The sequence below is a fragment of the Polyodon spathula genome, chromosome 1, assembly GCF_017654505.1.
Source record: "Polyodon spathula isolate WHYD16114869_AA chromosome 1, ASM1765450v1, whole genome shotgun sequence".
NCBI lineage: Eukaryota > Metazoa > Chordata > Actinopteri > Acipenseriformes > Polyodontidae > Polyodon > Polyodon spathula.
The window spans coordinates 8,307,899-8,441,889 of NC_054534.1; the positions used below are offsets into that span (position 1 = coordinate 8,307,899).

Here is a 133,991-nt window from a genome sequence, read left to right on the forward strand (position 1 = left end):
CATTGGATCCCCGTCCCACTGAGGAGTGCCTGTCTATACTTAGAAACCCAGAGGTGAGGGAGTCCATTTTTCTATTTTGTAAACTAGTCTCCTTGTGTATTAACAATGTCACTCACAGATTGTAAGGGTCAGTTTGTATCAAGTGTTTTTATAATGACCCCCACCCTGTGGAAAGACATCCATGGTTATAGGAATATAGTGGAGGCGGCGCATCAGAATTTTATATATTTAGTGAACTGTTTATCAGATTGAGTTGAAAGAATGTGGGAATGTATGAGTGCATCTCTGTTCCCATTCCAGAAATAAACTAATATATATATTTTTACAAACAGTAATATACTTTTTTTTATTTATTTATTTTTTTCTCCAATGCAGAAAGGTGCTCAATGGTTGAGTGATGCTGAGGTTATCTCCCTGGTCAATGCAAAGCACATTCCAGCGTACAAGCTGGAGAACACCATGGAGTCTCCTGAACGGGGTGTGGCGATTCGCAGGCTGATGCTGGCATCCAAACTCCCAAACCCATCTTCATTGAAGACCTTGCCTTACAAAGACTACGATTATTCCATGGTAAGTCAGCATGCAGTTTAAGTAGCCTAGCAGTAACCAAGAGAGTCTGTGAGGTTGAGGGGTGTTGGGTAGCGACCCCACTTTAGTACAGCAGGTTAACATTAGCACTGAATTATCTGCCTTTACAAATCTTTTTCGATGTTCCAATAAAAGTAACTTGGTAGCTGGAGCTGGTCACCAGGTGTTGTGCAGCAGCTTTCCTGCTGGAGAGAAGTTGGCAAGTATTCTTTCTCTTTCAGGTCATTGGAACGTGCTGTGAGAATGTGATCGGATACGTGCCGGTGCCAGTTGGAGTTGCAGGCCCTCTGATCTTGGATGGGAAACAGTTTCAGGTTCCCATGGCAACAACAGAGGGCTGTCTTGTGGCGAGCACAAACCGAGGGTGTAGAGCAATAGCAGTGAGTACAAGCTATTTCTTGCAGGTCTTGTGTGGTTACCACCCCCCCAACATGTAATCCTCAATTATTGAAAAACTTGATTGACCTAGTTAACCATTTCAGTGCATGTAGGTGGTTGTCTGATTTTTATGCTGTCTATCATTTTTATACTCTCCTGTAGTCTAGTGTGTAGATCTTTTAATCCCGTTCATTTCAATGCCTCTCTTGTGTTTAGCTTGGAGGAGGAGCAAGCAGCCGAATCCTGGCTGATGCAATGACTCGAGGCCCCGTGGTGAGACTGCCCACAGCGTGCCAGGCAGCAGAAGTCAAAGCATGGCTGGAGAGTCCTGAAGGGTTCAAGTGCATTAAAGAGGCCTTCGACAACACCAGCAGGTATGCGAGACCAGACATTGCAATGCTCATCTCTAACGAAACACATTTCAAAAGAACAAGAAGAAAATTATAATCATTTTTTCCATTTCAGGTTTGCACGCCTTCAGAAGCTTCTTATTGGTCTTGCTGGACGAAATCTGTACATCCGGTTTCAGTCCAAAACTGGAGATGCTATGGGGATGAACATGATTTCTAAGGTAGGTTCAGCTTATGCACAGATCTAACATCTGAAGGAAGATATTATATTAATATGAGCTTTCTAGGGATTTATGCAGTTGGGCACATGGGGAAATGTATGGTTGAAGAACTGCAATTTTTGTATTATTTTTTTTTTGTTTCAGTGCTAGCAAGCAGCATATGTCTAGATAACTGCTTCTCAATTGAATCCTAATGAAACTCAATAAGGATCTTCTTTGGCACGTGTTATTTAGTGTTAGTATGGTTTGTCATGTTTTTACATGTGCCTACAACGGACAGTGATTTACGGTTTCTGATTTTGTATAAACATCTGTGGCAGGCCATGAGATGCATGTCATGTTCTACAGACACCTATAGTGACTTATTTTAATACCTTATTTTGACATCAGATCTTTTGAAAATGGTATTTAGTTGTTTCAGAAGCTCTACTCTTTGGCTGCAGTTTGTAAAGATGCTGTTTTTTTTGACAGGGCACGGAGCAGGCTCTCTCCACACTGCGGAAGAAGTTCCCTGAGCTGCACGTCCTGGCAGTCAGCGGGAACTACTGCACTGACAAGAAACCTGCAGCCATCAACTGGATTGAGGGGCGAGGGAAATCCGCTGTGAGTGAAGCCGTCATTCCAGCTCAAATAGTGCGAGAGGTGAGTGTTTTTACCACCGAGTATCCTTTTTGTCATCAGTGTGTCTGCTGTCCTATGATGAGCACATTTCCAAACAACACGACACATGGTAGAACGTAGCTCACAGCCAAAGTCCAGAAGCTTAGTCAAAGCGCTTGGAATGTTAGGTTTTGAAGTCAAATTTACTGTTGTACAAACTTCCTGTTCATCTTTTGGTGGCAGCTGTAAATGTAATGAAAAACTTCTTCATCGTGATATGGTGGGCTTGTTCTGAAGCCCTAACTGATTATTAACCACTGACAAGTTGCTGCAGAGATTACATTTTTCACAAATGTTTTTTTGGTTTTTGCTTTTTTAATCAGGTGTTGAAGACCTCCACAGAAGCCTTGGTTGATGTTAATATTAACAAGAACTTGGTTGGCTCTGCTATGGCCGGCAGTATAGGTGGCTTCAATGCACATGCAGCTAATATTGTAGCTGCCATCTACATCGCCTGTGGACAGGTAAAAATATATTCTCTCTTTGTGAATAACATCATGCATCAATCTCCTTATTCTTTTTTTTTTTTTTTTTTTTTTTTGTAATAAGAACTTTTTACAGGACTGTTCCAATATTTTTTACGCCATGCTGCCACATGCTGAAATTAACAAACTATGTTTGTGTTAGGATCCTGCCCAGAGTGTTGGCAGCTCAAACTGCATCACCCTCATGGAGGCAACGGGTCCCACAAATGAGGATCTGTACATCAGCTGTACAATGCCATCTATAGAGGTGGGGACTGTTGGGGGAGGAACCAACTTGGCACCACAACAGGCCTGTTTGAAGGTATGGAACTGCAAAGAGAAATCTCATTACTACTAGCCTTAAAGATTTTCAAATGAGCCTAATGTCAACTAAGCTCTACTGATTTAAAGCATGATGAACTTCACTATACCTACTGTATTCACTATAACACTACACTATAATGTCTAATACAACAACAATTGTCCTCTTGCAGATGTTGGGGATTCAAGGAGCCAGCAAAGAGAATCCAGGTGAAAATGCCAGGCAGCTGGCGAGGGTTGTGTGTGGGACTGTGCTGGCAGGAGAGCTGTCTCTTATGGCAGCATTGGCAGCAGGACACCTTGTCAAAAGTCATATGACTCACAACAGGTAAGGAAAAGTCTGCACACAGTCATTTCATAGCATTTGTGACTGAATTCATCATTTAAACTCCCAACAGTTTATATATAATTACTATTGAGATTAATCATTGTCTGATTAAAGGCACACTAAACACCCAAAATGTATGGTGTGTCTTTTTTTTTTTTTTTTTAAATGGTCTTCCATTTTTTTATTTGTAGATCAAAGATGAACCTGCAAGAACTCCCAGGTACCTGCACCAAGAAAGCAGCCTGAAATACCAACAGAGACCCTATTCAGAGTCTTAAAATTATTTGTCCATGAAATTGAACCAGGGGTGCTGAAAAAACACTTTTAAAATAAAAACTCGTAATTGTCAGGAGTATGAACAAAATGGCCATTGGTCAACTTGATTTCACATTTGTTTATTATGTGAAGGTTTCCTACATGCGGTTTAAGGATTAAAGCTGCAGTGGCAATACTATTAAAAAAAAATATATTGTAAGGTTATTTTCTGCAGTCTAATCAGTGGGAAGGTTCTGATTTTTACAATTTTGTTTTGCTTACCTGAGTAACATAGGAGCTTGTTTATAACTTCTGCTTCAGCAGAATTACAAAGGAAGCGTGTCTAATGCACACAGACTGGAGAGAAAGCTGCAAAGTGCACGCAGCTTGGGTGCCTGCATCACTTTTAGGGAATGTACAGACCAGACCGTCTGGATTGTGATGTAGTGTACACAAGAAGCATAAACTGAAAGAATGAAGTAAACCGTCACAAAGGAATAATACTTCAGTATAAAATGGACCATGGTCACTGCAGCTTTAAAACATAGTCTGAAGCCACAGATTAATGTAATTGGATGTGATGGTCTGTCTGGTATTTTTGTTTTATCTATTTTTGCTCAGGCAGTATCAATTCATTTAACACTTACTCTATATGTTGTGCATATTCTACATGTAAATGCCAACATTCATTTAAAAGTTATTACCAAACGATGTGCTTATGATCACCTGCAAATGTGTTCAGGCAGCCAATTGCGCTGGACGAACCTGTTGCTGCTATATTTCTATGCTTTTGGGCTGGCTGTAATGTAAGATATGCAGTTATCTTTAAAAGCAAGCCCTTGTTTTGTTCCAGTTCATTTACAATTGAACAGTTGTAAATCTGGGGACTTTGAAAATGGTCTAGTTTGAGTGTTTGCATGGGGGAATGTGCAGTAGTACAATTCATTTTAAAGCTCACCTAGTATAAATATAATTTGTTCTGTTTCTTAGTTTTGCCAGATATTTAATTAAATGCATTGACAGAATCAATGTTTGGTTGGAAAAACATTTGTATTCTGTAAATTGGATAGTAGGATTTGTATTTGTACATTAATGTTTATTTGTTGGATTTTATTTTCTAACTGTTATTTGAAGGATGTAGCTGGTTAAGGATGTAAAACAGGAATACGCACAGCTGTGTGTGTGTGATTTTTTTTATTTTCCTCCTGACACTTTGCAAGGGTCTCAAAAGACTGCTGCATAAGACAGATTGGAAGCCAGTGATACCAATTGACAGAATTCATTTCATGCTGTGAAGGACATCGGAGTTCCCATGAAAGTGTCCAATTCCATAGCTGCTGAATAAAATACCACATATGATTGCAATGAAATGGCATTTGGCTTATATTATTCTCTGGCTCTTAATAATTTTTCTACAGCACTCTTACTAATAAATATACAGTATTCTGAAATGAATATACAAAAAACAAACTATAGGTTATTTTTACTCCTTCAGCCAGTTTAAGGGATAACATACTTATTTTACAGTACTTTTATGAGGATCTATACATTTTTTAAGCACAAATATTTACCTTTTTGGGAAAAGTTACAGTATCATCATTGGGTACTGAAATGAAAGCTAATCTTTTCCTAATGCCTGTGTCTTTCTCAAGCATCTTTTCTGTAAGACTTGTCATGGAGTTGTATAGAACACTATGGTGCGATTTGTCATTTGTTTTGCAAAAATGCATCTGATTGATTGTGATGAGTTAATGTTTGTTTTTTCTATATTGTTTGTGTGTGTAAGCTTTTAGGGGTCTTATGCTGCCAGTCACTGGGGAGAGAAAAAGCAATGTTGTGTTTAGTGGTGTTGCAAGTGCTCTGTTGTAAGTGCAACTGAATGAAGTTTATTCTGCTCTGTGGGTGAGAGGGGTGGTAGACCGGAAGCTACCAGAAATTTATTTTTGCTGCACTAAACAAATGTGATTTTTATTTATGGCTGGCACTGATATGATGGCTGTTGCTGGATCTGTTCTGATGGTGTGAAACATTGTCTTCTGCCAGTCTGTAAAGTACAGGATTTATGTTAAATTTCAATGTATATTTTGTAAAATAAATGAATAAAAGTTTGATTTTCAATAAACAGTAACAAAAATACTTGACTGCAATTATTTTAAGAACATAAGGCCCATCTTGCTCGTTTGGTTGTTAGAAGCTTATTGATCCCAGAATCTCATCCTCTTGAAGGATACCAGTGTGTCAGCTTCAACAATATTACTGTGGTGTTGGTTCCAGACTCCCACAATTCTGTGTGTAAAACATGCTTCCTATAATCTGCATTTGTGATTCCTGTTCCTTGTTTCATTTTTCAGGTCCAAAAAGAAAGTCAGAAAATGAAGTTGTCATTCAGTATAAACATTTTTAAGTTGATTTGTTATGCCATAGTCTTCTGAAACACTGAATAATGTCATGTTAACATTGAATTACATGTTGCTTTGTAGTTTTCCATATACTTAATGAAAAGTAAAAAAAAAAAAAGATGACATTTTGAAATCTAACATGAAACACTAACTATTATGGCTTCCAATAGACTTCTACAATATCATTTTGTAGTTTTTTTGATTACATGGTGTTAAATAAGTTATAAATTATGTTCATATAGTTTATAAAAAAATTAAAAATGGTCTCAACCCTAAAATTGTAGGTAGCCATAGCTGTAGTTATTCTAATAAATCCCATATATATATATATATATATATATATATATATATATATATATATATATATATATATATATATATATATATTAAAATAACCTGTATATAAATACCACTTTCCTATAAGAACACTATCAGATGCTCTATTGAGCAATGCACTTTTACAAGAGGTCACTAAACATTATAATCACTCCGGTAAGTTTTAATTGTGACGTGCCAAAGCAATTTCAAGTATTTGTTCATGATAAAAGCATTGACACCTTTACAATAAATGTCTGTAAACATTTTGTAGAACTAATTAAGTATATTCATTGATTGAAAACCATTACACAGTAATTAAGCTGCAAAAAATAACTACAAAGGCACCTGAACACAGAAGAGTTGTATGCATGTAGACCTCACTGCAAACCACTTAAAAAATAAATAAATAAAAAATAATAATGAATCATAAAACAAACCACCTAATATTTGCCAAGAAATATGAACAGGAATCTGAAGCATTCGACAAAATTCTCTTGTCCAATGAGACTTAAATAGAACTTTTCCCCCAAAACAGACCACAGTATGAAGAGAAAAGTGGAAAAGCCTTCAATGAAGAAAACCTTTCAGCAATTGAGTGACTGCAGACATTCATCTGATTGAAGATCGAATGAACGCAGCCATGTATCAAAACATTCTACACAGTACGACACCATCTGTTTATTGGCCGACTGGCAGACAGTTTATCTTCCAACACAATCACCCAAAGCATACGGCTAAGTAAACTCTGGAATTCTTAAAGAAAACAAAAAGTTCTGGAATGGCCTTTGCAATCCAATAGAAATGCTTTGTACTGATCTGAAAAAAGCTGCAGCCAAGCACAGTGTATCCAATCTGCCTGAGCTGGAGGAACAAGATGCAACATACCGGTTAAGAATGATCAGAAATGTCTGAAAGCTGCAATTAAAGCAAAAGGAGAGCACCGAAAATACTGAAGCGCCAATGCTTCTGCCATGAACAAATACTTTACATTAAATAAGTGGGGTTTTTTTATCATGATTATTTGTTAAATTACTAGAAATTGTGAATTTTGTTTATTTACAAAGTGGTTAAACTTTACTAGATGTTTGTCCTTAATCTGGTGCCTTGAATTATGGTACAATAAGCACAGGGTGCCAATACTTTTATCTGTGACTATTAAATACCAGGTGTATGTATTACAAATAGGTCATGGATCTATTTGCATTAGAAATATGACATGCATTTGAGGAGGAAGCCACTAATACAGTAATGTAAAGTTATATAAAGTTTAGAATAGAAAACATAGATAAGAAACCATTCTGGAAGCGTATTTGTTTTTGTAATAGATGATCTGTTTATTTATTTCAGGATTTTGTGACAATGAAGTTTTTAATCCCAAAGAAACGGTAAAAAAACAAACATATTCGGCCTGCACCTTTTCAACCCTGTCATTTCAATATGAAAAAGCTTTTCTATGGTATCAATTGTGTTGGGTGTTTGTACTGTCTGTGATCCAATTGAAATACAGGTTCAGATGTTTGAGAAACCCTCCTTACATGACATCATAATGGGCTCCTCTCACAAGAGTGAGAGCAGCCAATCTCCTTTCACTTCATCACATCTCACCAGCAAAGAACCAAACCCAGTTAAGATTCAAAGCAGACAGCAGCTCACTTCTACACAACACCCTGTCACTGCACATTTTCTTTACCAAGCAATCACAGAATGGGTTTTATAAAGCTGCAAACAGACAGAGTGGCGGGTGAAAAGAATCTCTTTCTGATCTGATCCATTATTGATACAAAACACACGCTGGAAAGCTTTTAGGTCATGCTGTTCAGTTAATCTGCATAGCCCCTAATCACAGTACCCCAACCCCTATGGTGTTAAGAAATGCATTTTTTTTTTATTGTAAAACACAAGTTAGGTCTGTTTTATCCATCTTATCAGTTAATTGATATTAGCAGTAGCACTACTGTACTAGTGCTCCGTTAGTAATCAGCACAAACAAAACACAAAGTATTATTTTATAGCCTTCCCCTTTAAATACTGGATTTTAATTTGAGACAATAATGTGGAAGAGGCAAACTCTTTGTAAACAGATTTTCTTTTTTGTTCTCAATCATATTTCTTTTATACATAAGTTGTACAGATCCATACCATTGTCACAAGAGCCAACAGCATTTCTATGTAGAGTTTAACTAGGCTTATAGTCTGTAACACAACAGTACACTATACACTGCCAAAAGTACTTCAAGCAACATTTCATCTCAAATGTGTGGGAAGAGAAAGGCAAATCACTGTACACATTTGGTGAATAAACTTTACTGGTCAGCTGTACCAGATTACAGGATATCAGCAACCCACTGTCAAATAAATCAGCTCAGACTGATGAGTTTACGATTGGTGAAAGTATTCTTGAGAACTGGCCAGTGCATGTGTAATATTGGAGAATCAAATCCAGAATGGAGACAGTATCAATAATCAGAGGAATACCCCATTTATATGTATTCTCCATGTGGACTGACAGTCTTGCTCTGGTGCTGTTTTCTAGTCTATCAATGCCTTACCAAGTAGAGGGGGGGGGGGGGGGGGGGGGGGAATATATATCGGTTTACTGGTTGCACTGCACTGGCCAAGGCTGACCTCACTGGAGCCACTGGACTGTCATACATTTAAACAGTATGGTTTATTTATTACAAACGGCTTCTTTAGTGTAATCATTTTATTTACAGAACATTTCAAAATGACATCACATTTAGTGCAATTGCAACTAATTATAACACTATCAGATATACACATTCCCTGTACACTTCCCAAACATTTTTACATCTTTATTTAAGAGCAAAACAACCTAAATGATTGGTTTTGGAACAATCCTCTTGCCTGACCCGACAGGTATTACTAGGTTTAACATTCCACTTTTTTTTTGTTGGAGTTTAGGATCCAATCGTTACTAGCTATGCAGAAGAAACAGTATGTCCATTGGGCTGTTCTTGTTTATTGCACCCCCCCCCCCCCCCAAAAAAAAAACCCTCTATTATAAAATAACCAGTCAGATATAAAATAGCTAGTGAAATGTTTGTCTGAGATGCAAAGTATAAATGTACATTTGTACAATATGTTAATCCTATCTTACAAAGTTTGTTTTTCCTGTTTTGGCAGCAGTCCCGTTGATAAAAACACATGCCCTGCTAATATTAAGATGGAGACACTTCTCTGAATTAGTGGTGCACGAAAAAAAAAGTAGAATTTCTTCAAATTTTTAACAAAGTTATATGCCACTAGACAAAGCACGAAAATAAAAAGTAGAATTTCTTCAAATTTTTAACAAAGTTATATGCCACTAGACAAAGCTGGATGTGGATCTTGCAACACAGCAAACTAAGGGAACTTTTAAAAATCTTCATCAATTCTGTACAATGCAGCTGACTAATTAATCATAGATGTACTGGCATAAGGAAGGGGTGGGGGGTGGGGGTTATGCGTTTAGAATAAAAGGTGCTAATTCCCCATTATTTCCCAATGAATAAAATGTAATCTACTAGGACTAAATAATGTAATTACATCAATTAGTTTTAGACTTGGGAGGTTTTTTATCAAAGCCAAACTAATTACTGCTCAACTTAAAAGATGGAGCTCCCTTATAATACAGGTCTGCGGCTGCACTGCATGACTTGCACCATCATCGTTCACCAATTAGATTCAAGCCATCCCTCCTGCCAGCTGATATTTTTAACTTACATTTTTTTTGTTTTAAATCCCAACACATTTGTATAACACAGATACAACTAAAAATACAGTAGAAATATAGAGATCTGAAAAAGGAGAACAAATAGAAATCAAGCTTTTCAAACTCTTAGTCCATCAGAACTAGCGTTCTTCATAGGAGAGCCACAGAGTGAAAAGGCAAGGTCCGAGGTCACTCACAGCCCTCAACAGGTATTACAAACAAGACAACTGTTTAAGAAACACGGAGACCCATTTTAGAAACAATTAGCAGCATGAAGATCAGTGATTATACATAGCAAGTAAAAACAAACAAACATATTTGGACGTTTACAAAAAGCAAGACCAAAAGAGGAACAACAACCACCACTTACTTCAGACCTCCAACATGACAATATAAACTTACTATAATCATTTTTTGTAAAACAATATTTTTGGCTATTATTGCAGGTCTATAGCAACATCTGTGCAAGTCATTTATTAATTAAAGCCATTAAACCACAGTTTGTAAAATCAAATGTTTGTGTATCTTCCCCACAAGAGCAACATAAATGCCAGCCATACAGATGTATTTAGTATAACACACTGATGCAAAAGAGAAGTTAGCAGAGTACTAGTGTTGTATATAGTTGGTCACAAGGCTGCTGTGTTCCTGACATTACTAGCTTGAAGGCGCGATCGCTGCTGAATGGTCTTCATTACAACTGCAGACCTGAGGTTCCTGCAGGCGCTTCAGCTGCAGCGGATTCCTCCAGGTATGGAATGTGAACAGAGCCTGTTTCAATCACTGGAGCAAAGCACACAAGAGACTTGGCAAAACACTGAAGAAAAACAGAGAAGTTAATTCTTGAATGTTTGAACAATCTTGATTTGCATGCAACTGTAATATAAACTAAGTGCTGGGACAAATACTTGAACAACAGAATTTATGAAAACAATGCATAAATGACAACACAGGTATTGTAGGACAAGAAATCCACAACACACATTTTATGATTTTATTGTTGATTCTTCTGCATTTTACACAAGCAGATTTACCTCCAAACATTAGAAAAGAATAGGCTTTCCAGCAGTTTTCTCCTGGACGTATGATGTAAAACGCTTTAGGAATTTGGGATACTCTCTCTTTGCCACAGCTCTGAGGACTGATGCAGGTGCCCAGCCACCAGGATTCACTAAAAAAGCAGAAAAAAAAACAATTTTCACCCTCCTCCAACTTCCTTACATAAAAAAAAAATACTAAAACTATAACCTGTCACCTACCATTTGCAACATAGGTAATCTTGCACAAGATGTTGTCTCTACTGATTTCTTTGTCGCCCTCTGGTGGACTCACCAGTGTTTGACAAATCAGTGCAATGTTGATTTTGGCACGCACACATCTGTTGGTGAGCTGATTTGAAGTAAAAATAAATAAAAGGCTTAGTTAATTTATTATTCTTATGCACTATGCATTATTAATTGCTCTAATAAAACCTGTATCTCTCTAATTCAATTTTTCAAAGCAATACTTACGGGGGCATTTTCATGATCTACAGAGAAATTGCAGACAGTCCACGTGTCAGGGTCGTTTTCATTGTTAGAAATAATTTTCCGGATTGCTGATAAATAGAGCACATCTCTTTGAGAGGCAGGCCAAACCCTCTACAAAAGAAATTGATAACAAAACAACAAAGTCACAAAACACTCAACACTTAGATGTTGAGTGGACTAGTCCATTTGTATATTTAGCACACACATGATGAGTAAACAGGACGTTGTTCATATAACTGGTACACCACAAGAGCTTCAGTTACTCATTACAAACTTACATGCACCTGTATCCAAGGAGCCCTCCCAACCTAGATTCAGAGACATTCAGATTGAAATAGCGGCACTCCACATACAAATAAGAAATACTGTATGTACTGGCAACCACTAAAGTCCTGTCACACGACAGACAAAAAGACTAAACAGTATAACTAAGTAACGCACAGAGTCCTCTCTTAAACTGAACTTTGAAATACAGAGATGCGAGTTGGTTGGGTTTTCTTTAAATCAAGTTGTTTCATACCTTGTGTGTCTGATAGATGATGACTGCGTTGTCTGACAATCTTTCTACCAATTTAAAGTTTTCAACAGTTGCTGCAGAATAAACAACACAAATGTTAAAATCTATACATTTGTATTATTAAAATAACATCACACATTAAAATACAAATATAATTTTTATTGGTTTTAGAAAAAAATAAATACAGAAAGCATGTTATTTCAATACTTACTGTACTAGGAAAAAAAAGACTTACTTTCCCAATCATTACGGAAATCAACATTCCAAAAATAATGGCAGACTTCATGCCCGGTGACCCCTTTGACGACATGGGTTGCTTTTAGAGGGTCCAACACAATCCCATTTTCTTCCACCTCTCTCCTGTACACCTGCACACACAGAAAAGCACATACATTGGAATTGCTCATCCATTCTTATTCCAATAAAAAAACACAAGTACATTTAACAAAGTGCCTTGACAGCTTCCTTCATAGTGTGACATACAGTGTGTATGTATTTGGTAAGCGGCTTTCTAGAAATGTGAAATTCTTAAGTGTGACGTGCAAATCGTCGATGGAGATCTTGAGCAGAGAAACAAAAAATAAACCTTCAGATTCAAACTGGAAAAGACGGTACTGAGAATTGATCATCATTTGCATCTTCATTGGGGGATAAAAAACAAATAGATAAATAAAGGAAACAAATTTAATTGGTTCTTCTGATAATTACTCATATTTGTCCTAGCTCTTTAAGCAAGTCACTTCCAGGTTCAAAAGAATACCCAGCAGCAGCAGCAGCATCTTTTACCAGCTCCTATACCTAAGCATGAGCGCCCTCTCCTGGCACATGATGGTAATCTGCTGATCCAGCTCCAGCTCCAACTCAAAGCAGGTTTTAATGTAGTTAATGGAAGCTGCTAAGAGGCAATTAACTAATTTAGGACCTGGTTGGAATACAGACCAGGACTGGAATGGATCTCAAGGGCCAGAGTTGAGTCTGTTGTTTTAAACTGTGTGCTAGAAATGAATGACAGGCAATTTTTCTATCTAAGCCATACTGTCAACCTGTGTGACTTGCAGGGTTCAGACAATTCACCAGACTGTTAGTGGCAGTTGCAATTTAATATGGTGTTTATCCTATCACAACATGCTGTACATTAAATATTACTGGTCAAATTGGCTTCACTTGAGTCACTGAAAGCTGTATTCAATCTTAGCTATGCCATCCTTGCCTTCATTTCACCAGCAAAACAGGTCCTATGAAAGCTGTATTCAATCTTGGCTATGCCATCCTTACCTTCATTTCTCCCTCTTCTACCACCAGCTGCCAGTTGGCATCCCCACCATCATCCTGTAAAGAGTAGGTCATGTGATTCTTAACCATTTCCTCTACCTGTAAATAAAAAAAAAAACAGCTTCCATTAACAAACCTGTTAAAAATGTTGCTAAGGGGTATTTTAATGCAACAGTTTATTGATATTACATTATAAAAAATGTTTTTGTACCAATACATCTGGTAAGTGTGCTATAGAATGAAACACAGTTTAAAGCTAACAAACGTGTTGCTTGTTTCTGAACGACCACAAGTGGATCTGTTTTGAGCTTCTTCATTGCAAACAACTTTAAACCATATTCTCCATTGCATCACAACTCTTAGAAATCAAAAACAACCATACGTCTTTGTTTTCAAAGAAGTTACTCAGCCATACCCTTGGCAATAAAAAACAATTTAAGGCTCTTATGACACACATGCATGATTTTCTGTTTGGTATAGCGAGAACAGCCTCCAAAAACTGCACTGTAAATAGATCCCAACTTCATATCTGGTTCTGTTCATACCTTGCTGCCCTGTGATCAACTTCCTAAATATTATAAACAGTAATGCATTGCATTCGACCTTTCAATGGGCTATTTCATAGGAGCAAGCCAATTCTCTGTCTACAGCAGTACAACTAACAGATTAGATCATTTTCATATTGTCAGACAGCAGGACATTGACTGTGGCTCACCACTCCGGGTGTGCTGATGTCTCCCAGCTGTAGAAACCAGCTTGTGCATCCCTATGTAATTGTAACATCACCATGAAAGTATTTACATAACTACAAAATCCATTTTTTAAATACCCTCTGGCTGCTTTAAAATGAAAATTCTGTACCAAATTATTTTGGCCCTGAATGAATCTGATGAGACAGGACAGTTTTAAAGGTTCTACAACACAATATGAAGTATTTTACTATAAAAAGTAAAAATAATAAATACAATGAAATTCGCTATCCATGTAAACCTGTTAGTATCTCTACATTACAAATGATACCAAGACATGTAAATCACTTTGCTCAGTGTCCAGGATTAGTCCATTTAAATAGTAAATGGCTTTTATACACCTTATGATCTTTGAATATTAATAACTACACAAAAAACAAAACCTGGCAAAACAGTGAAAAAATAACTTGCAGACATTACTACTGAAAACATTTCAGGCAATACAAATAAATCTTTTCTGAATAAAAGGCATACAAAACGACTGTTCTGTCCAGGTTTTTATTTTTATATAACTGCTTTCCACTCTTGCACCAGTTCCATTTTCCTATAATGCAACTTTTCACAAATACATTCCAGATTCTAAAGGAACATGCTACTTGGACAACATGTGTGGAAATCTCTTACAAGAGGCACAGATGCTGGAGTGTTGAGTTACTCTACCAAATACCTGATAACCCACAAGCTCTCTGAATATGGTTTGATATTACAGGTACATTTGGTGTATGAATCCAGTTGCTCTATTTTGGGTCCTGTGGAACGATTGTAATATTCTAGTGCTACATGTAGGTAGTACAGGATGGACACCTCCACTCTATGCCTTCTCACAGGAGCGTAACCAGTGTGGGACAGTAGTAATGAAAATGTCCAGTGACTATTTAAAAGATCTTAGATGGATATCATGTACAGTGCATGACAATAGGGAGTCTGCAATAACCCCCAAAAGTTCATTGAACACAAAATACAAAACACTCCTTGTAAAGAAATAGCAGACAATATTATGAGGTACAGCAGTGTGCAAATGCATTAGAGCACCCTAAGATTTGTCATTTATATCCTTTATATCACCTGCATGAAAACCTTGGTGTGAGAATTTCAATTTCTGCTCAGTAATCGGTGATACAGAAACAAAATGCACTTGTGCGACAATGTTAGACCACTTTGTGCTTTAATTAGGCATCTTAAACAACTTCTAAGACGTTTAATGCATTTTACCATTTGTGGCTGTGTGTTCCTTTTCTCTTACTATTTTAAATGAATTGCATATAAGCCTATTAACGTCAACAATCACTTATTTGCCTATTTTGACAATTTTCCAACATTTTCAGTTACAGTGATTTGATTTAATATGCAAAACAAAATCATAACAGAAGCAATGGGGTGTTTAATACATGTGCACATTAATGTATGAGGGAAGGTAAATATATTAGGTTTAGCAAAATAAATACAAGCTTTCATTCAAGAAGTGATTTAACACTGTCATGCTACAGTGGCACTAAAACATTTTTACAGTAAAAAATTAAGCAAAAACAGTAGAGTTCCCAGTAAAAATGTTGCCAATATTGAAATAGATACAAGAAAGAACTGCTACAAAATGGGTTGGAGAAACTAAAAATATTTATGTTTCAGGGGTGTGTTCATAATAGCCAAAAATATATTATTCTGTAGCAAGGCAGGAAGAGAGTAATGCAGAATATTTTATTTTTTTAACACAATTGATCCTTGATAGTATATAGAACTATAAAAAATAAAACTTAGGATGACTGAGTATTTTTGGTGCCACTGTATACTGCATCTCACTTTAAGCAACCATACTTATTAGGGCTTTGCATATTATCAGTGGCCATCAATAACAAGGTCATGTTATATGTCTTCTTTGTAATTCCCAAAAACAACACGGGACATTTTGTTCAATATAAAAATAAATAAATAGAAATACACAGTAGACACTTGTTTTTATTTATCTGGCCAGTGGTATGTTTTGCCTAACTAACAGATACAGTCTGAACGAATGTCACGTTAGTAAAGAGGCTTCTAAAGAATGTCCACAAAACAAACAAACAAACAAACAAACACTTAAACAAGCAGGACGGAGGATAACACTGTGTAACAAAAAAACATTTTTTTTTTGTTCCTGGCTAGTAAGTGTTATTTCCTAATTGCTTATGCCTCAAAAGTATAGAACATAGCTATTATTCCCCACAAACTTTGCTTTTGTGACCAGGACAGCGATATTTCAAAATATCACTATTTCCAATGGGAAAATGAGCAAATGTGTGTCTTTTCGTTCACATAAAGTCAGAAAAAAACAACATATGAATCCAAATTAACATGTATTTATACTAAAGTAATACAAAGATGACTACAAAAGATTTAGAAGTGAGTAGTTTTTCGAGATTTACGATTATACTGTATTTATATCGGTAAAGGGAACAGTGATTCAATTACTACCACCACTGCTCTTCCATATGCTGCTCAAGGAAAAACTAAAATTGAAATAAATGCTGTTACAGCAGGAGCTGATGATGTTTGAATATTTGATGGATTATATTATGGATGGATAACATTTTCCCATTGGAAATAGTGATATTTTGAAATATCACTGTCCTGGTCACAAAAGCAAAGCTTGTGGGGAATAATAGCCATTTTCTATACTTTTGAGGCATAAGCAATTAGGAAATAACACTTACTACCCAGGAACAAAAATTGTGTTACATAGTGTAATTTATGGACAAATGGTGTGTTTAGAACAGCAGAAAGTAAAACAACAGCAATCAAATTCAGTGCTCTTTTCATAAAAAACTGCATTCTGGATGAATTTCATCTGGTGTATTAACTTCTGCCTAAAGAAATGTAAGGTTAAAAGTTATTTAAAAAAAAAAAAAAAAAAAAAAAAGAGGAGAAACCACCACATGCTTTTAGGGTCTTGAGCCAGAACCCCCGTGCTTACAAAGGAGGGTAAAGCTTAACACAGAGAGGTACAAGAGAGTGCTCTGCGTAATGAATACGGTACCTGGGTGCTGAATCTGTGAACATCAGAGGCACTGACTAGATCAATGGAAGACATGGAGGGAGAGCGACTATAGGGCTACCGCAGAGACAGACAAAGAAAAAACCCAGGAATCAGAACACAAGCACAACAGAGCATTCAATCAACAGCTAATGAAAATAAAAAACAAACTCCAGTAGCAATGCAGATGAGCCGTGAATAGCAGGTTATAAATGAACGCAGTGTTTTCAGCCGCGATGGCAAACCCCACATCCACTCTTTCACTGCAGTGCTGCAGAAAGTCACAGAAAGCACAGAAAAAATACACTTAGTCTACTTGACTTATTTTCGTATAAATTTAATGACAATTTATATCTGTTCAAAGTTGTAGGAGCTCCCTCGATGATTACCTAGGGAATTGGAGTTCAAGATTTTTTATTCGTTTTTTTTATACATTTATTTATTTTATTTTTTTTTACAACAGACAACTTTTTTTATCCGCACTGGTGGCATTTGTAATTGGTACAAAAAAAGAAATACATGAAAATACTTATTAATAGAAACAGAAAGGACAGACAAGTAGAATCATGAGAGAAAACAATGGCTTTGTTTACAATCAGTTAGCATTATTTTCCTATATATATAATGTACCAAGCATTTAAACAAAATAAAACTAATACCTGCTGGGCAAATCTGTATGTGCCAGCTGTCGTATAGGCATCCCCAGAAGGCACTACGCTGGGCCGGTGTATCCTGGCCTTCTCAGACTGAGACTGAAAACAGGAGATGCAGCATTAAAAACAACCATCCACTCTGCAGAAGATCCCACACAAAGAGAAGGGGCAATGTCTGTTTCTCTGCTTCAAGAGACTACTCACGTCACAAACAATTAACTAATCATTTAGCAATGAAACTAAACTTTTTATATATTTTTGTTTAAAAGATACAGTGTCCAATATTTCCTATCACAGTCAGAGTACAACATTAAAACCCTCCAACTATGCCCGTTTGCATCACCGGTTTCCAAGCAGTTAAATTCCCTTTTACAGAATACATACAGCTATGGCCAAAAGTTTAGCATTACCCAACAGAATTAACTCATTCTGCTTCATAAAGTCCACTGAAACATGCTGAATAATGTTATTTTAACATATTGAATTACACACTGTTTTTAAATTCTCATATTCATAATGAAAAACTGACCAATAGAAAAATGTATTTTAACATATTGAATTACACACTGTTTTTAAATTCTCATATTCATAATGAAAAACAGACCAATTGAAACATATGACATTTCAAAATACTGTACTACTATTATGGCTCTCAGGGGACTTTTGCAATGTCATTTTGTAGTTTAATTTATTTATGATGTTAAATAAAATATATAAATTATGTGTATATATATATATATATATATATATATATATATATATATATATATATATATATATATATAATATATATATATATTTTTATTTTTTTTTTTTTTAATTTTTAATTACATCAATCCTAAAATTCTAGGTGGTGTAAAACCTTTGACCAGAGCTGTAAAAGCTTGGAAGTCATGCCAATGATATATTTCCTCTAAAGTTAACTATCTATTTTGATGACAGAAATATGACATGAGATTACACAGCTGCAGGAACATAGCACTGGCATGTTCTGCTACATAGGATAAGCAGAACAATTAAATGCATTGTAATGCTTCAGGTTGGAAGGAATTACCTGCTCCTCAATTTTGTCTTGTCTGTCAAGAGCAGCTTCCACTGCGTCAAAGAACTCATCTTCATTAATAAGGCTGTTTGGACCTTCCTGCAAAGCAAGACAAAGAACACATTTCAAAATTGGGTCAAGAGAAGAAAAAAGAAATGTGAAAAATAAATAGCATGCAACAAGCCTAAATAACCCCCTGCAGATTGATTACAATTCTAACATGATTAGTTAAGAAACACAGTGAATACCTCATAATCAGGGCCGCCAAAGTGAGATTTCTTCTTAAATTCATTCAGTGCAATCTTGTACCCATCCTCTATTCGCCTTCTCTTTTCCATTTCCTTCAAAACAGAATGCACACTATGTCAATATCATCTTAGATGTACAGGAACAGACAGATTTTAATTAAATACAGTACAATACTTTGGGGAACATTTCCAATTTTTGCATAAAAGGTGTTGGTTCTGCCTGGAAGACATCAAGTGTTCAATTGCAGAGCGGCACCTCTGAATACATCATGAAGGTGTTGTGAATGCATGGCAACTATTCCTGCAACCATGTTTAGAGGGTGTAGAATGTTTCTATAAAGTCAGAAACAGAAACTATGTCCCACTTTGTCAACATGACAATGTTACTGTGCAACCGCAGCAGAGCTGGTTTAAAGAGAACAGAAAAAAAGGGGCAAATTATAAAGCACAGCCTAGTTATACCACCAAACCAGGTTACATTTCCCAATACATTTATTATAAAATCTCTATTTTTAAATGAAAATTATTTTATAACCTTAAATATATTTCCTGGCCAACATATGAACTGCACCAAAAAAGACAAAACTTTTGAAGAAATAAACCTTCTACTTTTTAACGAAGAAGTTAAAAAGAATGTAAATCTTAACATTTCCAATCGCATTCTTATTCCAGAAAGCAAAGTGAATCCTGCTGCAATTCTCCGATGAACTTTGTGAACGTGCAGGAAGTAGCCTGCTCTTTGTCCTGAAAGGAATGTACATTTTGCTTCTCTCGTGCCACAGTCTCAGTTTCCCCACAAGGTTTTTGCTTCCCTAGCAACATCAGGGTTTGTTAAGTCCTCTCTGTTTGCAGTGAGTTGGCACCAGAATCGAGCTTTTGGATTATGTCCGACTTTTCATAGCACTTCTTTAGTGACACCTCAGTATCTGCTAAGAGACTGGACTTTTTTTTAATCATATGTACAGTATTGGGCATGTGATTTAAGCCTTAATTATTGACAGAGAGCCATTGGCAAACTGGTTTTACCAGATTAAATACCTAATATTTGTACAGTCAGCAGCACTTACATAAAAAATTAGCACATTAAACAAAAGCAGTACTAATCAACTTACGTTCATTTATTTATTTAAAACTTGAAATACGGCAACAATATCTCCATATATATAGAGAATTCCTGTAGACGTGTATCCTAAATGTACAAGTGAAATGTTGTTATTGTGTAAGAAAGAAAACAAAAGGTGCAACACACTATTCTACCTAATATGACCTGGTTTCCCTTGAACTGCATTTTTAGACCGACAGCTCATGCTAGCTATTTCTTAAGGGTATGCAGAGCAATACTCTACAGGAAAGTGAAAAATGTCTTTTTTTTCTTGCACAGGTTTAAAGATGCTGGAAACACAATCAAATTAATAGGGGGTTCAACATGCATTGTAAAGATCAGACTCAGACTTGCTGACGGTGCAATTCGTGAATGGCAGCGGTAAAGGGAACAGTGATTCAATTACTACCACCACTGCTCCTCCATATGCTGCTCAAGGAAAAACTAAAATTGAAATAAATGCTGTTACAGCAGGAGCTGATGATGATTGAATATTTGATGGATTATATTATGGATGGATAACATTATTTGGGGTACCACATGTGAGGGAAAACTATCAGCATTTAGGGATAACATTAAAACAAGTGATCAAAGGGGTTGATTGGGTGTAAAGTTTCTGCTTTGATCAATATTTGCCATTCTTTTGAGAAGCAGGTTTTTTCCCCCACTAAAAATGGATCCTCACCAGACAGAGAATGTCGGCAGCAGTTGCTAGGGGATGTTGCATGCTTGCCTTTAACAAATGACAGCACTCTGTTTTAGTAAGGAAGCAAGTACCACTATTTTTAGGCTTTTATAGTGCTCTGAAATACTGTCTACTAATGTCCGCAAAAGCCTAATTTTATTCCATGGCATAACTGTTAAAAATACGTAAATTTACTGTGATTTAAGTAGACCCGTATTTATAGTATGACAATATACCTTGGCCCCCACCCATTGCAATGCTGGTGCATGGGCCTCTATACAGTATGAAACAAAGGGTGACAGCAAATACAGCTCTGAGGAGCATTGTTAACATTGTATGTGCCTGTGGAAACTCAATATACTTCCCACCTTGCTATCTCAAAACTAGCCTTGGAGTCCTTTGAGAAGCACTTTTTGTTGAAATAGGAGGAGTGGCAAATATTGACCTAAACAGAAACAGCACACATAATAGGACACTAAAACAGGAAAGACATGAATTATTGTTAAAATTTAGGGGATTTCAATATCCCTTTAAAATTATTTTACATTGTTTTAATTTTAGGATTTTGTGATGATTAAAATAAGTAGTTTGTAAACAGGCCAATGTTTGTAAGATGGGCTCTACTGAGGAGGTACCCTTACCTTATCATGTCTTTTTTGCCAGCTGTCTTCACGTTTCACCATGAGGTCGATGCAGTATGACAGTGTTGATAGTATACCAGCAGTGGTAGCCTTAAAAGTTATAGCTTCCCCTTTAAAGTCAATGCCATTGATTTCTTTGGGTGTTACACATGGGAATACTGCAACAAAAACACCAATTACTCCAATATTCTTCAAAGGAATTATCTATTCAAACATGATATGATAAGCCCAATTAAATAAAATAATTCAAGCAATTAAAATTCTTTAAAATACCTGTAAAATTCCTCATTTGATTAGATTGCTACTTCAGCATAAATTGACTGCACAAACACTAATGTCTATTCTGCCACAAGAAAAGGCAGCACAGGCAAAATAAAATATCTATTAACTGTATTAAACTGACTGATAAAAGCTAAGGCTCATTTAAAATGATGTATGAGGCATTTTCTTTAGAAAGCTCATGGTGTCCTTTAAAAAGTTACTGCATAATTATATGCTATTTACGAGATTTATAAGTTCTTACATACATTATAAAAAGTAACACTGACATTGTTTTTTTTTGTCTTTTTAACCTGCTGACAATGCACTCACATTTCTCTTTGCTGCCGTTATTATTGTGCAGAAATTCCCCATCAGATCGGGTTGTAGGAAAGTCTTCTTCATCATCTTCCACCACTTATAGGAATGCAAGAACACATCACGTCAATGCAGAACCTCAGTTAACCAAGCAGTGCTTTTACACTACCCACCCAACACAGTCACAAAGAAATAAAGTTTACTGAACATAAATTCTTCTCAACAGCTGTTGACAGTTGTTTGACTGTACAGGAGATCAGCTTGCTATTGGTGCCGAGTAAAAGCACTGCAGGAACAAATACACCAAATCATTTGCATGCAAAAAGGTTGGAACATAACTTTGCAGCAGTTTGCATGTTCAAATTTTTAAATTGTACAAAATACATCCAGATAACCGAGTGTTAATGCAATACAATCTCTCCTGAAAGTAATTAGGAGCCAGACAGCTTTCTAATCTCCAAGCAGCACTTAGAAGAGGCAGTCTGCCCACAATTCAGTCCCAGCTAGGGTTTGTTGAATGTTTGCTATAAAAAAATGGTTTAAAGGGGTTAAAAAATAAATACCAAAAAAAAAAAAAAAAAAAAAATCAGGCTTTATTACAGGATTTCCACAACTGTAGTTTTTAGAGCCCTAACGAGCTCCATTGCTCAGACATGTAATGTAACAAAAAGGTCTCCCACAACTTTGCACCTGTAAAGTCTATTAGTCTTGAGGGCTCATGGCTTGGCTGTTCCACAGGTGTAGTCAAAAGTTTACATACCTCAATGGAAATTTATCATTTCTAGAAATTTCTTGAAAACAAATAATTTTAGGAAAAATCTTTTGTAGCAAAAGTTTCGGTTTTGTTGATGAGGAAAAAAAAGTTACAAGAAATAGATTTCTACAATTATTTATTTCAGCAATTTTTCTAAAACTCAAAAAAATGCAAACTCAAAAGTTTGATAGTATTGTCCTGAAGGTGCTAGAAATTTCAATATGATAATTTCAATATGATAATGCAGAACCTAATTCTAGAAAAGTCTAGGAAATGCTGGATTGTAGGTGAATATTCTTATGTGGTTAGGCATAGGATAATTGATGTCATTACCAAAAAGTCAGTATGAAAAAAATTAGAACTATCTGAAGACCTTAGGCAAAAAATAATTTATTGTCATAAAGCTGGAGGAGGATACAAGATTTCCAAGCATTTCAGTATCCCAATTTCACCTATTATTTCTACTATCAAGAAGTACAAGACTTATGGTACTGTCACAACGCTCCCTCGGTCTGGAAGAAAGAAGGTTCTTTCACCAAGAACAAGTAGAAGAATTATGAGGATGGTTAATAACAATCCAATATTGGCTGCCAAAGATATTCAAAGTGAACTGGCTGCAAGTGAGACTGGGGTTTCCATCTCAACCAAAGGTCGAGTATTGCATGGTGAAGGTCTTAATGGCTCTTAGGAAAATGTCACAAGGGCAGTCACTTAAAGTTTGCAAAAAGGCATTTGAATGATGGATATTAGTTCTGGTCAAAGGTTTTGTGGAGCGATGAAACAAAAATCAAAGCTATTTGGTCACGTTGATAGTTGTTCTATTTGGAGAAAGTCTGGTGAGGAGTACAAAGGACACCATACCTACTGTCAAGCATGGAGGTGGTAATATCCTTCTATGGGGCTGTTTTATCTCTAATGGCACAGGAAATTTAGTTCCAATACATGACAAAATGGATTCCACAGCATACCAAAATTTATTGGCCAATCATCTGAAACCCTCAGCTTCAAAACTTGGTTTAAAGCACAACTGAACATTCCAACACAACAGCGATCCAAAGCACACATCAAAATCTACTTCAGAATGGTTAAAGAAGAATAAAATCAAGGTTCTGGAATGTTCTAGTCAAAGTCCCAATCTAAATCCGATTGAGAATCTTTGGTATGAGTTGAAGGAAGCTGTGCACAAGAGGTCCCCGGAATTTGAATGAACTGGAACAATATAGCTTTAAAGAATGGTTAAAAATCCCTAAAGAAGCATGCCAAAAGCTCACTGACAAATATCCTAATCGTTTAAAAGAGGTTATTATTGCTAAAGTTGCCTCAACTAGATATTAATTTAATTTTCCTTGTCAGGGTATGAATACTTTTGAATAAGCATTTTTTGAGTTTTGTAACAAAAGATTTTTCCTAGAAATATTTGTTTGAGAAATTATGCAATTTCCATTGGGGTATGTAAACTTTTAACTACAATTGTATATTGTCTAAATTGTATGATTAAGGTTTTCTACAGAAACCCCCTACAAATGCTTCACGTCCACAGTCAATCCTCATATTACCCAAGCAGTTCAACTTAAATTAATTCTATCTATTCATTTAGTAACAAAGAGAATGTTTTAGTATACGGTTTAAGGTACTGGTAGATCCTTTTGTCTTTCTGAGATCAACGCTTTCTCTGCAACACAGAACATGCAAACGTGAGCCACGTTCTTCTGTAAAGTACACACCAGCCTGAACACATTGCATTTTATAAACTAGACGAAATGTAATGAGATTAGCTGCATTTTTCATAACAAAGGACCAAGTAGAATACTATGGTACCTTCAATCAATAAAGCGAAAACCCTCTCAGAGAATGAGCTTTTTTTGTTTTAGTTTAAAGCACTACCTTTGTCTCTCTGGAGCTCATCTTTGGAAACGGCATCAGAACAGGCATCAAAGTACTTCTGTAGAGTGTCAACCTGTCTGCAAAGAATATCTCGGAACGTCTCCATTTCAGCAAGCTTTTCACGCAAACTGTGCCCCTTCTGAAAATAAACAGCAACTCTATTACCACGGAGTGCTTCTATAAGATGTCAATGGGTTTTTTTTTTTGTCAGGAAGTACGGTTTGGTTTCCAAAAGAAAGGGTTTAAAAACTATCAATTTAAATTCATGGTTTGTTAAGTGCTCTGCTTGCAAAATAATAATTCATACATAAAATATAAGCATTGTGATAATGCATTTAAAAGTAAAATACTGTTTGAAAATCAAATACATTTTATTTCAGTTATGTTTGCCCTGTTTCTTTTAGAGTAAACTCATATTTATAGAGAACTCTAATAGAAGGAAAAGCATGCAGTAAAATGTTATGCATTGAAGGGTTTTATTTCACACTCACTTTAAAGGATGATGTGGACGTGGCAGAGTAATTACTTGCTGCAGACGTGAGAGACAACATGGATCCCTGGCGTCGTAAGCTTGACTCCGAGCCATAGCCAGACTCTGCCTAAAATCAAAACAACATGCCATTCAATAGAATACAAACAGCTTGCTTACACATAGATTATTAGATTTGTGTATTCAGAATATGTAGCCTGCTCCTGAAAGAACGCCTATCAGATGGGAAGATGTTTAGGGGACCTTGTAACCGGACAGGGAATCAAGGAAAGCTTTAAATTAGCTGTTTCGTTACAGTAGTTAGAAAGAAAAAACAAAGAGCCACTTTATAAAAGGTAGCTTTAACATTACTAAAATTTGAAACAGATTTTTTTAGCTCAAGGATTTCAGGTGTCCCAATTGTAAACACACCTGTCAATGGGACATCCGATTGAAAGGTTTGTAAACATGAAGTACAATCATGTGAAAAACACTGACATCATCATAAAATTCAGCTTGGTTCCGAGTATGATGCCAACATCTAAAAGAGAGTTCGGTCTTTATTTGCCAAAAGATCCATAAAACTGAAAATATGAAGTCTGCATCTGAAATATTTTATAAGCTATCTGCAGAAGAGGGTTTACAAAGACATTTAGGCTCCCCTTGTGGTGATGCTTAAAAACACAACACAGGATAATGAATTTCTTACAGAAGGTTGCAAATCCCCAGTCTCTCTTTACTTTAAATGTGGTTGACCTTCCAGCTGTTAATCTCTTTATCATCATACATTAACAAGCCCGTAGAGATGCACTCTTACTGCCCCTGTACAGTACAATAAGCATTCACAAAGTTTAATGGTTGTCCTACAAGTAACTCAAAGTGAATTTAACATCATATTTCAGGGGAGAGAAGCCCTGCTTTGAACCTGCTGTTGCAGAAACCTTCACAACATGCCTGCCCATGTGGTACCACAGCCAGACAACCAATTATAAAGGATTAGGTACAACTGTACTGCAGTCCCACCTATAAAAATAATTAAAACCTCCAAACAGAAACCGCCCTCTGTAGAAGCCTTCAGATTCACTACTGTAGTAAAAAAAGTTAAACATGCTCAGTGCAGGCTGAACCCTTGATTTCTGTTAAATACTGAGGGTGAGGTAATGAAACTCTCTCATGGGATTTGAAGCAGACAGCCCCAGACAACATGGTAGCCTAACAGTCACATGACCTCAGTTGGGTCTAGGACAGAAAGCACATCATATGATGCACAGATGCAACAATGCACCAAATATAAACAGGGGGTTTTCTGTGTGGTAATGCAACAACTAAGGCACTGGTCCAAGTTGCAAGAAAGCTGCCTTTTCAATTGTGTGTGTTTTTTTTTTATTTATTTTTTTAATAAATATTTCATTTAATCATTAATTTAGTTAAATCTTTGACTGCCGGAGCAAGATGGAGGCAAAAGAAAACCAAAAATGCCCCCTTTGAACAGAACACTCCTCTTTACACCTCACTCCTCTTTGAAGTGCACACCCCTCCTTCTTGAGTTCCGGGTGACTCCTCGTCCCTTCTCGCGTTATTCCAAAATATCGGTATACCACCTTTTGACAGGAAAGCATACCTTACGTCACCCTTGGTGTTCAATGGGTTAAACTACAGAGAGATACTGCAGGGAGTTGGAGCTGAGCAAGAGCCATTAAACAACAAGCATGAAACTATAATCCCCTCTGACTAACTGGGGGTTTGTTAGGACAATTTTATTTTTAAATGGCTAGAATATTTGAAAACGCAATCCTGTGGCAACTAAACATTGAAACACAATAACACTCATTCATAGTGTATACTGTAAAACTACTTAAATATGAAAATGTAAGCGACATCTATTTCCTCCTTTAATATTTTGCCATTCACTGCCTAGTTTACCAAACTAGTCTTTCTGGTTTTACTATCAACAATAAAATATCAGCCTCTGAAATATGAACCCTTCCCTAGATGTGCCAAAAGTAAGTTTTCCTCCAGGGATCATGAGAAAGAACACAATGCGCTGCAATTTCACAACTACTGCAACTGGACAAAATGTAGCTATAAGCTTTTAAGAATGTTTTTAAAACCAAATGAATGAATCCTTTAGAATCACACCCTTATGTGATTTTCTTCAGTAAAAGTGTCTTCTGTACCTACAGTATTGTAATACATTTAGCACCTGCACTGTAGCAGAAGGTTTTAAGTATGGTTATTCAGTTGGGCAATGGGTAAAATCTTAAAACTAGCAGTTCCAGATTTCCCAGAATACAAACTACTGTTTCAGGAAGTCGGTGCAGGATTTGTTACATTAGATGGCAAAATACTTTATGACAGCACACAGAGGACCAGCAGTAATCTCTTACCTTGCAATGTTTAATATACAAGCATACTGTCAACTTCAAACCTACCTCTGAGCTCATACTGCAACACATCACACTTATTTCCATTTGTATTCTATTTCAAATGTTGTTGTTTTTTTTGTTTGTTTTTTTTACTTTACAGCAACGAAAAACCTTTTCCTTTGAATGATCAGGATACTGTAAGATCTCTGCGTTGCTTGACTAGCCATTTCAGGACTTTCCAGCACTCAACTCATTGTAATGCACTCCTATCAATATACTTTGCTATTTCAGTGGATCATAACGGAAAAACAATAAATCACATTTTGTTTAAACAATATGCAAAGAAGTAGTATTAAGCAAGCATAAATAACACCACAGAAATCATTTTGGAATGGAAAAGCATCAATAAGCAGCTGAAGTTACTGAGCACTAGATTAATGAAACAGTCTCAAAGTACTGCTATGCTCTTCAAGACAAGTCTGCACGCTGAACAAAAGCAAGCTGAATGTCAGCAGCTAAGCCATCTGAAAGCAGCTGAAAACAGTCAGACACACAGTTCAGTTTACATTTACTAAACAAAACTGCATGTACCTCCAATACTGTTCATGCAATAGGCCTTAACGTTGACAACATACCTATATTGAAAGCATGCAGCATGCAAAGCCCACCAATTTACTATTGCAGCATTTAAAGCACAGATGATCAATTCTGCACGCATGGCTTGCGGTGTGGAACATCATTAATCATTCACTGCAGAAATCACTTTCTCATAAGAAAGCCAGGGAGAGAAAATGTCGGATGAAAGCTTCTTCGCATCACAAAATTAAAATCAGGTAGCCAAATGAGCAAATCCAGATGCACTGACAACAGCCTGAGCTCCATACACAAACTGTGGCCTTACACCACTCATGAACTGACATTATTACTGCACTGCAACACCTTCTCCACTTCTTTACATCTCAGTGTGGGATCCATTACAGCATTGACCGGTTTGTTAATTAAACACAGCAAGCAGCTCAGTACTCAGTGCTTCAGGAATTCATTCGAGTCTCAGACAGTGCATGCGCTGCTGTTGGGAGTGGTACAGAGCATCAGGAGTCCAGTGACACAGTGGCTCTGTACATTGATACTGCTCTCTCTCAATACCTTTGTCTCCAATCAGCCTCATCTGTGGGTTCTGGGTCTCTTAAATTGGGTCACTGTCACACTAGCAGAGCAGAACTGGATCAGTGGAAACAGTTTAAAAATATACTGCATGCTGTATAACGTAAAACATAACAGCGTACTGGAAACGCAGATACTGCGCTTCTGATTCAAGCTGCTACAGTAGATGGAAGGTAAACATGAATGCTGCCCTGGACAGTAAAGCACAAGAATTATACATAAATAATAATAATAATAATAATGAATAATCCATGAGTTGTTCACCGGCAAAACGCTGCATCCACTGATTTCCACTCCCAGAGTTTTAACAGGTTTTTTTTAATTTTTTTTTTTAGCTTCACGTACAGTAAGATTAAGAAAGGAAACCATATTATCTTTTTTGTTTGATGCATAGTCAATGTATAGGTTATTTGTAAAGAGGGATTATACAAGACAGAACTATGGTGACCCAGCATGTGTGTTAGAGGGACAGCTGTACAGTCTGGATTATGGCAAATGCATTAAAAAAAGTAAACTAATGTAATTTCTTTAAACGTCTCCTAGGATACAGACTCCATAGTATGCACGGGTGGAAATAAGACTCCTACTGCATAACAGTTTCACCCATTCCGGGTTTTAATACAAGCTTGATCAGCCCCAGTGTATAGCTAACAAGCTCAGGTGTGTATTATCAAACTCATAGTGAAACCAGGAATGGATCAAACTGCTATGCAATGGGAGTCTTATTTCCATCACTGGTACGTGGAATAATTTAGAAATGTCAATGCAAAGTTTTGTTTGGTAAAGAAGATCAAGATACAGATGAACCCGCTTTATATCACGATTGCCGTGGAGGCATAATTTGGGAGAATAGGTCAATTTCGAAAATAAAAATCCATGCCCAGGATTTTATTTATTTATTTTTTTTTTTTAAATACATATTTGTTTGGCGATTAATACAGACACATTGCTCAGTTCAAAGAATTAGGCAGTTCAAATTGGGTTTCATACAGATTTTTTAAAAGATGGCACAGGCTGCGCAAACCTAGTCTGCAATCTTTATGAGTCAGCAGGAGTGTTCATCAGGACTGTGTAATGACCCAAGTATTCACTGGGCAAGCAACCTTGACTTTTGAGAATGCTACAGTACAGTATCATAAATTCTGAGCAGCTACAGTAAAGAATTCAATATTCCACCAGGAAATGCAGTCCATATCCTGGTTAAGATTATCCTGAATGCTCTCCTGTGCACAAAAAATACAAAGCAAATCTCATCCCACAGGTTCCTGCTTCATTATTAGAACTACATAACAGGTACTCGGATTAAAAAATAAATCGCATGTACAGTCGTGTATTGTACAGGTCTAAAGACTAAATTGTACTCCTCTGTGTACATAATGTAACCCGACAATGTGTTACTGATTTCATCATTTAACAACCATTCTGATGTTGGATCACAAATGAAATGTATATGGTCATAAGCAGGGGTCTACTTAAATCACTGTAAATTTAAGTATTTTTCACAGGTAGGTTGCGGAATAAAATTAGGATTTTGCAGACATTTCGCAGACCTGTTTAAACATTAAATAAACCTAAGTAGACAGTACTTCCGAACAATCTAAAGCCTAAAAATAGTGGTGCTTGCTTCCTTAGATGTCGAACTCTATTAGAAACAGCCCCAAAACTTGGTTACCCAAGAGCATCTGGCATACTTTAATAAAGGCAGTATATGCAGCACGTTCGTTGTCGTGTTATTTGTCCCATCCAATAATTTATTTTATTAGTACCGATTCTAAACAAAGAAAACGTGCCTATTCGGGTCTAAAATTCCAACTGCGAAAAAGTAAACAGCAGGTTGAGGCGAGGTGGCTGTGCTAGAGCGTTGTGTTTACTGATTTAACTTGCAGACTGGAATACCTTTCGTCTGGGCTGACTTTCCAGTTTGGTTTCTGAAAGCTGTTTATTTTACTTTCTGTTCAACAGCATCTGTAGTAGCCTTTTGTTTAATGTGTGATTCTGAAGCAAAACAGCGATCGATCGTATTTTCTCCAAAGACACATTCAGATATGCAATACAATTACCTCCATCTGCATGTACAGTTTCTTTAGGAAATATCTTGAAACGATCATTAGCACAAATATAGTTCGCTTTTTTTGTCGTCCATTTCTACTATTTTACCTCCACTGCTGAAAACTAGATTTTAGCAACTTAAATGAAAACAACGCAGCACTAACTTTGTCCCACCCCCTGCTGCACAGTACAGGTCACAGAAAAGCAGTACAAACGCACTGATAGGCTGATTAAAACTTCGCTGTCATTTGAATAGTAAACAACAACGTTAACCGCTTTGGAGAATTTTTTGTAAATGTTATTTGTGGACGTTTTTTTGTTTGTTTCTTTTTTGCTTACGTGCAATGCACATAGGACGGCATAGGAATAAAAATTTGGAATTAAAACATTCAGAATTATTGTGGACGGAGATACTTATGGCAATAAAAAGCAAATGTACATGACAACATTTGCTATAGATGTGGCCGAACAGGGCGTGATCACGTTATCCCCTATGAGGACAGTGCGTGTGAATCGTGAATGCAGCAGTTTTGAAATCGATGCAAGATTATCCCAATACTGTGCAGACCTAGAAATCAGTAACAGAGAGGCTGGGAAACCTAAATAAAAATCGTGCTGCAGCTGTTCATACAAAACTTTCAAAAGGGAGAAAAAGTTGCAATTACCACAGACTCGTGGACCCCATTCCCAAATCTTCCCACAGGTGGAAGGCTTTTTAGACTTGAAATTGTTCTGTAAGCTTTTGGACCAAACGGTCATTTGTTTAGTACAATTGTTATTTGTATGTTGGAACTACTGCACCAAAGTAAAGGAACCACTTCAAAACAGGTAGGCCTGGCATTTTTTTTTTTTTGGAAGTTAATGTAAAATTGTGTGGATACGTGAATTTGAATACTTTGCTTTATTTAGTAATACCTGACCATGTACAATTAACTGCACAAGAAGGCAAACAATATATTAATTACTTAATACATTACTTGATTTTGTGTTAATTTGGCATTTAAAATAGGACTTGTGGCAATGTTTGGGACAAACACACCAGGTCCTTTGGGAAGCCCCCTCTCATTCAAAGTAATCACAGGATCAACTCCAATAATTTCATGCAATGAGAGGTCAGGCAGGAGATACACAAGCAGTTAAGCATTTATTTCTTAGCAGCTCAAACTGACACTAAAACTTGACCATTTGTCACTAACTGACAACTTGAGTTGTCAACTAATTTTTTGATTGGTAATCCAGTTGCAGAATAGACTACTGCTCTATTTTCAGCAATTCAGTTCAGCCATTGCTGCTGCATTTTTTAATCACCTGATTTCACTCTAAATTATAAGTATGGCTACAGACAAGTAAACGCATGAGGAAACTTTGCAATTGATCGTTTTTTTTTCATGATAGAAAATGTTTCTGGGATGCTAGATGTGCAGAACATAAAAGACTGCAAAAACAAAAGGAGGTGAATATAAGGAAAGAGCAAACATTTTCAGAAAATCACCAGTGGAGGTATAAGACAAACTGAAGAACCCCTGAAATCAGTATTTTGCCATCTTAAAATAACTGTCTGTTTTCCAGTGTGGAACAGCAATTCAGTTGTCCATGTTTTGTGATCAATCTATGTGTAGTGCATCTACAGCCTACTGTAAATCCAAAACACAAAGGAATGGATAATACACAGTACATCTGACACCAGATATAAAATTACAAGCTAAATCATCTAAACTTTACTTCATTTCAGTTCATTTGAGATAAATTTCACCTGCGAAAGCACTGCATTTTTAGGAAATCACTTTGAGATGTTAATTACCATCTCCCCAATGACTGAATATTCATTAATCTGCTTAATACTGTAATCTTTCAGTTAGACATTCATTCATTCATTCATTTATGTTAAGCCTAGAGAAAACACTTAATTGCACAATTTCACAAAGATCTGAATTTGCTTACTTTACACCTACACTGACTTTTCTATAATGTCTATATATTACGAAAACCATACACTGTATTAACAGGACCTTTGTGGTTTAAGAACAAGGGTTCGACAAGTTAAACCAATACAGTCATTTTCTGAATGAGGTTAGCTTCAGTAGTCTATCACAGTACAATAATTGTATGCAATGTTATTTATTTTTAAATCTATAAGACCTGTTCGCATGTGTGAACCCTAAGTCTGGGTGTGTATTAACAGTTTTTTTGTCCTTTGCTATAAAATTCACTTTCAGACACAAACAAGGCAGTATTACTGTCGTTACACCCTACATAATAAAGCAAAGAGCGCAGATACTGTTAGGGCCTCTAGAGGTAGCATGCTACTATTTTATTTTAATCATCTGCAATATAATTACTGGAACTCACAGGTACATAATATCACTTTGCATTAGAAAAAACATATGTCTTTTAGTAATAGCTTTTAAAAATGCTACGTGTGACTCAACACAAAAGCATTTTGAATACAAACTAAATTTGATTGCAATCTATGTTTTCCCTCACAAGAGGGCGATAGAGAAAAGAAAGTCTGCCTAAGAGAGACACTAAAGCAAAGGTTACTATTGGTCAAAACTGAGATTATCTAGATCTTTCCTCCTGGCTTTCAGCTACATAAAAGCACATACTACTTTCACTGTGTTACAGACCAGACCATTCTCCCTGAAGTTAAGCTTATTTTAAGATACATTTTTTCAGAAATATAAAATCATGACACAAACCCTTTACTTAAAAATAAATAAATGAATCCCAACTTTCAGATTATTTACGTTGTTTTCATTTCTTACATTTACTGTAAAAAATAAGAATAATGTAAGAATAATGATCTGAATAAACAAGTGTACAGTAGGACATTGTCACAGACGGTTCTGGCACGTCCCTTTTGTGTGATAAGTCATTAGATCCTTTTGCATGGTGCGTGAAGGCCTCGGTTACAAGGTTGTGCGGTTCTTTGATGGACCCAGATTCAGTTAAAATGTGTTTGCCCACTGATGATGGGAATGAGAATGCAGAGATGGGAGCCCAGCTAACAAGATTGGAGTTTTTGCAGGTATTATTCTTTTAAAGACTGTCACAGCTAATGGAAGCAGGATGATATTGGTATAGAAATTGAACATTTGTGAAACTACAACAAATATTCTAATGACTGCAATGTGTTTTAAAGAATATAAAACCAGTGGAAAATATTACTAGCAGATCTGTGCAAGGCCTGTTGTGGTGTTCGCAGACACACTTCGATCTGAGCCAGGAGGAGAATTTGAATCTTACTAGGAACAAGCTGACTTATTAGATATGGATTGGATGCTGCAGAATGAAATGCATTGCTAATAGTAATGTTGTAGGATTCTGTATTTTGTATCATTTTTGATTAAGTCTGTGTAAGGTCTGAAAAAGAGCGCTCCTGGTATCAAAAGGTCAGGACAACCTGCTGAAAGTTCCAAACCTTCCTCATCAGGCAAAAACATTTTTTTTTTTAAATTAGACTCAAAGCCTCAAAACATTCTGATCCAGAGAGAGTAGAATGGCAACAGAGTTAATATGCACTGGCTTAAGGTCACGCTGACCAGAAAACACCTCTTATTTAAGAGCTGCTGGTGCAGAAGCCTGTAACCTTGGCAGAAGCAGACATCTCATTGAATTAGCTTGAAAATGAAGCCATCATTTTTAAAGAAACAAAACATAGAGGCTAGGTATTGCAAATTAGCAAAAAGAAAAAAGTAACCCTTTCTAGACAGAATAAATGTTTAAAACTAAAAAAAAAATGTTATACCTACTTGATTTTATTTGATTGTGTTGCTACTAAGCAGAGGTTTTAAATTTAAAAAAGTATTCTGCTCTAATAGTGACAAAACTCTCTGAAAAGAAATAATGTGTTTTAAGTTAATGGATCAGAACATTAAAACAAGTGCTTTTGCTTGTTTAAGGCTCTACTGTAATACAAATAGACTGTAAAAGCAGGAGCGAGCATTTAATTTAACCAATTTAAGGATTTGTTCAGTTTCTGTCTTCAACTAAACAAAAATTATTTTAGACATTACAATATCAAACTAAATATAAGTGTTTAGTTTATATACAGGTTTTAATGCAATAAAAACAAACAAAGGAACTGTTAAGTATGAAATAAGAGAATATAGTGCAGACTATATTTAATAACTTCAGTATATAGTGAACCGATTGAAGGAAAATAATTTTCTGACCTTGTCCTTACCTGCCTGTAGTAAAAGCAGTGGACTTATCCAATTATGATTTTTCAGTTTTGTATTTTTAATATTAACTTTTGTCCCCTCTAAAGTGTGGAGTATGGTGTGTATATACGTGGAAAAAAATTCTCATTTAAAAGCATGAAACTCTAAGGTACTGACACAACAAAATGTGAAAAAAAAGTTCAAAGGGGGTGTAGACTTTCTATAAGCACTGTGTGTGTGTGTATATATATATATATATATATATATATATATATATATATATATATATATATATATATATACACACACACACACACACACACACTGTTATATAAATAAAAAGAATGTGCAATTCTCACGATATGAATTTTAAAAAGTGAAAAGTTATCTATTCTTAAAGTGATCAAAGCAAGATGCATTTGTTCTCTCATTTATTTTTCAGGTTTTTTTTTTTTAATCCTGATTTACCATATCCTTACCCTCGAAGAGGTCAAAAAATACTTTGATTTCCAAAATCCTTACTTAAGAAGGTGAATGTCAGTTGCTTCCGTAGCCTTGGTTACACAGCAGTGATGCCAATGTCATGCTTGGCCATGGCAGATTAAGATCTACATTATCACTGCATGCCCTTGAGTAGTTCAGTTGGCACACTTCCTTGTCTGTAATGGTTGGGCTTGATTCAATCAGTATTGTTTTGCTTTTTTTGTAAGACCAACAGGAAGTCCTATAGAGATATACAGTGCCGACTGTACCTGGATAACATGCAGATGGCAGTGCTAAAAACCTCTGGCAAGCAGCACCAGTACTATAGTACATATACATTTGACTATTGGGAGTTGCATTAAGGCACTGTTTAATGTGAAGTCTTGCACTTTAACCTCTTGCCTCCAATATATACAGAACATGTGTCCCATTTTAATTGTCAGCACCAAATAACTTTAGAGAGTGGTAACTCCATGATAATGAAATAATTTTGTTGTCTTCTACATGCTGTACATATACTGTACTGTATATATACATTTACATATAAATGTAATGCAGGGTGCTCGCTTCTGGACTGCACTTTTGAAAAGGGGGTGGGTGGTACATAGACATAGTTAAAATCACCATTTTCTAACCTAAGAGGAAGTACAGAGGATGGTTTCTTAAAATGAGAAACACCCAGCAAGAAATCACCTCACGTGACTCGCAGCAGAACAATGTTGTAGCTCTCATACAGCATTGGATCGAGAAAAAGGGTGTGTGCAAATTGGCAGTGGACTTGTATTTACAACTATGTGTTGGCATGGATGGGAATAGGAGGGGTATATCAGGAATGTACCAGCTCCCAGTTACCGTAGAATCTGACTTGTATGAAAGTTTCAGAAGTGCTTACAGTGCAGAGGAGCTGCACTGAGCTTGTACTGTCAGTCAGCAAGCACTCAGAGTCCTTGCCTGCCATGTGACTCACTCTTTCCAAGCACATATACAGGCAGTGTAATGAGTGATGAGCATTCCACATTTCACCCGTAATCTCACTGGAAAGGAGTTTCCTAATGATAGGTTAGAAATAAACAGGATTTGTATCATTTGTACGCTGTTTAATACTGTCTTGTAAAAAAAGCTGGCAAAGGTAAAAAGAAACTGTTTGCTCTGAACAGAATAAAGAGAATCAGAAATTGTCAGACCGTGGTTGGCACAGCAAACTGAGAAGATTACAAAGCAAGAGTTGGTTAGCACCAACGAAGACTTGCGGTTTTAACCAGCAAGCTCCTCATCGTATGACCTACACTGCACTCAACTCATTTGTGCATTTAACACAAGAACCAATTGGGACTCACATGTATTCTCTATTGAAAAATCTTTTTTTTTTTTTTTTCAACAAAACTGCATTTTAAAAAAAAATCAGCTAACCCTTTGGACTGATGCATTTACAAAGCTAATGTCCATTACCACATCATTTCTGATTGCCTGACAGCGCCATGTTAAGAAATAATTATGAATGTTAAGCAAATGTGGCAACAGGGAATTACAAATGGTCTTGTCCCTTAAGTGTAATAAGATTACGTTGTCTTCTTCTAAGGGTATCCTTTTCTACTTTAATACACAATAAAATGATGACATGAAAACAATGCACTGCGAAACTTTTTTTTACGTTAAGGGGAAATAAACTGGTTTCTTTTTATACCATACCAAGATTTAATATTGAATGGTTCTTTATACTTGAACAATTTGACATCGAACTTGTTTGTGTTAGAATTTTGACTGGACCATAATAGAGTGACTTTTACAACTCGCTAAGAGGTTGAGCGATTCTCAACACTTTCTCACACCATTGTAGAATAGAGTGTGGTCAGTCTAGTCGGTTAACATATTCTGGGGTCAATCGTAGTCGTATAAGATTTCGATGTCGTCCAAGATTTGGACGCAAGACATTTTACAATGACATATTCTATGTGACTAAACTCTTTCCTAAATCTTACAGTCACAACCAGATAAAGTTTATGTTAATTATCCTTATACCGGACACCACACCAATAAATAATCGAGAGTAACGTGATTTTTTCGTTAAGATGATTTCGACATCACGTCATCTTTTTTACGTTGGTGCAGTAGTAAGTAGACAACATTGTATTCCACGTCATGTTCCAGAGAAACAGACATATCTGCACTGCAGTTCACAATGGAACTAGCCTTGTACCCACAGATACAGTAGTACATTCTCAAGACATATGGATATCCAATAACCAAGGTGGTCCAAGTGTGTTCTGAATCTTTTATATACTGTATTCCAGAGGTCAAAGCAATGCAGCAGTGAAATTATGCATTTTTATTGGAAAACGCTGATCACTGAACTTGATTGCAAAATTCACAGATAACAGCTGCGTCAATCTCAAAGTGTGTGATCTGTATCGTTGGAATTACTAGAGCATAATGTGAATGTGAAACGGTTATTAACTGGCAAGTCTGTAACACATTAATAGACAAACAGAGGAAACTAGTTGAAGCAACGCTGGTAGAAACTTGCTTGTTTTATTTTGAAGATATTATGGTGCTCTGTTTAAACCAAGCTATTATTCCTTGGTTACAGTTATCAACTTGCATTACAAAAAAAATTAATGTGACAAGGGAAATTAAATCCCTTAAGCAAATTGAGAGAGTATTTGCTCAATAAGCTCTTAACAACATGTTCGCAGCAGATGACAGCTAATACTGTATGCCTCCATCATATTTATCAATGTGTTAATGTCATTTTCTACATAAAAGAAGTGATTACACAATTAAGTGACATTTTATGGTGCACAACTGCAGACCCTAAAACAAAGCGCATCAATTAAAAAATAAAAAATATGTTCAGATACCCTTACACCTTTTGATGTTTGTCTTATCCAAATATAAATTAATATTCTTATTTCTATGTATCTTGTATTCTCATGTGCTGACTGCTTTTCTGTAGTGTAAGGAGCACAGGCTTCTGATTTATGAAATAAACCTTTGTTTAGCCATCTGACCAGTCATTACATTGAGAATAGGAAGGAAGGGTGGGCAACAATCTTCTCTTCTCCTCAGTTATTAAATATTTTAGAAAGAGGTTGAGCATGTTTAATTAAGTATCTTTGGAACAAATGGCTACCCTGGTATGGTCACCAGAAGCTAAACTAATTATTTTGGATTATTACACAGTATATGTGTTTAGTTCAACTGATCTGTTTAATTTATTTTTATCAGATGGTTGGACAGTTCCTTTGTAAGTTTGATAAGACTGGGAAAGCTCCAGCGACTAGTTCATTAATGTGTAGATCATATGATGAATCACAAGTCAAACAAACACCCCTGATGACTTTTGATTCATCTGAAAATATTACAAAAGGGGAAAGGAGTATTTCACAAGAGAGATTGGTAAAGTAAATAACGCCACGAGATCTTGAACAAAGGCAATCAATCACTGACTAATATATTTCAGATTACCTATTCTGTTTACCCAATTGTAATTAGGCTGTCACTGTACAGAAATACATAAAAACATACCTTGTGTTGTTCAATAGAGTCTATCCATTGGTGCCTGTGCTCTGGATCTTGAGCACGTAGGTACCAAACACTGTCATTGACACTGATATCAATCCGACACTCATCAAACTCATGGGGCTGTAAGAAAACAAAAAAACAGTATGATTAATAATAATAAAGTACATATTTGTTATTGTAAATGCATGACAGCATTCATGGCAGTATGCATCATATCCTCTAGTTTACATAAATAAACTTACATCAAGTGTGTTCTAAATCAATGTGCGTTTATCCAAGTTAATAACTTACAGATCAAGCTCCCACCCACTACTCATGATAGCTTTACCCTCTTTCAAGCAATCATTATTACTATAGATCTTTACTAATAATTAGCCTTGGCACGATATTTAATTAAACTTTTCCTTTATAAGTAAAATACATAGGCTATATTAAGGTCCACATCATCCCCACAACATAAAAACATTGAACTCAACACATTCCATTTTGATTTCAAGAACAAACTACAATTGTAACTCCTCCATGCAGATTCAAAATCACTAGCGGACTCTTGGGATCCCTACTCCCTACAAAACTCCAGAAATTCTTTGTGGAAAGGTTTTTTTTTCATTTTAACAAGTAGTAGATATATGTTCCTTAGTAGGGTGTGGCCCCTGTCATGAATGCATTACACTTCTATAACACTAAGGGATTGACCAACACCCAGGGATTGCAAATGGGCTAAGTGGCCAGGGAGGATCAATTCTTTTTTAAAACAGTTCTTTAAAACAGTATTAACCTTCTCTAAGCTTTAAATTCTACTTCAACCACAGACTTTAGAAACAGAATATTTCACCTATTTCTTATTACTACACAACCTGTACAGTATATTACAGTAGTTGCATAATAACAATCTTTATTTTGTCTCGCCATCACAGATTTCAATGCTGGACTATGTTTTACATTCCATGAGCTTTACTGCTGTCCTGAACACAATCTTTTTGCTTTATTAGCGATTCACATTTTATATTTAATCTTTTAATATGAAACAATCAAAAAAGTAAAAAAAAAATAGCAGACTTTAGTTGGGGGAAAAAAAATACAATACTTTACAAGTATCCAGGTACTGTAGATGCAGGCCATCAAAACAGATTGAAGAAAATAACCCTACTGTGTAGAACTCTGGAAACCCTGAAAGGAAAACTAACTGTCTTTACAAGCAGACACATGTTTTCAGATCACAGACAACGAAAGATTTTTAGGCCCGAAGCAAATTGCAGACGGTCCACCTATTAGAGGTCAAGCTGTCTGAACCCTTTGAACAGAGAGAACCCTCCAAGGAGGATTAATGTTGTTTTACTCCATGTGCTTTTGTGAGCAATAATACATCAACACAGACAAATTGCACCACTGGGTAAAAGCATCCTCAGATCAACATTTGATTGAATACTAATTCAATTAAATACACTTACTGGATTAATCCAAACTAACAACATGTAAAATGGGTCTTTGAAGATAGCACAGGTGGTCCTTGCAGATGATTTAATAGTGGAAAAATTTGGTGAGGTGGGAGTGATCACTAGAGCAGGGTTCCAAAGAAACTTTTTGCCTTAGGAGCCACACACTATTCTTTTACGAGCTAAAATTATTTCACTCGAAGACCAAATTACAAAGTCAATATTTAACAATATACCTGCAGGCTGTTTTTTTTATTAAACTACCTTATTCCTTTAAATGCAAGTTGATGTTATCATTCACAGCATTTACAATGACTCCAACTGTGTTCTGAAAATGAAGTAAACAAAAAGTTGAGGTGCCTGCATGCGTCCTCTCATGTGAGGTCATATTACTTCCTGAGAAACAGCTTTTGATTTGATGGACAATATAACAAACATGGTTTCCCAAAATATAATACAACTGTTTCCCTGAGCCATAATGATAAACAGGAAATGTTTTATTTCTTTTATCAGCAACGCACACCCACAGGAAACTGGAAAATAACAAACTTTCTCTGCGATTTGTTTTGACATTTGCCCACCAAGGCTAGAATTGGTTAAAACTAAGTTGAACAGTACTGTTTAACCTTGACTGAATAACAATGCGACGTTTCACTGACCAATGATAAAAATACAAGCAGTACAGTGCATGTGTTAACAGCAGGGCATAGTGATAGTCCCTAACTTATGTGCAACATAAAAAAAAAAAAAAAGTATGTTCAAAAACAGTCAATGACAACAACAGATCCTGTGCTGAAGCTTTTCAAGACTGCTGGACAGCAGTACATAGTACAGCTCATGTTATCTGGGTAAAAATTGAGTAAGGCATTCCAACTGTTTTTAATCATTAATCCCAAGACAAAAATGAAATGAGATAAGAAAATGTATTTATAAAAACATGCACAGTATTACTTCAGTTCAATAAGGCAGCCCAGTGGCATGGATATTTTTTAATGCTTCAATGCACATTTAACTAACTGTTGATTCAATGTAGATACAGGCATTCAAAATAAAACATAACGTAATCCTTCAAATTTAAAGGACGCACTTTTTGAACCATTTTTTTCTTCTCAAAAATAGCCTCTGTCTTAAATTCGAGTGCAGTGTAGTGCTGCGTTTATTAATATCATCAACAAAAGACATGACTGCCCGAGTACACAAGCAGCAACATGACTGACTGCAGAGAAAAGACAAAGACGTCACTGCCCGAACACACAAGCAGCAACGTGACTTACTGCAGAGAAAAGACGAACCAAAACGTTACTGCCTGATCTCGAATCATCCATGACATCCAGGCAGCCATTTTCAAACAAGCGTCATTAGTATCATGAGGAATTCAGAGAGAAGCTTTTACAATTTCCGTGTTTCTAACAAACAATACCAACTTGGACACATCATAAACGCTGATCAGACTCCCTTATTTTTCGACATGCCAAGCAGCACCACAGTTGACAAATTGGGAGAAGAACAGGTATGTGTAATCTCCATATGAGTATGTTATGTTATGACAGTGCAGTCAATGCTGTGTTGGTTGTTGGTTTACTGGTTGCTTGATGTAGTGGAGTGTTGTGTCGTGCTTGCTATTGCCGGGATGTGTGATGCCACAAGTGAGTGAGTAGTATGTATGACAGAGGCGCCATCTTAAGTATTATACAGTACGCAGTACAATAAACAAGCGCCGTGATTAATCTACAATAACACTGTTGTGTCAGTTTTGTACGATACAACAGCATAATTGAGGCTGCATCTTTGTAAACGCATATTTATTTGAGGTTTTATTTTTTCCTCAAATTGAGGGTGATAAATTTGAAAGTGTATTACAGTAAATCGAAGGAATACAATATTTACTTGATCTCATTATCACTATACTACAGGAAGTTCCCTGGATAATTTCTTCTTTTTATTTTAGTTGTATTTATTTATTTTAATAGTACCTGTCCCTAATACAGCAAAGTATAGAACACAAAACTGAGATTATTTTTGGTACTGTAACCATAAAACACTGTCTCTTGTATACAGGGCATCATACTGAACAATGCTGTACACTACAAAAAAAAACACCCGCTTCCACGTTTGGCTTTCTTTTAAGTTTACTGTTAAAATAACAATTTATACCATAAGGAAAGCCCTCAGATATTGTACAACTGCAATAAGTAAAAATGGTCTGGGGACTTCAGAACTTATCAAAACTTTCAATTACAGGATGAGCGCAATCATATGCATAACTTAGTTTGCAAAAAGCTTTAAAAAAAAAAAAAAAAAATGAAATAAAAAATATTGATGAAAAAGACAGCTGACTTCCCCCACCCTATTTTGTTGGATGATGCCGAGAAGGGCAAACAAGCTCTCAGAGCACCTTTAAATCCACAGCTCTGTGGGCAGAAAGGATTTTTTTCCCCTTTTGCTTGTCACTTCGTCATGCAAGCATTCAAAAGGACATTAAAACATAAAAAATTAAACAGTGTGTTAAGTGGCTCAAGGTAACAGCATACAGCACACACAAGAGGATTTGCCTTTGTTAGCTGGGAAATGGGAATTATGTGAGCTGTATTCATACTCTGCCAGCAAATCTGAATACAACAAACATGACTTTCGTCAAAGAGAGAACTGAAAGGACATGCACATAGTTTAGCAAAAACAACAAAGGATAACGCTCCTCCTGGAGAGAAGGAAACAGCTTTTTCAAGGGGTCCTGGGAGCTAATATTTCCTGCCACACTTTCTCATCCATTCCAAGAAATGACATCCTGCCTCCTAACATCTTGACCTGCAGATAAGGAAGAAGCAAGCACAGAGGCGCAAACCTCCTCACAAGTACAGGAGATGCTTCCTGGATATCAAGGTCCAAAAGAAGAATCAAGCAAACAAAACAGAATTATTCTCTCACCTGTGTGCTAATTGTGTTATTTGATTTCCAGTTCTTCCAGTTTTTGTTTATGTTTTTCATTACATCCTATCCTTTAAAAGTTTGAGCTCAGCATGGTTCATAGCAATAGGCCTATGTTCTCTACTAAAAGACAATTACAAGATGCCTCAGCAGTTAGTTCACAACAGTGACTTTTTGTATCAACAACGTGAGGTAGGTGAGTGAGGCTAATCTGATTATTAGTCTCACTTTCAACACCTGTGTGAGCTTCCCTATAATGAAAAAAAAAAAAAAAAACACAGACTCATTGCATCCTGTTAGCATCAGCAATGAACTCAGCTTGCCCATCACAACACAATCTGAAAAGCAAGCACAGGGAGTGAAGGAGCCTGCCCAGGGCTTGAATTTCATTTTTGTTTGTTGGGGGGGGGGGGGGGGGGGGGGATTTCCCCCCTATGCTGCAGCCAATGGGGGGGGGGTAGCAAAAAAAGGTACTTTTGCATATAAAAACTACATACATCATTCACATTGGTGTTTACTGAATCATCGTTCACACTAAGAGACAGCACTCTCCATTGCCTCATGTGAAGTTTTTGGTGCTTTTCTTCTTAACCAGCACTCCATTTCATTTCTTTTTTTTTTTTTTTTTTTTTTTTTAACTCTTTACACGCAGCCCTGTTTCCACCTGTTTTTCACGGATTTAATTTATGTATTTTAACTACTGGATAGTACTGCATGCATGCAACATATCAAATGAAAGGTCACAAAATGTCCTTTCATACTATGTAAGCTGCACATACTATGTAAGTTGCAAGGCATACTATATGTGGTAGAGATGAGAATATATGTTTTTTTAAAAAAAAAAAAAAAAAAAAGTAAGTTTTTCCAAAATAATCATGTTTGGTCAATGCTATAGATATTGTAATCATAGATGGCAATAAAAAAAACAAAAAACTGCACCACTGAACCTCAATATGAAATGAATATGGGGGGGAAGCTGAGCAACGATACCCCCCTTTCAGTCTAGCTGCTACAATGACGGAGCCATAGACTCAGAACAAAACTTAAGTTTGAACTCTGTCACATGACGAGAAGCTTAACTTCAGGAGATCGTATTTCCGGCTAGGAGTACCGCATAGACACACTGAATAGCTGTCCTTACAAAGGTAACACGCAATTCTCCTGTCAGGACACTGGGGATGTACTCGAATGATTAGCGAATAAACAGAAAGCAACTTTCCACCACAAGAACAAATGCAGCTTTGTTAACTAAGCCCTGTCTCACTCACTCAAGTTCTGAAACAGGAAACCATGTGCATTATCTTATGAATACAATTACTGGGTTCACTTTTACATTTGTAGTTCCTGTTCCTTTCTGCCAGTTCATGCTTTATAGTTTGACAGTCATGGCGCATTAGCACTGCAGTCGGGTCAGGAGACCTGCCCACTCCATCTGCAATCCTACAAGCATTCTCTGGGCTTTCCAGAAAGTTGAATTACACCCAACACAGCTTATTGGGTGGGAACAGGTATCCAGTAAATAAGCAAAATAACCATAATAAAAGCACCCGTTTTATTAAACACATCATCATTAACACTTTAAGCAAAGAGATGAAGAATTGTTGGGATACACACATTTTTGTTTTAATAGGCAGTGAATGAAACAGGCTGCCATGGTTTTTATTAAGGACTTACAATTCCATTAACTGCCTTACAGAAGTGTTATTTTAAGACAGTGTATTGTGTGACTTTTGGAAAAGACTATCCATTGTCATCTTGTGCAACTGTACTCTGTTTATTTTGCATTTCCAAATTTAACCACAGAGTTTGAAAGCATCAAAAGCTTTTCAATATACAACCGTTTCCTGTTCCTAGGGAAAAAGGCTAACACTTGGCAAGATTACGAGTCACACCTAAAGCTATTGTGTTTCTATTGTACACACCAATCAATCCTTCAAGGCAGTCACTCCAAGGTTCAGTTTCAACACTTATTTTTCACATGGTCCATTCCAGTGGTATCAAAACATACTAGTTACCTTCACCTTTAAAAAAATACAACCTGTTGCAGCAGGTACCATGACAGAAAGACATCTAGGGCATGACATTCACAGCAGGGGGCCCAGGTAGACAGAATGTGCTACAGTAATAGTTTCCACTTGAGATGCTGGTTAATACTTTACTCAAGGTTTCACTTAACTCTACAGGAATATAATTAGGGCTTCTAGTTTTCGGGTTTTATTTTTGATCACGTGATGTCCCTTTAAACATATTTTGAGCCGATTCGCTTTCTTAAACACTAGTTACAAAAATAAGTTGTTCCTTTTTACCCTCATATCTTGATTGAGTTAACAAACGACGTGCATTGATCTCAGCTGATTCTATTTGAACCTGCATTCCGTTCTGTCTCTAATCACCTAATTCAGCTTATTAATTTCCACTCTGTTAGTTTCTGGTAGCGCATCGCATATTTAAACAATCTGTTATTCAGTTAAGCCTTAACAACTATTAATTAAGATTTAAAGGGAGGGAGAGAGATGGAAAATACAAACCAAAAACTAGAAGCCCTGAATAAAATACATTACAACATGTTGATGGAAAATAGTTTTTTTGTTGTTTTTTTTTTTTTGGGGGGGGGGGGGGGGGGGGGGGGGGGGGGGGGGGGGTTTTTTTTTTCTCATGGGTTAGGCCTATGTGTCTTTATTTGCATGGACACAGTTGCCCTGTCACCATTCTCTCAATAATATGCGATTTATCTATCATCAACCACGAATGGAGGGAACAGCTCCTCAGTATTTGGTCAACCTGAGTTAAAATGATATGCAAATGTCCTGTAAGAGCTGTACAGTCTGTTCCTCAGTAGGCAGCACGAATGAGACCAGCTTTGTGCACCATATACAGTTAAACTGGTGCATAATAATATATTGTGCAGGAAGGTTACCCAATATTCCAGTTCTCTTCTCAATGTGTTACCACCAGTGTTGGGGAAGATGTTTTTTATTTAGTTTTTAAATCGTCCTTTGTGATCCGGGAGTAGTGACAGGAGGTATCCATGCCAAATTTGCAGTACCGTTTCATAGTGGCAAGAAAGATGTTGGTTGCATTTTAAATAACTGGACAGCGGCATAAAAAGGACACTCGATCCCCAGGCAGTGAATTCCTGTTAATTTTCATTTTTTTTCCTTTTCTTTTTCTATGTCCAGAAGCTGTGCTTCAGTAAGTTTGATGCCAGCTGCATTACTTTTTTTTCACTACTTGAATAAGTGTTGGTATCTGATTCAGACATCCAAAATCTCATCTACAGTTTGGTTTCCCACAAGATCAAAATTGATTTTTATTGCAAATTTAAATATGGATACCGTTTTTTCAATATGATATATTAAATGTGGTTAGTCATGTTTATTAATTTAAATTTAAAAATGGCTAGTTTTTTTTTTTTTTTTTTTTGCAAAATTCTATTGGCGTATGGATATCTACAAGTGATTCGCCCCTTTTTGAAAAAAAGTTTCAACCCATGGGAATATGCTGTAATATTCACATCCCCATGTGACCTGTTTTGACTAATCAGGATAGAATATTTATAAGTTCATATAAGTTTTTGTTACTCCACTTAAGTGGAATAACATGCTTCCTGGGACCAGTGGTGTGCTGCTGAAATTGAGGACAGAACTGCGTTTTTGTAGCTCAAACAATATTGCCAATACTGAAGTCATTTCACATTTCTATTGTTGTTTTGATTTGGACCCAGATTTCCTTAAGAACAAATTTAGTCAAGAAATACCAATTACCACCTGTGTCTGACTTATCCAAACAGCCTGTAGCCCCTTCATTAAACACCTGTAACAGGGGGAAACAACAGACAGGCTGCAAATTGACAGACTGAGCTCAAGGTTCGATCTAAAAAGACAGCTGTGAAGAGTCTATAAACAGGGTCCGGCGTTTATCTGCGTCAAAGCAGTCTGTTGAAAATGAAAGTAAAACATCAACCAGGTAAAAACTCCTGAATTCAATGATTTAATATTAAAAAAAAGTTTTACAAATGTTATTGCCGTTGATTTTTTAAAATATACTTGTGGCATCAGGGGTGTGCAATTCATATCGCCCGACGCCTGGGACAACAAGTTTTGCCATTATACTTTGCTATTTATTACTGTACTACAAGATTATTTTTTAAATATAACATAGCACGTCCAATATTTTATGTAATAATAATAATAATAATAATAATAATAATAATAATAATAATAATAATAATAATAATATTTTGCATGCTACAAACTCTGAAAAAGTGATTCAAATGATTGCTAGTAACTATGATGCAACCACGTAAATAAAGTCAAGTCTTATTTGGTATTTCAGATTCATTTTGGTGAATTTACTATTTACTGTATCTTGAACTGACTTGTTTTAAAGCTTGAAAAAATATAGTAAGTTAATGCTTAGCAGATCGTCAGTCAGAAAGTGTGACAATAGAAAATAGCATTCTTTTTTTTTTTTCAATTATTTCTAATGTAGGGTTGATGAACAGACCGAGCTAAATCTAGGAATGACAAACAAGCAAGAGTATGTATGCACTACACTGCGGTGGTAGAAAGAAGGCAGCTGCAAGAGAAAATAAAAGGTGCCAAGTTCCTGGCAGCGATGGCAGATGATTCAACCAATAGCGCTGTCATGGAAGAGGAGCTAGTATATGTGTGATTCTGCCAGAAAGGGCTGGTGACTGTGCAGTTTGTACGCATGCAGTCTGTGGAGAGGGCAGATGCCCTACATATCTCAGAAGCTATATCTGCACTCATGAAGCAGATTGTTTCAGACCCTGTTGAGACTGCTCATAAATGTTGCTTTTTTTTGCATTTTATTTTTCTGTTGTCGCCCTGTGGACTTTTCCATCCACTAGCCATGGTGACTAGTGCATGGAAAAGTTAATTTCAAGCCGCTTACTTTGGTTTCAAAGAAACCCAAAAATGGCTGGCAAGCGAGCCTGTGGCAAGGCACAGTAATCTTTTAAATGTAATGTATTATATACATGTTTTGTAATTTAGCAAATAACTGATACTGCTTTATCTGAAGTTTACTGTTTAGAAGCATTTCGAGACAAACTGGCAAAACAGGTAATGATTTTTTTTTTTTTTTCAATTTTAGTTTTGCTAACCTAGTTTGCCATTTACCACATTAATATTTTTTTTAGATTTAAATGCTATATACTAGATTTGAACAGAAGCGATATTAGTTATTTATTGGACATGCATAATCCATTGATTTGTGAAAGCATTAAAAACATGAAGATTGACAAACGTTTATAATGACAGAAATTAAATGCTTATATATGAGATTATCTGTACAATATTTTACTATTATTTAAAAACAAAATAGACTGTAAATCTCAGCAATGTGTTTATGTATTAATTCATTTATGTATTTATTTTCTTCAGTGAGAGTAATGCAGGCAAAGAATGTTGCCCTCCCAAAAATAAATAAATAAAAGCCATCAGGGTATGAAACCAGGATGACCCTGCTGCAGCAGTGTTCCAGTCAGCCATCATGGGACAAGATGTCAGAGGAGGAAAAATAGCTGTAAAATGTTGTATACTGTTTAAAAAATAGAAAAGAACAAAAGAAAATACACATCGTCTTTGCAAAATTGGAGCCTACTGTAAATAGTGCGTGCATTTTGGTACAAAAACACAGACACCTGACAGGTTATACACAAGTCCTTTAAAAATCTGGGTTCAGAGGTTACAAAACTGAAAGAACGTTAGAAAAATCAGAATTCCACAAAGCAGAAGCAATTAGTTGGCAATGATTTCATATCTGTGATGCAACAAACTAAAACACCTGTACATCAGGAGTTGGATTCAGCTTATAGAGTAGGAAAAAACAGCAATTTTTTTACTTAAATAACTCCAACTATTGTTTTTTATAGTTGTACTCTTGCTATGTTACTTAAAATTGACTACAAATGTGTTCTAAACTGCACTGAAAGGAACATTTCCTTAAAGTACATTATAAATTTGTTGAGGTAAGGTGGGGTCACAGGGAACCTTTTGTGTATCTGGAAGAATTTAGTGAACCAGTCAGACTACAAGGCTAGATCCACCCCTGTTAATCACCAATTGATTGATTGTATTCACTGTTAAATAAAACAACTAAAATGCTCAAGTTATATTCTACTTTTTTGTGTGTTTTTTGTGACAGGGAGGCAAATAGATTTTTCAAGGTTTTTTTTTTTTTTTTTTTTCAAGGTTTTTATTCGCCTTAGGAGAATTACCTTACATACACCACTCACCCTCGTCAGGGGAGGTGCTCTACTGGGACATCCTCCTGTGGCAAATAAACTGTACCACAAACGATCATTCAGTATCCTCTATATATGGATAACCAAAGTAGGTTACCCAGTGTCACGCAAATACATTTCTTCTCAGTAGTAGATATTAAGTAGCTTAAAATGGTGATGTGGTACCTTGTGTAAACAAAGATGCAACTTTGACTGCAAGGACTGCCATGTTGTGCCTGTCTATACAGATTTCACACACACTCTGCTAAGCACTCTCTCTGTTTATAAAGAACATACATTTTCTCCCCTGATGTTTTCAATTTTACTAGTAGGACAGAATAAAAGTGCTGCAGTGCACCCTAGCACCAGGAGGCACAAAAGCTAAAGAAGGAAGGCCAACAACTACTTTTCATACAATAACAACCATACCCCTTTTATATTAAATTCTGTTTTTTGACAGTCTTAAAATGTAGCCATTCTTTTTTCGGGAGACATGTGCTAAAAACTCATCTAGAGTTGGAAAGTTTGTAGTTAATCTTTACAGAATGCAAGAAACAAATCAGAGTCACAGGGCTCCTTTCTCCCTCACTTCATATTTAAAGATTTTAAGTTTGCAATGTTTCTATGTTTAAGGAAAAGGTTGTTATAATTATTATTATTATTATTATTATTATTATTATTATTATTATTATTATGCTTGTCAGGTCCCTGCTTAAACAGTGTATAGTGATGCTGTTTACAGAACATTACAGGACTCACAGTCACATATAACGGCTCTATGAACATACTCTGCTGAAAGCCAGCCCAGTGAGTTCAATGTTAATTTAAAAGTGATCTCCAATTCTCTTCAATTTGTCTGCTGTCAAATTTGAAACTGTTTGGTTAATATGCATGCATGTTTTCATATGAGTAAGTGTTAACTACAAGTACAAACGTGTCCCAAGACAGAGACAACATTTACTGAAGACAAAGGTTTATTTCACAATATTTTACTTCTCTGTGCACTGCTGTAAGGCACTGTTAGGCTGAAATAATTATGACTCAGACAAGCCTCCCACACGACTGAGGACAAACTGTTCATCATAGTAACATTTTATACTTGACTCTTGAAAATAATGGAGACTTAATCAACTATTTAAGTACTTAACTTTCCCGTTACTCCCAGTGCCTACACAATTATCAGAGTGAAAAAAGGTTACTTTTATACCACGTTATCTTATTAAAGGAACGTACCTGGATAAATGTGGGTTTGTTAAATGCAAACAGATAGTACACAACTTCAAAAAGTGTCTGTCACCAGCATCTGGCCTTTCATTTAAAAAGATAAATAAATCAATACAAATCTGCCTTTCACTATGACAGGTTGAACTCCCTCACCCTCCACCACAAACAAACCTGACAGCCGAAACACAACCCCACAGATGCAAAGAGCGGAGAATGAAAAACGAGGAACCTCTATACAAATCTACATTGCCACTAATCCAGTTCAATGAAAGAATTATTTTACTATAAAACCTTTAAGAACAAAAACTCTTACGAGTTTTAAAAGGCAAAGCAAACGTGTCACATTAAACTCTAGCGTTAATGTGTAAACGGTGTCAAGCTCCTCACACTCTGCAGTCAACACAGCACATGTACCAATCTACCAGGAGGGGTATCTTGTAAAACTTAAAAAATAAAATAAAAAATAAAAGGATTTGATTTCAGAAACCATCAACATAATGCTGCTTTTAATTTAAATCCAGCCATAATTATAACAATGCTTGTAAACAGTGAAATAACATACGATAAAACACAAAGACAATTTTACACAGCTGAATTGATTATGCAAAAAGTGACATTAAAAGCCTAGTCAATTTAAATGGATTTATTTAAAATGAACAATAATTGATCGCTTTAAATCTCTTTAGATAAGTAGTACAAAATAATTTTGGTTAAAAGCTTGAAGTGTGTGAGAAGATGGGACATTCAAAAGATTAACCCTATTCGCTATGTGATCTGAAGCCTGCCCTGGATGATGGGAAAGCAAATCAAACTGCAGTTTCTGCTATAACAATAAGGGCATTGAGATTTAAAGTAGTCGCCCAAAACAAATAACTCTCCACTTTTCTTATTGGTTCTGACTGTGCCAGGCAGTGATGCACAATGGCATAACACCGACTCGATTAAATCAACCAAACCACTGTGTCCTCTAGCAGTTCTACCTAGTCGTCTGCAATGACAGCTATAGACAGCTCACAGTTTAAAGAAACAGTTAATTAAACACCATACCCAGAGTTGGAAAAAATACGCTCATTCCATAGCGGTTTGATAAATTCCTGGTTTTACTAGGCGTTTAATAAGACACACATGAGCTTATTACACTGTGGCTAGTCAAGCTTGCATTAAAACCTGGAATGGATGAAACTGCTAGGCAACTGCAGTCTTTTCCATCCCTGCTATTTGTCAATCAGACTGCAATGTAATCACCTGTCCATCATGAACAAGCATTTTTAATTCATCATCATACACTATGCAAGCCTTACCGTGATGAGGGCTTTGCTGAGACAAAGCGACCCCCTGCAGCCAAACTCCCTCTCATCCTCAGACTTGTAGTAACTCAAGGTGTTATTTTTTAAAACCACCCAACGGTCCTGCCATCCATGGATATAGTTGGTCCACTAAAAGAAGGAAAAAGTATCAACATTTAGCTGTGTTTGGAAAGATAAAATAAAACCATTCAAATCAAGGTCAATTTTAATGATCTAAACCACGGGTGCCCAACCCTGGTCCCGGAGGGCCGATGTCCTCCTGGTTTTTGTTTCAACTGTCCTCAAAATTAGTTAATTGGACCAATCAAGCACTTTAGAAGCTTAATTGGTCCAATTAAGCAATTTAGTGTACAGCTGGAACAAAAACCAGGAGGGACACCGGCCCTCCAGGACCTGGATTGGGCACCCCTGTTCTAAACAATGGCAGATCTCATTACAGCACTCTACTATGTATCAATCCTGCTAGTGATATCCCACAATGATCTTTTAGTAGCCCACTTATTAACTACAACATACAATAAAAACACAGTGAAATTAGGTCTGAAATTAAAAAAAAAACAAAAAAAACAGGTGTATACATTTCAGGTTGGATGTATCATGAGCTATCAGTGTTTATATCATTAAAACAGACCCCACAATGATCTACTGCATTTAAAAAACAAAACAAATTGTACTCATATTACTAACCGATTAGAAAACTTAAAAAAGAAAACACACACACACACACACACATTAAGAGGGGCTGTTTCTACTACATGTTCATTTCTTTCATCCAGTGCCTTTGGGGTTATCTAAATAACATTCTGAATGTATTTTTTTCTACAAAATGTTTTGCAAATCAGTATAAAGCATTGGGGATGTTACAACTATTCTGGTATTATTTTCAGCATTAATATGGTATGCCAATATTTTTTGCAATCCTATTTCAGGTATTTAAATTATGGATGAATTGCTAAATTATGACATATAGTTACACTAAAGTGACAAATCCTTCAATGGCATTCACACATTAATATATTGGACCTCCACAGTAACCAGTATACAAGACTGTAAGACTGACAAAAAAAGGCGTGCACTTACAGCATGTCCAGCAGGTTTCTATAGAGTTTTGGACATAGATGCACAATCAGCACCAATCTTGCTTGTGGCTAAACTCAGAGATAGCTGGCAGTTTGCCAGTTGAGTGATCCTGCAATACAGTATTCAAGTCTTGCTGGCTGGGCTGTTGATAGCCTGACTGCACTATAAATTAGACTTCGTACAACACAGCAGCAAAGGAGCTGGTATTGTAGAGTATCATATGTATGTGTGTATATGCCTGTGTGTACTTATGCTAACCTATACTTAAAAAAATACTAAAATAAATCAAAGTTTTATTTTATTATATATATATATATATATATATATATATATATATGTGTGTGTGTGTGTGTGTGTGTGTGTGTGTGTGTGTGTGTGTGTGTGTGTGTGTGCAACAAAATAGTTATTGCATTTCTTTTAGACCTGTTCAAACCAAACCATTTGTCTCAGGTGTTTGCTATTGCAGTTTGCTTGGTAATCGTTTTTTTGGAACAGCAAGACACCTTGTCAAAGTCAACTACTATTCAAAAGCAAGTTTACTGTTTTGACAAGATTTTAACATGAGATATCAGTACACTATCAATACAGGTGGACCTTTGTTTTCTCTTTCAGCCTTTTCAATACTGTGTTATCAGTTTACTTGTTGTAATCCATTACTGCTTGATGATAAATGAATTATTGCTTTTCTTCTCTGCTTATTGTTGTCTCGTAATACTCATTTATTCACCTACATTAGTCATTATTTATCTACTTTTTTCCCTCGATACAGTAATTACCTTGATACGTACAGATGAACAAATTCTAAGTATACTGTGTCATTGATATCTACAAACAGTTCCCACGTACTAATGTGTCGCTTGGGGAAGTTATTTATGATTGCAACAGGCTGGTTATGTGTTTACTATTATTCACAGAACTTACTCTAACCTCCCCCAGCTGTGCTCTGTCAGAGGATGTATTTTTTGACAGTATTACTTCTGATAAATAATAAATAAATAATTCATATTTTTGAAAACGGGTAAATGATTACTAATCAAAGGGTCTAGGTTTCGCCGTCTGATCGAACCGAGGAAGCGCAGCAGTGCACAGTGCATATGGTGCAGTGAGGAGTTTGAAAAATGTGGAAACCTCTTAAAACCGCAAAATATTACTATTGCACAAACGTGTTACTTACTCTCCACTAGCAGTGACACGCACACAATACTTCACCAAAAAACTACCGGTAGACTATTTGGAAATTCATCAGCGTCAATCTTACAATACACTAATCATATGTTGTTTTGTTTTACACGTTAATGTATTATTAATGTGACCAAGTTAACTGATACATTCGGCTGTGGTATTCGAGGGGAGTAAGTTCAGTTGCGAAAAAAATATATAATAAATTTTAAAAAATACACAAATCAACACACATAAAATAAAAACTGTCTCGACGTTTCTCTGTAAGAAATATTTTAGGTGAACAGCTATTCACGATGACAAGATTATAGCTTTATAAAACCAGTCCCTACACAGACAATAGTTGCTGATGACAGGTCCCTTCCACCACCACTTGCCCTTCCCATATATATAAATCAGCATACCTTACTGAGGACCCCGCAAAGCTCAACAGGCGCCCCGGACTCCGTTTCGACATCTTCCTCGGAACCCGAAGAATTCCAACTCTGATTGTCCGACATTGAGACTCGTCAAAAACCAGTACCAACAAAAACACAGCGTCAGTGTGTGGTAATAGACAATACTTATAATAATAATATCAGCCAGAAAGTAACAACTCTGTATATGTGACAACCCTGGACAGATGGCAACTGGGAACAGCTACAAACACCTGGCCAAAGTAATAACAATAATATATAACCAAACCCGCCCCCTGTTTGGTTTTGTTAAAGCTAAAATAATTATTATGACAGGAGCTGCCTTCTTCAATAAAAAAAAAAAAAAAATCCAGTTCATTCACTCTTTTAGGCGAAGCCTTGATCCGTGTGAGTTTTTCTGCCGCTCGTCGCCAGACCCTGGATTAAACGCACTGAATCGGGGAGGTGATCGGACTGGCCTAAACAAACGCCATCTTTCCTGACGTCTCTCTCTTGTGTTGCGTCGTTGCGCTTCACACAGACAGTCAGTTGCGGGGCGCTGGCTCTGTGGTGACGTCACAAACAGCTTCCCCGAGAGGGAAGGGAGGCTCCGCCCCCGAGGAAGTGTCTGGATCCCAGTGGAAATGGTTGCTAGGATGTTACTCAGGTACCGGGCTTGTCGTTGTGTTTCATTTTGCTTCGCTCACCGAAGGCACTCGTAGCAGCGGTATTTTTGTCGTTTGTATGATAGGGTGTTTTCGGAAGTGCCGCTGCTTATTCCCCGAAAGAGTAAATAGCGGAGTGAGGTGTTTACAGTATTTCCTGTTTCTTTTCAATGTTCTCGGTTGATTTATCCTGCAAAAATATTTTAGTATATATCAGGGAGGTTGTGACTAAGTGTAAACAGTGGTATATCATGAAGACGGAATTTTACAAAAGTCATGTGAACGTGGAATATAAAAATGCATTTAAATTGTAAAGTGATGAACTATTGGTTCATTTACCTTTGTATTATTAATTAATTATATTATAGAAAAATAAACTATAATATAATAGAGCAAATATAAGAAATACAAAAGTAAATGAACCAATAGTTAAACACTTTACAAGGAACAGACACATCATGGATGACCAAAAATACAGTATAGAAGAATAAAATAAAACAAACTCGCTAACTTGATGGCTGAGGGTTTAAATAGAAAGGAGCAGTAGATCGTTACATCATTAGCTACATAGCGAATAACATCACAAAGATAGATAAGTGTGGTTACCATCAGAAGCCTATATAAATACCTCCACACTTTCCCTTGACAAAGGTGTATGTGTGTGTGTGTGTATATATATATATATATATATATATATATATATATATATATATATAGATATAGATATAGATAGATAGATATAGACTTAAAAAATGAGTGATCAAATTATGTTCAAATAGGAGGTTAAATCGAACATTAAACTTACACACAACGGGCAATAGGCTGAAGAAAAATGTGGAAATTTGCTATCAATTTAAATGGTCTGTTTTTAATTTTTGCCCTTAACAAAAATGTCTGTTCTTAAGTTGGTGTAGGCGTAATACCAGGAAGTGTTTCTCGCCTATCAGGAAGTTGACAGACCAGAGATACTGAACGATTATTGCATTATTAACAGAGGTAACAGCGTAATTACTTGCATACATTACTGGTTATATACATAAGTTAGATAGTACAGTGTATTTAATTTTAAACTTAATTTTAAGCCGGCTGTGTTGTGTGAGGTTACTTTGTGTGTTTTTTCCCTAGAAAGTACCGAGTCATAATGTCATGCTATTTTGAAAGCTGCGACTACTTTCCTTTCAATTTTATAGAAAGATATGTTTCGTAAGGATTCCAATGTAGAAAATATTTTCTGCTGATATTTAGTTTTAATAATATTCAGAGTGCACTGCAGTAACTTTTCATCCAAGGCAGTTTACTTTTCATCCATATTTCATGAATAAATTTGCTTCTTTATGTTACAGCTTGGAAAGTAATCAATATAACGTTGAGCTTGAATTACATTTAGAAAGCTATTTAGTGGATATTGTCTTTTTGCAGGGCTCTGCTGAGTGTAACTGTTCACACTGTTTTTTCATAATTTAAAAAGTGAACAAATAGGGCAAGAACACCTAGAAATCATGCATATGAATACATTTTGCTCGATGAATCGACATTATAATATAATTTAGTAGTCCCACCTTTGGAGGCTGTCATGTTAATGTTCTCACCTTGGCTGTACTTTTGCATAGGTAAGCAATCAAAACAATACTGCTGCTCAAATGTTAACCAGTTTTAAGTTCCACATACCACGGTGATTTCTCTACTGCTGTCTGTAGTTTTGAAAGTAACCAGGGATAACCAAAAACGCAATGAAAACTTTAGTATTTTTTTGAGGCAGAGTTATGAGGTACAGTTTACAGAAATTAGCAGGCAAATCAATATATAATAAGGCTGTAAATATTTTATATTTTATGTTTTATATTTCATATTTTAACAGCTGTGCAATTATTTTTTTTTTTTTTTTTTTTGTAAGATGGCATTGTAAAATACTGTGAAAATATGAATAATGTAGTCTAAAGGGCATGTTTTTTCAGATTTTTTTTTTCTTTCAGTCAGAACAGATGTCTGCGTAATTGGTGTCTGCAAAGGGTGCATATTTCTGGGGGAGGGATTTAGTGGATGCATACGTATTTAGGTCAAAACAACATTTTTAGTTATATGACAGAACTAGGAGTTTAGGCCATTATGACATTCTTATACTGACACCAGTCAGATGATACATGTACTTCAGCATGGGAACCGAACCGCTCCCCTGAATGTGATTGCACTTTGCACTGGCATGTTGTTAGTGTAGGTCACAGGGACTAATGTTTTGAAGGCTAGGTCTTTATATTGCTTGTGAACCACCTGTCATATTTTGTTTAAACAAGTTTTTTTTTACTTGTTACAAGAGGCAATTGTACAGACATGCTATGGAGGTTGGTCACAGAAGCTACGGTTTTAAAAGATACTTTGAGAAACCTGGTTTGATCATTTTGATCAATGCTATTTAACCAAAATAAAAAATGAATAGAGATCCGTGATTACATTTTTATTGATCCAAATAATATCTCTAATACTGAAGTAATAAAATAAGGTTTAAAGAGGCTTACCAAATAGCCTAATATGTAGATTTAATTCTGTAAAAAGATATATTTGCCATGTTAATCAAGGTAATCATGATAATTGATTTGAAGAGTTGATATTATTTGTGTAGTAATACTTATTAAAACTATCTAATTATGTGTTGCTGCCTGTTCTTCAGGAAGTGTGCATCATACTGATTGAAAATGTTGCAATATATTTCTAATGGGAGTTTGACCGTTGCTGAGTCATCTTTGTCACAAAAAACTGCACCCATATCTCTCATTAATAAAGCTGTTACCTCAGGCCTGACAGCTTTGCATGGTTTAGGGTCCAGAACGTTTTAAATAGAGTTACGTTTAATGTGTGTGGGATTCTTAGAGGGGTTTGTCTAGCTTGTCACATTAAATCAGGTGATTGGACAGGTTTGTAAAGCCCATGGTGCACAATGTCTTTCAGGAATGGATAGATAGGGGTGTGCTTATCTTGACAGAACACTTCCCACACCTGACTACAAAATATAAATTGCAGACCACACTGCATCTGCCATAATAATGTGCTACTGACATGAGCCTGGACTCGCTTAGTAGACAGCCTAAAGATAGTCTAGGTGAGGCCCTTTATAAACGACCAATCTTTAATTAGTAAAATATTGAAACACTTGGACATTAGTGCACCTTCTCTGTGCAAATATTTAAAGACATTTTCCCTGTGTTGGATGTGGTCTTTCTTTTTGAAAACTCGATGCTTTCACAAACCCAGTAAAGTGGGTGGTTTTGGTCTAAAGTAAAAGCTGCCTGGAAGGACATAATACAAATGTAATGGTAAGATAACTAGAAGGGCTAGTCTGAGTGCTCACTGACGGCACGCCAGAGACTGCTGTACATCCAGAATGCTCTGACTCATTTCTTTATTCCTGGAGAAATGTCCTTGCTACACCTTAAACAGGAATTCCCATTGTGAGTGAGGGTGGGGCTGGGGGAGAATGCTGACAGCATGCTGCAATTGTAGTGTTTTGTTTCCACCAAATTGTCAAATACATCCTAAGAATTGCATGCTTTCACAGGAAAAAATATCCATCCAAGAAACACATGAAACAGTATGTACACTGCAGGCTTATACACATAATGATTATGACTCCTGTGAATGTTTTTATGCTAATAAGAGATAAGAGTACATGTCTTTTTTATATCTTGGTTATTATCCCTTTAAAGTCATTGCAAACTCAAACCAACTTACAGAGATATTTTCCATTTTGAATTGTGAATCGTTTCAAAGGGCAGTAATCATGAGACCTTCTTCATATAAGTCATCTGATTCATCCAACTCTTTTTCCAGAAAAAGAAGTATAGTTTGAAGTAAACTGCTGATTTAAGAAAAAAAACATGAGCACCTCTTTACCACAGGGCACTTCCACTGTACTTAATTAAACTTTCTTGTGTTACAAAAGTGCCACTGAGTTTCAGTTACGATATCATTTAGTGTTTTAAGGTAGACAGTTCCTCTGCTCAGCGGGACAACTGGTAGATTATTAGACAGATGGAACAATCGGGATATGTATACATTCAAGATGGCCCATACGCTGTTCCACATAAAAGCAGCCCCTGCATTTAGATTTGGAATCATAAATATGTATAATACAGTGTGAATTTATTTAAACGGCATGCATGAGTGTCATATTTCTGATTTATGGAGCCTGCTCACAGGAGTTTGCTTGTCATGTATTTTAGGCAGGAAGTTTGAACAAATAGGATACAAGAGGGTGTTTTTATCTTCTGTTGTCTTAATGCAGCCCAGCGGAGTGGGATTTTAATGCACTGTGTGTTGCAGGAACTGAAATGGGAATAAAGTCACCAAAGAAGTAAAACAAAAGAAGATCATGGACGACACAAAGCAAAGTGCGGAGAGAGCCACTTCCAGTGATGGGAGGTTTCTCTCCAGGATGGCTCTCAACGATAACAAAGCTGGAATGGAGGGGTTAGATAAAGAGAAAATCAACAAGATCATATTGGAAGCCTCAAAGGTAAGCACAGACACTGTGCAGGATATTATATTGTTATAACAACATATGCAATCCCCCCTTTAGACTAATATAACAACATATTCAAATGATAACAGACACTGACAATCACAAGGTGGTTTATTTTCTCAGAGAATGACTTGAATGAAACTGAAAAAAAAAAATATCCTAACTGTGTAGCAGCTAACTTTGTCTCTGGGACTGAACTTTTCTTTGCTTCATGCGGGATGGTTTTTAGTACACCAGGTATCCATGGAAACAAGCGGTTGTAGCTGTTGTAATATCGCTGTTGCTTTCAACCACTCCGAGCTTTTCAAAGTACTCTCAGAATAAATCAGGAGCCTGGGTTACTGATTTAGTGTCCGACCCCAGGGCCCGTCCCCCCAAAAAGTAAAATTGCTTGTAGTTAATGACATTTATGACATTTTAAGCAGATATTTGCCTTCTAACCACATTTGATCCCAGTCTGCCCTACCCTGTAATTCTCCTGCTAAAACACTGGGTGCATACACTGTGCATTCAGATCTGCCAGTAGAGATGCTGGGAATCTCTTAGCACTTTCAGTTTTTTTTTTTGAAAATCCTGGTCTAAGCAATGCTAATTCAGGCTGTGCTCTAGTGTAGACCTGAATATAGCTGTTCATTCTAGGCATATTGAGCACATTTAAAATGCTAGTACATGCAGGTAATTAATAAAACCCATGCAAGCTCAGTAAATATCTTGTCAATTATGATATGCATCTGATTACTAAAACTAATTTTAAAACGTTTTGATTGTGAATCACATTTCACGAAATGTGTTATTGCATTGCTCAGGCTAAATAGCAATGAGCCAAAAAAAAAAAACTTTGAACTCACTGTTCTTTTTTGGAAGTTGATGTGAAGTCAGTTGTAAAAAAAAAAAGAAAAACGTTTTGTTGTATTTTTCTAGGGTTCTCGGTTTTATGAGAATGAATTAAAGAAGGAGCAGCAAGTCAACCAACGAATCGAGAAGATGCTGCAGCAAAAAGAGCAAATCACTGAGCAACAGCTCAGAAAAGCACAAGCACAGGTATACTGTATGCTTGTGTTTTGATCCACAGTGAGCATCTTCACCTGGAATCATTGCACAATTGATATAGGATTAGTTTTACCTTTAAATAGCAAAAGTAAATTAATTAAGCTTAGTTCATGGATTGTTATTTATATCCTACTAACAAAAGGTGCTATTCAAGTATAACTTGAATAGTCTGTCCCCAGTTTATCCCAAGTGCTCCTTAAAATGTCCCTAAAAGGGTTATGAGTTTTAGTCAAACTGTGAAATTCATATTGCAATCTGCATCTGTTTCCGTTTAATGTCAGCTCATATATTTATTTCGACTGACTGTGTATAAATGTGGTTTCCGGAGACTTCTTTGATTATCAGATATGCAATCACTGGTTTTCTCTGATGCTGTCATCCCCTCAACTGCTCTGATATTTACAGCAAACTGCATTCTCAATGATCATAAGACTGCAAGAAACCACAAGACCTATATGAACTCAACAGAATACTCCTCTTCCCGATAATCAACAAGATTATTGTTGTTCAGGAATTCCTACCATATTTCAGGATTCATTTATTTGCGATATTTCTTTTTAAATGCATTTCGTTATGTTTGAGGTGTGTTAGCTGCCTGGCTGGTTATCAAACTCTTGAGTGAATTCTGTTTTTTACAAGGCCTTTCTTACCCTTGTTGCAGATAAGAGTCGAGCAGAGACGTTTCTACAGACATTATGTATAGATCCTTGTAACTTAGAGTGGTTTCATGGTTGTTCCAGCAGTGTTAATAAATGGTGCGTCCTACAGAATTGTGAAAGCTGTGGATTGGACACACACACACACACACACACACACACACACACACACACACACACACACACACACACACACACAGATCCTTTCTTACTGTTTCTTACACATTTTTTCAAAATCTCTTCTGTAACTAAATTACCAGAAAGTCAACAAACCTTTATTTTTGTAAGAGAGAGATAAAAATGTGTTTTAATCTAAGCTGTACCTCTAGAAGAAAGTTATCATAGATTATTAAGGCAGGTTGTTTACCTTCTTAATAAATAAATATAAAGGGGACATATTGGTTCTGAACCAGTGTTTTTATCCCAGCTGGGAATGCTTATCACACGTATATGTTACTCTTTATACTTTTGAGTTTTAACATGCTATCTAGATACTCAGGCTTATCCAGTTGTATTTGCCTGCGTGATAATATAAAACACTACAGTTGTTTTTCGTGAAATATCGATTACCTACATTCACGAGAATCTCACTGTAATGAAAGTCATTGCTCTGGAACAGGTTACACATTGGTCGTGAAATTCAGAAACCCAAGACATGGCAATGTTGCTTTGCTGTGTCCAGGTGGAGAAGCATGCAGTGGAGTTGGAGAGAGGTCGTGAGCTTGGACGTACCATAGTGCATGTTGATATGGATGCTTTCTATGCAGCTGTGGAGATGAGGGACCGCCCAGAGCTGAGAGATAAACCAATGGCTGTGGGGTCCATGAGCATGCTGGTAAGAAAGCCCTTGCAATGTGCTACGTTTCTACTTTTCTTAGAAAGCTACTACCATACTGTATACTTGTGTTTTATTAGAGACAATAAAATACTGTGTAATATACTTTTAAAGGAACACAGTGACATGCAACATGTAGAGAATACAGGCAAAACACGAAACATAACTTAATTATGCAGGCTTCTAAAAAAAATTTTAAACAGTTTTTTTTTTTTTTTTTTTTGGTTATGTTAGCGTTCTGATATCTTTAAAATGTATTTTTTTTATTCTTGAGGGAATGAAATAGCTGCAACATAAATATTATGAGATAATTAATTAAACAAGTGATGCAAATATAGACTCCCTGCTCCTAAACTAACTACTCCCCTGTAGGTCAGGCTTAGTGCAAAAGGAACTCCCTTGATACAATGAGCAACTGTTCTGGTTTTGTTACTGTCCAGCACACTTTAACATTTGCATATTAGCGAGTGTTTTGAGGCATTGCATTTTTGGCTTAATAAACTGAAAGACTGCATCTGTGGAGCTGCACTTATTTGTTGCTGGGTTGGGCTCGCTGGAGACATTTTGGCATCTGGAACTTTAATATATTTGGTGCCAAAGATTACAAATGTGAAAAGGCTGTTGAATAGGAACCCTCTACTGTAGCTTAACTGAGCCCCTGGACTCTTTTCATCAATGTTATTTTCACCATTTTTATCACACGAAAGCACACCTTACCAGTAATATTACAGAATTAAAAAACAGAATCTTGAGTGCACCATTGTAAATGGTTCCCCGTAGAAAGAAAGGCTTCAGTGGCTTCAGAGAGAGCTTTTGACAACTTCACCCAAGTCTGGCTTTGAGCGCCCTTCTTGGAAGCTAATACATAGTTTCAAAAGCAGTGCCTGTGAGGCTGCTTTTTCCAATCTACCCTTGAACCTTGAGTGTTGCAATAGCGAGACCATAAAACCTTCGAACGAGACTGCAAGTTAAAATCTTTAGTTACTCAGCGGAGAAAGAGAGGAAGGATCTAGGAGTCTGTTATGGGATTTATTGCCACAGGGATGTCTTGTAGACAAATCTTTGCTCTGATGAGAATTTTAAAGTGTACAGCTTTTTTCTGTCAGTGCCTGCTCCTGACAAACAGAAGCTCTGCAGGCGTTGAGTAAGAACCGATGAAAGGGTGCATTGTGTGTTCCAGCTTCGTTGAGGGCAAATGTTCATCACATGATCTGACGTGGATGTGGGTGTGGGTGTGTGTGTGTGTGTTAGGGGAGGGGGGAGGGGGGTGGTGATATACTCAGGTATGTCATTTATCATTTAACATTTTTGGTGCCTGCAAGTTTAAAATGGTAATCATGTCATTTAATTTCTTTCTCGTTTCAGTCAACTTCTAATTATCATGCTAGGAAGTTTGGCGTGCGTGCTGCCATGCCTGGGTTTATTGCAAAGAAACTGTGTCCCAACCTGATCATAGTGCAGCTCCACTTTGACAAGTATAAAGCAGTGAGTGCAGAGGTAAGCCACCTATCACCAGTTCAAGGCTACTGGTTTAACAAATATGATTTTGTTCCCCTTGGGAGCGTAATTGCATGTACAGTGGCTTGCGAAAGTATTGACCCCCCTTGGCATTTTTCCTATTTTGTTGCCTTACAACCTGGAATTAAAATGGATTTTTTGGGGGTTTGTATCATTTGATTTACACAACATGCCTACCACTTTGAAGATGCAAAATATTTTTTATTGTGAAACAAACAAGAAATAAGACAAAAAAACAGAAAACTTGAACGTGCATAAGTATTCACCCCCCCAAAGTCAATACTTTGTAGAGCCACCTTTTGCAGCAATGACAGCTGCAAGTCTCTTGGGGTATGTATCTATAAGCTTGGCACATCTAGCCACTGGGATTTTTGCCCATTCTTCAAGGCAAAACTGCTCCAGCTCCTTCAAGTTGGATGGGTTCCGCTGGTGTACAGCAATCTTTAAGTCATACCACAGATTCTCAATTGGATTGAGGTCTGGGCTTTGACTAGGCCATTCCAAGACATTTAAATGTTTCCCCTTAAACCACTCGAGTGTTGCTTTAGCAGTATGCTTAGGGTCATTGTCCTGCTGGAAGGTGAACCTCCGTCCCAGTCTCAAATCTCTGGAAGACTGAAACAGGTTTCCCTCAAGAATTTCCCTGTATTTAGCGCCATCCATCATTCCTTCAATCCTGACCAGTTTCCCAGTCCCTACCGATGAAAAACATCCCCACAGCATGGTGCTGCCACCACCATGCTTCACTGTGGGGATGGTGTTCTCGGGGTGATGAGAGGTGTTGGGTTTGTGCCAGACATAGCGCTTTCCTTGATGGCCAAAAAGCTCAATTTTAGTCTCATCTGACCAGAGTACCTTCTTCCATATGTTTGGGGAGTCTCCCACATGCCTTTTGGCGAACACCAAACGTGTTTGCTTATTTTTTTTCTTTAAGCAATGTTTTTTTTCTGGCTACTCTTCCGTAAAGCCCAGCTCTGTGGAGTGTACAGCTTAAAGTGGTCCTATGGACAGATACTCCAATCTCCGCTGTGGAGCTTTGCAGCTCCTTCAGGTTATCTTTGGTCTCTTTGTTGCCTCTCTGATTAATGCCCTCCTTGCCTGGTCCATGAGTTTTGGTGGGCGGACCTCTCTTGCCAGGTTTGTTGTGGTGCCATATTCTTTCCATTTTTTAATAATGGCATTAATGGTGCTCCGTGGGATGTTCAAAGTTTCGGATATTTTTTTATAACCCAATCCTGATCTGTACTTCTCCACAACTTTGCCCCTGACCTGTTTGGAGAGCTCCTTGGTCTTCATGGTGCCGCTTGCTTGGTAGTGCCCCTTGCTTAGTGGTGTTGCAGACTCTGGGGCTTTTCAGAACAGGTGTATATATACTGAGATCATGTGACAGATCATGTGACACTTAGATTGCACACAGGTGGACTTTATTTAACTAATTATGTGACTTCTGAAGGTAATTGGTTGCACCAGATTTTATTTAGAGGCTTAATAGCAAAGGGGGTGAATACATATGCACGCACCACTTTTCCGTTATTTCTTTTTTAGAATTTTTTGAAACAAGTTATTTTTTTCATTTCACTTCACCAATTAGGACTATTTTGTGTATGTCCATTACATCAAATCCAAATAAAAATCCATTTTAATTCCAGGTTGTAAGGCAACAAAATAGGAAAAATGCCAAAGGGGGTCAGTACTTTCGCAAGCCACTGTATTTGTGGTTGGGTTTGTAGTAGTGCAAAAACGTTCTACTTCATTTTTCATACTGTGGTGATGCTCTAACATACAAGGGTATCGTTAGCTTCATTTAAACCTTTTGTTAACCACCAGCTTTTTTAGTACTGATATTCATCAGTAAAGCTATTATCATTTTCCTTCAAAGATTTTCCAATTTGCACCATAACATAGAAGGTATAAGAATACATCCAGTGAAATGCTGTTAAATGTTACTGTTTCTCAGAACGTGTTATCACATGACTAACATTGTCAGCAGGTAAATTAACTAATACATAAACAACATGGAGAAACTGTCGAGCCCATGCACACCCCTGCATCTGTAACAAACAGGCAGAGCAGCATTCATTTACTTTCTGTTATAACATAGTGTATATACGCCCTGTGTCAGAGCATTGAAGAACATACCTTGAAACTGTATTTCAAGTTGTAATGTGTAGATGAGGGAGTGGGTGGTTACTCACTTACATTCAGTATATATATATATATATATATATATATATATATATATATATATATATATATATATATATATTAGTGTATATATATAGTAACAAAATATCACAGGAAATAACATTGAAACATTTAGAAAGAAAGGAGGTAAGGTCCATTTGTACTACTAAGCATCCGCATATCATTTTCTTTAAGTCCACTACTGCCACCAATTATTCAATAACTCATATATCCAAACCGTTTGACAAATCGCATTATTTTCTGCAGTTTTTTTTTTTTTTTTTTTTGCATAAAAAATTACTGTTTTTTCAATGCTTGTCAATAGTTTTCTATTCTGTTGAAACGTTCTGTTTCTGTCTGCATCAGTTCATGCATGAAGAAACATGAAGTCACTTCAGGCTTCAAAGTTAAATACTTGAATAGACTGCGTCCGAGATATGTAAAGGCTGAGTCCTCTTCCTGTTTACCCTTGCTCTTACATATTATAAATACACTATTTGTTTCTTTCATTTTTATTACTTTTTTTTTTTTTTTCAAGGTGCGAGAAATATTTGCAGACTACGACCCAAATTTCCTGCCGATGAGTCTGGATGAAGCCTACCTGGACATCACGGAGCACCTCGAGCAGAGGCGATGCTGGCCGGAGTCCAGGAGGACCTTCTACATTAGCACAGACAGCCCTTCTGAAGGTGTGGAGAGGACTCGCTGCATTAAACACAGCGTTACACCTACAGAAGCACAGTGCATGTTCGGGTCTGGAGCCATGGCAGTAGTTCATTATTATAATATAAATGCAGGGCACTGTGTCTATATTATTGAAAGTGCTCTGCAGTTAACCCCTTCTTATATTCACACATCACTATTTTATTATACATTATTCTCTTTTAATTCAGTTTGTTAATGTTGGACACATTTACAGAGCTGTCCTGTCAGTGCATAACAATTACTGAGGGAAAAAGGAATTTTGCAGGGCCAGAATTGTCATTGTATTGGTACATAACAAATACATATAGGTTAAAGTTTATAGTTTAGGAAACAGTCCTATCAACCTTACCTGTCATGCACTCATTCACTATTAGAATCTGTTATAGTTTTTTGTTTTTTTTAACTATACTGCAGTCCTGTTTCCAGGTGGTGTTACTATATCATACTGTCACGTAGGTCAGATCACCTCAGCTATGTGTTGAGGGTGAAGTGGCTCACCGGTTGCCAAGCATGTCACTCAGTTTCATTGTAAGTTATAACCTGGTCCCTCCTACACCTTGCTCTGGCACTGGTCTAGCTCTAGCATCCTAATAACCCAATCTAGCTATCGGGCCCAACCCTGGCTTCTGAGAGCTGAAATCAGACTCTCAAGGTAGTACGGAAGCAGTATCTCCACGCTTTACACTGTTCATGTGGACGCTGCCCATTACATTTATAAATGATTACAAAGTGAGCACAGATGGGAGATATCTGAGTTCATCAGCACATACCATACCTGTTCAGCTATAAGGACATCTCAGCTATAGGGGCACCAGATACCCCAATTACCAAGCTAACAATAGCAAAATAAGCAAATCTTCTCTTGTGTTTTTTGTTTAAGGAGGGAGTGTCAATGAAGATGATGGGGACACTTCTCCAGTGCTTTTTGAGGACAGTCCCCCTCTGCCTCCACAGAAGGCTGTAGTGTTTGGAATTTCAGCTGAGGAGGTGGTGAAGGAAATGCGCTTCAGAATCGAGCAGAGGACTACATTAACAGCCAGTGCAGGTGACACAATCTCAGCGTTCAGTGTTTATTTTACACCAGCCCTGGAAATAAGACTCCCATTCCGTAGCAGTTTGATCCATTCCTGGTTTTACTTTTATAATAACACACATCTGGACTTGTTACCTATACACCGTGGCTAATCAAGTATTATAACCTGAAATGGGTGAAACTCCCGCTGAGCTCTTTTAGCTTTTTCAATATTTATTTAAAGTCTTTGCCATGCCTGTGATTTAAATGAGCTGCTGTAGTTTGTTCTCGAATTCTAAAGAAACAATTTCTGAAGAGTCTTAATGAATCAAAAGAAATTTAAATTGCGTTACTGTTTGTTTTCCGGGAAATGACCAGTTCAATTCAGGTGCATTATTATTTTTTGAACCCTTTTTTTGGACAAGCAGTTATTTAATGAAGAGTAGTGATAATGTCATTTTGGAGTGTGCCTGGTTTCTAGCTACAGAAATAGACTGTTTCTAAAGAGTTGGATTAAATATGATTATGTCTAATGTTCTATTATTTCAGGCATAGCTGCAAATATGATGTTGGCAAAAGTTTGTAGTGATAAGAATAAACCAAATGGTCAGTATATGATCCCCCCCGATCGACAAGCTGTGATGGACTTCATCCAGGAATTACCGATTCGGAAGGTATGGCTTTAGTGAATATTTGGGAACAGGAAACAGTTCCAGTGCTGTTTGTTGTGCCGTTTCCCTGACAATTATAAATGGGTTTCTCTGGGGAATTGCACTGCCCAGATCAGCCTCATGTGTGTCAACAAAGCCTGAAAAACAAGCTTCTAATGATAGGCACCCGATAAAAAGCAGAACATGATTTACATAAGCATTGTGTGCACAGCAAATCTGATTACTTTGCAGTCTTGCCTGTCCCTTAGCACAGGAGATACACAAGCGCATTTTGTATTAGGATCTACAAATAAAATATACTTGCATGTCTAATAATTGACATTTTAATGACGTTAAAAATATGCAATATATATGGAGAAAACACTATATCAAGTTGCTATTTAAAATTAAACAAATTATTCTTCAGTCATGATTTGCCTCTGCTTCTGTTTCCTGTCAACCTGGAGGCGTGCTTGCAGAGCTCACTCAATGCTGAGGTCTTAGAGGCAATTAGAGAGCTGGACCGGTAACACAGGACAGGCAGTGAGGCACAAATAGGCTCTTCTTGTTCAAAAGGTTAAATACATCTATGGGTCTTGTTTTATTTCAAGTTGTATATTTTCATAGTAGCTGTATGGCATTCAATTTGCACAATGTCTGTATTGTAAATAACTACCCTTATTACGAATGAGCTGTGGTACTCATTCACTGCATTGGTGTTGAAATTGACTGCAGCTCCACACGACATAATACAATGAAGTGTATCGTTATCCATTGAACTGAATAAGATTTTCATTTATTAAAAAAGAACAATATTTGAAATGACTCGTATGATACACCATGAAGAGGTGTACATTACCATTCTATATTCCTGTAGCTGCTATGCAAACTCCCCCCTTACTCCAAAGACAGAATTGCCTTGTTGCCTCAAACTGACGGTTTGTCTGCACGAGCCTTCTATGTTTCTGAACACAACACATCGAAGGAGAGGCTGTCAGACTGTCACTGTCTCTTTCAGGCAGAAATTACCACAGAAATAAGAGAAATGGACATCAATGAGAATTTAATTATTAAAGTCTTAAAATATAATGTTCTTTATTATGCCAGTGTCGGTGGTTATAAAGACAATAAAAAGAAAGACGAAATTTGGTAAGAAATAACAGAACAATTGGAAATTGGTATTAAGTCTATCTCTATTTATTTCACCTTAATTTCAGTCAAAGTGATGGGGTGCGCCACACACTGGTTTCGTATTTCTGTAAAATTACGCTTCTTTGTTTTAATAATGTTGACCAACAATGATGATCACATTCACAAACTAACTGAAGATTTTATTAAAACTGAATATATATATATATATATATATATATATATATATATATATATATATATATATATATATATATATATATATATATATAATTTACATGTTAAACCAGATCACATATAAACATTCACTGTTAAATGTCATTTTTTTAGTGTGTGGTGCACCCAGACTATTTCTTTGTTTTATTTATCTCCACAAAAGGACCAAAAGCAGACAGTATTTTCTTTTCCTGGCTAGCTACAGTTGTGTGTATGTGTGTGTGTGTGTGTGTGTGTGTGTGTTTGTTTTTTTTTTTTTTTAATGTACTCGTGCTGTATTTGTGTTGTTTGCTTCGCTCCAGTGTGCATAGCTCTTAAGTCTAGGTCAGTAGTGTAACTGTCAGCCACGTGCAAAAATCACCAGAACTCCCCCCCCCCCCCCCAAAAAAAAAAAAAACAAAACAAAAAAAAAAACAGAATCTAGTGGTCTAGGTTGAGGTTTTTCATCAGTCCCATGGTTTTTCAGCAGGGAATGTTTTTTTCTCACTGGTAAGAACACTTAGGAGTTGACATGTCTGCTAAAGACAAGTTTTGTTTTTGATTAATTAAATTATTTTAATTAGTTATTTTATTCAATTAATCAGTTGGGTATTTTTTGGGAGTTTCGGGAATAAGGCACATTGTGTGAAACACATTTAATTTGTTCCCAAGCCTATCTAATTATTGGCATGCTGTTTGTAGCAGGATCGTTCTGGGACTGTCAGGTCAGCACTGTGGCAGTGATATCCTTGGTGAATACAATGGAAAAGGGTGTGTGTTTGCTGAGCTGAATGATGCATGGATTTGTTTTCCCTTCCAGGTGCCAGGCATAGGGAAAGTGACAGAGAAAATGCTGAGAGCCCTTGGGATTACTACCTGTACCGAGCTGCACCAGCAGGGGGCACTGCTCGCCCTCCTTTTCTCTGAAACATCATGGCATCATTTCATGGAGATATCACTAGGTTTGGGCTCAACACATATTGAGAGGTCAGCCTGCTGCTTTTAACATTTTAAAATAACATTTTCATTTTTTTTATACTGTGTTTTTATAGTGTTTAAACCCATTGTTAGTGGCAACACTTTGTGCAATCATTCACAGGCTGTGTGTAATTGGCATCTATCTGTGCTATGACTGTGTTATGGGCTGCTGTAAATAAAGTTTCCTTTTGTGTTGGAGTGGTCAAGGTTAAAGTAAACATGCGTTTACTGCAGCTGGTCTTCAACAATGACTGTGAATGATGTAAATATAGAAAAGCTGGATTAAAAAGCTGACTATTTCTCTGATGTTGTTTTTCATTGTGCAGGGATGGCGATAGGAAGAGTATGAGCACAGAAAGGTAACGCGCTTCAGTTTTACTCCTGAAGATACTGAGATAAGGACACTGATGTTCATGTCTGTGCATTTAAACACATGCTGCAGTGTCAGTAAACACCCCATTCACTTTATAGCATTTTGTCACAAATGTCTTTGTAACACAACTGCAGTTGTTTTTTTCATCAACGTTCCCTGAGTCGTCAATCAGAATGGGGAATGCTGTCGGCGCCATGTTGGCTGAGAATGACTCCTTTCTATCTTTATTTATTTTATTTATTCATTCGTTTAACCAGGAATAGAATGACATGAAGCCTCATTTTCATGGCAGCAGTAATTTACATGGGTCTCCTAGCAGCAGTAATTTCACATCACTAAAAACACCATCACTCTAAAAAACATTAAAATACATTCAGTCTGGGGTCATGAAACATTTACAGTTTGATAATTCTTGCCTCCGACTCAGTGTAGTACACTTAACCTTAGTGATTTAAAAGTGTTTAAAATCAAACATTCTGTTCAAGTGCTATTCTGTGTAAATAAGTCACTCGGAGATTTACACTGATGGGAGACAGCAGTTTGTTGCTTTCATTGTAAGTTCACATTTCATTTCTTACCCATTGCAGGACTTTCAGCGAGCTGAGTAACGCAGAGGATCAGTACAGCTTCTGCCGTGAACTCTGCCACGATCTCGCTCGGGATCTGCTCAAGGAAGAGTTGAAGGTAAAGAGCAGCACTAGAGCCCATACAGCCATTTCACAAGGGGTAGCCATATATATTTGCCATAACAATAAACAGATTAGTTACCCTCTCACTGTTGCTGAACCCCAATTATTGGGAGTAAAATGAAGAACAAACATCCCAACCAGTCATTCTGAAGTGGTATAGATTCCATAACATGTGGCGTGTCGCTGCACATGTGGGACTTTTTTCGTGTCAGTTTTGGAAGAGGGGACGTTCATTCAGGTCTATTCAGGAATACAAAGATATTTAGGAAGCAGTCTGAGTCGAGTAAAAAAAAAAAATAAATAAATCAGCAAATTACCCATCAAGCACCACAAACCTGCAGGTGCAGTCTCTTTTCACTGCACTGTCCCTGTACAAAAATACATATTCAAAATATGGCCTATAGAGCTAGAATGAATCAATCACGGTGTGGTCTGCAGTATTTCTATGTGGGCGTCTTTTCAGTTACTGTACTCTTTCAGTTTGCTTTCATAGGTGATTGTCCGTAAACTCTTTTTATAACTGCCAGAGCTGCAGTAACAGTAGAAGGCATAGTAAAGAGATCTCTTTAGCCATGCTCCTTTACTAAGCTAGAAAGCCGCTATGAAACCTTGTGTCTCCAGATTAGTGTGCTGGAATAGGAAGCCTGTCTTGTAATTACTTCCTGGCATTGGAAAAACTGTGAGCATCCATCACACTCCAGCTACGCCTGTTAACTTTCTGATCACGTAGAGGGGAATACGATTGCAAGGAGCGTGCCAGCTGCTCCCTGTGTTATCTGGAATCCATGCCAGGAAAGAAGAGAGGACAGATAGGACAGGCTGAAAGTGATGCTGCACTTGTGTGTATCTCAGGGGATTACAGAATGTGCATAAAACCCAAGGAAAGCGATCTGTATAAGCTTTCAAAGTGTGGTGGGAGTACCTAGCATACTCCTTCCAGCACATGCATTGTAAGAGAAAAAACATCTGCACTCACCAGTTCAGTTTGTGCAAGGAATACTGCAATGATTTCCCATATAGACTGAATTGCTTCAGGATTGCTTCGGAACTGCTTTTTCACATTCTTTTGCAGTCAGCAGCTCCAGAATGAACTACAATATGCAAATGAAGAAAGATTTTTAAAAAGGAATTTGTTTATGAGGGTTATTTTGTTTTTTACAAATTGTCTGTTTTATTTATTTATTTTTGTATGAATTTGTACCTAAATGTATATCTTTATTGTACCAAAGCGAGCGAGCATAGGTGGGCTGAATGTGCTTTTATCAATTTTGTTTTCTGTTTTTTTTTTTCCATTGCTTTATATGACTATATGATGCTGAAGCTTACTAATATCTTCAATTCTTGGTTAGGCTGGTTTAGTGCTGCTAGAAATAAAGATCAGCTCCTGAACTCATAGTCAAAGTATTTCAACACAGAATTATCACCAAAAAAACACACTGTTTGATTAAATATAAAATAGCCATGTGTGATATTAGCCACATGGTCTGGACTTTACAGAAATATAACAACTCCCAGTCTCTCTGTACCAAGCCCAGAAAGTAAACATACAGTACTGGCTTTTCTTTGTGTTTATTATTCTTTAGTCTGTATTCTTTTCAGTCAGCCAAACACAGATAAGGTTCAGCTTCATAGCAAAAGGAAATGCATGTTATTGGTTCAGTGTAAAACTGAGACTCTCCCTCAAACGAGCATCTAATCAAAAGCTTGTTTCGGTGGGATCTCTGTCATTCGCTTTCACTGGGATTCCAAAAACAATCTGACATAAAACCACCCTGTACAGTTCAGGGCTGGGCTCAATTCCTGTTTTTCAATTCCAATAACCACCTGCTTTTGATCTTTCATTTATTTTGTAGGGAAAAACAGTAACCTTGAAACTGAAGCATGTGAATTTTGACGTTAAAACCAGGGCTTCCACTGTGTCTTCTGCCGTCTCCACTGAAGAAGAAATATATGCTATAGCAAGGGACCTTCTGAAGACAGAGATTGATAATGCCAGTCCAGAGCCCCTGCGAATAAGGCTTATGGGTAACACTAATTCTATCTGAAGAACATAACTCCACAGTAACCACCTAAGTGGGTTTGACTTGGTGCTTGAGTGTGCTGATTGCATAATCATATACTATGGCCAAAGGTTTTGCATCACCTAAAATTCTAGGATTGAGAAATAATATATGCATGGTTTAGATCATGCAATCAAAGAAACTACAAAATGATATTGCAAAAGTGTGCCGGAAGCATAATAATAGTACGGTATTTCATGTTACTTAAAATTTTGTCAGTTTTTTCATTAAGTAAATGGAAAACTACAAAGCGGTGTGTAATTCACTATATTAACGTAACATTATTCAACAGGCAAAATGTGTCAGTTCTATAGGGTGATGCAAAACCATAGCTGTACAGTACAGTCAAGTTGTCTGTAATTCAGTCTAAGGCATGGTATATTTGTTATTCATTTTAACTTCATAGTTATCAAAGTCAAATCACTTTATTTTTTCCTGCAAGGAATTGAGCTTAGTGGTCTGTGAACAGGATGGCTTTGCAGGGGTGACGTCAGACCAGAAATGCAGACTCCAAACAATGATGAATGGCGGTGAATCTGAAACGCTACGGCATCCAGAGTTTTATTAAATAATAAACAAAAAGGTTTAAACAAAACACACAAAACAGGACATGGCACTTGAGGCCAAAATAAAAAGGTAAACAAAACGGACAACACTAAACAAGACAGTGGACAAACAGACAAACAAGTACCATGCTGGCACTTCCAGCACGCTGTAGCAATTGTTCTCAAAACCCCAAAATTCCTTCTCTCTCCTGTTCTCCACTCATGAACACACAACCCAGAGTGAGTGAAAACATGCAGCTTTTATGCAGCTGTACAGAGACTCGATTGCTAATCAATCATTCAATTGGAGTATCAGTACAACTGCACGTGAATTAATAAAGGTGCAATTCCCTGTGCTCACATATTATTTTACTTGCACGTGAAGTGCTGTGCAATCCTCGTGCCTATATACAAATATACATTTTAAACACTTGTGCTCATAATTCATATTTATATCCCATGTATTTTATACATAAACACCAACATTAAAACACACTACATACAACAGAAAACATAAAGGAGTGGGACACTCCGTCACATGGTCATTCAGCATTTGTGATAGCAAAATGGTTGCATCAGTGGAATCGATGAATTATTTCATTAATCAATTTATTAACCCGTTCTTTCTCATCAGAAACTTTGCCTTTTGAATCCAGGCTAGGATACTGGCCTCATTTCACAGCTGGTGATCTCTTAGCTGCCATGTGATTCTGTTTGTTCTTGGTACAACAGAACAAATACCACAGTAGACAGTGAAGCTAAGGGAAGATGCTCAATAAGATACCAGTCGTTCATGGTCAAGTACAGGCTGTTGTGAGGGAATGATGAGCAAGAGTGTGCAGTTAGTGAAATGTCTTACAAAAAATTATACCAACCGCTAATATAAAATAACCCTAGAGTATGTGGATCCAATTACAGCAGTGTCAGCAGGGATTTCTTACGAGATGTTTTCCTCATTGCAGATAGTTCTGCGTGTTTCACCAAACCACTTCCCTGACAGTACAGTACAGTGGTCACTCACAGTCCCTCTGTTCTCTGTCTGATTTAGGGGTACGAGTCTCTGGGTTTCTGGCGCAAGAAGATAAGAAACCTCTCCAGAAGAGCATCATTGGTTTCCTCCAAGCAGGAAAACAGGTGGCTTCTTCGACGGTGGACAATGCCAGCCAAGACACCAGAGCCAACATGGGTGAACAAGACACCAGAGCCAAAACGGGCGAAGAAGCCAGCAGAACCAATATAGGCGAACATAACAGTGGAGCCAACACGGGCGAAGAAGACAGCAGAGCCAACACGGGCGAAGAAGACAGCAGAGCCAACACGGGCGAAGAAGACAGCAGAGCCAACACGGGCGAAGAAGACAGCAGAGCCAACACGGGCGAAGAAGACAGCAGAGCCAACACGGGCGAAGAAGACAGCAGAGCCAACACGGGCGAAGAAGACAGAAGAGCCAACACGGGCGAACAAAAAGGAGTTTTGAGTTTCTTTAATAAGAGGAGAGCCGAGCGGGAGCAGGCCGACGAGCAGCAGCGGCAGTCCTTCTTTGAGAAGGTCCAGGCCCAGAGGCAGCGACTCCTGGAGACCCAGCAGGCCCATGACCATGGGGAAGCTCCGATCAGCCACACAGTCAGAGAGGAAGAGGGAGGACCGTCATCAAGCAGAAACAACAGACCATCGGGTCAATGCTTTACTTGTCCTGTCTGTTTCCAAAAGCAGAACACAACCAATCTGGAGACCTTCAACAGGCACATTGATGAATGCTTGAGTGGATCTCCAGTGGATGAGCCCAGTTTAGTCCCTGGCATGCAAGAGGGTGCAGACCTGATAGTCGATGAACCTACAAAAAAGAGCCTGGATAATAGCACCTTCACTTTGCCAAGGAGGAAAGATTGGAAATGCGACAGAACAGTGGGCATAGTGCAATTGGAAGACATTTCACTGGGCCATTGTAGTACTTCCCTAATCCTCCCTGTCAAGCACGGTGCTGATATAGTAACATCAACAAAGACAGTCCCAGGAGGTACAGAGAGTTTAACGAACATCACACATCCTGTTAGGGAGTCGTATTCTAATAATGTAGCTTCGGTTAAGGAGACAACCATCTCACAGGGTTGCCAAATAACAAGTTTTCCCAGTGACAGTTCTTCAAAAAACCACAACAGAACTGTAGAAACAGGAGGGATTCCTGAGCAGAATGGAGTTAATCCCAATTCAGGGCTAAGTGCAGCAGTTCCGGAAAGCAAGGGGGATGTTGGGATGACACTTGGAGAAGGTGCTCAGAAAAGCTGTTCATTAACATGGCAAGAAGACACCGCCCTGGTGTGTCCTGTCTGTAACCTTAAACAAGATACGACTGACCTGTCCCTGTTCAATAGGCATGTAGATGTTTGTTTAAATCAGGATGTTATACAGGAACTCAGAGACGAAAGAGCTTGCTCACATAATTCAAACCTTATGACACACGGGAAATGTAAAGGTCAGTGTTTGCATTTTCAACATAATGTTTGTATCGGTTTGTGTCTTTTTTTCCCCCCAATTTATTTATTTATTTATTTATTTTAACTTAAAACCCACACAGATTTTCGATTGGAAATCTGAACAAATCAGAACAAATCCCATTTCTCTAAATTTTAGGAATAATTGGTCTCATTTCTTGAAGGTTTACTATTTCCAAAATTGATTAAACAAAGCACTACAAAAAGCAGGTGATACTCAGTGTTGAATTTCTATTAGTTGCTGGTGCACGCAGATATTTAGCCACTCTTTTGCTATGTGTATTTAGATAGAACAGGCACATGTGAAGGATGTAGGTATATACAGGGTATAGTGTATGCCCATGTTGATTCTTCTAACCTGTAAAGATGGTAAACCAAAAAGTTGGAGGATTGTTGGCCTGCTTGTGTCTTTTTATTCAATTTAGAAATGTTTGAAAGGTACTGTATCCCAGACAAAATTCAGTAGGAGTGAAATATGAATAATGGCGTTTGATGTCCCTAACTATACTATAATGACACCCTTTGAAGCTTGCAATTACTTCTGATTATGGAGTTTCAACAAGCAGCTGTTTAAAAAGAGGAGAGAAAAGTCTTTAATCACAGTCTGAGAAACGTACTATAACAACATAATTTTAGTGCTGCGTACAGCATGTTATTACTCTTCCTTTTCTTTGTAACTGAAAATTTTGCATAAGAACAACCCTCAAAAAAGGTTTGACTCGTCCTAATTGGATTTCGTTATAATGCACTGAGACAGAACCATCTTAAACAGCAAGGGCAGCACGATGAAATTGGAAGAAATATTGAACCATGTTCTTGATACTGATATAACACTGCTGTGGATTATTGATGTGTGCGGGTCATTGTGATACCATTGTTTCGGTGGTATGATTATGCTAGTGGCTAATGCCTTTGCCCTCTAATTAAGCTTTATGTTTGTACAGCTCAATGAAGACATAGCTGAAGAATTGTGTTTGAAATGTCACAGAGAAGGAACACATTTCCTTTTATTTTGTCAAGGCTTCAACCATCATGAGTAATGAGTTTGTACAGGAAATCAGTGAGATCTGTGCATTATTAAAAAAAAAAAAAAAACACCACACAGAACAGCTGACTTGCATGTGCCATCATATCACTTATGAGGAACTGTTGAAAGGAGTAATGCTAGTGAAGAAGGCAATGCCTTTTCTCTATCCGCCATTTTTGAGTCTTTATTGCTAAGCTGGCTATTGAATTTCAAAGATTTTTAACCATTGAAGACAGACATTACTCCAGGTTTTTATGCTACCAATTATGGCTGCACTTTATAAAAAGACGAGGGGTATTTTAAAATCCCTCCGCTTTCAATTCAAGACACCCTGCCCTGTTTCCTTTCAAAAGCTTGTTGGATCCATTTTGTTCCCCAATTTAACTCTGATGAGGACAGAACCATTTGCAGAAGCCATTTACTTCAATTTCTACTTTGATAAGGGTTCATGTTGGTGTTGTTTTTTTTTTTAATGAAGAATATTTTTTTAAGGTTATTCAGGTAATCAGAACATAATACAGTACACACCTTTTTTACAGGTATGGTAATCATAAAATCAAAGTAAAACAATCCTGTTCATCTAAAAATAATAACTTAAAATAATCACAAGGAGTATGATGCCTTTTAAATAAATGTTATTAAGTTTTTCAACCAAACATTACTTAACCATTGCATTTATAAAGCCTGTGCATTGACATTTTAATGTATTTTTATTTATTTATTTTTCTGCAGGGAAGCCAGAGGATGGACAGAAGTTTCTGAATTCAAGAAGTAAAATAAAAAGGTAATATTGGCATTCTTTAAATTAAGCTATTTCAATCTACAGTGTTTTGTAACCCAGTAGCTCTATGATGGTTATTTTTTATTGGTTCATCCATAAACACACATAATCCTAAACATGCTGTAGTTTCCTTAAGCACAAGTTCATCCAACAGTGCTCATCCAGAGTAATCATGGACCCCAGGTATAACAGGAGCACTAGCCCCACGCCAGGGTGATACCAGATGCAATCCGCACAGCAAGGTGTTTAGTAAAAAGGGCGCAGGCACATTTTCTGAAAGGAATAAGTTAAACCAATTTTAACAATATAAAACTAGCAAGGAATTACTCAGAACACTAACTTACCTGCTGCTGGCTGCAACTAAGTTGTTTCTTGCAAGCTTGTGCCATTTATTTATGCTTAATAGGACTTCAAATGTATTCCTGAATGTAACGTACTTTAAGACTACAGGTGTTAATGTTGGCATCCGGTCCAAACTGAAAACCTGTCCTGCAGAAACTCCACCTCCATAAGAAGCTGAAATTGTGCACCACTGTTTTTCAACCTGTTTATATTTTGTATTGTTTTCTCCTTGTTGCAGATCAGGATCTCCACCTCTTCACCCAGCAGCGAAGAAGTCAAAAGCCCCTGCCACCAAGAACACCATCGACAGGTTCTTCAGATAGACAGCTGTACAAATAGCAGCCAACCAGGAATAAGGAGTAGCATCAGAGCCTTGCAAAAGAGTGTCTTTCCACTGAGTGCTCATCCTAGTGAAGAATTACTGCCCAGGTTTTGTATACCCATGACTGGTTCATTTCTGTTGCCAGCACAAATAATCATTTAGCTTTAAAATAGGGTTATAACAGCAAAACTAGGCACCAGGCAGGTGCTCTGCCAGTGTGTCTAATGGCCGGTATTGCCTCAGGCATTATAGCTGCTCTTGCCAGTCATTAACCCCTTAAGGTACACAAGTAATTAAGTGGTTGTTCAAATGGTTTCTTCTGAAAAGACATTTGAGAGTGACTCAAGTATCATGTGAAGGAAACTGACCATTTGGATGACCAGATCCAACCTGTTAGTAATTTAAAACCCTGTTTTGTGCACCTAATTGCAACAACAAGACAACAGGACAGATATATCCCTTGTACCTTAAAGGGTTAACTGGCCAGTAATGGATACACGTGTTGTTCTTTATTGGAGTCATAGCTATCAGAACCCTGATGGAATATTGCCTATGTTTAGCTTTTGTTGATGCACTTACTTAAATCCTATGTTATGCACTGATTATAATAAACTAATTTTTTATTCTGTGAATGGTATAAAGAAGAACTGAAATGTTTGCACCTGTTTTAGTATTGGCTAATTATTTAAATGGTTTTATTATTGTCATAATTCAGGACAGCAGTTTACAGTATTTCAAGAAAGAAATGAAGATGAATACGTAGCTGTATTTTCACATCCATATTAAATTATGATCAAATATCCTCCATATGTCCTGGTGTGTTTTTCTTTCTCTGTAAAAATGATATCATCAAAATATTTATTGTGAATTGTAAACAAAAGGTGGTTTAATAGTATGTTGTACTCTATATAGATTCACTCTGTAGTTTTATATACTCATTGAGAGGCATGGAGGTCCTCAAGCTTGTGTTGATATTGCTGCTCACAGATCAACGCCAATAGCTTCAGATAATTATTAGCAGAGCATTTAGTGGAGTTGTTCAGAATACAAAATGTAATGCATATTCCCTTCAGTGACAGATAATGAATGAGAATTCAGCATAATCCCACTAATATACTTGCCTTATTCATACAAGGATTTTTAGGAAGTGGAGATTTTGGCCTGTAGATGTCCTATTCAGAGTAGTATTATTGACATTTGTTGGGATTCAGACAGCATTAGGGGGTAGGTGAAGTCCTGGTAACTTTTCCATACTTAGTGACTGCACTTGTGTATTTCTTCTGCATGGAGCTCATCCAAGCACAGAACACATAAAAGAACCGAGGCAGAGGTGGGGTGTCATTGCTTCAGTCAACAGTGAGCTGAGTGCATTTCACACTAAGGGGCTTAGTTCAATAAATACACTGTGCCAGACAGGCTGAATAGGCTGGGCTAGCATAGGAGCGGAATATGCATTTCCACAGATCACTAATCTATAGTTTATCTGGTCGGAACAGGTATCTGCTGCCTAGCTAGTCCACATCTAAACTTGCACCATATCAGAATACTGAATTACTGTACCTGAACTTGTAACCATGTAATACAGAGCTGAATGGAAGATTTGAACTAAATTCAAAGCAGACATTTCTCGACAGAATGAACAGAGTTGCAGTGTTTTGCTGCTGTTTTCAGATTAACTCTTTGTCAGAGTTCATATCGATCATCAGCCACTGAAAGCAGGACAAGGCCTGTTTACATCTCAAAGCAATCTTAATTTGAAGAAAACAGCTGCCTGAAAGCCTATTTACTTTAAACTACTTGAAGAACAATGAAAATCAAGTCATCTTTTAAATAACAGAGCTTTATAAATGTCAGGATCCACCAGCGCTGTTTTTTTTTGTTTGTTTTGATTTTACATACAAATGTAAATATTTATAGAATACAAATATATATATAGAATAACGCATTATGTTGCTTCTTACAATTTTTGGAAAATTGAGAAGATTTGGGCTTCTCCACAAAGTTCTACAAATACACCTCAATTCAGTGCTGGCAGACCACCAACTTATTAAGAAAGATTTTAACCTAAAAACAAAAGAAAACAATTTTGTTTCCCCCAGTTGATATTTTACAATTAATTAAAAAAAAGCCCAAACATGCATTCAAAAAGGAGGTCTCTGTTCAGCTTGATTTTGGTTGATTTAGGTACATTTTTCATCCCGACTTCCCAGTTCCTGAACTGTAAAGGTGATGTTGAAAGGCTGTGTGCTTGCCTTGCTATAACTCTGGTCTATTATTAGTGACAGTGAATGACAAAGGCCCTTGTTGAGAGAACCAGTGGCTAGTGATGTCACATAGCACATCCACATGTGTCTCCCTTACATAAATAGGCTTCTGTGCAGAATTGAAATTATTTTCAAATTACAGCATTTAATAAAATACTGTAGCTTAGTGGCTTGTGCGAGTGATTGATGTCTGTGTTCATTGCAGAGATGCACACTTAGAAAATGAAATAATCACTACCAGAGCACTGCAGGGAGAAAAAAAAAAAAAAAACTAGAGGTGAGCTGAAAGGATTATTTGCAAGTTTCTGATGGGTGTGAACACAGTGTCTGTTTACAGAACAGGTTTCACCTCATTTGGTCCAGGAACAAGGGAGGGTACAGCACCTCTATTGTAGCAGTGCTAACAGCCAGCACTCCACCATGGAAGTGGCTTCAACTTTAAGAGACAAAATGAAGAAAATTTCTGATTTAAAAAAGGAAAATCTAAACCCAAAGAACTGGGTGAAAGCTGATAATGTGAAGGTATTGAAAGAGAAGATTCTGCACAATGATAATGAATCAGACTCAGACAAAAGCTTCGACAACAAGGAGATGTGTAAGTAGCAAATGTTATGACTTACAGTATTTGGTTTCTTGTGTAAAAAAACGTGTTGATTTTATATCATTATTGGTTTATTTGGCAGATGCCTTTATCCAAGGCAACTTACAAGTGTTACAAACAATATCTAAATACAGTATAGTCTACAGTTAAATGCATACTACTAAAATACAATATGAGATCGTGACACAGATGTATGTGTGGTGACATCAGGCCAGATGCAGGAACATAAACAGACAAGGCATGCGAAGGTGCGGCAGTGCCAAGTTTATTAAACACAACAATAAAATAAAAGGTTGAACAAAAACAACACTGACAGAGCAAAATAAAATAATAAACAAAAATAACTGCTGGAGCTTCCAGTACTCCTATCAGTTATTTTTACTTTTGTTCCATTTCCGTCTCCTCTCGTCTCTTTCTCACACACCTTTTGGCTTATTTACTTTTCACAAGATTTTATCTTAAATAAACCAACACCCGCTTAGTGTTTGTCAAAGGCAGGACCACATGGCAGCGACATTGACTCACTCACACTGCAGGAATATATTGATCTACGATGACAACGCATGTGGTGTTCAGGGCCGGATTAACTCCGCCGTGGGCCTGGGGATACTAAATGTTGTGGGGCCCACTGTATGTAATTGTTTTACCCGGTTTAAACAAATATCATAATTGTGGCACCAGGGCTATTAACACTTACGTTTCAACTAACATAATGCAGTTCTGTAATTACATTTCAGTGTTAAAACATTAATATAGTTCATTAAAAGTACTTCTTACCTTAGAACAACTGTTACATTAGTTTCTTTCTGCTCTTCATGGCTGAGAAATCTTCAATGATGAATCATTGAAATCCAGCTGACGAAGCAAGTCACATTCAATTGACAATAGTGTCAAGTTATTCAGTCTCATCTGATCCATGCCTGTCCTAAGCTTATATATATATATATATATATATATATATATATATATATATATATTAGCGCCAGTTTTGAAAACGATCGTTCTCCTCCAGCGTTAGTTACTGACAGTGTCAAAAAATCTGTAAAACAATGTCTACATTTGTAAATACAAACTGCAGACTCCAATGTCTTAAAACGTGAAGTAGATTCTTTGCAGATATGTTTTCCTCGTCTTTTGTATGTAACGCCCCTCCCACTCCTGTTAGTGTCTGGAGTACACAACACCTAACTCACTGTAAGCGACGAGGCCTGGGTTCCCAATACTTATTTAAATTATAATTGGTCTGTTAGAAATATATGTGTACTGTTTCTTTAATGCGGTGCCTCCACCTATGTAAGGGACATCTAAATACACGTGCACCCTTTAATAGGAATTATTATCAAATACTAATCCCAGTATCCACTCACACAACACACACCAACAGAAATAAGTAAACAATTTACTCAAATAAATGCGCAGTAATAAGGTATTTTCAATAATAACATAAACACACAATAAACAAAGGCTAGGTATTAAAATAAATAACATACAATCAATATTACAAATAATATATTCACTCTTAAATAATATGCGTTGCTATGCAAAATAACTAAACTCTTGCACTACAGTGGGCCCACACACACATGCACACACGTGTACTCAAGTACCCACGACTAGCAACACCGTTCCGTTTCTTGCTTCCATGTTAAGTTCGTAGAAGGACACAATAAACACAACGACAGCTGATAAATCTTCTTTTCCAACGTGGCCAGAGGTACTCGGGGCTTTCTCCTGGTCACCCCGAGCGCTATCTGGGTCTCGGCAGCAGTTCCAAAAAAAGACTATACCATACAAACAAAAACAACTATACCATAAAATGGTGACTGTCTACAGAAAACGTTTGGTTTACTGAAATATATTAGCCTCTTATACTCTGCTAATAAAGTACAAAATATACCGTTCAGATAATATTTACTATTAAACTCTTCCTTCACTCCCTCACGTTGCGTCTGTTCCTTCGCACTCTCTCGAACCTCCTTTCTCGCTCTCTCGCACAAACCCAATCAAAATGCTAAGTCCCACCCCCAAATTCCACTACCTGTTGGCTGATTTGGTTCAGAGCGGAAACCTGTCAAATAGAACTGTGTTTAGGTGTGGCAAACTAGTAAATGTGATTCTGGTGCATTCTAACTATGTTACAAGAAATACAACATTTTTATTTAAAGGAATAGAGAAATTTGCAGCAGGGCTACATGTAAACTCGCTAGATCGTACCATTTCATCCTCAAAATCCTCCTGTAAGTCATTGCTGTAGATTAACAGATGATTCAGATTGGTCAGAAATCCAAAATTGGCACATAAGTCTTTGTATGCGTCATACCTGTGTTGCAACTCTGCTACAAGTTTGTCAATAACAACGATGAAAACATCCACGCAAAACTTCGCTCGGCCTGTCAGCTTTTACAGTCCGCCTCCCCGAACTCGTCCTGTTGTTTTTTCTTCTTCAGTTCACGGTTCTTTTCTGATTTATACTGTTGAGAAACTTGCGATGTCACTTGTTTAGCTGTTGTTTCAAAGCTGTCAAACTGAGCTCATAGACCAGCCACACTATCCTTTAAAGACCCCATGTCAAGCTTCACAGCCTGAAGTGCATTATTTGTTACTTGAAATCTCTGCAGAACTGTGTTCCAGAGGTTGCAAAAAAACGCGTTTTCCAGCCTTCCCATTTTCATGTAGAGAGATCGAGCATCACTGCGTGTGTTTGGATTCTGATTTGGACCATCAGCTTGCTTTTGGAGAGATTCCTGAATATTGGCATAATTCAGAAAAAAGTGCTTTTGTAGCCTGGGCATGAGCGGACCACCTTGTATCGAACAGAGCTTTCAGTGTCTTAATTTGCTTGTTGTCATTTTGCTCTAATCCTGCAGTAACAATTTACCAGAGAGTTGTTGATTTAGAGCAGAAATTAAATGCAGTTAAATGCCTTCCTTTAACTGTAACTGCTGTGTGTCTTTTGATATAAAAATGACCTAAAAGAGTAAGTAGCGCGGTTCCAAAAAATACAGCGTTGCACGTCCCCACGTGCTGCTACAACTGTTTAAATAACGCACCTGTCACTTTTCTTTTCATTGGTAACATCCTGATAACCTTTTACATTTTATAACCTTTTAAAGTCTGTTTCAAAGCTCTTTTCAAAATGTCCGCTCCAGTACACTGATAGCGTGAGGATTATTGCCCACACTGTGAAACAGGCAACAGCAATAATGATCCATGATATGGTACAGAACAGAAAAGCCAGAGCAGTTCTTATGTTTTTGGTTTTTTTTTTTTTCCTGCAGTGATTTATTGTGAGAACAGATCTCAAACCCCAGTGCACTAGAGCGGACATTTTGAAAAGAGCTTTGAAACAGACTTTAAAGAAGTGTAAAAGGTTGTGAGGATGTTAACAATAAAAAGAAAAATGACAGGTACATTATTTAAACAGTTTAAACGCAACATGTGGGGATGTATAACGTTATAGTTTCAGAACCCCTTACTTACTCTTTGTCTTCTTGTATTTTAATGGAATAACGAGTACCTTGACAGCTAAGTGTATCTTATTAAGAAAAAGAGTAGTTACATACATGATAAGGGTTCTTCAAACACAACAAAACTACTAGAAAATCAAGAACACTGGCAAGAGCATTTCAGCATTACCAGCTTCCCTGTCGGTCTCTCCTAGAACTGGTGGCACAGGCTTCCTCTTCATATAAACCAGACCAGCTCATCCGATCTTATTTTATAACAGTAGTTCTCAGAAAAAAGAGTTGGGCCTGGATAGAGTTGGATGGGAGAACTCCAGGGAGTATCAGGTGTTGAAGGAAGTGACACAGCTCAGTGTTGTTAGGGCGTGCTGTAGGAAATGTAAATCAAGCGTTTCCCCTGCCCCAAGTGATTCATTTTCTTTTAACACTATGACAGAACCATTCTCTTTTTATGAGGGATTCAAACATCAACCACACTTTAAATGTGTCCCATTACAGTATTACAGATTGAGAGGGACTTCATTGAAGCTGCTAGAAGAAATGATGTGCCGACAATGAAAATTCTCGAAAAGAACGTTAACATCAATGCAAGGAACGTTGTAAGTAAATTGTCTAGGAAATATCCAAATTGAGACAAAACTTCTCTCCACTATAGTGACATCCCATATACAAAATACGACAGGACTGTAACAAAGCACGATAGTGTCACTCCATATACAAAATACTACAGGGCTGTAACAAAGCACGATAGTGTCACCCCATATACAAAATACTACAGGACTGTAACAAAGCACGATAGTGTCACCCCATATACAAAATACTACAGGACTGTAACAAAGCACGATAGTGTCACCCCATATACAAAATACTACAGGGCTGTAACAAAGCACGATAGTGTCACCCCATATACAAAATACTACAGGACTGTAACAAAGAACGATAGTGTCACCCCATATGCAAAATACTACAGGACTGTAACAAAGCACAATAGTGTCACCCCATATACAAAATACTACAGGACTGTAACAAAGCACGATAGTGTCATCCCATATACAAAATACTACAGGACTGTAACAAAGCACGATAGTGTCATCCCATATGCAAAATACTACAGGACTGTAACAAAGCACTATAGTGTCTTATAATATACTATTGTATGTGGCATGTTACAGAAAACAACAGTGTTTTTGGACGGTGTTATAGAATTTTTATGTTTTAAAGACATTTTATAAAAAACATTGCGATTTAAATAAGGTTAAAACAGACATACAGTAAACATTGCCACACTCTCTCCTCTTTGTCACCCCGACGTCGCAAATTCAAGGAGCCTAATTATAATGAAAAGAACCAATTAATTTCAGTTTAAGAAAAAAACAGCAGACTTTCATCAGATCAACATGCATGTACCAATGTTCAGAGATGTTGAATATACAAACAAGGAACAATAAGGAAACCCATGATCAGATTCCTCCTCTTGTTAGATTGTAGGTTCTTGATAGACATGTTGATCTTCATCCTTCTTTTCAAGAATCTGAATATTTTATTTTTAGAATGGCCGCACAGCACTCCATTTTGCAGTTGCTGGAAAGCACAAGGAACCTGTGGAGCTCCTGTTAAGAAGGAAAGCTAGAGTGGACATTGCTGACAAGGTACAAGGGCACTAGCAGCTGACCGCTCCTTCATGCCAACTTCATACAACAGCTTTTCTACAATGCTTTTTGTAAGGTGTGTCCCTAGTCTGAATAAGTCCCCAGCTCTGGCTGACCGGGCCACATAAATATCCCACAAAAAAATGAGTTTTTTTAAAAGGATAATGTTGTGTATTTAGTGAAACTCACACACTGATTATTCTGTGCAATGGTACTTTATTGCAACAACTCTTACTCTTAATGAACATATACATTCTTAAAAGTGGTCTACTATACATCGTGCTTTGTTCAACTACTCAAATGACCTCATGGGCTCACTACAAGAACTTATAAAATGTTATTGTCAGCCGCAATGATGACATTTATTGATTTCACCATTGTAATCCTCTAAGAAGCTGTTTAAAACACTTCTTAATTTTGTTTTATTTTTTTCAGCATGGAATAACAGCTCTTCACCTCGCTGCGTGGTTTGGATGTCTGGACATCATGACACTGCTAGTGCAAGCTGGTGCAGAACAGAAAGCTTTAAACTTAGTAAGAGTTTGCTTTGCACTAACATATTTATATAGTATGTGACTGAAGTCAGGGAGCCCAAATGCCTGCCGTATTGGTGTGTGTTGCTAAGATCAAGAGGAGGCCAAATGTTTGAATATTTTGGTTGATGGTTCAACCACATAAATTTTCAGAAAGAATGTATAAGTGGCAAACCTACAACGCACTAATGATGTTTATCCCTAAAAACAGGACCCAAAACTCCCCATAATACAGTGAAATTCAATAGACTGTCCTCACTTTCCAGCTAGAGATGCCTGGTGTCGACCACTGCTGGACTCCTGCAATATGTTCAAGCTTAAACCAATTAAACATAACAATGTACAGTCTCTGCTTTCAATGTCATGTTCTAATTTGTTTGTTAAATGATAAAAGATTTTAACAAAAAAATCTAAAGTTGCAGTGTTAATTAAGGTCTCCACACACCTGACGTGATGTGATTTGTCCTGTGATAAAACTGTACTTTCACTGCAACACTACCTTTTACACCACTGGTGACAGGCATGCGCAGTGTGATAACCGACTCTCCTCTGTTTGCATTATCAGCTGGAAAAATCTCACGTATGATAGTCCTGTTATACAGCCAATAACAATGAAGAATAAATAATATCTTTCAGAATACTTACTTCAGTAAAGCTACACAAATCACACACACCAGCTATATCCAGTTCCCTGGAAATGGACTGCCAGCTGTTCTCCCTTATTGATGTGTCTAGAATTGCTGTGTCCTTTATTGTACAGGTCCGGGTATTTTGATACCGCCGTTGTTACTGAAGGTGTGCAAGGGAAGCTGCTCCTCATTGGTCAGTTCCCTGGTTGTTGACTTGAATACAGACAATATTTACTCTAGGTTTTTAAAATAATAATGCACTGAGTCAGGGCAATTTGAAATACTGTCAGATATTATTTGCAAATTTCATTTGACACAACCGCCAGGAAAGGTTCCAAGTATTGACATAACCCTGCTAAATTAGTAACAGAATCCATTGAATATTTTGTTGATGTTAGTACTCTGTCCACAGCAGACCAGTTCATATGTATTCGTCATAATGCATTAGTAGCCATAGTCATAGTAAAAACTAAATGTCTTTTTTACTCTCTTAACAGAAACACGTACATGTATTAAAAGCCTGCTATGAGCCCATGCTTCACCAGCAACACTACAATTCATTCCTCCACAGTTCAACACAGTCTTTTTATTATTTTCAATATATATTAGAATTATGCTATTGACTCTGACCCCAGCCCTCATATGCTGTACACCAGTTCAATAGCAATCGATAGACATCTGCTCAGTACGTTCTTCATTCAGCCCTTCTGAAGATATAAATCATATTGTGCTTTCTCTCTTGAAGGACGGGATGAATATCATGCACTGCGCCGCTCTGAATGACAACACTGATATTGTGAAATACATTATTGATGACTTGCAGATGAAGCAGCTGGATAAACCTGACAAGGTAAAGAATGTGGAGATATGAGTCCAAGTATCCATCAATAAAATACAGTAGCTGACTGAACACGCTGGTGGTTCAGGTCCTCACTATTCCTCCTGGCTAAATGGATGTCCTGTACATACAAGCTCTTGCTTACTGTTCTAGTCAAACAAGAAGCCCTTTCACCTGGCTGCTGAGCATGGCTGTCTGGAAATGGTGGAGATGATGATGGGAGAAGAATACAAGCTGTCCACCAAGGAGAAAGACCAGGTCATTAAACTCAATCATTGTACTCTACAGTCTGTAATGGCATTGCATTAATAGTTCAGTCAGAACTAACATACACGAATTCAAGGAGTAGTAGGAATATTTGTTGTGTTCTAAGTTATCAATGTTGTGACAGAACCTAACCTGATATGAGATACTGTACAATACCATTATACAATGTTACATTCAGAGAGTGTTCATAAAATAAAGTACAGGCTAATGAACACAGCTCACCCATCTGTAACAATCCATCTGAAATTAACATGCCACAGGCAGCAGGATCCACAAATGTGGGAAACAGACCCCGAGACACTAGGTGTGTAATCTGCAAGCTTCAAAGAAGTGCAAAAACAGACCCTCTTCATTCTTCATTAATTAGCCTGCTGCAAAGCAATTGTGATCCGTCATTGAGGTGTCTAGCTGCAGGTGATTGGATCTCTGTTGCAGACAGTCAGTCTCACTGGTGTGTTCAATGTGGTAGGGGCTCAAACCTTTGATTTTCTGGAATTTTACACTGTGGTACAACTTTTCAAAATAGACTCAAAAATCAAGTTCTAAAAACATACGATGTGGGAAATAGGAATGATGAGGTGCCCTTTTCACACAAGTCGAGGACAATAATACAGGCACTGGACTGGACTGTGCGTATGTATATTTTTTGTATTTATTTCAGGATGATAATACTGCATTACATCTTGCGGCTAAAAATGGGCATATAGAAGTTATAAAGCTGCTGCTTGACAGCTTTGAGGAGGAGAGAAATACAGTAAATGAGGTATGTGAATTTGTACAGTTGTTCAATATTTACAGTAACCAGATGAATATGTACTTGAAGTTTGTAAATCCATATTCATCACATTCAGCTGCATTCAGTGTTATGTAGGGCCAAATAAATAAATACAAATAAAATCATGATAAATGTGACTTCTGTTTCTAAAAAACAAAACTCTCACAACGTAGCAAATGACCTACATTTTTGTAGTTATAAAGCACATTATTAAAAGGGTAAAAAGCCACCATCCGTTTTCTTACTCCGCATCTTTCAGTTTCTGAACATGTTTCCACTCTTGTTGTCTTTGGCCTGTTCCCCTCGTGTACAACACCATGCAGGCTGGCAAGACTGCACTGTATTTGGCTTCTGAAGGAGGGTATTATGAATGCGTGGAAGTCTTGCTGGAAGCGGGATGTGATGTCAACATTGTGACAAAGGTAAGTGTAAACGTCAGTCATTTTTGGGGGCGTTTGCGATCATGCCAAGTGGTTCTAGGTTTTGGTTATCTAATATTGACTTGTTATTATTTGTCTCTACATTTGGCTTTGAGCTGCTCTGAGCTTCTCTGGAGCCTCCTAACTAAGTGCTGGGACTGCACAGCCCCGCCCACTAGACACGGTTCAAACCTGATTGCAATGGAAAGAGGAAAGCTGTTCAGACCTGGGCTCTGCAGATAAGCTAAAAGTCAGATAAAGGCTGATTTAGAGAAGGAGGACAGTCACTCAGTGTGGGAGCAGCAGCAACCAGAGCCACTCTGAGTGATTGCAGACACCTGAACTAGTAGAAGAGTGTAAACATGAATCCACTCAATGACAGCTGAAGTTACTTTATAGTGACAGGACGTGAGAACGACTGTAGTAGTGGCTAGAGGTCAAGCAGGGAGGATGAGGGTCTCCACCAGTCTATCACATTGGGAGTGTCTAAATTCACTGGTCTTGAACACCTGCAGGTGGCGCTTCTAATCTCGGTTGAGAATGATCAGGAAATATAATACGTAATGGTTATTTTATTTTATACGTTCTTCCTTATCTGTTTTCATTAGATTATAAAATGATAAATATAAAATCACTATTCTGCTTATTTTTAATCCCTAAATCACTGGTTTAAGCCAGGCATCGCGAGGGTGTTTCAGACTCAGTGGTTTCGTCACACTGCTGAACTTGACAATGCACCCATTCTTTCAGAGACTCAGTAGGACCATTACAGTTAGGGGTGCCACCTCTGAGGTACAAAAGAACAGGATCGCCGAATAGAAGGGGAGCTGTTCAAAGTATAAACTCCCTTTAGAAATCCCTGTTCATCCAATAGGAAACATTGACAAAATTACTACTATAGAACTGACAACCCATTCATACTGTGAGTCAGTTGCAGTAATATTGTATCCTGATGTATCTAATTTATAGTACTGGCATTTAGCGTCCTGGGAAGGCGTATTGAATTTCCGGGACACCTTCCTCAAGGGAAAACAGGGACAGGTGGAAACCCGATCCCGATTTGTATTTGTATTTAGAACAGAAACACAAAGAAACAAGTGAGCTAAATATTGAATCACTTACAGACGCATGCACGCACGCAAGCACATTGTTTTGTGCTCCAACAACAAGTAACTAAAATGGGAAAGAAAATCCTAAATAATATTTACAGTCATGTTCTGAACAATGTCACCCAATGGCTGTTCCTGATGAAAATGAATCTTAAATTCTAAATATTAAACTGCCTGGTTATTTGTTTTCTCCAGAATGGCAACAATGTGTTACATGGAGTGTCAGAAAGTGGCCATGCTTCCTTAGTGAAACTTCTAATTGATAACAGAGCTGACATGAACAGTCTGAATGATGTGAGTATGTCTAAAATTAATTTTCCTGCTACAGACAGAAAAAGTATTTGTCTGGTGTACAGGGATTTGTATTGGAACGTCATCCCTCCAACTTGTAAGTCAGTGTAGAACAGTTCCTATTTTAACATTTCAACTGACCATTGATGTTGCGATCAGGAAACTTAACTTGTATCCATTTACCTGTTCACATTGAAAGTATTGCAGAAACCCCTTTTTATTCATACATAACAGGTAAACCAACTAGGAACATTCCTTTTTCCTTAACTTTTACTTGGGAATGTTCTCCAGAAAACTAGCATTGCTGCAGGAGATTTGTTTTTTTCTGCAGGCGAACGCTTCTGAGTCAGTGTTGAGAATGCATCGCCCAGTTCACTCCTGAGTCAGTGTTGAGAATGCATCTCCCAGTTCACTCCTGAGTCAGTCTTGAGGAATGCATCTCCCAGTTCACTCCTGAGTCAGTGTTGAGAATGCATCGCCCAGTTCACTCCTGAGTCAGTGTTGAGGAATGCATCGCCCAGTTCACTCCTGAGTCAGTGTTGAGAATGCATCGCCCAGTTCACTCCTGAGTCAGTGTTGAGGAATGCATCGCCCAGTTCACTCCTGAGTCAGTGTTGAGAATGCATCGCCCAGTTCACTCCTGAGTCAGTCTTGAGGAATGCATCTCCCAGTTCACTCCTGAGTCAGTGTTGAGAATGCATCGCCCAGTTCACTCCTGAGTCAGTCTTGAGGAATGCATCTCCCAGTTCACTCCTGAGTCAGTGTTGAGAATGCATCGCCCAGTTCACTCCTGAGTCAGTCTTGAGGAATGCATCTCCCAGTTCACTCCTGAGTCAGTGTTGAGAATGCATCTCCCAGTTCACTCCTGAGTCAGTCTTGAGGAATGCATCTCCCAGTTCACTCCTGAGTCAGTGTTGAGAATGCATCGCCCAGTTCACTCCTGAGTCAGTCTTGAGGAATACATCGCCCAGTTCACTCATGATCAATGATGTTTGGTTACAAATTTCAAAAGATGAGTGGATAATGATAGTTAGGATAGATTATGTCATTTTATATTAAAAGACTAATATTTAGTTGTTAGGTTTATTTTTTATAGTGGACGATTCTCCCAAGTTTAACAAATATATAGGCCTGCATTCTGATCTCCAGGGCAGTGGGGGGTGGGGTATAATTTTACTCACTTTAATTCTTCTGTCTGATTTCCTTTCCAGCAAAAATTGGCACCGATTCACTTGGCAGCTGCCAATTGCCACATCCCTGTCATACACACCTTCATAGAGTCTGGGTGTGATATTAATATTACTGATAGTGTAAGTATCAGTGAGATCAGGACAAAAGCTGCTTATTGCCAAAACTGGTAAGACATCCACCTTTGGGCTGGCTTCACAGACCCTGAATATCAATAATCTTGGACTGCCTTACCTAATCAGATGTCAAATTAGATTAACAGGTTCTGTGAAACCAGCTGTTTGAATATAATATTCTAATGCAATAAATAACATAGCTGCTGGTTTATTCTTTATTTTATACTTACAATCCAATTGCTTTTTTGTAATGATTATAAAATCAAAAATGCATAAAAATGAACTTTGTTTTCTCAGAGGAATCAAACTGCTCTGCACATTGCTGCAGAGCTCGGGAAAGCAGACATTGTGGGAATGATACTGAAAGCTGGTGCAGATCTTTCTATCCAAGACAAGGGGGGGGGGGGGGGGGGGGGGGCAGCTGGGGGTTTAGTCTGGACGGTTGTGAGATCACCTTGGAAGAAATAAATGAAGACCGACACGGCATTATTCACAGAAGACAGCATTTGTTTGTGATCCTGTATGGTTAAATGTCCTTCCCACTTATTACGCTTTGCACCTGATAAATCTAAACTGGCACACACAGCAAAATAATTCTTCAGCTTCAATTACCGTTTCCTCTGTCTCTAATTCGATAATTCATTACTGCACAAAGGGTAGCGGGCGGCTAGAAAAATAGGAAAAATTGAATTGAATTGCAGATTTTTTATAACAGATGTTTTTTGAAGCTAGGGGGGCTGTGTTTCCACCTTCATTATTGGAACGTCTAGAGGTAACTATAACTAATAATATTTAAGACCAGCCATTCTATAAAGTCATTTATACTTTTTATATTTGTTACACTTACAATTTTACTGGGTAAGCACCGATTTCTCATTTTTTCCTGCCTTCTAGAGCCTTTGATCAAACATCACATTTTTCACATACGAGTTACTGGCATTCTATTCATCAGCATGAGATTTCTTGAGATATCATGTTATTTCTTTCAGTCACCTGTAAATGAATGGCTGGTTTAAAGCCTGATTCATAGCTAAGATATGACCCAGCACAGAGTTCTGTTATAAGTTTGGCAATTTCCTTACAATATTCAGAAAAAAAAAGAAAAATTCTTTTTGTTAATGACTAACTTACACAAACACAGTTTTTTTTTTTTTTTTTTTTTTTTTTTTTTTTTTTTTTTTTTAATCATTTTAACAGAGTTGTTGTTTTTGAATTGGTGTTGGGCTGTTTATTTTCTGACAGCAGTTTGGCCCAGCTTGGTTTGGCCCAGCTTGGTCTGATTTTTCTCACTTTGGTTTTCATAGCAAGGTAAGACTGCATTGGCTGTGGCAGGAAGAGGAAACTACGTGAATATTGTTGACATGATCATCAAAGCAGAAAGATACTTTAAATGGAAGAAGGTAAATCAACTTTAAGCAGGGATTTTTACAAGAAGTAAAGAAAATGACGGTTTCACCTGTTGAAATAGTGGTACTGAGATGTCTGATCCATTGTATAATGTACTATATTTCAACACATACATTAAAGGGTACATAAGGACCTTTTTATTTTATTGTGTTACATGTTCCCATGTGTTACTACAACTGTTTACATAAGGTGTGTGTGTGTTTTTTTTTTTTTTAACATTTTGACCACTTTTTTAAACTTTTAAATTGCATTCCCTGCCTCAAGATGGCTTCCCATGTACCTGCATGAACCTCTCGGAACCCATCATCCTCTTGCTCACAAATGTAACTCAGATGGATTTACCAGTAAGCAGGAGGATGATGGGATATGTAGTTCTGACTGAGAGGTCCACGTGGGTCCATTTTTAAAAAAATACACACACCTTATGTAAAAAGTTGTAGCAACTCATGGGAACATGTAACATAATAAAATAAAAGGTCCTTATGTACCCTTTAAAGTCTTGTCTTAAAGTTCTATTGATACCCATTCTATTAAATACAGAGATGGATTTAAAGTTCTAATGTTAGTACCACTTTGAAATGCTGCTGTGAAAAAAAAAAATCATTGACAGCAGAAACATGGGAGTGATGGACTACAAGACTATACAGCCCTGTAGCTGAAATTGATATGTTTGACTGCATTGACTGCTCAGTATGGCCACTACTGGTCTCCGAGGGTTCCATCCATCATAATATTAAAATCAGCAGATTTAACATTTTCACATGGATCACAAGTCATCAGATTACATCCTTTCAAACTGGTTAGGAATCCTTCATTTTGGTTAGTATTGCCGACTGATTTTTTTTAACAACCTTGTAATTCAGACTGTATAACTAATTAAAAATGAATAAGAGCCTTCAGAGCAGAATTTATCGTCAATGGCTGAAATATTTTCTTAATGCTACTGCCCTGTAACTTTTCTCTGTGAATAAGTTTCACTGTCAAGTGTATGAAAATAATGGCGCTTTAATGAGCAAGATGACTCATATGGAATTTTGTGTTGGTCTTCAGCACTTTGGAAAGATCAGTCAATGTGCCTTAATGTGATAAGCGTTTCGTTCCACATAACTTAATATGAATCTAAACTGGGCATCGTTTGTCAAAATGAATCGGCAGAAAATAACTAGATTTGAATATCCTTCCAGGCAAATGCAGAGTCTAATGAAACCCTTCAAATTGAGTCGACCCTGACATTTAAACTGGACCACAGGACAGAGAACAAGCAGATGCGCAGTGTGGCCTGGGACCTGGCCTACAACCAATTCAAGCCTCAAGACTGGAAGAGACTGGCATACCACTGGCAGTTTACAGACTCGCAGATCGCAGCAATCGAGGAACAGTGGACAGGTGGGATCTGCATATCCAGCACACTGCCAAAAATATTATTGAACAGGAAGGCTTTCAAAGAACTGCATTCAATGAACCGAAACAAGTGATAAACCGCAAGAGTTTCATACAGAACAGTATACACACATTTGGAATTGATCTGGTCACCCACATTTAAGGAAATGCACAGGTTTACTAATAGTTTGTAAATTAAGTAAGACTGTGTTTTTAAGTGCAGTGTACAAGGAGACAGACATTCCAAATTCGACATAAACAACGAGGCAAACCTGGTCTTTTATTAGAATTAGGAATATTTCGCTACAATTAAGCACAATCACTATTATATACTGAGCATCAAAAGAAACTTATGACTTATATTTGAGTATCAAAAGAAATGTATCACTTATATTTGAGCATTAAAAGAACCATCATTTACATTTGGATAAAATTCAAAAGATGTGATCGAAAAATGACAAACTCTGTTTTAGAGCAGGTGCAGTGACTTTTTATTGTATTGACATCACAAAGATGCTGCAAAATGATCTGTCTATCTTGGGGAGGTGTTGTGACTCTTGGTCTCCCAGTTCGTGGCCTGTCATTGACAGAGTGTGTCTGGTTATACCGTCTCGTCAGGTTTGAAATTGCTGGCTGTGAGCATCCAAGACGGCGAGCCACAGTATGCTGCCCTAGGCCAGCCTCCAACATGTCGATTGCACAAAGGCGCTGCTCTTTTGACAGACATGGCATATTGTTTTTTTGCTGTGATTTTCTTATTGCTTTTATTCAAGCTTGCAATTCAACAGCTGAAATCACTCCATATCCAGTGTCCAATCAACTGTCTCACTAATTAGGTGATTAAGTGCATATGCTTCAGTCAGTCACTCAAGTGTGTCATGTTCAAGGATGAAATATTGCGTGATTAAAAAGAAACCAAAAGCATTTTGTCAATGTCCATCATTTATAGACCTTATTTTTTCCCAAAAATAAATGTGTTATAATAGTGATACGTTTCTTCTGATGCTCAGTATACACTATGACTTTATAGGAAATGACCTTAAAATGGGTTCTGTTCCTTTTCCTTTGCTTTTAATTCCAGGATACTTCTAGAACACATCTAGACATGTTATTTTCTCAAATTGTTTCACTGGTTGCCATAGTAATGTAGTTTTGTTTCATATGCTACTGAAATCAAAAGTATATCAGTAGTGCATTGTAACAATCTACTGATTGGTTAGAAAGGTTGTGATAGTGTATGATTATGGGTGGAAAATGCTTAAATTAGTTCAAGGAGGCAGTTAAGTTCAAGAAAATTTCCCCCACTAACCCATCCTGCAGTAAGCTATGTATCACAACTTAAATTAGAATTTACCTTAGACAAATTACTGGGCCAGTAAATTGGTTTGAACCCATTGCTACTGGAAATGTAACAAAGCAATCTGCAGTTTCACTGCTGATGGCAGTGTTGTTGTATATTTTGGGGATCTGATGCATCTTGGACTCCCAGATCCCACTCAAAGGATGCCGATGTGATGACACATGTGCATGCCAAGCACACTCAAGGAGCTAAGCCCTGATGTTAGCACTGCATACAGCAATCCTGCTGCCGGTACAACATATGCAGTACAGGTCTCTTGCAAGGTCTTCCCACTGTGATCATAATGCATTCTCCATCTGGAACTGCATGTTTGATACCAGTGCCTTGCTTTAATATGAAGATTAAAGAAAGATACACACAGCAGTTTTGACTGTGTTACTAAGAATTTGCAGAACAAGCTATAAGGTGACCCTCCGTCTAGATTAAAACCGTAAAAAACAGTACTGTAAGTCAAACTGATAAACATTTCATACAAACTGATGTTTATACATTTTTGCTCCTGACTATGGAGTAGCGGAATAGCTTTTCCTCCTACTGTGTTAGTAATGTGAAGCTTTGCTAGCTTGAATAATGAGACAATGTCTTAATTTTAGGTCCAAAGAGTTACCACGAACACGGAAACAGGATGCTGCTTATCTGGTTACATGGAGCCTTGGTTGCAACTGAAAACCCTGGGAAAGTTTTATATGAAAGTTTGATCTCAATAGGATGTAAAAGCATGGCTGGTGAGTCTCATTCCAGAATTACTCTTACACAAAAAATACCACTTGCATATCGTTTTAATACCAACATATTGCAATTAAATCATGCACCATCTCTGTGGACCTCTCTCTCTCAAAGGATATCAGGGATGCCCTAACTGAATATATCTTGTTTTATCAATAGGTAGTAATACAGGAAACCCTTTGGTGGAAAATGAATGCCAGTAAAAGGTGCAGCGCTGTCACTGAAGTCCTTTGTTTTTACACAGACACAGACCATGTAGCACTGGCCGTGTCAATGTGAGCATCCCTGCATTCCCCCGCTAGCATGCCCTGACTGGATGTGGGTGCAGAAGTGAAATCTTAATTTTATTATGTGCAAGTCATAAAACCAACAACTGCTTTAAAAATAACATAAAGGTGTTTTCAGAAAGAAGACATCCACTTAGTTATAAAAATAACAGTTTATTGGTTGTGAAAGATATGCCTGATGGCACATGAACAACTGGCAAACAGTTATGCCCGACATGAACATGATAACCAACAGATACATAATACATTCACATTACAAATGGCCCATGACCTTATCCATTGGCGCTCGATAGCCGCCCCTATGCTGGCCGAGCTAGATGAATGCAATACAGTGATTAAGAATGGCTCGGTCCCCAGGCAGGACAAGTGGCACCTGGGGCCACCTTCCCCCTAGACAAGGCACGCTGCAGGGTGGAGGCAGGGAGGAGGACCAAACAAAGAAACGACAGGGGTTTGTGGGCAGAGATACCTATTTAACTGGCTGAACTGGTAACATATGAGATTGATGGATGGAGTCTTCTTTCGGAAAGACAAGTTTCCAATTCTGCAAATGCTTGACCACATCGGGTGTAAAAGAATGTTTCATAGCTTGTCTCACACTTCCAGACCACTAGGTGCGGTTACATCATCACTCAATGGGTTTCCTGTGCTATGGTACAAGTCTTTATTTAAAAAAAAAAAAAAAACACACAAAAAAAAACCTTGTTATACTGTCATCCCTCACTCTAGTGCCAGTTTGGCCCCGGTCCTATTCCTGGAATTAAAACTAGGGAGCACTGTATATAATAATCTGCTTTGATATTTCTATTTATTTTTGTTCCACAGAGAAAACCAGAATTGACACTAATGGTAACAATTCAAAGAAATGCACAATTTCTTGATGTGCCTCTGAAGAAGCTTAAAGACTATGCAGAAGACTACCCTTTTTTTAAGCAGTAATAAGTTTTTTAATTGAAAGCAAAAGAAATAAGCAGAGCTGTAGCTCCTGGAGCTGCCCAGACCCTGCTGTCACACCGAGGTTTTTGAAGATATTTCTGCCACCCCACCTTTGAATGTAAAAAAGGAAACTAAACTGCAAACAGGTAACATTCTGCAAATATTTAACTGTGCAGCCGCAAAGGGAAATTCGCTTCTTTTATGCAGTTTTCTAAGCCGCAGTGACTTTTACTACTCTATGCTTTTCTTGGCTCGTTATGTTATACCTGTAAATTGTACACCTCCCCCCAAATCAGAAAAATAAAATACATCATTTTAATAAAATCTTATATGATTGGATATATTGATTAAGACTAGGAGACACAGTTGGAAAGAAGGGCAGAGGGTAACTAGGATCCTTTAAGACTGCTGGGATAAATAAAATACTAAAAAACAGAGTGGTATTGTTGGACCTAATGGCACCTCTTGTTCATAACTTATGTTCTTATTTTTTTAATGACTTAAAATTGAGTAATCCTGCAATCAAATTCAAATTATGATGACTACAGTAGTAATTAAATACACATTTTCCATACTAGCCACAATGATACATATTTTATTTTTTAGTACAATCAATTTGTGTAAAATAGGGTAAAAAAAACAAAATAAAAAGAGATAGGCGCCTATTACCAGTAGTACCTTGTGAAAGGTTTAGAGCTAGAATGCGATTGAGCTTTGCATAGAAGACAGTCCATGTGGTTTAAAGCTTGATGGAGATCATGTCAGCAAAATATAAATGGTGATAAACTCTTCAAATTATTAATATACTTTTTATAATAATTGTATGTGTATGTTTTTAAAGTGAATCGTTTTCCTGACAAACATTAAAACACCATCCAAAGGTTATGCAGCTATCTGGGACTGTACACTGTATCATCTGCACACTATCCACCAGTAATTTAAAAAAAAAAAAAAAAATGCAAATGTTTTATTACAAAATGTTTCATAATGTAATTCATAAATTAACAAGTTTTATGTGCTATTAATAGTAAATTATAAAAATATGTACAGTTTAAATATAATCATATACAATCAAAGCATACACATAGGAAAACATGTAAACAGTACAAATATAAAATGTAAATCCTGTTAATAAACTTGAAAGCAGATTTGTGGCTGGTTGAAAGCAATTTTCAACTGGAAGCTTACAATTTAATGGGAATAAAAAGTAATTTACACATCACACCAGGCCCTTTCTCCCAAAAACACACACGCGCACACACGTCAACGTTCCTGAGAATACAGGAGTTTCAGGACTGCTGATATGTTCATTCAACGACTTTTATTGATTGGATTTGATGACTTCTTCCACTGTGTCCCGAAACTCTGCCAGCACTGGAGGGCTGATGCCCAGACCGGGGAAACTTTGCAGCTGTCGCCTGGCCAACAGTTCTCTAAAACAATAAAACTGCATTAGGAATTTTAGAATCTACTATGAGGAATTATGAGTGAAGCATCAGTATATTTTTCAGGAATAGTTCAGGAATTTGCTTTAACCCTAACCCTTAGGGTTATTACCAAGAACAGTCATTCAACAGCCCTGCAATTCTCAACCAGTTAACCTGTGAGGTACACTTTAAGAGAAACAAAAGTAATAAAAAAAAAAAAAGACTTCAAAACATCCCACAGATGCCTCATTTTAATGCTGTGAACTTCACAATGAAATATAAACAATTTCTTCAATTGCAGGCTGATTTGATATATAAGCTATAGATCTAAATTCTGAAGCAAGGATTTAATAAGTGAGGCATTAGAACAGAGCCAGACAGTGACTCTAAGTGTTACATGTTAACAAGTGTACACATTTACATTAACACACTGCGTAAAGTGTATCTGTATTTAGGAATCTCTATCAATGTGTTCATTCGGAGAATATGCAGCAAATAATCTAGAATAATTACTTTAAAATGTGTGACTCAAAGCATTAGCAAGATGGTAACTATTGTGATGGTTCCTGGCCCAAGTGACATAATATAAGGGTTTGCCTTACTGTACAACACCTTTTTTCCTTTATTAATACAATCCCCCTCTCATCTACTCCAGTCCTTACATTTATACCTAGTTTCCTCACAAGACACAAAGTAAATGCAGGCAGAACTATTCTATTCCGCCACATGTGCTGTATGTTTGTTAATTAATCACAACTACAGTACATCTTACCTTTCTAAATAGATCAGCCAATGAAGCGAGACTTGTGAATGTCAGAATGTGATTATTTGTCAATAATACCTGTGTAACTGGATGATGCCGTTCCACAACAACTGAACTCATTGGCGGGGCCACACCCATCACATTGAGATTGCCCGCGATCCTGCTGCTCTTCGGTCCTAGGTCTGATCGGCCTGTGATCCGAGCGGTTATAGTCTTCCCTGCTCTCTGCTGTGCTGCTGTCACAACCCGGGTGACAGACTGCAGAAAGATGCAAAAACGTTCAGCCAAGCTGGGCCAGATCAACTGATAACATTTGCAATTAACACCAAGTACTTGGTTCAATTCCATCTCTCACTAAAAACTCTGAGCTGTTAATTAACAATTTACCCTCATAAATTAAATTGCATTTAAAACCATTATAAGCAAAAGACTGCAAGATTCATAACTAGTGGCATATATTGACAACATTAAATGAAATACTGATGCATACCGTTTTTTTTTTCAGTTTTTCTCATGTAAATCAAAACTAGTAAAAGTTACCTTTTCACTTAAATTGAGTATTTACCATACTCCACAAAATCAATAAAAGCAATTAAATGTATAATGAAACAAACTGTTTAAAAACAAGCAAGAAACAGATTTCACTATGAATACCAGTTTGTGGGTTGATGGTGTTGGAGTGGTGCCTTCTGCTGTTCTAGCTGGCGCGCTAACAGATCCAAAATGGGATGTGAACTGGAAATAAACAGATTCTTTGAGAAGTGGAAATAAATCATAAACAAGGGTTTCCACCCTGCTGTGTGACTGTAAAAGCAGCGAAAACATAATGCTCATACAGTGACCCCTTGTCGTTTGCTCAGGTATTTTTTTTACAGTTTTACTCTTCAGTAGTAATTCTACCATATATAGTTAACGGGTTGGTAACATCCATGTTACAAATGGTAGGCCTAAATATAAAATTGACTTTTTTATAAATATGAATAGTAAAGTCAGTCAGTATATTATATATATATATATATATATATATATATATATATATATATATATATATATATATATATATATATTTATTTTGTATACAAATGATAAGTTTGGGGTTGTCTTAATGCTATTAGTTGACACTCTTAATAACTTTGAAGAAGGATGTTATCAGGAATTACTGGATTAGCAGTTTTTAGACCTCTAGTGTGACCTATGTAGACATGTAAAAACAAGCAGCCAGGCATTCCCAAATAGCAACACACTCATAAGTGTGACATATGTACGGTTACAGGCTGCCATTTCCCTGACACACGTACCATCTGCTCTGTATCACTAGGTGCTGCTGTTGCAGGGGCAGATTCAACGTGAACAGGGCTGAAGCTGGCTGAGGTTGCTGCTGGCTGTTGAAAATGAACAGACATGCTGGAGCCAGGCTCTTCCCTTCGGGAGGGATGCTCTGAATTCATACACATAAAATGACAAAGAGGTGAATCCCGTAAAGAGCAGGGAAAAGGTTCTGTAAACATTGAATACAATCTCAAATCTGATGCACTTTCACATCAAGGTATATCAGAGGCTTCAAAACATATTCTTCCCACATTAGCACAAACAATACTTTTATTTTGCTAGTGATCTTTTATTTTCACTTTGACTCAGGTGAAGTCTATTTTTTCTGTATATTTATATCACGTGTTAGTTTTTATGGGACCACCTGGGCCACAAGAAGAGCAGAAAATGAGATATAAAAATATAAAAACGTGTTAACAAATATTAAAAAGTTCTGCCCTGTGAGGTCACACAGCCATCAGTTTGTACTTCAGGTTACTTAAGGGTTTGAAGTCCAAGAATCTTTCAGATTATTTTTTTTTTCCTATATCATTTTTTGATCACCACTGTTATTATGGACTCTCGACAACAAATCCGTCTAAATAATGCAAGTGTGTACCACTTAATGATTACTAACCATGCTCCAGCCCACCCTCTCTTCCATTAAACATGGTCATCGCCTCCATATTCAGGGCACACACCCCACGCATAAATGCTTTCTTCATTGATTCTTCATATCGCTCCCTTTCAGAATGTAACTGCTGGATCTCACATCTGGCTTTTTCAAGTGCTTCAGAAAGCTGACATTTTGAGGGTTAAAACAAATAAATAAATATTGAATACACAAGAAAATCACAACCTTTACAACCTTCATTTTTACCATTATGCGTTTATTTTTAAATGGATTTGTACTCTCCACATGGATGGCTTGTACCTGCATCAATGATTAACCTTTTTTTTTTCCTTTTCAGTTTATTACCCTTCTTTATTTGTAACTTTCCTTTTGTTTTGATAAACTGAGTGCATTTATAATGTTCAATCACAGCAGGCACATGCTCCAAAACAACTCATCTTTACCAGCCTCTGCTGAATAACTGACTAGACTAAAGCCAAAGCCCAGGATGACTATACTGAAATACACGTTTTTGGGAGTTTTAAACCTAGGCGACACAAAACATCCCAGTCCTCATTTGCAACCACTAGGCTACACTGCTGTGCTGGTTTAGAAATTGCAACTGTGCTGATCACTTAAGCAATTTATTAAAAAAATGTAATAAAATCAGAGCTTGTTCATATAAAAGAAAGCTATAACTTACTTCTTCAATTTTACGTTCATAATCAGCGGATAACTGGAGACAGACCTCCTCGGCCCTAGCTTGACATGCCCGCTCCACCCTTTCTCTCCATTTCACTTCAATGACAGAGTGCCAAGCCACCCACACCTTCTTCATTAGCATTTGCTTGTAGTGCCGATCAGCTAGGCCATTTGAATATGCCTTAAAACATGAGCAAACAGACAGTTTACAAACTGCAAAGGACTGGGCATTCTGTGGATATTCGATGTAAAGAGCAGTAAACAACAGCAATATGATTAATGGGGTCAGCTTTTTTTCATTTTACCAAGTACCAATACTAAAAAAAACACACCACCTCTGTGGTATGACTGTACAATACCTCTTCCAACAAAACAACTGCTTTACAAGGCGCCCCTTTATACTGCAGAACAGGTTAGAAGGCGGTACGGTCATGGCTCCCATTTGCCCCATAAAGCCATTACACACTAGAATTCTCGTTATAAGGCGGAACATAAATAGCACGATCTCTTAACTCTTTGCGGTCCATTTATTCAGCGCCTGTCAGGTCCAATTTATTTTCACACGCGCTGTTTATTTTACACATGCTTTTTAAAAGTTATTTTATTCAAAGCAAAACAGGTTTAAAAGGCACTGCATATCAACAGGACATTCACTACTGCATCTCCAGCTCCACCCCACCCCTTGTTCACTGTATTTATCACATACCTTTTCATAGTCTTACATACTGATAAATCACTTGTTTTATCACCAAACCCCTCAACAATGCGATCCAATTCATTATTTTATTACTATACCATCTCAAAAAGCTTGCCAAATGTGATATTCTTTGAGTGCTGGATGAGGAAGCAGCTATCTTGTTTGTTTACGTCCGTGTTACGTCTGTGGTGCAGGGACTATGTATATTGCTGAGATCCAAACCATTTTTTTCTGGCTTGTCTCAGCTCTTATCGGTCTCACTCAGCCATTGAAAGGTTTTCTCTGCTTTTTCCGGAGAAAAAATGACTAGAGGCCTGTGCTTGAAGTCTTTTTGATGATCTTGGACAGGGTCCAAAATCAGACCAGAAAGGGAAAATTGTAATGTCGGACCTGGTCTGACATATGACCACAAAGGGTTAACTATGGCTGCCAACTGCAGCGTTATAAAGGGGGAGCACTGTATGTTGGCACAGCTTATTTTGTTCTGGTTGCACACTGTGTTCTGGGACAGCTCATTAATATTAAATGAAAGTGAAATACAGAACCTGTCACTTGTCTCAGTCCTCTTTGAATAGCAGTCTGCAAACCCCACCATTGCAAGGTTAGAAGATCACTGTCATCAACTCATTCCCTGTCAGCTCCTACCTCCTCCCTGGCCTCGCACTGCTTGCTTCTCCAATGAGAGAAAGTTCGCATCAGCTCCTGCTTTTCCCTCTGTCGTTCCATTCCATGGATAAGGTTAGAGATCACCTGAAATGGTATTATTGTTAGGGAAGACATTTCCTTGGAGTCGACAATGTATTTGACAAGTTTATTCAACTAACTGTACAATGAGGAGTACATACAAATAAATTAAAGTTGGGAAATAATCCTAATTAAATTACATTATAGGTATACTGACAGACAGTTATTTTAATACAGAACACATTCTACAGAATTGCAATAAAACTGTTAGCCAGATAGCAGACACAATTAATAAATCTGCACACTAAGGCAATATTCCTAATGCATTTACACCAGTCTGTTTGCACAACTGAGGGAAAAAAATACCTCCTGGTATGCTTGAAACATTGTAACATTAACAGTTTAACAGGTATAAAACTTGGGCCACTAAGGTAAATGCTTTGTGTGTACACTCCATATGATTAAACTGATTGTGAAGGTAAAGTACCTACAAAAAAATGCAAATATTTCAAAAGATACAATGAATGCCTTCTCCCATATTTGTCCATGTTGGTGCTGATAATTAAGACAATGGTCTTGTATTATTTGTAGCTGATACCTCATCTTTTCTCTGGTTCGAGATCTCATACGTATGTAGCAGCTCCTTTAAATTGTCCATATCGCTGGTTAAACGAGCCACATGGGCGGCATGCTTTTCTCTTTCGTTCTTCATTTGCAGTCTGTGTTGTTCAATGACAGCCAGTTTCCATTTTCTCAGCTCAATTATAACATTTGTCTGAAATACAGCAATAAATCATGTTACTCAACAGGCTTTAGAAAACACTAGAATACTTTTATCCAGAACTTGTTTTGTTCACATGTCCTTTGAGACAAAATAAATGTTTTCCTCAGCTGTGGTAGTATGTTCAATATGAGCAATACCCATCATCCAATTTGAACACATGTGCAGGTATTACTGTATTTTGGTCAGCAGTACCGTACATGTCACAGAGAATTCCATTTGATCAATCATATTTACAGTACTTGACAAAAACCTAAACAAACAGAAGAACCCACCTTTAGTTGGTTGCTCCAGGTATCCAGTAAGTGTTCCATTTTGTTCATGTTCTTTTCAGGAATAAACAGTTCCATAATCACATTGTAATCAGAGGTACTAGGTAAGACGCTTACTGATGAGGTCTTTACAGAATGAGCAGGTGAATGAAGATTAGAGCCAGATTCCACATCAGACTCAACAGGAGTCCTTAATAGCACCCCCTGACCTACAACACAGCAATTATACTTCAGTCCTTATGTGCTTCTATAATACTACCACAAATTAGAAGTACAGTAATACAAGTACTTTACCCTCTCCATAAATACCTTTGCACTTCATTATTCTTATGGAAGCATGTGCATGTGGGCAATCTACTTGTTCACTTGAAAACAGCGCAAATAACTATTATTGGCAGTGTATATTGGTTGCATTAGTGAGGTAATTTAACAGAGGTTTGATACATTTTAACTGCAGATGGTGGATTTAACCCATAATAGCAGGATGGTTAAGATATTAAAAGGTCATTGGAAGCAAACTGGGACTGCAAACATGTGGCATTGACAGTCTTTGTATGGAGGTGGTTGTTATGCAAAGTTTCACTATAGGTTGTTTTTGTTAGTATCAGAACACATTACAATGATTTTATTCCTTCAACAAAAATGGACAACTGAAATCTGCTCCCAAACTTATTTAGCTGTTTATTCAGAATGGTAAGCTGTGAACTCTGTTTACCTTCCATTCTTTCCATGGCAGCTGCAGGTCTCCCTTCAGTTGTGACTCTTGATGTTCCTAACTGTCTATCTGAAGGTAATTCATGTCTGCTTTCGTCTTGATCTGATAATACAAGAAACACACATTTTAATATTTAACAAAAACAGGACAAAAGTGTTGGTCACATGCTAGCTGTGCATTACCAAGCAGGTCACTGTAAAATAGGTTTTCAGTATGCACACTATTATTATTAGGCTTCCAAGCCAAACATTTCTTCTTAAAACCTTCCTAAATGTTCTTCTTTGGCACAGTGATTGATCTGACACTTGGCAAACCTGCTTGCAAAGCCGAAGTTGCTGTGATACAATTCAACAGTAAATGGCTGCCACAAATTTCACCGAAACGCTCCCTTAACAGCAGACTGCTTTTATTTGAAAACCGTCTGACCAACGGACTCCAAACCTGGTAGGCATCGTCCCGGTGACAGCGGAATACAAATATGTTAAAATGGTTATGTTTCGTGAAACAATATGGCTGCCACTCCTACATTTTCTTCTTATATTTAAACCTCTTCAGTTTAAAAATGGTTCACTTGATTAACTCCAAACTTGAAAACCATCATGCCTGTGTCAGTAAAATTTACATTTTCAAAACTGGCATTTGTGCGTTAAATAAGATGGCCGCCTGATGCATTTTTGGAAAAAAAAAAACTTTCAAAATCATCTTCTGTGGAACTGTTAAAGTTGCTGATTTTAAACTTGGCACATTGAGAAATAAACATGCTTAGACGGGTACTGATACTGGGGCTTGGGAGCCGTAAAACTGCCTGTCTAGTTATTATTATTATTTATATTATTATTATTATTATCACCTCTTACTACTCACTGCTTCTGACTAATGCATAAAGATCTGTTTCTTCTTTCTTCGGGCAAACAAAGTAATAAAAAATAACCGCGGTTGCCTTCGATAAGGCAGACAGCGATTTTCTTTATTGCCACTGATGAAACATTAATATTTGTTGTCATTTAATTTATATTGCAATTTGTAAATTTTTTTTTTTTTTTTTTTACAAAACTGACAATATTACAAATATTTTCACATAAAATAAAAAGAAATAGACTTTAACCGTGTTAATTTTAGAGAGTACATATGAATGGGAAAAATCTAGTAGAACAGTCCATGACATGTTGATCACAATAGGATATGTTGATCACAATAAAATATAGCAACAACGGACAGCAACCTCATTGTTTGGTGATGTATGAATAAAATAGAATGATAAGACAACATTTGATTCATCACAATTGGAGTCATTTACAGGCAACAGTGCTAGTTGGATACAATGTACATGTGTAGACTGTTAAACATAACTTGACCCACATGTGAATCTGCACAGTAAGCCAAAGTGTCCATTTATTTATTTTACTTATTTAACCAGGAGATTTACCCAGAGACCGAGGTCTCATTTACAAGGGGGGTCCTGGAAAACAATAAAGACAATTACAAGTACAAACAACACTATAAAAACATGTGTGGATTTAAAACTTAACCAGCAGCATACAGACATCAAAGAACAGAACAAATAAGATATATCTATTTGTTAATGTGGACTGAAGGAGAAGCACTGGCAGGAGGTTCTAATCCATTCCCAAATACAATCTTTATAACCAGAGAAAGTCAAATTATCAAATTCTCTCGTCATACTATGATGGAAACAATTCCATGTCTTTAGGGTTGACATTTCAAAGCAGGGGAGGGTCACAATGTGAGTCAGTTAAAAAAAATGTACTAGATAAATTGAATTACACATTTAAACTTCTTAAAAAAATAAAAAATAAAAATAAATCTGCCAGTCTAAGGCTGAAGGGCCTTGTCTGAAAATCAGCTTATCTCTTGGTTAAAGTTTGGTTTAACAAGCTACACAACTGTACTTGTGTGCTGGGATATACACCCCATGCAAGATAATGGTTTAACTCCTTAAAAGGAAGACCTGTAATAAAAGCTACCTGCCGAATTCTGCAAGAGAACATCATCCATTAAGCTTGAGATTCTCCCATCTGCTGTCAGTTGCGAAGCACTCAGGGCCTGCCTCTGGGTACCGAGTTCAAACTTTGGGGTTACTACAGCATATCGAAGCAGCTCTTCATATTCATCCTATGAAACAGCCAAGGAACAGAATGCATTCAAAAAGCAAAGAAAAGAAATACATCACTTACAGACAAGCTTAGAAAACATATGGAACAAATAAATGAGGCAGATTGCAATAATTGTATTTATCAATACAATGAAAAAAGGGAGAAAACAAATATGCATCTACAAGATATTTTCTGAATGACATTCATAAAAACTAATAAAATTAGTTCAATCTCTGCTGGAAAAGCATGATTCTGCCCATGTGTTATATTATATTGGTCAGTAGTGAAAGCCAACCAGAACAAGTGATGGAACTTGCTGTGATTGGAAATGTAACTAACAGTGGCTGACTCAAATGAGTATTTGCCTGACTTAATAAAAACAAATTAGACATATACACACAGTATAACAACAACATATTTACTTCATTGCCAACCCTGGGTGCTTCCTTTATTTGACATATCTGGGCTGGTAACAGAACTGTTGTTGCTAAATTATGGTTATGATTTAACATACTATTTATGGAAGCAATGGAAACCAGTAAAGCTGATGTTTGAGTGAGTGTGGAAGCATGAGCAGCAAGTGACAGCAGTGAAAGTTAAACCGTGTCTATCTAAAGAAAATCTAGCTTTCATTTGTGTTCCTTGTAGATGTTACTGATGAGATGTAGCCTACCTGCAGTTCTGATGAGACTGAACTACCCCGATCTGAATCTCTGGGCAACACTGGACTCGTACTAGCTCCTTCTTCATCCGAGGACATCTATTCAAAAATTGCTGTTTATTATATCAGTGTTATTTACTATTTATATATTGCAAGTCACTCTTTAAAGAAATACCATGCTTACTGTAGTTACAGTTTTCTGCTGCATTCGCTCTTACCCAGGTCTACAGTTACACAACATTTAAGTAATTGAAAATACCAGTATGTAACAATTGCAGAGTTCTGTAAAAGAAAAACAAACTAATTCAAAGTACAGTAATAAGACAGAAAGCGGCCTTCAGGCACAGTACGATAATAACGAGGTTACAATGACAATGAGATATTTCTGCATTATTTTTTGCACACAATTATAAACAGCAAGCTTTACACACACTGATTTTAAATACCTTTAGATCCGATGTTTTTTAAATACGTTATGCTTTTTCTTTGAATAAATTCCTTCCCACAGCCTACACTAAACTTCCACTTCAGATTCTGACAGTTTCAAACCGACTTACACATTAACAACGCCCTGTTTGATTGGCTCTGGGCGGTCGTAACGTTTTCTCCGGATTGGCGTAGATGCGGTCTTCTAATTGGAGACAGCTGTTGCTTCTGTTTCCACAGCAACGCAGTATAGGAACCGACGCCATCCGTTTATGAGATACAGATATACACGTTTTGTTTGCATTTCATCTTTTCATGTCAAGATAAATAAAATAGCCACTTCGCGCCCAGGCAAACCGTGTTTTATACAGCACACGTATTGTAATATAAACGTACTTCACAAATGTTATTACAAACACCTTGAGTAACCCTACTAAATCTTAAATTAAGAGCTATATACGCACATCATTGTTTTAAAACGGTGGATAAACATAAACGTTTATATTGTATAAACTATTAAGTTCAGATAAAGGACAAACTTGTTTTCTTAACATTTGCAAAAGGAAAACTAGTAAAACCAAAAAAAGCAATTTGTCTGCTGGTTACAAAAAGGTATACAGATATGTAAGGTGGTGGTGCAATAGGGCTAATCATATGCCCTTCCTGCACGAGGCTTTGTACACAGACTAAAAAACACCACCATGATTGGTGTCAACAAATAATCATTACACAGTAATGACAGTTTTATAATGTACCAAAGTGTGCATGCCAGCTTATTGTGATAGATAGATCCCTTGCATGACACAGAAACACAAACGTAATTTCATTTGTGGCTATAGATTTCATGCCTTCCATTCATGATTTTACCACTGCACAGAAGCCTTGGCATTCTCTGTGCATTGATGCTGCTCCTGCAAAGGGTAGAATGACAGAATTCTGAGGTACCCCATATATTCACACAGCATGTCTGGAAGACAAGCATGGAGCAGCATGTGAGGTAGTCCAATATTGTTAATTAGGGTTTATGATTACTGAATAGTATTGATGTGTTCTTGCATTAGTGGCTGAAAGGGTTAAAAAGAACCCTTTACATTTATCTGTAAGAATTAGGTAGATGTTAAGTCACAATGGTCAGGACCTCAGCCAATCATTTAATGGAATTAAGTGGATATGAGATATATTGACAATGAAAGGGACAGCTTTGAGGTCATGAGAGGCAGGGGGGTGCTAATGCATTACAGTAGCCTGGTACAGGTTGCTCTATGTGCATTAAAATACATTCACACTATTGCCTTGAACTTTATCTTGAAAACATAAGATCATACCCATGGCTGGTGCTTACAATACCTGAAATAAGTTCTCGGTTCACAATGAGATTCATTCCATGCTCGGAGGAGTGGCTAGGCATAGCAAAGGCAAAGCACTGTCATGTGACGTTCAAACAGAGCCCTCTTTACTGAGGCACAGATCCAGTCTTATGCTAGACTTGTAATTCATCAGAAAAAAAGACCAGCAAAGTAGATGTTTTCCAGTTAATTGTGCATTTCTTTAAAAAATATGGGCTAGAAAAAGTCTGTAATCAATCAAGTGAATTACAACCGAATCGGAAACCATGCTTTTCTCTGCTGCTGATCAATCAATTATAACTGGGGAGAGGGTGGCTTTTTAGTAAATTCAGCAACAGAAATGAGCACAAGCACAACTGATGGGGCTACCAGGAAATTTCCACTGGAAATTAGTCCATTCGTCAGAACACGGTAAAACTGCAAATCATTTAATATCAAAGGGTTTGTAAGTACTGACAAAGCAAAAACTTAACTTAAAGTATATTTAGCATACATACTAACAAGTTTTTGTGTTGCTTGCTATGTCATGTTGGGTCTTAAATACTGTATTATTATGGCAGTGAACAATTGAATATTAGAGAAGGACCTTCCTTAGCACAATTTATGGAATGCATTATAACCTCAGGGTATATGAAGGCTGCAGTCTGTCCACCCGACTGCTTTTCTGTATGTCTTTGAGAGTGTTGCATGTATGGATAACTGCTTATTTAATGTGGGTGAACCTTGGGATGGACCTCCTTTAGAACACATTATTGAGTGGATCACAAATATCTCATGTCATCTGGAGGCTGGCAGTTTGTCTGGTGATCCACTATTTCACTATTTTGGTTACCCCTGGCCTGCGGTGGTCCCCTGCCGCTGGCTCTGCCTCTGCCTCTGTCTGCTTGCCTACTCTGGGGTGGAGGGCAGTGTTCAGACCCTTTTACCCCAGCAGGCTGCGCATGCCACCTTGGGCACTGACTGTAAGCCGGAAGGCGCAAAAACTTTCAGTTGACCTCCGTGGCCTTGTGGGACTTCTCAAGGCTCACATCAGTGGTCGCCCCGAAAGTCTGCCCCAGTGTAATGGAGACATCCAGCAGTGCCACCTTCTCGGTCTCCACGAGCTTGGCTTGCATCTGTCCTGCAGCCTCTCCGCCAACTGGTTCTGGTAAAGCACCAGTATGGCCATGACGTTCGCTGCTTGCACAGACAGCGCTGCCCATGCGTATGCCTTTTTCAGCATCGCATCTGTTGTCCTGCAAGGCTTTGACGGGCAGGTTGGGTCCTTATCCCCCTTGGTGAAGGTAGAACCTTGCAACAGCACCATGGTCATATCCGCAATAGTGGAGAATGCGCCTAGGCCCGCTTCTTGGGCTCCTGCAGTCAAAAGCAGACGCTGGGTTGCCACAGGAGGAGCGCACCAAATCCAGGAAGTCCTGGCATAAGGGGAGGGTGTGCTGTGGGTGCCCTCTTTGCCGGAGGAAGCGGTTCCCCTTTCCATCCTGTTCCGCCGGCCAGGGGACATCCATGGCTGCAGCTGCATGCTTCATTAGTGCCTGGAATTCCTCCCTCTGTGACACGTGTGGCAAGGCCGATACATCTGACCTGGACACTGTGAAGGACAGCTCGCCTGGGCTAGGGGATCTATGCAGAGGGGATGGCCTCAATGAGACTGACCCCCCCGACCTCGACGTAGACATCATCCCCCGTCGTCGGACGGGACTCTGTCATTTCAGATGGTTGTACTAGACATGACCCGGGCATGTACAGGTGGTCGATCCGGTTTCGCGGCGAGCCGGATCGACCCGCGGAAGGGCCGAGACTCTGCCACTTGCAGACACAGACGTACCCCTTCCCCTTCTTCGTGGAAGCACCCTCCTTTCCCCTGTGACCACCTTGCTTCCCCTGAGAGGTACCTGCGCCTCTGTATCGGTGGTGGGGAAGGGGAGGGTGACCCAGTTGTGCGGGAGAGTTCCCTGGTCACTGTTGCAGGGGGGGTCCTGGATGACCTCTGCGGAGGCTCTTGGACCACAGATTTTGTCTTTACCCTATTTTGCTATAATTTTATTTACACCAAACATGAAATCCGAAGACAACGTTCATGTGATACATACAGTATCTCTCTCTCTCTCTCTCTCTCTCTCTCTCTCTCTCTCTCTCTCTCTCTCTCTCTATATATATATATATATATATATATATACACACACACACACACACACACACACACACACACACACACACACACACACACACACAGAGTTGTAATTGATAATTGTTTGGTTAAGGTTCTGGTTAGGACTACGGTTAGGGTAACACAAATAAATGTTAACATAGGAAATCATAGAACATTTAAAAAACTGTGTACAGAAGGACTGTTTCCTCACAGCAGTGGTGTTAACAGACACGACAGAGTGTGCTCACATCTCCTGTCCTCTTTCCAGTTTCTGTTTTATAGGTTGTTTGGGTGAGAGAAACAGTGAGCACCAGGGTTGAGTAATATATTTCGATGGTTTAGGTTTGTTTGTGCATATTGAAAGCCTGCATGTAATAAAATAATAATAAGAACTAGAACTGACAGTTTTATGGCTTCCAAGCTCAGTACCAGTTGGAAATGCTGGCAAGCTGTAGCATTGCTGAACAAGCATCAACAACAGATCAGTTTTATGGAGCAGTTTCAGTTAAAAGTATTGCATTAGTTCGTTATATGATGATGCTTTATAACTTTAAACACCATAGTAACCATGACCCTATCTACACACTGTAAGGAGATCTAAGCTAATTTTACATTTAACCTTAAGGAGAGGTCAAAGGTCACGATCAAGGTAATTTTTGAATAGAGCATATACAAGTTCCTAAATGTGTTGTATAGTAACCATAACCCTATATACACTGTAAGGAGTTATAAGCTAGTTTTACACTTGACCTTAGAGAGGTCAAAGGTCACAGGCAAGGTGATTTTTGAATAGAGCACATACGGTTTCCTATGCGTGTTCCATAGTAACTGTTAACCTATCTGCAGTTTGTGAGGCGTTATAAGCAGTTGACTCAAGATTTTGAAAGGTTTTTAAAGAAATGTGTCAGATGGCCATATTGCTTTATGCACAAACAACATTTTTGAAAAAGTCAATTGTATTGACACAGGCATGATGCTTGTCAATTTTGGAGTTAATCAAATAAACCATTTTTCAACTGAAGAGGTTTTACATTTAAGAAGAAAATGTAGGTTTGGCAGCCATCTTGTTTTACAAAATAATACAATTTTTCCCCAATTTGAATTCCATTGTCCCCAGGATGATGCCGACCAGGTTCAGAGTTAGTTGATTAAATGGTTTTCAAATGTTTGGGCGCGTTTAGGCGAATTTGGTGGCAGCCATTTTGCTAGTAAAATTTATCGCAAACTTGAAGCGGGTTTGGTTGCTGTGATGACATATGCAAAGTTTCAGATCAATCAGTTCACCGGTTCCCAAGAAGAAGATTTTGAAAGGTTTTTCCCAAAAATGCGTCAATCCACCATCCTGGTGGACGCAGGAGAGCAATTCGTTTTGCACCTGAACTGTAATCTACATGGGATGATATATGCCAAGTTTCATGTTGATTGGTTATACTATGTGCGAACAGGAGCAGTTTAATAAATAAATAAATAAATAAATAAATAAATAAATAAAAATAATCTTTATAATAACAACAGGCTTCCCAAGCCAGCTTGGAAGCCTAATTATTAATAGACAGAAAAATAAAATGAAAAACACTCACAGTTTTAATCATAATACGGCCTTTACAGATCTTTTTCTATAACCGTAACAAATGAGCAGATTGCTTGGCCACATCCCCTAATATGCCTTCAGTCCGGCCCCCTTCAGTAGTGAGTAGTATACGGTAGTGTCAATCCATGAGTGACATATCGCCTACTGCATTTGGGCGATGGTTTCTGGTATTGTGATTCTGCTCCCTTCCTGGATGGCTGACTTCCAACTGACCCTGGAATGAACTGTCAAACCATCCAGCCAGGGGCACACTGTTCCTGTTACACAGCACCCTCACAGTGTGTCTCAACATTGTGCAATGTATTCTTCCATCACACCTGCAATACATGCTCTGCTGTAGTAAAAAAAAAACAAATAGCCCTAGAGCCCAATTTATTGTAGCAATGTTTATGCAGGTTGAGCACCTCAACAGTTGAACAACTGCACTCAAGGAAACACAGATGAAACGTCTCACAAAGTACTATCAGAGTATCTGTTCCCATTTTCCTCACTACAGCGATGGCCAAAAGTTTAGCATCACCTAAAAATGTAAAGATTTTATATATATGAACAGAATTTAAAGCTTTTATTCAACATCATGTAATCAAAGAAACTACAATGATATTGCAGCTGAAGTCTACCAGAAGCCATAATAGTAGTACAGTATTTCATGTTAGATTTCGAAATGTCACATGTTTACAATTTGTCAGTTTTTCGTGAAGTATATGGAAAAGTACAAAGTGGTTTGTAATTCAATATGTTAACGTGACATTATTCAACAGGTTTATAAAGCAACATTACTCATTTCTGTATGATGCTAAATGTTTGGCCAGAGCTGTGCAGTGTAGCTGACAGGTCACTCATCTTTCTAATCAGCTAACAGGTCACTCATCTTTCTAATCAGCTAACAGGTCACTCATCTTTCTAATCAGCTGACAGGTTACTTATCTTTCTAATCAGCTGACAGGTTACTTATCTTTCTAATCAGCTCTGTCTTTGTGCCATTTCAAATATCTGTTCTTGAACTGGCCACATTTTTTTGTATAATTAATTTCACTTAAATATTTATATAATTGTTGTTTTTTTTGTTTCCTTTGTGAAGCAAGTGTGATGAAAATGTCTCTCTCTCTGGGGTGTTGCCATGGAAATAAGTATCCAATTTAGTTCTCTGTATTTCATTATTACACCAGAAAAGAAGACATTACCATACATAAAGCAAGCCATGTTTTTGTAAGTGAGCTGATAAATCTATGTGCAGGCCTTTATGTCTCCTGCTAATGCTGGCACTGTACTCCATTCATACAGCTGTGCAGTTCTACTGGAAACAACTTGTGTTTGTTCAATGTTTACAGTTTCAAATGGATGTTTAGCCTTAGATAATTTCTTATAATTTATACACCATAGTACACTTTTAGCACATAATAGAGCAGTATGGCGAAGCATGGTAAATACATACTACAATGAGAAAAAATTCCAAGGTAAGTTTTTATTAAGGAACACAAACAACATCCTTAATCTACATATACATATTAGGGTCATTCCCTGTTGAAGTTCTGGGTAAGAAAAGGGTTACTAATCGTTTTACCTCACCACCAAAGCATTCTGAATAAAGGAACCAATCAATAATCAATAAGATGTGGTCACTTACTGGCCCATGATCCACCACAGAATTTTTTTTTCAAATACCTTAAGTTGTTTATAATAAAGGCCTGCTAGTGTGAAGAATGCAGCATTGTTAGTAAGGCACGTGCCACTCTACATTGGCTCATTCAAGTCGCTCTATGATTGTGGGGGAGATCCTGCTAATGGAATTGAAAGAGATTGCTGAACAATTCTAACTGAGACTGCCAGGCATCGTCCATTCATATGAGAGCAAACAAAGCTACAAACCCATTCTATGCTCGTTGCTTTATATTTGTAATGTTTGTATTACGTAATGTTCACATTATGTTATGCCTTTCACAAAACATTCATAATGCTGCTGCCTCCATTTATCTTTCGTCTGTTCTCTGATGTCAGAGCACAAGCTAGCTCTGATTTGCCAGCCACTTACCAATCAACCCAATCAAGGCAAAGGGAGCACTCAATGCTTTAAAGGGAACTGACAGGCAATGTGGCGCAAACTGTGTGGCGCCATTTTACTGACGAAAGCTATTTTGGTGTCTTTTTGCTAAATCGGAAATCGATATCTTGTATTATTTTTTAATACATAAAAACATGAGAAAGATCATATAATTACATAATACTAACAGGTAACACACAACTAGTAAATCCACCACTGTAATGATCAGGGGTGTAAATCTTTTTGAAAATTGTGCTTTTTGTTTTGAACCCTGAAATTCTCCTTGACCAATTTCATCGCTCCAGATATCAATGTGCCTTGAATTACATCTGATCATGTCGCTCCATGATCCATTATTTTACAACAAGCCTCAGAAATTGTATTCAGTACAGCGGTATTAATACCTTCTCAACTCCTTCAGGCGCCTGTTCTGAGTGCTGTATTTGTAATGTCCACACACCAAATATCAGAAGCATTTTGTGATACTGGAGGATGCACACAACATGTAGTTCGATATTACAGCGTCTACACTTCTGAAAAACCAGGTTCTCGAGTACGGTATGAAACGCTGCACAGTGCAGACACAAACCACATTTAGCACTTTTAAACCAATTAAAAGGCAATTAATACGTTTAAAGGCATAGTGTGGACAGGGCCTTAAACTTTAGGATATGTTCTATGCACAGGGTGAAATCTACAACTATGGCCAAATGCTTTGCATCATCCTATAGAATTAATTCATTTTGCTTCAAAAAGTTGAATGCTAAATAATGTTAACATATTAAATTACATACCACTTTGCAGTTTTCCATAAACTGAACAAAAAAAAAAAGACAAAAATGAAATCGAACATATAATACTGTACTACTAGTATGGCTTCTGGTAGACTTTTGCGATATCATTTTTTTTGTTTCTTTGATTAAATGATGTTGAATACAAGATTTAAATTATTTTCATATAGTTGTTTTTTTTTATTTATTTATTTTTAAATTATGTCTCAATTATAAATTTTAAGGAGATAGAAAACTTTTGGCCACTGGAATTATGACAGATCATTTATCTGTGCTTCAAGCTGTCCTGGAGCATTATCATTTATTATGGAATAAAGTATTGTAAAGTTAAAAGAATCACTCGCAAATCACCACAGCAGTAAGTAGTTGTGAGTCGTGAGTTTGTGTGACCGACGCTTGGAAAGAGTACACAGTGAAGCAGCTCAGCTATAATCTAATTGTCACAGTATTCTTTATAAACCATGCCAGGTCGTTCCCGCAGTGTGAGTCATTGTGAGTCACACAGATGATATCCTTCTTGATAAAGCATGCAAGCTCCAGAGCTGGCTTCTGAGCTTGTTCTGCACCATTAACTAATTGCCTGTTGCTTTCTACCAGATATAACTTTCTCCAAACACAAAAAGACAAGACCGGACATGGTTCACAATAATTCCCGACTTGTAAAAAAAAAAAAAAAAATATATATATATATATATATATATATATATATATATATATATATATATATATATATATATATAATCATCTGCTTGAAGACAAAACCGTGTCACAGCAGTTTTCCATTGACATTACCTTGCATGCTTTGGAAGCTGTAAGGTGCAAGTAGTTGAACTAATGCTCCAATAAAGGAACAGATCATTTAGAAAAGATTAACATGTGCAAATCTAAGATTCTTCTGATTTACTAATATGTTTAGAGAAAACATGTTATAATGCATTTTAATTTGACTTATATTACAGTATTCAGACCAACCTTGTACTTACACAGTTGCACTTGATTGTACGATTGTGTGGGAAGTATGCCTTTATATGAGATTATTGAAGGAACTAAGGAAAGTGAAAAGCATGCTGTAATTCAGATGTACAAAGACCTTTGCCACCTTTTGCATTTTCACTCATCTTTGGGGTATGATGTACTTTTACTCAACCAATATATTAAACCAAGACTTATTGCATATACAGTAGCACACCCAGCAATAACAGCACGTGCCTAATTGGGAGATCTTAGAGCATATATCTGTACTGAAAAATGTGACAGAGTCAGTCAGTATTGCAAAATGCTGCATTTGCATGCACAGCGCTGCACAAACAAGTAGTGAATGCCTGACCCTCAGAAGTGTACATGAGTGTGTTATTGCTTTGCAGGTGTGTATGTGGTTATTTATTAAATGTAATTAATGTAGATTAGGAATAGCAGAGAACCTAATACTGATCCCTGTGGTACTCCACTGGTTGCCTCGCTCCATTTTGAGGTTTCTCCTCTAATCAGTACTTTCTGTTTTCTACATGTTAACCACTCTCTAATCCATGTGCATGCATTTCCTTGAATCCCTACTGTGTTCAGTTTGAGAATTAATCGTTGACTTTGTCAAAAGCTTTGTGGAAATCTACATAAACCATGTCATATGCTTTGCAGTTATCCATTGTCCATGTTGCATCCTCAAAAAAGTCAAGCAGGTTAGACACAATCTCCCCTTTCCTAAAACCACGCTGACTGTCTCCCAGGACACTATTACCATATAGATAACAATATCCTGGGAGACACACACACATACACACACACACACACACACACACACACACACACACACACACACACACATTGAGATACACACACGCAAACACACACACTGAGACACACACGCAGACACACACATACACACACACACATACACACACACACACGTAGACAAACACACACACACACACACACACACACACACACACACACACATACACACACTGCACATCGTGTGTTTATTAAAACCCTTGTATCCATGTTTCTATCCAGCAGTCCATTAACACAAGCAGCGTTCTTACACTGGGTGGCTTTCAATGAAATCCAATATGTTTCCTTTGTTTAAATTCAGCTCACATCGTCTACTCATAGGCAATAAAGAGGTTTAATCTGCTCCAGACCAGTAATCACAATTCATGAAACTTTATTCCCTCAAGTCTCTCTTCCCAGGGCATGCATTGCCTCAATTCAGTAGAGCACAAAAAAGAGTAAAATGAAAGAATAGTTCAAATCCTCCCTATTACAGACGTAAGCAATTCTTTGCTTTCTAATATCTTAGGGCTCTGTTGCTGTTTGTGTATTATCCCAATCGTGGCTTCTTTATCCAATCTTAATAAACAGTTCTTGAGAAACTGAGAAAGAGGCAGATAATCACTCCTGATAATTACACTGTTGCCTGGTTAATATTATACTTAATCACTCATTTCCCTTTTGTTATTAGTGTACAATGCCATTGTAATAGGTCAGATCACTATTGAATTTGTGATATTGTTTTGCCTTATTGGTAAATCAATCGTTAAACTTCTTATATAAAAGAGTCCAACCATGATGAAACAGCCAGGTTTTCTGAGGCTGATACTCACACTGCCTAAATAATAATGCACAATGAAAACAGGGGAAATAGGATTTGCGATCATGTCGTTGCAACACATTTTTAAGTCACCATCTGTATTTATTTGTTATTATAAAACAGTTTGGAAAAATGCCAGCCTCTGATTGGTGAAACAGCATCACATGACCATGCTGGAAAAATAGTGTATACACATGGCTTGCCTATTAATAACCCTATTGTAGATTATACCATACTTATTTTGTGCAAATTGCACAGGCTGTTAATTAGGGGCAACTAAATGTGTTGTTAAGTTTCATCTATATGTTTTTCCACATGTATAAAGACAATTCATTGTTTTGAAGCAGTTTTAAGGTACCTGTCTTTCATACCAGTGTTTATAAAACATTCAAACATACCTGTGCTGTACCGGTAGTGTAGTGAAATGTCTTAAAGTATGTTTTTAGGGGAACTTCATTCGTTATTCAAGTTACAGTATTACACAACCACATTCAGCATGTATTTTACATCTTGTGCATGTTACTTAAAACACACTTGAGAAAATTGTATTGGGTTGGTTTCATTTCGTTAAACAAATCAAAGGCAGTCTTTAGTGATGCCAAAATCAATAGGGTAATCAGTACTGACTTCACATTCTGATCTGAGGAAATGGCACATTTTCCTTAGGGCAAGCAAGTTGTTAGATAGCACAATGTTAATAAAACAATAAGATAAATTTAGGTTTACCACATGGCTCCATGTACACTAGAACAGTTTGGAACAGTTCAGGCCTTTCAACCCATGCCCTACTGCATTCTGGTAACCGTAGCCCTGCTGTGAAAGGTTCCTGAGACAGATAAAACATACCAGAATGCTTTCTCAAACTGTCCTAGTGTACATGGAGTCATATGGTAACTCCACATTAAGTAGTCCTATTAAAACATGGACCAATACCATTGTATCTGGAATATCTGATTCCAAATGTAAATAAGCAATTGTAATTCTATCCTGGTAACCATGCCAAGATAAAATGTCTAAAAAGAAAAAAAGGCTTCCCCATTGTTTATATTAATATAACTGCATTCGGCTGTTTATTTGACATTTACTAACGCCTATTGTTGGTATGTGAAACCTTGTGATGGGTATAGGCACAACCGCCCAGCAATGCCAATCTACCCATGAAATATGCATATAATACGCCTTAATCTATACACCTACCCTAACCTCTGCTTTTCAAATGCAACTTTCCCCATAATGGATCACTTGCTCGCAAGCCTAAATTTAGATTTCTGCAACACAATGTTTTTCATCTGAGCACTATTTCCTATGGGGAGTTTCAAAACATGTTTCTGTGCTTTTGGAATGGTTTGCACATTCTGGCTCTTGTACAGTGCTTCATCTCAGCAGGTTGTCAGTGTATCACTTACAGGCGTGCTGGGCTCAATAGGCAAACAGTCCTCCCTCAAGGGAGGGGGGGTGAACCCCTGTTGTGTGTGGGATTGTATCGCAGAAGCAGGGGATGTATTGTTTGGGTAAACTCATGTCCTTATTGCGACTTCTCTCGCTCACCTGTCACATCAAGATTCTTCTTCCGAGCTGTCATTTGAATTCCGTGCTGCGATTTGAAAACTCTGCAAGCTTTCTGTCAGCTATTGAACAAGGCAGGATAGCTATTCTCCATTTGGTTTTGAAAAACAATAGGAGGAATAAAACTGAGGACTTGGCAAGGTCGTCCATTACTAAGACTCAGGTGACTGCTGTCATCAGCCTTGTAGTTTAACCTTTTGACTGCCTCGCAAATACTTCTTTAGTGTACGTGCTGAGTGTGACACGGTACACATATCACTTTAGTGCATGTGCTGAGTGTGAAAATGGCACTTCTTGTGCTGTCAGTTTCACTATGTTTTCAAATACTTAAACATATGTACAGCATATAATAATTACATTGTAAGAAAGATGATTTCTAGTCTCTGGATAACAATTCTCAGATGAGCCACTAGTTATGTTGTTGTAATCTGTTATTATTATGCTAGTCCATCGTTGTCGATGATGACAGCCTTCTGATTTCCTCATCTCACATTTGAGATTTGACGATCAACCCTCTGATGACTAGTAAGTCATATCTTTGCTCGGAAGTACTTTCCACAGTGGACACTGAATGTCGCTTGGGCAAATTGGCTGGTTTTAACAAAACTTTTGTGGCATTCGCTTGTCACCAGCATCCTGGAGGCATTGAGATTCAAGCTCAAGTGTTCCCTTAAGAGCCACCTTTTGCCATTTTGGTTTGTCTAGGGCTACTTGCTCCCATGTCTCTACACCAATGCCACATTTCTTCAAGTTCGCCTCGAGACAGTCTTTAAGTTGCTTCCTTTGGCCACCTTGAGAGCATGTTCCATGCTTCCATTCAGAATAGAACACTTTCTCAGGGACTCTGTCGTCAGGCATTCTCATGAGATGTCCAGCGCACTGTAGCTGTGCCTTTGTTATCATGGGCTCAATGCCTTGCATGTTTGCTTTACTTTCTCATTTTACCATTTTTGGTGCCGATCTCCGGCACTAAAACAGCAATTCCCCTGCTGGCCACGTTGGTCATGGCCAACCACACCCGTTTTTTTCTGGCCTGGTTTGCTGTATTTGACCAGACTTGGCCACAAAGGAACAATGTCATCACATAGCAGGGAGGTGTGTGCTGGATAAGAAACTGGCAGTGGAACAGAGCGACAATTTTCAAGCTGTTTTTCACTACTGAAATGGCTGTTGAGAAGAGTTTGACCAAAGATGATTGTGGCGGCATGCAGAGAAGAAACAGAAATTATTTTAACAATCTGAGCTAACTTTGAAATCCAGACACAATGCAGAATACATGCATGTTCAATGAACGCTCTTTCAATTGCAGCATCCACTTTTTTCTAAATGTAGTACTGTTACGGGTTTCTTTAAAACACAGCCCAATGCTATCCCACAATGCCCCAGTGACTTTCTGATGTAGGGTAAGAACTTCTGAGGTTGTCCACAATTGGAAAAAACACTGAAATGCATTTTTCTTGGCCAGTTGTAACAGGGTTAAGCTTTATTTGCATTTTATTTTGTATTTATAATTTATAGAAGTGTTGTTTTTCTATTGCACTTTGATTATTTTATATTGATGTGTTTTTTTGAAAGCATGCTGATTTGTGAACGATGGTGTCTAATTTGTGTAGCTGGATGATTGCAAAACAACACCCTCTGTGCTCATTATTCTATATGAGTCAGCCTTTCTGCAGAGACACACAGTGCCTCTACAGAAACCTTGTTGTTGTTCCTTTCTTTACCTTGCCTCTGCAGTGTGAGTCACTCTCCTCAGTTTGGTTCATGTCCTTCTATACTGCATCACGAGCAGTATCGTCCTCTCCCTGTCAGTCTTCTGCCTTCTCAGAACTGCACATTTTTAAAATATGAAGCCCTCAGTTATTATCGATGTTTGGATCCCAAGTTGAAATATGCATGCATAGCAATCAGAGCTACACTACTCCAGCTCAGTATGTTTTCTCACACGGATAACAGAATACAGGTGCGACGTTGTTTTCACAGTATCTTTGTTTAGTTTAATTTGTATCACTGTGGCAAAGTGGTAAGAGGTGCACAGGTGTGAGGAGGTGCAGTGCAGGTGCAGTAATCCCACAATGAAAAGACATACAACAAAGTACAGGTGAAATGATTTCTGTTTCTTTTAATCCAGGTGTCAGTGAAAGCAGAGCCTTTTGAACTTCTGAAAAAGTGTCTGCAAGGAAAGCAGAAAACCATATCTGCCTGCTCACTGTACTCTAAATATGAAAACGTATTTTAATATTCTGATGAAAATGAATGGTTTTGCTTACCAAAAACAATTATCGGATACACAGGTAAACAAGGCTGTGAGAGTCCTGTTGAAGTATACTGTGTATTTACATAGTAGTTACTTTGTTAATACATGTATACTTATACATAATGAGAGTGTTATTATGCATAGTTACAATCTTTTAAGCATGATATAACCCTAACCCTAACTCCTACCCCCTAACCCCTAAAGGCTTGTTTGCATACTGCAATGTTGAGACGCTCACTTGCTGTGGATGGGGTTGTTGGCTCGTGCCCAGCCACTGCCCTGTTACAATTGCTTGATTTCAGCATAAGGTAAAATATATGTCACCAGTCGTTGGACCTGTAAATAATATAGGCTATTTCCAGGGGTTACAGTAATATTATTTTGTGTTGTAATATAGAGACAGAGTATACATGCAGTAATATAGCAACATTTACAGCAGGGTCATCGACTGTAGGGAACAGTTCGTTCAGGTCTAATGATCCCTTTGAAACCGCATGAATAGTGCAGTGCAAAATATTGTGCTTTTGAAACTGCTGTTGACAAGCCATAAGAGTAGCCTATCATCTTAAGCAGACTGGCGCTTGTTAAAAATGAAATGCCTTGGTTAAAATTTCTCAAAGAGAAACAGACACAGGCTTACTTCAATAATAGGAAAATGGCACAGGTCATTTTCTAGCAAAGTCTCTCCCCTGTGAAGCATGTTCAAAGTGCTTCCAAATAAAGAATCATTGACAAGATAATAAGTGCATGGCAACCACATTAGTGATCTTGTTACTGCCATTGCTTACTGCAGCTCTGATAGATCCTACTTGTGCCTGCTTCCAATCCCAGAACCCAGGGCAATGCAGTTGGAAGCATATAAACATTACAAGGTTGCAGGCTTCTTAAACTACAAGGCAGTTTTCTTCCAGTTGAAACCTGATACAATGATCCTCTCACTTGAGAAATGCATTGTCCTTCTATGAATTTTCTTCTGCCTTTTGACACGTAACCAAGTTTGCCCCCACGTTTCCTGCAAAAAATAAACAACACTGGTTTTAGAACGCTCCAGCAGGAGAGAGATGGCTGATTTGCTGTCCCTAGTTATTTTGGAATTGCAGGGATTGTGTGCTGATGTGGGCCTTTGAGGCATCTTCTTCCCCATAGTGGTAGACACCTGTGCTCTAATGTTGGTCTGTTGCCTTTTAAAATCAATGAGGGTGTTATTGCATTCTGGCTGCGCCAAGTTGTTGGTCTGGGTTGGGGATTCGACAGGGAGCTCCAGATAAGAAATCACCAGGGACTGCTACAGGTTACTATGCTATAGTGCCCCCTACTGGCCAGGTGTCCAGTGAGCTTCAAAGGAACCTACAACAGTAGGACTGCAGGTATTATTTAAGTCCTCCTTCTTCAGTTTGCTATTTTGGAATTCTATCACATTCTAAAGTAATTGCTAACATATTTTTACATATATGTAGATTATTTAACATAATTGCTATTTTTTATTTTTTATTTTTTTACATTTTCTGGTTATCAAAGCAATACTGTAGCTTTGCTTCAGGGCTCTGGTCCAAACTGCACGTGATGACACTCCACACATGGTGCAGTCACTTATAGGGGCGTATTATGCAGCAGAGACAAAGACACATTTTCAGAATGGTAAAAAAATGTGTATTTAAATGCTATAAAATTAGCAAAAAACTACCCAAAACATCCATGTTCACATTCAGTGTCAAACATCCATATTCCCATGCAAGATGTTTCTTAATTGTTTCATACTGTTACAAATATTCCTCTCAAAACAAGCCACGGTTTTTCTATTATGTAAAAATGTTCATTAATATCTTTGGACAAAAGCTCAGTGCAACAGAAACAGATTTGACATTATGTCTACTTTTGGGCATTGCTATCAACCGTGCAAAATAATGTCCTTTAATCATAACATGCTTCATAACGTAATTTCAGGTCAGTAATCCTTCTTCTGGTGGACGGATTAAAAGATCCATCTTTTTTTATTTCAAAGATAAAACCTTTGTCAGCAGGAACAAAATGGGATGATGATAACACAGCAATTAGTTGTGGTGCCATTGACAGTAATGGAGACCTGGCTTTCGGACAAGCTTAATTCGTAACGTTATAAACAGTCTGCCTGACATATTATTTCTATTAATTATACCAGGATGGGTTTGGGTGTCTGCTGGAAACATCCAGTAAAGAATGATTACAGATTGCTGTTCAATCCAATAAAACTTGTATTTTAAACAGTTATGACACAGAGCAGTAAAATGACCTCACTGCTAGTAGGAGCTAACCATTCCTTTCAGGCTATTGTTTCCATTGACTGTTTCCTGTATCCCAATAATCTAATAATGACTAATGACTCTTCACAATATAACCTCAATAATCCAAAGCTTTTGACTATGCATTTGTCGTCCGTGCTTGTGGAGACCATTTTGTTCCTTTGTTCTCTATCTTGATATTTAACATGCTCTCAGAATACAGTATTTTGTTCTAATTTTATACATGCAGATTTTAAAAAACAACTTGGTAAACCTTGTGTACAGTAGGCTTGCTCCATTTCAACGTTTAATTTTCAGGGGCTCAAAAAATACTGCAATTAATCACTAGCCTTTTGGAGTATCAATTTGACTGGGGCTCTTGGTTAGAACACCATCACAAGTGTTAATTATAGAACAGGTTTAACACATTCAGTTTATGAGTTTCAGTTGATGACATGTCCTGATTGAGTGGGGAGGAGATTCCAGCATCCATCATCATCAATAGAAAAGTATATGATTGCTGTGATCTTCCTTAGCTGGGGTGTCTCCACCCTAGCTGCATTGCTGGTCAGAAGCAAATAATATATTGAGAAGTATCCATCCTTGCCAAATCCATGTGTGGAATGTTGTTGGGTCTTGATTGAATAATTGACTCTCAATCAAGTCCCAGCTACATGCTCTCTGAGTCTCCTTCCTGAAGATTAACAGCTCTGGCCTTGACACCTTCCTGCCATTAACCCGTTGCACAGTTAGCAGGTTTCATGATCTTGAGCTGGCTCAAAAATGAAAATGTTATGCTAAAATATCCCCTTCAGTCACATTAAGTTTCCTATCTATCAATCTATTTTATAATGCATGTATGTTTTCTTCAAAGTTTCGGCAGGGCAACTTCTAGAACTACACAGAGTTCACACAAACTGTTTTAACATTTCTTAATATTGTAATAAAAAATCATGCTCGAAAGGGATATGAGTCATTCATTATGGTATTTTGGAAGTCCCTGAAAAATTAATGCAAAAAAAATAAACTCTATTTATCTATAGCTCCTGGAAGAGTGGATGTTCCTGGAGAATTCGACTCTAGACAAGCGACAACATGCATCTTATACTGTGTGTGCAAGATTTATACCACCAGATCACCGGAAGGACTACACCTTAGATTCCGAATAATAAAGGACAGTTGTTCTGAAATGTCATGGGTTAACATGAGGGAGTATGCTGTTTTAATCAGAGTAATGAAAGTATTTTTTAAATGTTCCATCTGCTAATAGTTGCTGAAGTATTAGTTAATTGTCTGAGGTTCTGATTGCTTTGAATGTCTTCAAATCAATATTTTCTAGCTTTGTCTAGGAGAAAGATCTTCCCTGATGTCTAAATTGATTTACAAAAAAAAAGGAATGGCTCTTGCTGTTTTCACACAATGGAAACCAACTACAGAGAGAACCATATGTGTATCATATTAATTTCAGTAATGTCATCTATTTCTAGCTTTCATACAGAAAGCTTTTTAACAATTATCAGTGTACTTTAGGATCAATATATTGGCCTTTACTCAACGGAATGTCCCATTTGAAGATCTGTAGGCAGAACCATTCTGAATTTCATGTAACAATATAAATATTAATTCATATCCTGCCTCTTTTTTTAGCAAGTATCTAATGCTTTAACCATTTCAACCTGCTCATTCTTATAGAGCCCTTAAAAAACTTTAAAACATATGGAACCCCAACATTTTTTTAACTGGTAATCACCAGTTAGCATCTTACAAAAGCAGTCAGTATCTCATGAGAACCAGTCAGTATCTTATGAAAATCAGTTAGTGTCTCATTCTAAACAGATCATATCTTGTGCACAACAGTTAACAGGCTATATTGTGACCATACACAAGTTCGCTTTAAGTAATGGTTTTACAGAGATAAATACAAGCATTATGCGTTTTTCAAATTTAATGGTAGCAAAAAAATAACATATTGCTGATAGAATATCAATTTCAGTGTCTGATCCAGTCAATCATATTATATATATATATATATATATATATATACACACACACACACACACACACATATATATATATATATATTATATATATATATATATATATATATATATATATATATATATATATATATATATATATATATATATAGGATATTAATAATATATATATATATTATAAATATAGGACGAGAATATACTCTAAATAATTAAATATCTACTATTATAACTTTAAGAAATCCAATACTGGGTCAGTAATATGATGTATAAGCCTTATACAGCTGAATGTGGAACTCTGTTAAGCCAGCTCTGAAACAGGAGGGAAAAAAATTCTTCAGTTTCAATTTGAGTAGAAGCTCCTAGTTCCTATTTTGTACAACTGATTTAGCTGCAGTACCTAGATTTCTATGAAAAGAAAGCAGCAATACATTATTTTCACTTGACAAGCAGGAAACCTCCTAGTGCTTTTAAATCCATCTTCATTTTAAGTATCCCCCCCCCCCCCCCCCCCTTATTTGGAAGTCAATGAGAGCTGTCATATGCATCCTGGCCTCTGACTTCTTTTGAATGTTTGTCCCCAATTTGGGTTTCAATCAGAAAACAGGCATTTGCCTAATTTATTCCAATGCTTGGTGTATGCAATACAATATTGCTCACAATATCACTCTCATTCCTGATGGACCAATACACATTACATCTGAGTTTCTATAATGCATTTTGTGTGCAAGTATCCAACCCAGCAGAGCAGACAGTACTGCAACATAACTACCCAAACATTACTGATTGAAATAAAGACAAATGCTTTTTAGTTTTGAAAATGTGCATCAATTGTGCGTCTAGGTAGAGAATATGTCCTTGCATAGCAACTGAAAGCTCCAGCACAAATTAGTCCAGTTGGCAGGTAAACATGGATAGGAGGTCTATCTGTCAGCAGAAAGCACTGCAGGTACACGTTGCCCAAATGACCTCAACCAAAGCCAAAGCAGAGGGATTCATCAGTCAAACCTTCGACTGACATGGACGATTTGAAATTTTTTTCACACACTTTGCATCAACAACAGTTCATCACCAATAATTAATCACCAGAAACAATTCATCACAAACTTCTCATCATGAACTTTTCATTTCATCACGGACAATAACTCATCGATTAAGGCCACAATATATCATAAAAGCTGTGCTAAAAACAAATAGAGCTAAAATAAATCATAAATAACAGATACAGTACGTATTCACTTACAAATTACATAAATAAAACACATAATGTACTAACTTTTACTAGTTCGTGACCGCCCAACTAACAAACAAACTAGCAAAAAAAACTAAACAAAAATAACAAGTTTGCTTTTCAAACCTTTATTTTAACACTAGACGCGCCGAAATTTTGAACTACCTACAAGCGCCGCACTGGTCATTTTCACCTGTAGCATTTTAAACAGCTGTGATATGATAACGTACCCTCCATGATGAACTGTCACTGGTGATGAATTATACCTGGCGATGAACTGCTGGTGATGAATTATTGGTAATAAATTGTCATGGACCCGTCTTTCATATAGGAACTATAGATATCAATATATATGTTTTTAAATTCCAGAAGAATATTAGACAATGATATTCAGGTGCAATGGTGTTTATTGGGTACATTTTTCCAACGCCTGACGACAAAACAAACAGTAAACAATAATAATGTAAAGTGTAACACTTTATTTATAATTATAGTTTATGAATATGCCACAGGTCCCTTATGAAAGTTTAAAGTGCTCCATAGTACCTCATGTTTCACTGTGACAGCTTTGCACACTTTGCCCTCATTTAGCTATACTTTACCAAGGCTCTAGTTTCTCTGTGGGCAGATATAAGTGTTCAGGAAGATCTGGAGTCGTGCATCAGAAATGAGAACGTTTATGCCTGAATCTCTGATATTTTGAAGCAAATGGACATAAACTATCTATTTTTGAAATATTTTACTTCCATTTTTTTTAATGGCCTGTTTTCTATTGACATGAAAAGGATTAGCAGTGAAATCAGGCATAGAGATGAATGGTTATTATGCAGAGTTGGATAGTAAGAAAATGTGATTATAGTATCGAACATGTGACTGCCTTTTCATTCCAGCAGTTGAATGCTGTCCGGCACATCACCCAGCTGTGAGGTTTGAAAGCAGGAGCTCTCAGTTATCTTTCTATGGCGCCTTTACCTCCAGCCTCGCAGAAAAAAAGCAATTAACGTCAATGTCAGAATCCATCTATTATTAGCCAGACAAATATAAAATGACAAATTACAGAGTACACACCACAATGCAGCACAGATCTGCAGTGCCTTGCACCACACATCCCAATCACCTGCAATTACTGTAAACAGCAGCTCATGCACGCGCCTCTGCAAGGCAAGCTGCAAAGAAGAAGAAAAAACCCAAAGCGTGCTGATTATTATCTTGAAAGAGTTCTCATATCCTTGCCCAGAGTCGGAGCAGCTTTCCTCAGCATTAGATTATACCCCATGCATTAAAAGTGAGCATCTAAACCACAATGCAAAAGACCTGAGCTCGTCTGCATTCATTGTTTTAAAGAGCCGGGCTTGTCTGCATTCGTTGTTTTAAAGAGACACGCTTGTCTGCATTCACTGTTTTAAAGAGCAGGGCTCATTCACTTTCACTGTTTTAAAAAGCCTGGCTCGTCTGCATTCACTGTTTTAAAGGTTTTAATTTCATCTCATCTCAGGGACGGGAGAGAATCCATAATGGCTGTGTATCACACAGCACTGCCTGTTATACAGGGATGCTCAATAGATCCAGTACTGTACAGGAGAACTTTTATTTACAAGCCAGAGGATGCTTCTCCCACAGCTCTGCCTTCTTTTCATTCAATTGATTTACATCATGCCACCCCTATCTTTATTAATTACCTATGGTTAGGCACATGGAATCTATCGTCTCGTCCAAATGGCTAGGCGATCAATCCTTAAACCATGTGGCTTTGAAGCAAAATGCTTCATAATGTACCATACTCTAAAATCATCAAATATATATACCATTAATTACACATTCTGTGCTATGAGGGCTTGTCCTGAACTTGTGCCAATTATTTTCATTGATTATAGAAATACCAGATGAGAGATCTGTATTTCTTATATGTGTCTCAGACATGTTTACAGATGAGCAACAACCACTAAGACTGTGAGGTCAGACTGTAGAGCCTCTCGGAGATCACTGATCGGAACTCGCTGAAGCAGAGACCTCTATACAAGACTGCCTTTATAGCAATGTAAAATTCACCAGGAGTTTACTCTCATGTAACCTGTGGCTCTATTTAATTAAATGATCTGTGCATTCAGAGTAATAATGCTAAGGCCTTTGGGGTTAAGCTCTAGATGTTGTACAAGTAGAGCAAATGAAAACCTCATTGAGATGGGAGCTCTTGAGAAACCGCTGAGATGGGAGCTCTTGAGGAACCTCATTGAGATGGGAGCTCTTGAGGAACCTTATTGAGATGGGAGCTCTAGAGGAACATCATTGAGATGGGAGTTCTTGAAGAACCTCATTGAGATGGGAGCTCTAGAGGAACATCATTGAGATGGGAGTTCTTGATGAACCTCATTGAGATGGGACCTCTTGAGAAACCTTATTGAGATGGGACCTCTTGAGGAACCTCTGAGATATGAGCTCTAGAGGAACCTCATTGAGATGGGTGCGCTTAAGGCCTTTCTAGAGTTTTCGATATTCCTAATAACCAACAGTTATAAAGAGTTGTTCATTTGCAGGAACTGGATAAATGTGAAGTGACTGTGAGATGAGTTATGAGCCACGACTAATTGGATCCCAGTGTGAAAAGCAATAGATGCCATTAAACAGCTTTGTGGGTTGGATCTCACAGTTTATACAGTTGGCCTGGAACATTAATTTTTCCCTGCAGAATGACAGGCAATTGACATACTTGAGTGGACAAATAAACACCTTTTGCACAATGTTTTGATTTCAGATGTGATTAATTTTTTTTTTTTTTATAGTGTTAAAAATCTACATGTTATGATGACTCATTAAGGACAGAGGGAAAAATGGTAAATAGAAATGTGTTATGTCAAAATCAAGAGATAAATGATCTCAAGATCTCTAAATTTCAAACCATTAATGTATGTGGAGATCATTTATACGTAACACATTCTTTTTTCTAACTTTTTGTACAAGAAAACTGCTGAGCACCTCCTGTTAGTAATCTGGAGCATATAGTGGCTTGTTCGATCTGTCAAGCAAATGGACTGTGCTTCATGGTGTGGGCTCATTTGGTGCAATATTGATTGAATAGACTGTACAATGACATATATGATGATTACAATATCAAGGTAATTGGGAGCTATTTTTTTAAAGCAAGATTTTATTGATCCTAACTTAAACACAGTAATTAAATGGTGGATGATGAAGTATTTTTAATGTCAAAGAACACATATCAGCTCATTAAATGAAAACCAAAATACCTAATCTAAACATGATGAAGCTTTTATCAAAAAATATACTCAGGCAAAACATGCCCCCTATACTTTACGTTTGACCACCCCAATGGCAAGTGTTTCAGAAATGAACATCACGCCCCAAAATGAC

The 133,991-nt window shown here is 37.4% G+C and overlaps 5 protein-coding genes across 12 annotated transcripts in view; 3 read left to right on the plus strand and 2 right to left on the minus strand.

The window, feature by feature from the left end:
• The window catches only part of LOC121313494 (3-hydroxy-3-methylglutaryl-coenzyme A reductase-like), a 12,162-nt gene extending 6,469 nt beyond the window's left edge, over positions 1–5,693 (plus strand). For all 3 annotated transcript variants that reach the window (XM_041246130.1, XM_041246121.1, XM_041246110.1), the window contains exons 11-20: positions 1–53; positions 376–570; positions 810–968; positions 1,183–1,340; positions 1,432–1,537; positions 2,009–2,179; positions 2,521–2,661; positions 2,825–2,983; positions 3,156–3,310; positions 3,502–5,693. The exon at positions 1–53 is cut by the window's left edge and continues 120 nt beyond it. In XM_041246130.1, coding sequence (XP_041102064.1) covers positions 1–53; positions 376–570; positions 810–968; positions 1,183–1,340; positions 1,432–1,537; positions 2,009–2,179; positions 2,521–2,661; positions 2,825–2,983; positions 3,156–3,310; positions 3,502–3,556 — 1,352 coding nt within the window. In that variant the 3' untranslated portion in view covers positions 3,557–5,693. The remainder of the gene's footprint in view (positions 54–375; positions 571–809; positions 969–1,182; positions 1,341–1,431; positions 1,538–2,008; positions 2,180–2,520; positions 2,662–2,824; positions 2,984–3,155; positions 3,311–3,501) is intronic.
• Positions 5,694–7,591: 1,898 nt separating this feature from the next.
• LOC121313527 (ceramide transfer protein-like) lies at positions 7,592–55,175 on the minus strand. Of its 3 annotated transcripts, none has more exons than XM_041246192.1 (18): positions 54,675–55,175; positions 52,006–52,140; positions 38,873–38,989; positions 25,145–25,252; positions 24,654–24,792; positions 22,031–22,114; positions 21,440–21,597; positions 19,012–19,104; positions 18,776–18,862; positions 17,728–17,820; positions 17,072–17,146; positions 13,316–13,411; positions 12,276–12,408; positions 12,044–12,114; positions 11,506–11,634; positions 11,254–11,383; positions 11,029–11,165; positions 7,592–10,777 (listed from the first exon to the last, which is right to left on the minus strand). In XM_041246192.1, the coding sequence occupies exons 1-17, from the start codon at positions 54,768–54,770 to the stop codon at positions 11,038–11,040; spliced, it is 1,872 nt and encodes a 623-aa protein (XP_041102126.1). In that variant the 5' UTR covers positions 54,771–55,175; the 3' UTR covers positions 7,592–10,777; positions 11,029–11,037. The 3 variants fall into 3 exon arrangements, with proteins under 3 accessions (XP_041102126.1, XP_041102116.1, XP_041102134.1); XM_041246182.1 differs by having other exon boundaries at positions 7,592–10,811; XM_041246200.1 differs by lacking the exon at positions 17,072–17,146 and having other exon boundaries at positions 7,592–10,811; positions 54,675–55,174.
• A 68-nt stretch (positions 55,176–55,243) lies between these two features.
• LOC121313503 (DNA polymerase kappa-like) lies at positions 55,244–79,748 on the plus strand. Of its 4 annotated transcripts, none has more exons than XM_041246143.1 (15): positions 55,244–55,332; positions 59,645–59,837; positions 60,765–60,884; positions 62,232–62,384; positions 63,750–63,881; positions 66,625–66,775; positions 67,672–67,836; positions 68,353–68,477; positions 70,618–70,784; positions 71,102–71,134; positions 71,736–71,832; positions 73,691–73,862; positions 75,491–76,915; positions 78,694–78,745; positions 79,323–79,748. In XM_041246143.1, exons 2-15 carry the CDS (start codon positions 59,694–59,696, stop codon positions 79,405–79,407), a joined length of 3,021 nt encoding a protein of 1,006 aa, XP_041102077.1. In that variant the 5' UTR covers positions 55,244–55,332; positions 59,645–59,693; the 3' UTR covers positions 79,408–79,748. The 4 variants fall into 4 exon arrangements, with proteins under 4 accessions (XP_041102077.1, XP_041102103.1, XP_041102086.1 ...); XM_041246152.1 differs by lacking the exon at positions 55,244–55,332 and adding an exon at positions 56,243–56,326; XM_041246161.1 differs by lacking the exon at positions 55,244–55,332 and adding an exon at positions 56,845–56,940.
• Positions 79,749–82,025: 2,277 nt separating this feature from the next.
• LOC121313547 (ankyrin repeat and death domain-containing protein 1B-like) lies at positions 82,026–99,622 on the plus strand. The gene is made up of 15 exons (XM_041246226.1): positions 82,026–82,265; positions 86,234–86,334; positions 87,286–87,384; positions 87,820–87,918; positions 89,292–89,396; positions 89,538–89,642; positions 90,313–90,414; positions 90,750–90,848; positions 92,150–92,248; positions 93,457–93,555; positions 93,847–93,945; positions 94,854–94,949; positions 96,141–96,342; positions 98,290–98,421; positions 99,535–99,622. The coding sequence occupies exons 1-15, from the start codon at positions 82,091–82,093 to the stop codon at positions 99,588–99,590; spliced, it is 1,668 nt and encodes a 555-aa protein (XP_041102160.1). The 5' UTR covers positions 82,026–82,090; the 3' UTR covers positions 99,591–99,622.
• Positions 99,623–100,952: 1,330 nt separating this feature from the next.
• LOC121313539 (centrosomal protein POC5-like) lies at positions 100,953–110,925 on the minus strand. Its single transcript, XM_041246214.1, has 13 exons — positions 110,829–110,925; positions 110,395–110,481; positions 109,593–109,740; positions 107,608–107,709; positions 106,896–107,101; positions 106,438–106,614; positions 105,801–105,905; positions 104,460–104,639; positions 103,781–103,943; positions 103,134–103,273; positions 102,490–102,570; positions 101,914–102,093; positions 100,953–101,078 (listed from the first exon to the last, which is right to left on the minus strand). The coding sequence occupies exons 2-13, from the start codon at positions 110,479–110,481 to the stop codon at positions 100,953–100,955; spliced, it is 1,695 nt and encodes a 564-aa protein (XP_041102148.1). The 5' UTR covers positions 110,829–110,925.
• Between the last annotated feature and the right edge of the window lie 23,066 nt (positions 110,926–133,991).

Excerpts from the sequence above, each read along its gene's own strand:
- LOC121313527 (XM_041246192.1), bottom strand. The coding sequence starts at position 54,770 with ATGTCGGACAATCAGAGTTGGAATTCTTCGGGTTCCGAGGAAGATGTC. Across the intron at positions 52,141-54,674 it reads TTTGCGGGGTCCTCAGTAAG|TGGACCAACTATATCCATGG; the intron begins GTATGCTGATTT and ends TCCTTCTTTTAG. Across the intron at positions 17,821-18,775 it reads AAGACAAAATTGAGGAGCAG|TCTCAGTCTGAGAAGGCCAG; the intron begins GTAATTCCTTCC and ends TCCTGTTTTCAG.
- LOC121313503 (XM_041246143.1), top strand. The coding sequence starts at position 59,694 with ATGGACGACACAAAGCAAAGTGCGGAGAGAGCCACTTCCAGTGATGGG. Across the intron at positions 62,385-63,749 it reads TGGGGTCCATGAGCATGCTG|TCAACTTCTAATTATCATGC; the intron begins GTAAGAAAGCCC and ends TTCTCGTTTCAG. Across the intron at positions 78,746-79,322 it reads TCAAGAAGTAAAATAAAAAG|ATCAGGATCTCCACCTCTTC; the intron begins GTAATATTGGCA and ends TCCTTGTTGCAG.
- LOC121313547 (XM_041246226.1), top strand. The coding sequence starts at position 82,091 with ATGGAAGTGGCTTCAACTTTAAGAGACAAAATGAAGAAAATTTCTGAT. Across the intron at positions 87,385-87,819 it reads GAGTGGACATTGCTGACAAG|CATGGAATAACAGCTCTTCA; the intron begins GTACAAGGGCAC and ends TATTTTTTTCAG. Across the intron at positions 87,919-89,291 it reads AACAGAAAGCTTTAAACTTA|GACGGGATGAATATCATGCA; the intron begins GTAAGAGTTTGC and ends TCTCTCTTGAAG.
- LOC121313539 (XM_041246214.1), bottom strand. The coding sequence starts at position 110,481 with ATGTCCTCGGATGAAGAAGGAGCTAGTACGAGTCCAGTGTTGCCCAGA. Across the intron at positions 107,710-109,592 it reads TCTCTTGCAGAATTCGGCAG|ATCAAGACGAAAGCAGACAT; the intron begins GTAGCTTTTATT and ends TTGTATTATCAG. Across the intron at positions 105,906-106,437 it reads CGAACCAGAGAAAAGATGAG|GTGATCTCTAACCTTATCCA; the intron begins GTATCAGCTACA and ends ATACCATTTCAG.